Source organism: Columba livia, chromosome 4, assembly GCF_036013475.1.
Source record: "Columba livia isolate bColLiv1 breed racing homer chromosome 4, bColLiv1.pat.W.v2, whole genome shotgun sequence".
Lineage (NCBI taxonomy): Eukaryota > Metazoa > Chordata > Aves > Columbiformes > Columbidae > Columba > Columba livia.
Window position 1 is genome coordinate 6,030,814 of NC_088605.1, and position 123,255 is coordinate 6,154,068.

A 123,255-nucleotide genomic window follows, 5' to 3' on the forward strand; every position below is an offset into this window, starting at 1 on the left:
ACCTCTTTAGTCATTTGTGTTCAAAACCTGAATACATATAGAGTCTTTTGAATCTTAATATTGATGCAAGTCATTATCACCCTAGCAGTAAAAGTCTCAAGGTACAGAAACCAGCTGTCCAATTTATAGTTGGCCATACATGGAACTGAGAAAAAATAAACCTGTTTTCCTTTGTTTTAATGCAGTGGTTTGGTTCCTGTCAGAGAACACTGTGTCCAACTAGCATTAATTTATCTGAATTAATCACCTGCCTGGAAAGAAGCCATTCAGCCCGGGGTGAAACAACACAGCAATTAGCAACGCTCATGCAGCGATGACAGGGGCTGCCTTACAAAGTTCAGGGCAGACCCAGTTCTAGTGGGGTAGCCAAAGGATTAAGAAAGGGATTTAATCTAAGAACAACGCTTTTCAAGCATTGCAGAAAGCCCAAAGGTCAGATAAGGGGTGGAGTCTCTCCCTAATGCTTTTTTATATAATCACCTTCGTTTTAAGAGCAACACAGATGCTGGAGCTGAACCTTATGAAAATCACACACACAGGGACAAAGTGAATTCTGGTGAAAACTTTTTTCTTGCGTTCTTACTCATAGTTGGGCTTTAGTCCTGTTTGAAAGCAGATCTTCCTGATGTTAAACATGGGAATTTCTGCTTACTATCACTCTGCAGAGGATATGACCCTTTGCCAGTAAAAAGCCCAAAGGAACCTTGTGTTAATGTTTACCTACCCCAGGGGTTCCAGCTCTAGCAGAAGACAAAAGCACAGGGCTAACAATTTCCCTTTTGTAGATCTTTAGATGAAAGGGAGATGCATACACAAAATGAGATTTCTTTTGGTGCTTCCTTAAAACTAATGGTAGAATGTTTTTCTTCTTTTAGACACGGGCTGGGCAGCTGAGGGGCCTGGGAGTGGTGCTTGGCTGCAGTTGCATCTGGGTCGGTCTCTCGATCTCTCCCAGCCTTGGTTTCTTCTCCATAAGAGGAGTCATTGCTAATGCTTTGTTTACTTGCATCATCAGCCAAAAATGTGTGATACGAATAAATCACCAAGCCCTTAAATGTCTGGATTTACTAGTACTAAGAGCAGAAAAAACACTTCAGGCATCCAGGTTTTTCAGTGTCCTGCTTGCACCCCAGAGTCCAGGTTTGATATTATACCACAGAATAAAAACTGAGTGTGCTCCAGGGACTGGCACCTACAAACACCAAGATACAGTTGTCACCTGCACCGACCCCCATGTGTCTCTTCTCCACGAGGCCTTGATGGACACAGCAAGTGCCTGCCAGCCTCAGCCTTCCTCATCCCCATGAGGAAATCACCCCTGAACTCACACAGCATCCCCCTTTACATACACACATTTCCATGTGTGAATCCTTGTATCTCCATTTCTGGCTTTCATACTGACCTTGATTGTGGCATAAGTGACATAAGAGACACGTCCAAACTGCAGCTCAATTCACTTGCTTGTGGACGGGCATCTAGTGCAGCTTGAGCCGCCCTGCAGCGCCCTGTCCTGCATCCTTCTGCCTCTCCAGGAGAGCCTGGCTTTCCCCTAAGTCCCGTATCCCGCTTGCCAGTCCTCTATGGGGGTCTCAGATACCCTCAGGCACCCCACATGGCACTAGACACCTATATTTGATAGGACAAGGGGTGATGATTTTAAACTAAAAGACGATAGATTCAGGCTGGGCACGAGGAAGAAATTTTTGACACAGGGTGGTGAGACACTGGCCCAGGCTGGCCAGAGAGGTGGTGGATGAACCATCCCTGGAGACATCCCAGGCCAGGCTGGACGGGGCTCTGAGCAACCTGAGCTGGTGAAGATGTCCCTGCTCATGGCAGGGGTTGGAAAGGATGAGCTTTGAAGGTCCCTTCCAACCCAAACTACTCTATGATCTATGATTTAGACACCCAAGTCTTTGCTGTCTGAACAATATGCAGCTAAGGCTGAAATTCAGGTCCAGATTCAACCACCTGAAGGTGTCTGCGTGGCAGGTGTGTATGTGTGTACCGATCCCACCTCTCGTTGTGCCAACGGAGACATAATCCATGGAGTCAGCAGAGACAAGAGAGCAGTTCCTGTGCTGTCTATGGGTGTCTGCTGCAAGGAGAGGGTGGAATTGCTCTCTTGGAGCCCTGGCAGTGCTGGAGGATCTCCACTGGTTGCAACAAGAGCTTGGAAACCCCCCCACATGAAGGCAGCCCATGGTGGGTGTATCTGCAGGAGGTATTTGAAGCTGGACCTGACTCCCACCCAAAAGTACGTCAAACCCAGTGAAATGTGTTGCTCAGTAAGAGCGGCAGGGACAGGCAGGTGAATGTGGTGGTTGAGGAAAGGTTCAGTTCCAAGTTTGTGCCCTGTTACTGCTTTGCTAGAGAGTGACAGTGTGAAATGATCACTGGGGGAATCCGGCTGCCAGGCTGTATCACAGGGTATGTGCTGGCACAGCCCGAGGTTAGATGCTGCCACTGGTTTCTCAGGGATTTGAGCCTTACATCTGACCAACAGCTTCAGGAGACGCTGCTTCCATAGCTGGCCCATCAATACAGTCGTGTTTCTGTTAAATGTTATCACAAGAGCGGTAGAAAGCAGGATGCCGCCTTCTTTGCTCTGGTCCAGTCCTTCCTCCTGCCACCTTTTTCTGTAACGCTGATTCGTGTGGGTGCTTGTAGGACTCCATCAATCTCTTGCCATTTCCCAAAATGGAAGCTCAAAACTCAAACAAGCTTCTTGCACCCCAAAGTCTTCAGCATTCACTACAGCACAACTTCCTGGGAATACAAAGTGTCTAGACTGCCAGCACTTATCCCCAAGCTGAAGAAAGTGCGGGTCAGGAATGTCATGTTCCTGCAGACCTCTCTGAGACAGGATGTGCGCCCTGATCACGACAGAAAGACAGTAAACCTCAGAGTTTTCCAAATAGAGATTGCATATTCAATGGGAAATAAGAAGTAGCATTTCCCTTCTGTGTAGCAAGGATAGAAAGTCTGTTTGCAGCTCTCTCCAAGGATATTTTGGTGCCAGCTCCATCATTTCCCACCCAGCTTCTCACCACCCTTATGCCACAAACCTTGTGGTGAACTTCACACCAAGCAGAAATCCTTCAGAATGACAGCAGGAGTCACACATTTGATCCCTGTGGAAAACTCAATTATGTTAAAAAACATGTGATTGTATCCAGCTTAGCAGCTGTACATACAACACGGTTGGTAAAGCCACAAAATGGACTTTGTGGGTGGATAGTTAATGGCATAAAATGTACCTCAGATTTCCTACTCAGAATCAGAAGCAGTTTTGTCTCCTGGTGCTAAAAGACATCCCTTTGACAAATGCAGGAGGGTTTAGCAGGAATTTAGCAGTATTTAGGGGATTGCTAAACCAGGGACAAGCTCTTCAGCTGGTTTAGCCCTTACTCACATCAGCGATGACTTTGGACCTACACTCCTCGCACCAGCTGGTGTTTTGCCACTGTCTCCCAGTCCTACCCTCAGTGAAACAACTCTGCAGCTTGAAATCCATATGCATCTTGTTAGCTTTAGCAGCAGCATCACCTCTTGTCACTGGAAGAATGTGCAAATAAATTGATCATTCTTCCCATCTCCTTTGGATCGAGGCAGGGATCCAAGCATGAAGCTGAACCCCGGCCTTGCCTGTATCCAGCCTCCATCAAATGAGGGTGCTGACCCTTCCAAAAACAGACTCGTTTGTAGTTTCCTATGCTTTAATTTACAGAATATAAGCAAAAAAATAGTCCCAGCATCTCAGCCCTGGGAGAGTCGCCATGAGGAGCTGGACCACTGCTCTCCTTTTCTTTGTAAAGAGCACTGAGAAAATCAGAGGTGAGGATTCCCTCTGGAGGGATTAGCAACACTTGTGCTTTAACTGGCTTTATTTCTTCCCTGTAGCATGTGGTTTTGTAATAACAGAGCTATGGCTGAGAGCTTCTGCCAAGGAATTAGTTAGAAATGAGCTTACTGGGACTTCTGGTCTAACTCCAGAGAGCAGAGATAAGAACCAGTTGAGAGTTTACAGCAAAGAAGGGAGGACAGGGGGTGGTGTCATCTCATTTGGTCCTTTTCTGTGCAAACCCCGTACCGCTCTCAGAAAATAAGTTAAAATAAATCCTGTTCTCAGCTTCTGAAACATCATGCAAACTTTCGTGGTATTGCTGTTAATATAGATTTTTTTTTTTCAGAATTATTAGTGTCAAATGAAAATAAATAAGCACACAAACACTGCTCCCTTCTCCCCTAAGCAGAGCCATAGCTTGGTATTTCTAAAGAGCCTGACGTTTCTATGGTGCTTCACAGACAGAGGGGTCACATTTCAGCTTGGTACCAATTGTGGTCACAACATCAACAGCAGAAGTTGAGGGTAAGTCCCCAAGGATGGACACCTAACCGGTACCGGCACCTCACCAGCCCCAGACTGACACTTTCAGGTCCATCATGGCTTTTCCAGGAAGGAAAATACCGCTGAAGACATGTGGTCATCTTCACCTAAACACTGATTTTTTCCCCTTTGCTGTGTGATCTGAAGCAAGTCTGGCTCTGTCACGTATCAGGGGCTTATCGGAGCTGACTCATTTTATTCAGTAAATTTTGCCAGAAATGCTTCAGCAACTCCAGGTCTTAAAGAAAAGCTTGACATTTGATGGGCTTTGGTAGCAGTTCACTGAGCTGCAGCCGTACACGTCCCGCTGCCTTTCTTCTCCTGGAGGCTGGGCAGCCCAGCACAATGATCCGGGTTATTAAAACCTGGCCACCAAGATGATCCGAGGCTGGAACAGCTCTGCTGGGAGGACAGGCTGAGGGACTAGGGGTGTTCAGCTGGAGAAGAGAAGCTCCAGGGAGACCTTATTGTGGCCTTTCCGTATCTAAAAGGGGCCATTAAGAAAGATGGGGACAGACTTTTCAGCAGAGCCTGTTGTGATGGGACAAGGGGTGATGGTTTTAAACCAAAGGAGGGAGATTCAGGCTGGACATGAGGAAGAAACTTTTGACACTGAGGGTGGTGAGACACTGGCCCAGATTGGCCAGAGAGGTGGTGGATGCCCCATCCCTGGAGACATCCCAGGCCAGGCTGGACGGGGCTCTGAGCAACCTGAGCTGGTGAAGATGTCCCTGCTCATGGCAGGGGTGGCACTGGATGATTTTTGAAGGTCCCTTACAACCCAAACTATTCTATGATTCTATGAAAAACACAAGGGTCAGACCTGGGGCTGCCCCATGGCTCTGGGAAATGTTCATGTCTTGGACACCTGCTATTCCAGATGATCAGGTTGCCTTGCCATTCACCAGGAATGAAGCAGATCTGAAGATGGGATGCTTTCACTAAAGGAAAGCAGCAGTTTGGGGTAAATTTCACTCTTAACAACCCTGCACTGGGTTCTCCTGGTGTTGGAGCAGGATAACTCTCCGTCCCTGAAGGCCAAGCTGGTTTTTAAGGCCTTAGGGTCATGGGGTGCAGATCAGTGTGAGCTAAGCTTAAAGCTGATACAACCCTGATGTTTAAGGGCTGGAAATGGGGTATGAAATCAGCACCTCCCCTTTGACCTCAGCAGCCCTGAAACACTTCAGTTCCTCTGCCCCTGCGTAATTAGGCATGGAGCAATTTTCGTTTTTTATACCAGTGGGGTTTAAGAAAGCCATGCTTCTGAAAATCAGCGTCAGGAAACAAGAGAGGGGTTAAGGAGAGGGAACAAGATCCCCCTGAGCACCCAAAAGCCACATCAAAGAAGGTCTCAACCTAATTAAATCTAACATAGCCTGTGACAGATCAGGTCTGGTCCTGTGTCCCTGGAGGTCACAGGAAACAAGCTCCGTCACCAGGGAAAGCAGTAGATCCAGCTAATTCCATCTTTTTCCTCCATCATTTTTGTCATCTGCTATTTCATGGGGAGATCGCCAGGAAAACTTCAGGATGACCATTTGGCGGGACTGTGTGGTCCTGGAGCAGGAACTGGTGGCTTTTATTAACTGTTAAACCTCTCTCTCCAGCAGTTTCATGGGGACATTCCCTCAGTTTCGCTGATGTTCACCTACCTCCCCTGGGGACACAAATCCGGTATGAAAGCACAAAGCAAAGCTCAGCTGCCACTGTTACTTAATTCAGAATATACGTTGAAACCTTCAGAAATGTTGAGATGACAAATGACACCATTTTCCTGTCTTTTATTGGATGCCATCAGATCATCTGCAGCAGCGGGACAAGTCACCTGCACAGGCTGGAAATCCCAGCAGCTTCACAAACATCTGTTGAACTTTTTCATACTAAAATTGCTTTGTTTTCAGGCATTGGGGAATTGTAAAGAGTAGAAGTACTGTCCATTATTTTTCTGGGGACTTAACAGTCCCAGAATAAAATATATACATATCCCATGGGAGAATTTGTCTTGCACCCAAAGAAAAAGGTATTTTGCTCAAATGGGAGGGTTTTTTTCTGCTGAAGTCACCTTTGTCCTTGCAAAACTAACTGACAACATGAAGAGTACCCAACTTCTTGGCATAAAGTGAAGATTTTCCTTTGAGTTTTGTCCTTTCGCTGAAATCTTGCTGACTCAGCAATGTCGCTGTGCAGGGCCAAGTCAATGTTCCACTGAAATTCTTTCCTTCAGGATTAGTTCTTAAAAATTGAATGTAGACAACTGTCTAAACTAAATCCGCGGGTTCTAATCCTCATTTGTCATACTTGCTGTTAAATTTGGAAAACCAGCAGTGAAGCCGTTTTAATTGCTGATTGAGACACACAAGGAAAAATGCAGGTTGGTCATGAAGTCTTGTCTTCTTGGACACAGCGTGTATGTATAGCTGTATATATATATCTTTTTCTCTTTAGTGCAATAACCACAAGCACCACTAGATGTCACAACTCTTCCACTGTTCGACTTTACTCCCAGGGCTGTATTATGAACGGCCCTGACAGCTAAAGGACCTTTTCAGGTTTACCTAAAGTGCGAAAGCAACGACCCTGCAAACAAGCAAAATTATTTTGTTTTCCTCGGGAATTGCAAGATGCTTCAGGACAGACTTTTCTTGAGCAAAGAACTCACGTGCTTCTGAAATCCTCTGGTTTCAGGCACAAAAAGACTCCGCAGATTCTTCAGCTTGACGAAAAATAGCAAACCTGCGGGACCTCCCTGAATATTTCAAGCTATAGAAGAAAATCAGGGAGGAGAAGAAGGTGGGAGAGGGACACAAAAAACTTTGCTGGTCAGGAAGGCAAAGTGACCACAAGGATTTGCTTTTCTCCTTTATTCTGATAATTTTGGTGTTGGTAGCAACTTTTCTGTGCTTTCCCTAGAGTTACCGCATGGCATTTGCATTCTTCACTGAATCACAGAATCCCGGAATGTCAGGGATTGGAAGAGACCTCAAAAGCTCATCCAGTCCAATCCCCCCATGGAGCAGGAACACCCAGATGAGGTTACACAGGAAGGTGTCCAGGCGGGTTGGAATGTCTGCAGAGAAGGAGACTCCACAACCTCCCTGGGCAGCCTGGGCCAGGCTCTGCCACCCTCACGGAGAAGTTTCTTCTCAAATTTAAGTGGAACCTCCTGTGTTCCAGTTTGAACCCATTACCCCTTGTCCTATCATTGGTTGTCACGGAGAAGAGCCTGGCTCCATCCTCCTGACACTCACCCTTTAGATATTTGTAAACATTAGTGAGGTCACCCCTCAGTCTCCTCTTCTCCAGCTCCAGAGCCCCAGCTCCCTCAGCCTTTCCTCACACGGGAGATGCTCCACTCCCTTCAGCATCTTGGTGGCTGTGCTGGACTCTCTCCAGCAGTTCCCTGTCCTGCTGGAACTGAGGGGCCCAGAACTGGACACAATATTCCAGGTGTGGTCTCACCAGGGCAGAGTAGAGGGGCAGGAGAACCTCTCTGACCTACTGACCACCCCCTTCTAATCCACCCCAGGTACCATTGGCCTTCCTGGCCACAAGGGCCCAGTGCTGGCTCATGGTCATCCTGCTGTCCACCAGGACCCCCAGGTCCCTTTCCCCTACACTGCTCTCTAATAGGTCATTCCCCAACTTATACTGGAACCTGGGGTTGTTCCTGCCCAGATGCAACACTCTACAATTTCCCTTGTTATATTTCATTAAATTTTTCCCCGCCTTGCTGTGGTTATTGATGTGTGTTGGTCCTAGAAGTCATGAAGACCTACTGAAATAGTTAAAAAATAACAATAACACCAACTGAACATAATTAGGCTAAACTGGGGGATGTTTTTTGTCGAAGAGGGCTAATTATAGTGCCAAACTGCTACAGAGGTTGGCAGTATCTTTGCCCTGTTTTAGGGATTTGTGGCAGAGAGGCAAATTATTGCAGCACAATGGAGTGAACACATTTGCTTTAGCCCATGTGAGGGCTGTGGGAAGAATATTCCTCCCACTTCCCAGGGCAGTCTGATTTCTGTCTCGTCTGTTGTCATCTGTAGGGACCTCTTCATCCTCAGGACTTAGTGCTGAGGTTACCACAAAACAAACATCCACCTTTTTCAGAGGGAGGCTCAAACTGATCCTCTCCCACAGGCCTTCGGAGATTTTTTCTTCCTCCTCTAAACACACTGCAGTCAGTGCACAAGCCTGTGTCATCGTTATGCACATGAAAATAATAACAAAGCTGAAGATAATTAATTCACTTATTCACACTGTGGTGACTGGTAATGGCTCCTGTGGATTCCTTTTTCACTCCAATGCAACATTTATTGCAAACAAAACCAAAACTGGATTCCTGTGAAATTGCTATTAAAGCATTCCCTGAAGGGAAAAAAAAAGACTAAAAATAATTTTAAAATTTAAAAAAATAAATTTATCTTCAGAACAACTGCATGTTACAGAAAGCACTGGATGTATTTGATGGGGTGTGGTTTTGCTATGCTGAATTCGTACAATATAGAATCATAGAATCCTTTTGGTTGGAAGAGACCCTCAAGATCATTGAGTCCATCCATTAACCCAACTCTAGCACTAAACCATGTCCCTAAGAACCTCATCTATACTTCTTTTAAACCCCTCCAGGGATGGTGACTCCACCACTTCCCTGGGCAGCCTGTTCCAATGCCTGACAACCCTTTCCATGAAGAAATTTTTCCTAATTTCCAATCTGAACCCCTCCTGGCACAACTTGAGACCATTTCCTCTCATCACTTGTCACTCAGGAGAAGAGACCAACCCTTGCTCCCTACAGCCTTGCAAAGCCACCAAGGGTCCTAGCTGCAGGGACAGAGTTCTCTGCTCACTGGAGATCCACCCAACACCTTCATCCACACAGACTGGAGCAATGCCCTTATATTCCCCCTGTCTCAAGTTCCCCATATCCATCTCCTGTGCACTTGCCTGTTGCCTTCCAGGTCAGCCTGGTGTCCCCTGCTTGTCCACAGTGACCTTCTGCCATGCCGGGTCTGCTTCCTCCACGTTGGGGTGGACCACAGAGGAGGAGGTGGACTGCAGGGAAGGAGATGGACCACAGGTCTCCACTGGCAGACTGTAATGGGAACCAGGAATGTGTCTGAACTGCCTCATCTATCTCAAAGCTTGGCTGGATGGTTCTCACCCTGTTTGTCTACATTCACCTAATTTGCGCCACTTGCCTGTCACAAGATTATTTATTACAGAGGCTTTAGTCAAATTCCTCTTCTGCACTTTAAAGCAGTGCTTGTTTTGGCTGGCTGACTTCAGATGCAGACTAAAACCAACTGAGGCCAATAGATATACTCAGGCTTACATGCTTTGCTAAATGAGCTAATTTTTTTTTAGGCTCAGTGATGCTTTCTTTTGAGATAATACCAAATCACAGCTCACCCAAGCCTGGTACTAACTGCCCTTCGTGTCCAGAGGGAAGAGAAACTCAGCCCATAATTAACCCCATGTAGGTTATATAGGAAGAATAGAATAATAGAATAATGTAATAACAAGCTTTTTTTTCCCTCTCCTATCCTCAATATGTAGCCCAGCTTTTCCTAAGTCAATCTAGCAGATGAAAACATTAACACTTATAGCTATAGATATATCCCATCTCCTGCCCCATGTCAGCATGGAGAAGCACTGTGTGAGACTTCTTTCTGTCTGCATATTGCCCAAGCTGGGCCACTTGGATCAGCACATCCTTTGGGCATGGAGGGATGGAGCTGGACCAGAGATGCCCTAGGTGACCATCTTCAAGACACCTAAGGTTCATTGTCTGTTTTGCTTCCACTGCATGGACTGACCTCCCAAAGCATTGCATATATTTGGAGAGCCTTTGCCCATTTACAGAAAAACAGGATGGTTTCAAACCATCTGTTTATCAACGGGGGTCACAACTAGCATTGCCAGGTGAAAACTGAGAGCTCTCAGCTCTTTTGTCTTCTTGGAACTGTATCGCAAAAAAAAATCCAAGCCCATGGCGGGTCAGGTTTGGTCACAACCCAGCAATGCTCTTTAGCAACCTGGCTGCTGGCATCCAAGTGCACTAAATCAGACCTTCATGAGTGGTGAAGGCAATGGCAGGATGGATATGGTGACAGGCACTGACTGCAGGGAGTGACTGGCTGCCTGGCAAGCAGCCCCATTCCCAGCACAGACACATCCCTCCGTCCATCTGATGGGGAGGTAAACAATGTAAATTTGAGTGTGTTACTCTCATGCCTAGACATCAGGAAGAATTTTTGACACTGAGGGTGGTGAGAGCCTGACCCAGGTTGGCCAGAGAGGTGGTGGATGAACCATCCCTGGAGACATCCCAGGCCAGGCTGGACGGGGCTCTGAGCAACCTGAGCTGGTGAAGATGTCCCTGCTCATGGCAGGGGTGGCACTGGATGAGCTTTGAAGGTCCCTTCAACCCAAACTATTCTACAGTCTTACTCTGCAAAAATCTGCTGTCACATTTCTGCTGTGCCCTGGCTGCTTCCAGAAAGCATCTCCCACTCCCACCCAGGTTTTCTGGCACCTTCCAGCTCATGAATCCTCCCAGAATAAGTCCAGTAAATGTGTCACATCAGGTTTTTTTTGATTAATTGCCTAGATTTTTAAAACCACATCTCACTCGAAATTTTGGAACATCTTCCTTCTCCATCTTTGGAGCCATTTGTAGCTAACACTGATTTCTTCATTAGCTTCACCTGTCTCACTGGAGTTGTTCCTGCTTTGTGTGGAGGTGAGGAACTGTGGGTCATCACCCTCTCATCAACATAAACCTTTTAGTAGATCACACTTTCCTAGCAAGTGATCAATAGCTTGGACTGACATGAAGGACCTGTGTATTTTGTGGAGTAGATCTGAAAAAAACTCTCTTCTTCACTGAGTATTCTGAATTTGGGAAAGATTTTTATCCATCCTCTTCAAATACTAAAATTGCATTTTCTGCTTTCAACAATGCAATATTTTGCTAAAGTGTTGTCATGATTCTCTGATGTTGAGAGGCAGGAGGGGATGTGGGTTGCATTTATCTGGAGTTGGTGCTGCCAGGTGATGGGTCCTGCCTAAAATAGATGGGGTGACTCCATTTGGCTCTTTCCATAGGGCTCCACATTTGCTTGAGCTAACTGCTCACATAGCTTTTGAGTGGCAATTTATGTGAGACAAATCCTGTTACTGATGTGATAAAACTAGGAATAAGTCGCTCCCGGTCCTGCAATAAGCTGTCTGTTTGATCAGCAAAACGTGTGCAGAGATAGATCGATGAATGGATAAATGTATTATAGCAGACAATATTTGTCCGTGCTTGGCCAGCCGTCTGGCTAAATAGCAATATTGATCCTATAAATAATGACATCCCTAAAATATCTAACTTACTCCTCAAGCAGTAAATACAGGCCCTGGGGCATGAATTTCTCCACTGAATTTTCTTGGGGAAGGCAGCCATCCACCACAGATTAACTGCATAATGTGGACTCTCACACTGGTTGCATCTTAAATATTTCTCTTAAATTAGTCAATTGAAGACTATCAGGATTTTCAGTCTTATTTTCTGAACTTTGACTATTCTTCGCTCCAGAAATGTTCAGGTTTTCTAAGTGGTCATTGACTGAATGAGGCTTATTTGTTCCTTTATAACCAAAATGTTCCCAATGTGGATGACTGAAATAAGCTACAAGAGCTCACACTTTGTGAGTGCAGCACTTTTATGAAGCCGAGTATAAGTGCTGTGTTAAAGCACATATGGAAATGGCATATGATCCCCCATGTGAAATGCTGCCTGCCTGGGAGCTTAAAAACGTGTCCATCTGACTTCCAGGAAATAAACATCATACCCTTTTTTATCTTTTCTACAGGATCTAAAATTAATTTAATTGAAAAAAAGTAAAGGGGAGGAATTTGCCAGGCAGGATAGATAAAAAGCATCAAACCCATGAACAGAGTTTTGATGTTATTTTGTCTAACACGTGGTAAATATTGCTGCCACCTCCAGCCGTACAGTCCCGAAAGGAGAGATTTTTCTAACGATTCTTCTACAACTAATGGTGTTCAATCTGTGAAAAGTTTTGTGCTGACTTGCTTTAAAAGGTATAAAACAGTCCACAGTGCTGGGAAGTGACAGCCCTTGGCCAACCTGGCTGCTGGTGAGGCCACGGTGTTGGTCAGGAAGAGCATCCAAGGAACTGGAAGTGAAGCCCAAAGGGAACCTCTGGGCATCAGAGGTACCAATGTGTCAACCCCACGTGTCCTGTGAGCTGGTGTCCCTGTGGACAGGGTGAGGGAAGGAAGCAGCAGGCAGGCTGGGGAGCGTGGAGCAGAACCTTGTGGAGTATGAATCAGAATCATAGAATCATGGAATCATAGAATCATTTTGGTTGGAAAAGATCTTTAAGATCATCACATCCAAGTGTTAACCTAACACTGTCAAGTCCACCTCTAAAACATATCCCTAAGAACCTCATCTACGTGTCTTTTAAACACCTCCAGGGATGGTGACTCAAGCAGTTCCTTGGGCAGCGACGGCTATCACAGAGAGACACAACAATAAAAGGAATCATTACTATTCGCGTGGAAAAATCATTTTTTTTAGTAAAAAGCCATCCCACTTCCACTCCCAATACCCAAGAGATACAGCTAAGTAAAATAAGGGATTAACACCACATTCAAAACAAAATAATTTGTGAAGCATCTTTTGCACTAACTGTACTTCTCTGTTTCCCAGGTGGTGCAAATGACCAAAAGCCACCTTGGGTTTCAAATACTCCACTAAAGTAAAAATTAAGTGGACTATCTGCAGAGTGGACTCACCAGCATTATTCCTCCTTCATTAAAAGCATTTCCACACCAGTTAGGTAATAGCGGAGACAATTCTCTATATTCCTGATCACTATTCTCCAATTTGTTTTCCAGTATAACCTTTATTTAAAACCCAGAAAGAAAGGTCACTGCTTATGAGATATTAACAACTCTGAAGGACCTGTAGATGCTGTTCACTTCCTTTAATCCATCCATTGGCGTCTGATAAAGACAGGCTTCATCCCTGGCAGAATGACCAATGTCTTGTTCCAAACCCAGCACACAGAGCTGGACATATCCATGGTATTCGGGTGTCTACAAGCAACACTGCCAAAATCCTGGAACAGAGCAATGATTTTGTTGAAGATCCTGCCTGGGGCTCCTAGGATGAGTCTCTGCATCCAAAGATACAATGGTAGGCTTGGGTGGCCACAGCCATGCTTGCTTTCCTCCAGCTTCTGTGAGTCACCATGCTGAAGACATGATGGGCTGGATTTCAGAAGAACAACCCAAAACCAAATCCCCCAGCCTCAGGGACATTGAGCTGCTCATGGGGAAGTCAGTGCCATTTGACTTCACTAAGAGTGTAGAGAAACACTTAACTATGGGCCACTGGAGAGGCTCATGCCATCAGTTCCTTGGTGGACATTTCTCCAGGTCATTACAGGAGAGCAGAGAAGGGGAGGTAGTTCTGGGGTGAATCCTTCCAGCCCAAGTGTCCCTCCCAAACCTTGGTAGATCCATGGGACACATGGACCTCTGTGCAAGAACATCTTCTGCTCCCACAACAACCCTTTGACAAGCTTCCAAAGATCAAGTGAGGGAGCAGTCATGGTCATGGGCTGTTGGAAAGCCTCTTGCCCACAAGAGCCCAGGGAGGGGCCTTGTGTGATCAGACATTTGAAGAGGCTGTAGACAGCCAGGGCTAATCACAGCAGCAAATTCACAGTGAACACGTAGAGCCTCAGCAAAACGTGCAGTGCGGACCTCAACACCCTGGCCAGAGTCAACACGAGGCACTTGAGCTCTCAAATAAGGATGGAAGAATCTTCTTTATGAATTATAGACCACAACCACGCTCATATAGTGGATCATATCCTGAAGCCACCTGACCATCTCAGTAGAGAGAAATGATAAAAAGCTGTTTGCTCTTCAGTTATACAAGATTTTGGTACATTAGTTATGAACTGTTGGATTTGACTCCTCGCTGATCTGGTCCAGCCCTCACTAAACTATATATAAATGTAAAAAAAACAACACACGCAAGGATTAATGGAAAGCAAGACTGTCTTTTTTCAGCAAGGAATTAAAATAGTCAGAAAAGCATCACTGTGTATTATCTAGATTAACAGTGGGTTTTTTTCAATTTAATTTGTCATCACCAACTACGTTACGTTGGGATTAAACTGTGCAGGTTATTAAACACTGATTACAATAAGATGGTGCACTGTGGCAGGCAAATAACTTACAAGTTGCTGAAATTAAGGCTTTGAATATCTTTTAAGGGAATTAATGTTTAATTAATGATTTTGATCTACGAGGCATTTCAGTAATAGCTTCAGTAAGAGATTATACAAACCTGTGACACACTGGTAAGTAGAAACAATACTTGATGTTAGTATATTTTTTAATTAATCTTGTACTGGAAGACCACCATGAGGGAATTTAAAGTTTGGAGCACAATAAAAGGACTGTTCCAGATAGTGGGCATTTTAGCTTCTGTGATTCTTTCTTGCATGATCAAATTTATGTGCACACATTTTTAACAATACTGCATGAAATGAAGTTTGAATTTAGCATGATTAAGAATACTCCTAATTCAAGACCCCAAGTTAACTTGGATATTAAAGTGTAGGGAGGTTTACAGACATGAGATGGTTGGCTTAATAGCTACTTTTTTGATTGCACTGAACTTCATCTTGCTGCTACTGACTTCCAGAAACAACATAAAGAATCAGCAGCATTTAACTTTCCAACATGACTGATTATTTGTTAGAAAACCTATCTTACAATAAGACATTATTGTACACTCTTTTTTTCTCTTTTAAAAAGTTCATTATGTAATTTCTTATAGTAAAAGCCAGGTCACCGATCCTTTACTGTTTTGCTCACTGTATTTACTTTGATAACCTGACATTGCTTTCATAAGGCTGCAAGTGTAATAAAGTAGGTTTAAAAGATGTTTGTGTCATTAGTTGTAAAAACACAAACAGGAAAGTCTAGTGAACTGAAAACAATAAATATCTGCTATTGGTTTTCCTATAGAGATGAGGTTATGAAGACTCTTCTATAGAAAAATCTTCATTAGGGACCTTTGTGGTAATTTATAGCACCCTGTCAGGAGATAAATCCCATATGAGACTCAAGACATTGAAATCACTGATCTGTCAAGTTCTGTAATTATATAGGGGCTCTTAAACTCTTCTGGTCCCAATGGATTATGGAGATACAGAGATGGTACAACTCCCATTAAAGTTACTGGAAGGGGAAAGACGTTTTAGGTACCAAAAAATGGCGGTTTATGCACCTTTAAATTCATCTTCAAGCTGAAACGCATCACCTTTTGCTGACGTACTGAGTAAAATAAGACTGCAAAGTTTTCAAGGATTCACAAGGCTTGATAAATTTGAAAAATCACTTTGAAAATGCAGATTTTCCCTTTTTCTCCTTCTTTGTGGTGTAGCTGGACCAAAGTCAACGTCACTATACAATTTTTGGTTAAATCCACCTGGCTACAAAATGAATCTGGCTTTACTTTTAAAATATGTTAACGCTCATTACAGCTCACTAATATTCATTGCAACTAATTTTTATCACTGGTTCTAATATGCTTATTTTCTCCTTATCACTTTGGCTCTAATTGTTTGGTTTAATACACACAGCACACATCCTCTATGCTGCCTGCTTAATTATTTGCATCTCTTTTTATGTCACATTTCTCAGAACAATAATTATGTCAGATCATAAATCCCATCCTACAGTGCCAATAATGAAAACCCGACAAATAGTTGCTTTATAACGTGGAACCAGGTGATTCGCTTTAACTAAGCACTTATTTTCTTTCTAGTTAGTATAATTAATTCAGCTTAATTAGTTAACCTATTAACCAAAGGTTAATTAAATTGAATCTGAAGCACTCCCTTACTATATTTATACAGCTTATTTTTTTTTTAATGGGACTAGCGTTTCATTACCTCTCTTGCTCATTAATTTTAGTGCTGCTGTTGCTCGCTCTTGAAATGTTTGTTTTCTCCAGGGCCAAGTTAATCCATAATTCAGCGCTAATGGTAAATCAGTTGAGCATCACCCGCTGTGCAGGATCCAGAAGGCGATGCCAGGGTTGGCGTGAAGGGGCTGGACCGCATCATCTCGCCATGGTCAGCATCAGGTAACGGCACCCGCTGCAGAAACACACCTGAAATAGCCGCAACCATCCTGTCCTGGGCTTTCAAAGGACACCTCCTTCCATCTGCTTTGGTATGTTGTTTTTCTAATGCTAGCTTCTAAAAATACATCCCGGCTCTTCTTCTCAAGCTGCAAGGGAGCAGGGTGGGATAGAGGTGGCAGCCGCGTTTCTAAAGGCTTCTGAAAGGCTCTTTTGAAGAGCACCTTGAAAAATGAAAGTCCAAAGCAAATGCCAAAGTGCAAACTAGCCAAGGTGTTAAAATCAAATTAAACAAGCCCAAGAGCTGGCACTGCCCCTAGCTGGGGAAATCGTGGGTACCTGCAGTGCCTGCCCCTACCTGAAGTTCTGCCATGGCATGCTCACCTTCAAACCGTTCTCTCCCCCAAAAAACACACAGAATGATAAAAGTGATACTCTAGAAAAGCAAGGACCAGGGACTATAAAGGCCTCTGCTGCCTGTACACTTGATTTTTCATCAAAAATTCTCATGGCTCTGCAGGAAGGCTGTGTCGGTGACAGGGCGGAGCCATGGCACGCCAAAGCCACCCGGGAGGGGATGGACTGCCAGCACCACATCTAAAAGCACCCCACTCATGCTGGCAGATGGAGATGTGGATGGTCATGACCGGCCAGGGAGCCTGGCAGCCTCTGAGGGAAAGGACCAGACCTTTAAGAGCTCCTTAACTCAAAAACCCATCTACTGACTCTGCAAATCTGAGCTGGGGGAGTCTGCACAAAGAAAATCTGCACAAAGCCTCCAGAACTGGTGCAGACACCAAATTTTCTCTGGCACTCGGGGATTTTAATTCCACCTCTGTAGACCAGTGAACTCTTTACCCATAACCCACAGCCCAAGACCCACTCAAAGTCGCACCCCAGGAGGGACATCTGTTACAAAAGCACCCACCAGTGCTACCTGCATCCCAAGCACCGGGAGAAGCTCAAAAATCAGACCTACCACCTTCAGGCTTGGCTTTAACAAGCCCCTGCTAAGCACAAAGCTGAATGAGATCACATCTGGTCCAGGGCCAGCAAGTAATGGCGCAGTAATGGTTTTTATTGGCTTTTTGAGAAGGAGCTGTTTGATTTCAGAAAGAGAAAAGAAGAGTCAACAGCAACATTCTGCTCCTGCTAATCTCATTTCCAGAAGCATGCTGAGCGAGAAGGCGCTTGGGCACAAAGCTTTGCTCGATTGCTCCCTGTTTATCTAGGATTACATTAGGAGCCCAAGATGGATCTGGAAACAGCCCATGGCAAGAACAAGGGCTCTGCAAACAACTCTGCAGCATCAGGTTTGCGGGAAGAGATATTCCAGTGTTCCCAGCAAGTTGTTGGCTGGATGGCAGCCAGTTTGCTCAATACAAGTGATTCAGAATTAATAGATGTGCAGGAAGGGGAAGATTTAAAGGCATAAAAATAGCTTGTTAAAAGAAAAAAAAAAAAAGAGCTGTATTTAGATGCATAGGGTTTAGACATGCAAATTTAAGACAGTCTCGAGGCAAGCACTGCAGCTAACAAGTGCTGGTTAATTTAAAATAATATAACGTATTTACCTTAAGCAAAAAGAATCCAATGTAGAAGGGTGGATTCAACTGGGATGAAGTGCCCTTGTAAGGGGAAAACTACAGCAGAAGTTGGTCTCACAATGATCTGCCCCGTTGTCCACAAAACAGTTACTTGAAGAACCAAATTGCCACCAAATCTGGTATAACAACTCTTTATTTCAGTGTCTACAACACAAAGAGAGGGCTTGCATTTTGACACCAGAACCATGCAAAGCACCTATACACCGAGAACAAGATATTGAACGAGTGTCTCTCTCCTGCTACATGTGGAAAATTTAGGCAGGAAGACTCGGTTTTCCTGTGCATTTTGCTCTACCCTTCCACAAACCAACCAGCTCCCAGAGGTGATAATTAACCTTCATTCCAAATCAAACAATTTGCCACTGAACAGTATTCCACGCTGCCCTAAGCTGCTCAAATACGCTTTTGGAAGCTTCACCAAGGACCCAGTTCTGCTCCTGGTTTACAAGGACAAAGTCCCAAACATCTCCAGCTACAGGAACAGAATTTAATCAGAGGTACTGAATTAACAGAGAGCAGAATTTGGCTCAAAGGATGAACAGAGACCCAGAAAAGGCCCTTATTAATGTCCCATACAGAGGGATGTAAAGACCACCCCAGGCTCAGAGAACTGTCAAGTGCACAGAGGACAACAACACATCCTGAACTATTAAAAAACAGTGGTGTAGAAAAATAAAAGGCATAAAATACCGAACCAAAAAGGTTCCAAATAAGGCATCAGCAGGTCCCGACTGGATGTGCTCCTGTTATGTATGTCACCCTCCCAGCCAGTGTGGTTAGGAATGATGCATTAGGATTGTGTTTCTGACCTCAATCACTAAGCACTATGAGCAACCAGAAGGGTTCAAGTTCTGTTTGAAAAAAAGGAAAAAAAAATCCAAAAGACAAAACAAGGAGTATTAATTTTTGGTAAGTATTTCTTAGAAAATAAAATAAAATAAAAACGTTAAAGCAATTTGTTTAAACGGTTCTTTAAAAAAAGACAACATTCCTGTAAAGTAAAAATATATATATATAGAAATAGAATATAATTTTTTGTTTTTTAAAAAAAGACATTCAGTATCACGTCAGCGGATTCTGATCAACTTCCCATCCGTCGGCTGCGATAACCGCTGCTCGTTAAGGCAAAACGTCAGGTTGGCACCGTTACAACAGCTGAACTGAACTGGCCGAAGGTGGCGCGGAGCGGGTGTCGTGCCGGCGTCAGCGCGGCTGCTTCTCCCGCACGCTGACCGAGCCGTCCTCCATGCCGAAGTACACCACCTCCGCCATGCCGATGAACAGCCCCGTCTCCACCACACCTGGGGAACGAGAGTTCAACGTGCTGGTTAATGCCAGGGCCACCCCAGAGCCAGCCCATTGCTTGAATCCGCTGCTCTGACCGTGGTTTTGTTCATTAAAAGGTGCTAAAGCCTCCAACGGGTGTTTGGAGAGAGGCATCCGACCTGGGTCTGATCTGGAATATTGTGTCCAGTTGTGGCCCCTCAGTTCCAGCAGGACAGGGAACTGCTGGAGAGAGTCCAGCGCAGGGCAACAAAGATGCTGAAGGGAGTGGAGCATCTCCTGTGTGAGGAAAGGCTGAGGGAGCTGGGGCTCTTGAGCCTGGAGGAGACTGAGGGGTGACCTCATTAATGTTTACAAATATGTAAAGAGTGAGTGCCATGAGGATGGAGTATAGGCTCTTCTTGGTGACAACCAATGATAGGACAAGGGGTAATGGGTATAAACTGGAACACAGGAGGTTCCACTTAAATTTGAGAAGAAACTCCTTCCCAGTGAGGGTGCCAGAGCCTGGCCCAGGCTGCCCAGGGGGGTTGTGGAGTCTCCTTCTCTGCAGACATTCAAACCCGCCTGGACACCTTCCTGTGTAACCTCATCTGGGTGTTCCTGCTCCATGGGGGGATTGCACTGGATGAGCTTTTGAGGTCCCTTCCAATCCCTGACATTCTGGGATTCTTTGGGTGATGTTGCATCAGCTGCACAGGGAGCCTCTAGGAAGTCTTCTCCATGTGGCCACCCCCAGAGGAAACCATCTCCAGTGAGAAACAACCCACAGCTCCCTGCAAAGTTCACACCACCTCACCACCACCATTGAGCTGCTGGAGGGAGTTCAGAGAAGGGCAACGAAGCTGGTGAAGGGTCTGGTTTAGTGCCAGTGTTGGGTTAATGGCTGGACTGCATCTTGAGGGTTCCAACTAAAATGACTCTATGATTACACTAAGACAATCATGAGCGTGGCATTTTCAGCCACCTGCCGGCCCACAGGAGCAAGAGGAAGCTACAAGCAGCCACAGGCTTACTCATTTTGCCTTTAAATGCATCTGAAAAGTAATCCTGTTAGGGAACACCTGGATAACGCTTGTTCAAAGATTCTCAGCAGATCTGATTCTACCTCTGCAATTTGTGGCCCATTTGCAAATGTACTCTTGGTTGCATTTAATTACAGGGTGCTCCTAACTTCACAGTGATCCCCAAGCCACAGCCAGAGGCCAGAAAGTTGGACAGAAATGAAGGGCAAGGGCTACCACAAGTGCATGGCGGCCAGAGCCCTGCTATCACCACTGTATTTAGGCTTTAACAGCTCTGCTCATCCCCTTCTGGGCAGCGAACATGCTTTTCTCCACTTTGCAAGCCCATTTTTGAGCAGCAAATGGTGCTGAGACCATCTCCACACCAACAGGATGGAACGTGTCCCATCATGTACTATTCATCTCTCAACCAAAAGAGAGCAAGGAAGAAGTCACTGCAGAGAGGCTGTTTTGTTTACAAACAGCATGACCAGCCATTGTTTCTCTCTTGCACAAAACCAGCTCTAACAGTACAGATATTTGTAGAGCCGTGGGCAGCAACCACTTTAGGATGCAGAGCCCTGCACCAGGGACAGTCTGGACCAGCTGTGGTCACCAGTTCAACTAGATTGGTCACTGGCTCATTTGGAGCTGCTCCTGCTGAAGATCAGAACCTGCCATCTACTGCTGGCTGCAAGCAAGCACCAGGTAGTTATTCAGACAGCAAAGACACCAGGATGAACCAAGGTAGAAGCAGCATCCCAGCAGTTTGCTCCTAGAGCAGGAAAAAAGAAAATGGGTGTATTTTCAGTAAATCAGCCTTATAAGCAGCACTGAGGGTAGCAAAGCCACCAAAGAGAAGGAACTACAAATTACTAGTGACTCTTCACCCAGCCTACACCCATGGCCTCTGCCTGCCCTTGTGTTTTAGTCGTGGTGCCAGGACAATACGTTTCTGCTTTGTGTGAACATCGAGGCTTGTGCAACAGGATCCCAACCTCTTCTTATGCACTTTAACAACGCACAAACAATCAGGGAAGGCAGGACTACAGGAACAGGCAGATATCTGGGATAAACTCAGAGTTAAAGGATACAACAAAGCTGACCAGATTCAAGAGCAGACTTTGCCAAGACAACCAGACAAGGTACTCAGATGTGTCTGAGCTTCACTGAAGCCCACAGAGTGTCACTGCCCCTGGGCAGACCTGAATCCTCCAGAAGCAGCTCCGGCCTGGGCAGCAGGTCTCCTGCAAGGCAGGAATCCTTGCAGAGAGGCTGTTTTCTTCACAAACAGCGTGATCAGCCACTGCTTCTCTCCTGCACGGCAATAGCTACAACAATAGGTAAGATACGCTGTGCCCTCACAGCAAGGGGAGCCTGGAGGAGTAAACAATGGTAACGGGATGCAGAGCTGTATGCAGCTTCTGGAAAACACCGTAATCCAGTGCAAACCCTGGCTCCAGAGTCACAGAAACACAGAATCACAGAATGTTAGGGATTGGAAGGGACCTCAAAGATCATCCAGTCCAATCCCCCAGCACATCCATTCAAAGAACATCTCTAAACAGGCACAAGGAAAGTAAGGAAGAGCACAGGACTGGCATGTGTAATAGTGTCAGAAGTCATCCAGCACCCTCCCAGGTTTTCACCACCGTACAGGAAGGACACTTAGGTACAGTTGTACTAATTCAGCTGATAGATCTCAGAAGTAAAACCAAATGAAGGGACCCATAAGAGGGCAGCAAACATACATGCGTTTCCTCTTATCCGTGGGAGAGCTCCCACAGTCAGGGCTGTCTAGCACAGCCCAAGCTTTAGCCAGCTTTTGCTTTTCTAAAAATCACTGACAGTACCTGGTATCATTTTTATAGCGGTGTTCACCTCACTCCATTCATGAACCTTGTCAAACTTCCAGTCCAGGATGAAGTTCCCATTGTCCGTCACCACAGGGCCCTGGGAATCAAACACATTTATCAGCACTATGAGCTCCTTGTCTACCGAGCACAGCCAGGGACTGTCACAGCCTCTCACCAGGACCAGCCACCCCTGCTACAATGGTTTGGAGAGAGTTATCATTCAAGTAAATCAGGGCACTTCACAATAAACTGTAAGTAAAACCGTCACCCAAGGCTCGTTCCTCATTCTCGTGTGTACAGATAAATCACGCAGAAGCTGAAAACAATGCAATTTCATCACTGAAAGAGGGGACGTTTATCACAAGAGCAAGGCTACATTCAAGTCCTAAAAAGACTATCATAGGCAATTGAAGCCAAAATAAGACCCCTCCACTCCAGTGATAAGAGTGTCCTGACAGATGTCATGGGGAAGTTTTAGAGTTGAAGAATTCATAGAATCACCTAATAGCTTGGGTTGAAGGGGCCTTCAAAGCTCATCTAGTCCAACACCTGCCATGAGCAGGACATCTTCAACCATAGAATCATAGAATCATTTTGGCTGGAAAAGACCCTCAGGATCATCGAGTCCAATCATAACCTTACTCTGGCACTAAACCATGTCCTTAAGAACCTCATCTACACATCTTTTAAGCCCCTCCAGGGATGGTGACTCCACCACTTCCCTGGGCAGCCTGTTCCAATGCCTGACAACCCTTTCCGTGAGGAATTTTTTCCTAGTATCCAACCTAAACCTCCCCTGGTGCAACTTGAGACCATTTCTTCTCATCCTATAACTTGTTACTTCGGAGAAGAGACCAACACCCTCCATGCTACAACCTCCTTTCAGGTAGTTGTAGGCCTCCCTTCATCCTCCTTTTCTCCAGGCTGAACTGCCCAGGTCCCTCAGCTGCTCCCCATCACACTTGTGCTCCAGACCCCTCACTGGCTTTGTCACCTCCTCTGTACTCTCTCTAGTACCTCAATGTCCTTCTTATGATGAGGGTCCCAAAACTAAACACAGGATTCAAGGTGGGGCCTTCCCAGTGCCAAGTACAGTGGCACAATCACTTCTCTAGTCCTGCTGGCCACACTATTCCTGAAACAAGCCAGGATGCTGTTGGCCTTTTTGGCCACCTGGGCACACGCTGGCTCATGTTCAGCCACTGTCAATCAACACCCCCAGATCCCTTTCTGCCAGGCACTTTCCAGCCAGGTTGCTCAGAGCCCCATCCAGCCTGGCCTGGGATGTCTCCAGGGATGGGGCACCTACCACCTCTCTGGCCAATCTGGGCCAGTGTTTCACCACTCTCAGTGCCAAACATTTCTTCCTTATATCTAGTCTGAATCTCCCCTCCTTTACTTTAAAACCATCACCCCTTGTCCTATCACAACAGGCCCTGCTAAAAAGTCTGTCCCCATCTTTCTTATCAGCCCTTTCTAAGCACTGAGAGGCTGCAATAAGGTCTCCCTGGAGCTTCTCTTCTCCAGGCTGAACACCTCCAACCTGAGCTGGTATCCCTCTTCTCCCTGCTCAGGGATATTTGCTTTAGGAGACATAAGGCAGAGAGCCTTTCCACAAGCAGCCTGAACACCTAAACACACAGTTCATTAATCAAAGTATAATTAGAAGGAATTAAACAAGACACCACTCATGAGAGTGAAAGCCCAGATTTAATTAGATGAAAGGCCAGAAAGGTCCTCCATTTTCCCGCATTCACGTGGCTCCTGGGGAGATGAGGGGCTATCAGGGACACGTACCGCTTTGCTAACAGCCATCCGCAGCTCCACAACACCTCCAAAGTTTTTGGTCAGGGCTCTGGTGACGGGGACGTAAGCCATGGGGATGACTTCAATAGGAATCCCCTTCTTCCATTGCTCCCCGAGGCTCCTTGATTTTTTCCTGAGAACAGTTGTAGGTGGGATTAGCATCAAGTATTGCATTTCTAAAACCGTTAACATAACACACTGATCACAATACCTCTTGCAAACCCCTCAAGCACAACACCCTGGAGGGCACAGTGGTCAGTTCACATGTGCACATGTGTAGGAAGAAGCAGTTTAATGCGCTATGCTCTATTCGCTCATAAGCCCTGTGTTTTGACATGATTTGGACAAGCAGAACATGAGTTGTTTCTTCCATAGCCCTGTGGCTGTACGTACAGAAGGGGAAATTTATCCTGCACTGACAATCGCTGAGTTCAAGAGCGGAGCAGCCTTTTCCCCACAAGCTCTGCTGACTCCTAAGCAGGTCTGATGAGTTGAAAATTAAGAGATAAGCTAAATTGAATTGCTGGAACACTGGAAGTCATGATTATTTCCACCTATTCCTGCTCCCCTGACCTGCTGGAAGGACAATAATGGCCTCATACAGAACCATATGAATCCTTCCATGAGACAGAGAAGCATAATGAATAGTAATATTTTCACCTGTAATCGGCAATAACAATGAAGCATTTTGCATATCCTGCAACTATCTTCTCCTGCGTCAAGCAACCGCTGCAAGGGGAAAAAAAGAATAATATAAAAATCAGCAAAACAGACTGCTCCTCCATGTGCCTGATGGTCCTAAAGCCCAGTCCTGTCTGTCATGTTCTTGCTGGTTTGGTGCTGCGTTTTCCCATGTCAGCCCCATCAGTTTGTCCTCCTTGTCCTTGTCCCCAGTCCCTCCAGCCCTCCTCAGAGACACCCACAGCCAGAAAAGGTGCTCAGATGCCACCAGCACCATGCACAGACAGACAGCAAGGCTCACCCGCCACCTTTGATAAGGTTGAGGTCAGAGTCCACTTCATCCGCTCCATCGATGGCAACGTCGAGCTGTAGGAAGAGAAATTTGGTGTGGAAACCCCTCCTGTGCAGCATCTTGGGGGGGTGTCAGGTCCCAGGCAGCAGCCAGAAATGTCACTAGAGCTGGGACCACTTTGATGCCACAGCCTGACCAGAAACAAGCATCTGAGCAGCCACCCAAGGATACCAGCCCTTGCTAAACCACAGGCATGTGAGAGCAGGAGAAAGAAAAACAAAAACTAACCACTGGCCTGCAAAGCACATCACTTTAGCCCCTAGTGTCACTTAAGGACCAGCACACAAGCAGGGAGCTCCTGGGGAAAATCCCAGAGACAGTTCAGCAACACAATATCCCTGAGCCAGGCCAGCAAGCCTCAGCCTGGAAGAGATGCAACACACCTGGAGGAAACACAGCTTAGCAGCCTATGGTCACCTAAAGTGACAAGCACTAAGACAAGACTAAGGCATAGGGGAAAAAAAAGGCTAAGCTAGTTTTCACTCATGTTAAGCACCATGGCTGCCTAAATTCTTGTCCTCAGAGGCGGGCAAAGGAGCTTGATGCTTTATGAAGGACCAGGTTAGAGGAAGGTCGGGTGAGGTCTCACCTCCGCAGTCCCATTTACCTCTGGATGTCGGTCCAAGTCACTTAGCGTTAAGCCATTCTGCAGGATCAGCTGACGAGCCTGCGCACCAAGAAGACAACAAACATCATTTACTAGCGTCAGGAAAATAAAAAGGACTCATGGTGACATTCCTTTGGTGACATTCCCTGGGAGAGCTCCACCGCTTCACCCCGAGCTGGTGGAGAAGCTGCAGCCAGCAGTGGCAACTCATGGCAAGGAGAAAATGATGCTTCCAGACCAGATTATTTTAATCAAAAGAAAACCCTGCTGCTGATTTGAACTAAAAACCAACTCTCATGGTACAACAGGACTCCTGGGTTCAGGCCTCTCTGTACTAAACAGCAGGAGACGCCATCGGCTTGGTGGGAATCACTTGTATGTAAGCATTACGGCAGATACAGTAGTTTTGTGTCCTGTGTTGTTTCAGCTTGGACACCACCCTCCTTTGCACCTATCCAGCCCCTCTGATTTTCTTCGGCTGAAATATGGGAATAAGCAAATGAAATATTTACACCATAGCAATAGGGGACTAACAATGAAAATGTTTTTTGTATTGGAAAGAAACAAAAGCAAAAAACGGAAAGAACAACTCTTGAAAAAGTGTGGGAAGCCGCCTGAAACAGCCGTTTGGTGGATCCAATTTTACTTTTACTGAAGTGGTTGTGTATTTCCCACTACTGGCAATATAATACAGAGCACTTGGATTTACCCTCCACTGGGTCAGTCAGTTTAAACAAGAGTTCAAGCCTAGAGAACCTTGAACTGGTTGAATTTTCCATGTTACAAATCATCACCTGAGTGAGACGCCCTCTTTGAACAGACACTGTTTCATTCTGAATTTCCCACCATGCCATAGCTAGTCCAAAAAAACCCAGTGCGACAGCCTGAAACCAACTGATTCCCCTCAATTTTATGCACTAAAGTGCATCAGTCACCATGTACTGGAATTCCAGAAACATGAAGAATAACTAGGAGGTGGTAACCCTGGCAATGAGATATGATTGAATCGCTTATTGTGGCATTTCATAGCATGCAGTTTTAACACCCGTGGGCTCTTGATCTGTGCACTAGGATTGCCCTAAGGACTCATAAAGTAAACAGAATAAAAATCAATGGGTTTACATTTGTTGCACGGTGTCCATATAAAGAGATTTCAGGGATCTGGGAACTGAAAGCATTGAGAAAACACTGTGCTGCACATGCAGGACAGACCCTGAAGAGGCTCATAGGCAGCGGTGTGCATGGAGGTGGCTTTCTCCAGGCTCTCTGCCTGCCAGGCGATGGGAGCAGACCAGCAGGAATCAAAAGCAGAGCTCCCACAACCGGGGGAAAAGCAGCAGTAACTGCAGAGAACTTGCCAAGAATTGTCTCGCTCCGTGCTCTTGGCACACAGCCGGGTGACAAGAAGAAACAACACAAAAGCCAAGGGACAGATACTTACCCCGGCTCTAGCTTTATTGATGGTGATGGAATAACCCAACCTGACAAACAGGGAAGGGAGGAGAATAAAAACCCACTGAAAGCAACTCTTCCTTGCCAGTGAGCTCGGGCAGCCATCTACACCTGTACGTAGTGAAAATAAGATGCTGTTTTGCTGACCTGGGAAGGCTTCACTTGGAACTGAAGTCCAAGAGGCTGCAAAAGATGCGAGGCAGCCCCATGTCTGCGGGATTGTAGCTGGACAGGCTCCAGCCCACATTCACTACAAGAGCTTTATCAATGTTTTCTGTAAGATTTAATTACTAAACTCGAAGCACTTTTCATAGAATCATAGATCATAGAATACTTTGGGTTGGAAGGGACATGCAAAGCTCATCCAGTGCCCCCCCTGCCATGAGCAGGGACATCTTCACCCAGATCAGGTTGCTCAGAGCCCCGTCCAGCCTGGCCTGGGATGTCTCCAGGGATGGTTCATCTACCACCTCTCTGGGCAACATGGGCTAGTAGTTTACCACTTTCATTGCAAAACATTTCTTCCTCATATCTGGCCTCATGTTTTTCCACTTTTCCTAGGTTAAAATGGGATGTGGCATCTCAGGACGGGGATCATTTTAGACAGATCAAAGACAGACTCTCATCACAATCTATATATGCAACAGGAGTTCTGATAAAGGTTAAAAAAGAAAAAACAAGAAACAAAAAACAAAAAACAAACAAAACAAACAAACAAAAAACTAGTTTTCACTTTTTGGCCTTTGCAGCAGTTTGTATTATACCCTAGTCGGTCACTGGTTGTTTGCAACAGCTGGGAAAAGAGAGAGTGCCATTGCCCCACGCTTACACTTCAAGAACATCTGCAGGGTTTTAAGTTTTCATAAGATTTTAGGGTGATTCAGGTTGGTCTCTACCCAACATCCAGCTCAAAGCAGCGTCAGCTACCAGGCTGCTCAAGGCTTTACCCACCCAGGTCCTGAAAACCTCAAAGGACGGACTCTGCGCAGCCCCCCCGGCACCCGCCTCGCTGCCCAACTGTCCTTGCAGTGAAATGGTTGTGACAAATGTACAATCCCAAGGTCCTCAGCAGGACTGTGAGAAGGACACATGCCCAGTTCCCAGACCACGGCATTGCCACGTGGTCCCTGTCCCCATGGACGGGTGATGTCACCTCTCCCTGCCTGAAGGGGACAAGGTGGCAGCTGCTCCTCTCCAGCGCATTCCCACCCTGGGGAACAGAGGCAGAGAGACCAAAGGCAGTTGCCTGAGGGCATGGAAGCAGCTCAGGAGCTTCCCCAGCAGCTCTGTGTTTCACCACCAAGACACCTTCTCCTCCCTGCAAACCTCTCCACAGCCAGCTTGGTACGAACTGATCCTGCAAAAGCCACATAGCAAAGATTACGCTGATTTCTCTTCTGCAACTTCTTATAAAAGCCAGCTGATGCATTTCAAGTTCCTCCTGAAAACACATGAACTTGCTATTGCTTGCAAAAGGGTTTTTACAACTTTCAGGGCTTGACAGACTGTCTCCAACAAGTCTGGTTCACCACTAAACAGCATTTTTCTGCAAGCAGGATGCAGAGCAAGCCACACACCAACACTGACATAACCGGCATCACCACACTGGCTCCAGACACTCTTCCCAGCACTGCAGCATCCCTGAAACTCCACTCAGGGTAACACAGAAGCGTCACCACCAGCTTTGTGAGGCTGGTCTGCAGGCTGCATCACCACTGCTTTAGGTAAACTCGCACCATGAACGAGTCCAAAGAGGGGCACGGTTACCTCCCACAACCCAAGGGAAGATCCCTTGTGTGAGTGTTGGAAATAGCAGAAAGCAAAGGAGGAAAGCACTTACCTGAAAAGATGTAGGGATGCAGAAAATCGTCAGGTTTTCCTGTCTAACCCGCTCGGCTGCAGAGAGAAGAGAAAGAAAAAAGGCAGACGCCTCAGTTTGTTCGCTGCAGAAGGGAAAAAACAACACTCCAACTTTCACTTTAAGAAATCTCCGTTCAGAGCAGCCCCTTTGAATCACTGCAATTACTTGCTCGGCTTGCAAATAACTCAGTCACGCTCAAAACGCAAACAGGTGCCACCCTGCACAGGCTGAGGCTCAGTTTTCTACAGTCAGAAATGTTTAAACACCCACCCCGGCTCAGCCCAAGACATCACGACCCATTAACCTTTGTGTCTCCAGCAGCAGGGGAGCCTCGTCAGCAAATCGTCACCTGGGAAATGAGCCCCGCTCCCCTTTCTCACTCCATTAGACGGGTTTTTGCTGTATTCCTGGTAAACAGAGAGCTCCAGCAGCTGTCTGAAAGGTTTTCTGGCTTGTTGCCTTGGGGACATCATATTCATTTATTACAGAACATTTAAATATATGGCAGGGAAAGGACTAATAAAATCCAGTATTCCATTAAATGGAAGGAAATATTTCCTGCCTCGGGTTAACCTCAAATGACTAAAATCTATTACTAAGATACTATTATGGACAAAATGTTGTTTTAGTAATTATGATACTCAGGCATGAGCCAACAGCCCAAGAGTCAGCAACAGCACCAGAGCAAACACACGGGCTACGTGCCTCATGGTAAAGCTGCTGCTGGAAGGACTGAAGATGCAAGACAGAATCACAGGCTGGTTGGGGTTGAAGGGACCTCTGGAGATCATCCAGTCCAACCCACCTGCTAAAGCAGGTTCACCAGAGCAGATCACACAGGAATGTGTCCAGGCGGGTTTGAATGTCTCCAGAGAAGGAGACTCCACAACCTCTCTGGGCAGCCTGGGCCAGGGCTCTGGCACCTCAAAGTCAAGAAGTTTCTCCTCATATTCAGATGGAACCTCTGATGCAACACATGAGTCTGTATGTTGTTACAGCCCGTATTCAGCAGACGTGAAAAGTCAGACTTTGCATCGGGGAACAGGCAATGCACCTCAAATACTACACCTATTTATTTAGAGAATGATTCTGCCCTAGAGTCAGCAGCGGCTGAGATGCTGTGATCAACCCCAAAAGCTGAACCACAGCTCCCCAACCAGCTCCCAGACAAAAGAAATAAGTGCATTGCACACAGAGCACGGGGCAATGTGGGTGCCAAGGGGCTGGCACAGCTTGATTTTTGCTGTTTCCCTGCAAAGCAAAGCACAGCACTGTGTTCAGACCTCAGTCCCCCTCTGTCCGAACAAACCCCCCACGAATAAAGAGGCTGATGCTGCACTCCAGACCCAGCTGCTCTGTTCTGCATCCAAGGACAGCCAAGCAGGACCAGGTACATCACCAGCAGATCTGTCCCAGGGCTGAGAGTGCCTTGGGAAGGGAACTTCCTCTGTAATGAGGTGTGAGGATAATTATCCTCACATCCTCTTTGCAAAAAGGCATCTGCCTCACTTGAGTATTTGGCTGAAATTTTCTGAGTCACACCTTGAGCAAACTTGCACCTGGGGCAAGCAGATAAACTTAGCTGTAGGGTATAAAACAAAATACAGCAGGATTTCACATTCCTCATTTTCATTACCCCTCAGCAAAGCCCTCAGTGTGAATAATGAGGATGTGAGGAAGCAGCTCAGCCTCATACAAATGGGTTAACGGAAGCGGAGCAGCTGCATGGCCCAAAGCCACAAAGCAAGTCAGGACTGGAACAAAACCAAGAGGTTTAGCTCCAGTTTGTGGTGGGTGCCAGTAAAGAGCTTTTTCTGGCTGTATGGGGAAAACAGGTGGCAAATCATTACTCCCTGCAATAAATTTGGAGCACAAGACCCAGTTTTAACCTTTGGCTTCAACGAGGACACAGCAGTCGCTGAACAGACCCGACGTTTCAGCTCTAAGTCAGCATCCAGAAGATTTAGCATGTTTTTCCAAGTAGTTGGGACCGCTAGACAAGGGGACTTTCTGCGGTGGGAGGCACACGAAGGGGAGCACCTTACCTAATCGGTGCACTGCATGGACAATCGTAGAACCGCTTCCAATCCCAAGAACTTGATTGTTCTGCAAATCAAAAAGAGACAGAGCAGAGCTGTTACTGGGGGCTCAGCAGAAGGGCTGTCCGCTTTTCCCAGCAGACACAAAATTATAAACACATGCAAGAGGATCCTTGTCTGGAGATGCACACCAACACACGTCTTAGCATGCTGCAGGCAAGGAAGGGACCACACCGTGCCAACCAGGGCACAATCACTATCTACAGTTAAAGGTTTTTAAGCATCTTGCCCTCTCCTCAAATGACATGCTTGCTAAATACAACCACAGTCTCACTCTCAGGGTGTTGGATACACACTCGCTGCTGGTTGCTGGCACTCCGTGCACCCTCTCCTGCCGGAAAGCTGGGAGCTTCAGACAATACCACAGAGGAAGAAGCTGAAACAACCTCAAGATAACATCTCCCGAGGAAGCCGCACGGTAAAAGCAATGGGTTTGCTGCCAACGGTACTGTTAGTAAACAGTGCGGATGCACCGGCGGGCAAAGCAAAGAGCACAGCAGCCGTTCCTAGAGTACAATAAAAACCACCCTCCAAAACAGAGTATACAACTGTCTATATGAGAGTCCAGCAACACGCTTGAAAGATGGGTGAGCCTGAACAGGATCACATTTTAACCACAGCTCAGCCCTGGTCTTTCTCTGCTTATGGTCTGGTTTAAGAAGCATCGCTACCGTAACACAGACACACTTCTAAATGGTGCTGCAGGCCGGGGCTGGATGGGTGCGATGGTGTTACCTCCCCAAGAGGATGCTCTGCGATGGAAATCTCTGTTTATTATCAGCTCAGTCTCCCGCCCACCAAGAGCTCCCTGCAGCCTCTTGCACACTTCCAATCTCCAACGTACTTCCCCTTCTTTGGATGGGATCCAAAGCTTAAATTGACTTAAGGAGGCCCAGTATCATCACAGAGACTTCAGATGAGAAAGAATTCAAGCCAGCCAGAGATGGAGGCACAGCGCTGTTGTGTGTTATCTCTTGGGCATTAGACAATTCTGGAGCTCTTTATCCATGTGCAGCAAATCCAGAATTCAGCAGCTGTGGAAAAATCCACACCTGCAGCATTTCAACCGGCTGAAATCTTACTGGCACGCCACTTTGCCTTGAAAGGTGAAGCTCAGGTCACGCTCCCCTAAGATTAATGATTTGCCTTGTTTCTTCAGGTTAAAAGCTTAAAAAGCAAAAGCTCTCCAAACCCCAGTGCACAACCAGAGATGTGGCTTATATCCCAGTCGTCACTAATCACTGTGACTTCGCAAAAAGACGGGGAAAGCAGCAGATCGCAGCTGCACGCCTGCAACATTGCCAGCAGAAACCCAATAGATCCCGAGGTTTCTCCATTTCACCTGCCCAGCAGGCAGAGCCAAAGAAGGGAGAAGCAGAGCTGCACGGAGCCTGGCAGGACACGGTGATCCCAAAAGACTTGTTTTGACCTGGGAAGAGGCAGTTTCTTCTCTTTGCCCTTATTTCTAGAGGCTGGGACAGCTTCTTGGAGCAGCTGGACACCCTAAAGGGGTGGGGAAAGCTTCACCATCAGTCACTGCATTGTGGTGAAGTAGGAAGAGCTCATCCCAGCCCATGATGGCGATAATATGTGAAGCACCTTCCCTTAGGGAGCAGCAAGACCTTGGCTTAAGTGGGTTTCACAGAAAAACAGTTTAGGCCAGTCTAAACCAGTGCTGTCACACTCCCGCCTTATGGCAGCTCCCACCTCTCCCTCCTCAGCTCCAACCCCAGACAGAGCAGGGGCAAAACCAGCCAAAAATCATCCACTTTTATGAACAAGGGCAGGGTGAATGTTGGCCAGAAGCAGATCACAAGGTCAGTGAGCAAGAGGCAGGTCCAGCTTGTAGCACCGACATTACAGGTTTTTTACTAAAATCCCAGCAAATAAAACCAAGGCACTGAACCACAGCACAGCTGAAGACCCACATATGGACTCCATATGCAGAGACAGCAATGACCAGAGTGTTGTCCCTGCTAACCCAGGGGCTGAGGGATGGTGCCCAACATTGGAGATGCCAACAAAGCAGTGGACATCGAGTAGGTATCAGCAGCACCACACTGGCTGGCTGGTCCAACGTAAGTTTCCAAGGCTAGGATTTACATGGACAAAGAGCAGGAGATAAATACAGTGCGAAGCCTAAGTTTCCTCCCATTAATTCTCAGCTCTCTGGAGTAACAGGACACCTGGCTGTCACGTATCTTTTCATTTCTAAGGTCGTCGCTAACAGGACCTGCCCTTGAGGTGTTGTATAAACACAAAGCCAGCTCTACCCAAGCAGCTTATGGCTCTAAAGCCCCAAGTCCTGTGCCAGCCCCGCTCCTCCGAGCCATCACTGCTCCACAGCCTGTGGCTTCTGAGCTTGGTCATCTTGGTGTCCTCTCCAGGACTGGGGAACTCTGCTCCCACAGCTCACAGACAAGTGCTGCAGTTAAACACACCAATATGGCTTTAATTAAAAAAAATTGAAAGTTCTCCTGTTCTAATCCCCGCTGCCCACCCCCAGGTTTACATCTGCTGCACGAGGAGCTCCTGTGCTGGCACAGTTGGAGATGGGTGTGAAGGAGGAAGCCAATCGAGGAGCCTGATCTAGTACCGGTACCAAGCCCCCAGTGACCTGGATTCACGGCACAGTTAAGCTGAAGAGATTTGTCCAGCAAAACCAAACTATGAAGGCAGTGGTGTCTCCCACACATGCCCACCATGGAAGGAAAGCAGTCTGCAGCTTCGCTTCCAGAGATTACACTGCTCCTTCTGTTAACAACGATAGTTCTAACAGCCAAACACCCGTTACCAAGAGCAGCTGCACCCTGACAGGGCAAAGTGACGGGGAGATGGGTTTTCTCTGATAGCTGAGACCATCTAACTCTGATTGTGACTCTAACCTGCTTCTTCACCAGGGCTTCAAGCCAATTTTCAACGACAAGCATTGCAATATTACTGCACCTGCTGCCTCTTTCACTTAAATAGCTCCAATAACCTGCCCCTTATGACACAAGTCCTTCCTCCTGCAACCCCTTAATGTGCAACTTTGGGGCTTGTTTTGGGTAAGAAAGGGGATTTTTATGTAACTGCTGGTCCATCCCCCACCCCACAGACCGCTTCTGAGTGCATTGGCCTGGGGTAGGTCTCAGCACTTGGCTGTGCACGCTCCAGGCAGGTACAGGCTGCCCAGAGGAAGAAGAGGCTGCAAAACACGGGACATCAGGGAAGCCATCAGCAACTGAACCTAAAGATGCCAATCCAGTGAGGGAAAGCAGGAAAGAAAAGGGAATTTTCCCACCCCAACTGCTAACTTCTACCTCCTTGGCAGCAACTCTACACCGGTTTCATCACCGCTGTTGCAAAAGGGCTTGCACAGCAAACACTGTGATAAACCCCTGCGTGACTTTAACCGTCGATCTTCCAAGCATTCACAATCAGGCTGTGCCACAACTCAAGCTGCTCCAGTCCGATCTGCCCTTCAAGGGGTTGATCAAAGTCTCTTGCCCCATTTCCCTCCCTGCAGGGGACAGGACATGACCCCCTGGTTAGGGGCTGTTGCTCCTTGCTTGGCTGCTTAGAAATAGGGTGCAGGGCACCCCAAACTTGGAGAAAGCAGCAGGACACAGTGTTAGCCTGAACTCCCACCACAGCCCAGCTCACAGGAGGGTGCATGGTGAAAGTTTAAAGTGCAAGACATTATCACAAAGTCGGGGTGCACCACGCTGAGCTGCTGCTTGGGAGGCACGGGCTGGGCAAGCACGGAGACCGGAGGAGAAAAATAGTTTTCTCTCTTCTCTCCACGCTAAAGAAGAGCAATCAAAAGCAAAGGAGGAAAAGGCTCCGCAGGACCCGTCCATGCATGCCACGGTCCCCCCTTGCACTTCGGGTCCAGTTGTGCTTTGGGGGCAGCGATCAGTCCGTGCAGCCCACAAACCCGTCCATGCACCGGGGCTGCTCCATGCACTGGAGGTATCTGTGCACCCCACAACCCGTCCATGCACCCAGGGCTGCTCCATGCACCCCGAAGCTCGTACGTGCACTGGGAGGCTCTGAGCACCCCGTGGCTGCTCCCTGTACTGGGGAATCCCTGCACCCCAAGGCTGCTCCGTGCATTGGAGGAGTTCATGCGACCCGAAGTCTTGTCCATGCACCGGGAGGCTCTGTGCACCCCACAGCCGCTCCGAGTACCAGGGGTGTCCCTGCACCCCAGGGCTGCTCCGTGCACTGGAGGAGTTTGTGCACCCCGAAGCACAGCCATGCACTGGGGGGTCCCAGCACCCCACGGCCACTCTGTGTACTGGCACTTCAGAGCCCGTCCATGCATTGGAAGTCCCGTGCACCCCGTGGCCGCTCCGTGCATTGGGGGCTCCCAGCACACCGGGGCAATTCTGCATCGGGGTGTCCGCGCACCCCGGGGCTTCTCCGTGCAGGGGGAGGCTCTGTGCACCCCACCGGTGCTCCGTGCAGTGCGAGGGTCCCCGCTCCCCATGGCCACCCCGGGATCCGTCCCAGACCCCGCACACCGGTGGGCTCCACTCCCGGGGCAGGGCTGGAGTCCGGGCTGTCTCACCTGGACGTGCTTGTCCACGGCCGCGCAGGCTGCCAGCCTCTTGGCCTCCTCTGCCATGGTGCCGCCGAGCCGCCCGCGGGTCAGGGCGCGTCTCCCCGCCGCCCGCCCCGCCCGGAGCCTCCCCGGCGGCCGGGCAGCCAGGGCCGAGCTGCGGAGCGGGCCGAGCCGGCCGGGGAGCCGCATGCCGCCGCGGCCCGCCCCCGGGGGGCTCACCCGTACGGGCTGCAGGCCTGGGCCGAGCCGGCTCCCTCCCGCCTCCTCCTCCTCCTCCGCCGGCAGGCTGGGACTTGTAGTGCTGCGAGCTGCGAACTACAGCTCCCAGGATGCACGATGGGGCTCGGGGTGCCCGCAACCGCGGAACAACTTGTTTAATGATGTTTATACTTGTGTGTATACCGATGTATCGCGTTTGACAGGGATGAGGTTTTCCCATAAAGTGCGGAGGAATGGGGACCAGCAGGTCGAGGGAGGTTCCTTCCCCGCTGCTCTGCCCTGGGGAGACCGCAGCTGGAGAATTGCATCCGGTTCTGGGCTCCCCAGTTTAAGAAGGACAAGGAATTACTGGAGGGAGTCCAGCTGAGAGCTATAAAGATGATGAGGGGTCTGGAGCACCTTTCTTATGAGGAGAGACTGAGAGAACCGGGGCTGTTCAGCCTGGAGAAGAGAAGCTGAGAGGAGATCTCATCAATGTTCATAAATATCTCCAGGGTGGGTGTTAAGAGGATGGACCAGACTCCTTTCAGTGGTGCCCAACAATAGGATGAGGGGTGTGGGCACAGGCTGAAGCACAGAAGGTTCTATCTTAATATGAGGAAAAACTTCTTTACTGTGAGGTGCCAGAGCCCTGGACCAGGCTGCCCAGAGAGGTTGTGGAGTCTCCTTCTCTGCAGACTTTCAAACCTGCCTAGACACATTCCTGTGTGATCTGCTCTGGTGAACCTGCTTTAGCAGGTGGGTTGGACTGGATGATCTCCAGAGGTCCCTTCCAACCCCAGCCAGTCTGTGATTCTGTGTGGTTCTGTGAAATGTTCCACCTGGAAGTGCTGGAGGAGGGACAGAGAGGAGTAGGGGGAGCCCCTGCACAGCGCCAGGCAATGAGATGAGCACAGGGGTGTCACTGCAGCTCTGGGTGGGCTTCCAGAGCTTTTAAGGAGTTTTACTCAAACTTTGTGTGTTGGGGGTTAAGGACTGGCGAGTGGGCCCTGCCCCAACTGGGAGCAATGGTGTCACGCGACTCGGAAGTTGGAACAGGGATGTGACAAGACACTCATCCCTTGACTTGCTGTTATCAACCAGCGCTTATTAGACCTTATCCCACCTTGAAGGAGGGTCCAGGCAAAACCCAAAGATTCCTACCAGGGACCACACAGAGACTTTTTTTTTGGCCATGTATTTTCCCCCTCTGTCCTGGGTTGGCATCTGCTGAAACCATTTCTGAAAAATATGAGAGACCAGACACAGGCATCTCAGTTTCTCTCCAGGCTGTAGTCCCACCAAGAAGGATGAGAATTGCGGGTATTTACCCCTTACTACACACTGCAAGGTCAGACCACAATGTGTACAGAATATATTTTATTTGCACAACAGAAAAGCTGCTGTTGGCCATTTTTTTAAATCCTGTGCATGACTGACTTGTTTTGTTGCCAACCTCTGTGATTCCGCTGCGATTTTTAAGGGCTAGAAACGTTTCCTTTTGTTTTCCCTGGGTCGACACACGGGTCTTTGAACAATGGGGTGCTATTTCAACAAAGCCTGGATTTTCACTGCCCAGGCTTATCTCAGCCTGGTAAGGCCTCACCTTTCTCTACTGAGCAGGTGACTTGCTATTGAGAGCAGCACGTGATTGCTACACAGTTGTTCGGTGTTTTCTGCTGGCTGGCAACGATCCTTCCTGCAAGTTACACAGTTTGAAGTGTAAATACGCACATCTAGTGGGATATATATTTTGGAAAGAATCACACCTAAGCACTGTGTTGTTCCACGATGCATTAACGGTAAAACTGAAGGAACAGCTGACTGGGTTTGGGGTTATTCCATTCAGCATCCTAAATGTTTGCTGTCTGAAACAAAAAACAGTTATTGGGGTTTTACACTGATTCAGGAAGCCCAAACTTACACATGAGTATCTCTCAAATCTCACCAGAATGTGGAGCTTTAGTCCAGAAGTTAATTATGGGGCGATAAACATGTTTGTATCCTCACAGCAACGGCTGGTGGCTTTGGCTTGAAAACACATCTTGCGGTGCATGCGCCTGGAGGAAAGCGAACATTTCCACTTGTAGATAACAGGGCTTTCTGTCAGCAATTTGTCTGAATCTGCTGGAGACTTCCAGTGAAGGCAAGAAAAATCTTTCATTTGTGGTGTGCTGAGCTCTGGCTGTACACAAAAAGGCAGCGTTGGACGTTTTAGAAATGGATTTTCTTCATGTTTCAGTGACAATATTATTCAATATATTCATTAACGATTTAGACGAGGGAATAGAGTGTGCTATCAGCAAGTTTGCTGATGACACTAAGCTGGGAGGGGTGGCTGACACTGGAAACTGTGCTGCCATCCAGAGACCTGGACAGGCTGGAGAGTTGGGCGGGGAATAACCTAATGAAATTTAACAAGGGCAAGTGTAGAGTCCTGCATCTGGGCAGGAACAACCCCAGGTTCCAGTATAATTTGGGGAATGACCTATTAGAGAGCAGTGTAGGGGAAAGGGACCTGGGGGTCCTGGTGGACAACAGGATGACCATGAGCCAGCACTGGGCCCTTGTGGCCAGGAAGGCCAATGGCATCCTGGGGTGTATTAGAAGGGGGGTGGCTAGTAGATCGAGAGAGGTTCTCCTTCCCCTCTACTCCGCCCTGGTGAGACCCCATCTGCAATATTGTGTCCAGTTCTGGGCCCCTCAGTTCCAGAAGGACAGGGAACTGCTGGAGAGGGTCCAGCGTAGGGCAACGAAGATGATTAAGGGAGTGGAGCACCTCCCTTATGAAGAAAGGCTGAGGGAGCTGGGGCTCTTTAGTTTGGAGAAGAGGAGACTAAGGGGGGACCTCATTAATGTTTACAAATATATAAGGGGTGAGTGCCATGAGGGTGGAGCCAGGCTCTTCTTGGTGGCAAACAATGATAGGACAAGGGGTAATGGGATCAAGCTGGGACACAAGAGGTTCCGCTTAAATTTGAGAAAAAACTTCTTCTCAGTAAGGGTAACAGACACTGGCCCAGGCTGCCCAGGGGGGTTGTGGAGTCTCCTTCTCTGGAGACATTCAAAACCCACCTGGACATGTTCCTGTGCGACCTCACCTGGGTGTTCCTGCTCCAGCAGGGGGATTGGACTAGATGATCTTTTGAGGTCCCTTCCAATCCCAAACATACTGTGATACTGTGACAATCAGCTCTGTTTGCAAATGGCTCAAAGTACTTTTGCGCAAGCCTGTGTTTGCCCTGTGTCAAAGCCTCTCCAGCAGCCAGCTCTCATCCCCTCTCCTCTGGTACAGAGGGAGGTGTTTGAACCTGCTTTGTTTGAACAGACATTTTGCTTGTCGAACAGTGTGTTAACGGCGAGGTGTTAACCCCAGCAAAATGCTGCGCTGATGAGCGGAGTAGCTCAGGCCATCAGGCTGGCACGGGTGGCTGCATGGTTCTGGGTGATGAATTCTGCATCTGAAGCTGAAATTACATGTTAGGAAATTACACACTGGCCGAGATAACAGCTTGCTGTTGACAAAAAGGGAAGATCCTGCCCTTTACTCCTTTCACCCACCATCCATTCGCAGGCTGGGGACGGAGTTTATGCCGGCTCTGGCATTCCTCTGACCCCATGCTGATTCATTTTGCCATGCAGACACATTAAAAAAAAGCAGTTTCTTCTTGCCAGGTGAGTGAGGTTGAAGTGGCTCAGTCAAGCTTGTAATATCACTCTGAAGGGGAGTTTTGTAACTGGCTTAAGCTGTTCTGGTCTAAGGACTGCCCTCAAAAAGAAGCATTTGCACCCTACAGTTCATTGCTTACCAAGTTTTCCTGCTACCTCCATGTGTTGACAGCTGTTTATTTCTGAAAGTTAAAGCAATCAACAAAGTCAAAGTTAGTTCTCCTTGACCTTTCCTGGGGAAGGCAGCAAGATCAGTCAGCTGGGAGCAGGAAGGCTGCAGGAACATCTTCTGTGGCAGACTTAGCCCAGCTTAAACCTGTTGCAAAAGTGTATACTAACCTGAGTGAAATCCCAGTGAAGGCACAGCAGGCTGTGGGCGTCAGATGTGTTTATCCAATGAACTGTAGGTCTCTCTCATTTGATAAGGCATGAAAGAGCTGAAAAACAAGCAGACCTATCAAGGTAAAACTTCACCAATACACTGGAGAAACCAAGTGGAAGCATTTCTGACTCATCTTTCCAGATAAACTTGCTTTCTGGTTGGCAGTAGCTCTCCAAGACTGTCATGTCCCAGCAATGACATTCTTCCTACCTAATTTTTTATCCTGTCAATAACACCAACTTCACTGCTTGTCTCTGGTTTGATCTGTTGGATGAAGAATTGCTTGGTTTTGTTCTGCTTGTGAAAAGACATCAGCAGGGGCTCTAGTATACAGATTACAATATATGCAGGATTTTGATGGTCTGAATTCTCCTGGGGGAGGGGGTACTAGTGGATGCAAAATTAGACATTAGCTGGCAACGTGCACTTGCAGCCCAGAAAGCCAGTCATATTTTGGGCTGTATCAAAAGCAGTGTGGCCAGCAGGTGGAGGGAGGTGATTCTGCCCCTCTGTTCCACTCTGGTGAGACCCCACCTGGAGTCCTGTATTCAGCTCTGGGGTCCTCAGCACAGGACACACATGGACCTGTTGGAGAGGGGCCAGAGGAGCCACAGAAATGATCCGAGGCTGAAACAGCTCTGCTGGGAGGACAGGCTGAGGGACTAGGGGTGTTCAGCTGGAGAAGAGAAGCTCCGGGAGACCTTGTTGTGGCCTTTCAGTGCTTAAAAGGAGCCAATAAGAAAGATGGGGACAGACATTTTAGCAGGGCCTGTTGTGATAGGACAAGGGGTGATGGTTTTAAAATAAAGGAGGGGAGGTTCAGACTAGACATAAGGAAGAAACTTTTGACACTGAGGGTGGTGAGACACTGGCCCAGGTTGGCCAGAGAGGTGGTGGATTCCCCATCCCTGGAGACATCCCAGGCCAGGCTGGACGGGGCTCTGAGCAACCAGAGCTGGGTAAAGATGTCCCTGCTCACGGCAGGGGTGGCACTGGATGAGCTTTGAAGGTCGCTTACAACCCAAACCATTCTATGATTCTATGAAATTATCATTTTGGAGGGGTCTATGAATGGCCCTCAGTACAGGGCAGCCACGGGGTGGCAACGCTGGGCATTTGCTGCTGCTCCTTGCTGCTCTGACAGCAAGTTATTCAAGAAAAGCAGGCAGGTCTTCAGTGGAGTTACATACAACACCATTCCTATTAACACCCATCCATCCTGCAAGAACAGGCTTTGATTTCTGCATAAACGGCTGGTCAGATTTAAAGTTATTGTCATATGATTGAAATAGATCTCTTATGTCAGTCAGTCAAAACAGAATGGAGAATGTGAGTCATGCTTTGCAAAAAGCAGGAAGTTTTGGTTTTGTTGGCACAAATTTTTAACAGAGAAAAAATATATGGCTGTATTGCCATGTTTGTCTTAAGGACTTGTGAATAACATTGTGCATACCTTAGAGAAATGTTTTCAAAACAGAAAAGTAAAACTTTTTACATTATGATTGTTATTCCTTGTGCCTCAGTGGTAAAGAATCTAGGAGGAGTCTAGAAGCAAATGTGTACTCTTATGAAAACTGTTAGAGCCGCCTTAAAATAAAAGGCTGCAATTAGAAGACCTGATCTGGGGCACGGGAGGGGAAGGAAATACAAGAAAATGAGGTAATACTCATAGGGACACTTGCACAAGGCTGTTGTTGTTTTGCCTTAAGAGGAATAAACCTTCATGAACCATCACAAAGGTAAAAGTTCAAGTCTACTTGTGGAGTATGACGACATTCTGAAACTTGCTGGGGTTCTGTGGTTACTGCGTGTCTGTCTCTAAGTCCTTCGAATGACGAGTGGGACGAGAGATAAGTTACTGTAAAAAACATGACACAGAACTAGTTTGTCTATACATTTTATAAATATAATGGAGCTTAAAATTTAAATATATTAGAGTTACCCTTCAACATGACTTTTCAAAATATCACTGTGCAAGACAGATTAATTTAAATGGGAACAGGTGCATGGGAGGGCTAGTGAGATGAACAGGCGAGCCCAGAGCTGAAAGTGTAGGAATAAAAGCTTTTGGCATGGCTTACCTGGCAAAACAGAAGGAATTTGATTACTTTTTATAAACATATGAATGAGTGAACACTCAAGAGAGAGGAGTTATCTAAATAAAACAAATATTAACACAAGACCATATGGGTACAATAATAAAATGTCATTTAAGTTACTAAAAATGACATGAGCCATTTGACATGTGGCACGAGGTAAACTCGGACTTTGATATAATGAAGTAAGTAAAAAAAAAAATCTCTGGATTGCAGTTCATTGGTTGTCTGGGGAGCTGTCGAGGGTTAAGATTGCGGGGTGACAATAAAACCCTGGCAGATGTATTGTTAACCCCCTCTCCCCCCGCCGCCACTTCCCCCTCCCTCTTCCCCCTTTCCACTAAGGAGAGGCGATTGGGAGGAAAAGAAGGACAGAGTGAAGAGAGTTGGAAAAAATTAAAGATGTTTTACTAATGCTACTAATAAGAATAGAGAAAATAATACAAAATATACAAAACCAATCTTGAAAGTCTCAGCAACTGCAGAGCCGGCACCCGAAGTCCTGGACTGGACTCTGCAGCCAACCGGAGCTGGATTCAGTCTCTCACTAGGCCTCAGTTCGCAGGGATGACTAGCAAGGTCCTCTCCTAATGTCGGCCATAAGCAGCAGGAAAAAGGGCAAAAGGGAAAAGCGAACGAGATCCTCGTGATCTCCCACTTTTATATGAAGTATTCACGTGAATGGGATGTTATACACAGTTGGTCAGTTTCTTGGTCACTTGCTTCTCGTTGCCCCTCTTGCGAGATGTCCATCTGTGCTTATCAATAAGTTCGCATTCCATTGCTAGGTTTACCAAAACATGTGTCTGGTGCTCCAGGAAAATGCAGCTAATATGAAGCTTTAGCTGACAGGAAAAATTCACTGAAAGAGAAACTTGTTTTTCACAAAACCAGGACAGGAGCTGTGTTCATGCTCTGACTTTGCATAGAGCTGGTGCTTTGAAAGAGCTATTTTTCCAACTCATAAGAAAATAGAGTGCAAGCAGGAAGAAAAATTTAGGTAGAAGTCTAAAAATTACAAATACAAGCTCCTCAAAAAGAGTTCACTGAGCAATCATAAAGCCACAATTTCAAAATCAAGAGAGAAAATACATTGACAATTCCTGTTTTATTACTGATTAAAAGTGAAGAATAAATAGCCAAAATGGGGAAAGCAGGAAATAAAACAGTGTTGGTATAAATAAGAAGTTATGAGAAGCAGAGCAGTTATTGGAAGTGAAGCACATCAAAGGAAATCCATAGCTGGCAAGGTTAAATCCCAGAAAACCCTTGTGATGGTACAGGCCCATTACTAGATGGACATGATTAAAATGTCAATAACAATGCAGGAGTGTTCATTGAACATTTATGATCTATGTTTGTAAAGAAGCAAGAAGATATGTGGGTGGATTGCTTAACAGTGTTGTGATAAATTTCAGTCCATTATATGTTCTTGTCTTCCAGGGATGACTGTGGCTCTGAAACAGCTACTGGGGAAATTCTGGAAAGCTAAAAAAGTACCAGGTTCATATATGTCTTTAGAAAGCACAGTTGTACGATATGTAGTAAGTGCAGATGTAAGAACAGTTCCTGGCTAAATACCAAAAAAGTCGCTATGTGACTCAGATTGAAGAATTACTAACACCAGTCAGACGTCTAATAGAAATCTCATTTCATGCTTCAAGAAGACAACAAATAATCCAATTTCCTCTGGAAGGTGTAATAAACATATTAAAGGATTTTTACTTACAACTGCACAATATTTTAATGAAAAATAAAGGGTAATAAAGCATCAGTTAAACATACATAAACACTGGCCACATAGATTCTTTTTTAGCCAGTTATAAATCATTACTGAATAAGGCTGCTTCTAATGAGATCCCTCCAGGATAATGTGTGCTATACTACATATGTACATAATCAATATTTTCATTAGTCATTTGGAAGTAAATACAAAATCACTCCTAATGCAATTTGCAGATGACATCCACGTCAGCAGAGTGGTACAATCAGGATGACAAGGGCCCTTGTTCAAAACATGGTAAACTGGGTCCAGATAAAGGGACTGCCTCATAAAACAGATGCAAAGCCACATATCTCAGGTATGTACATGTACACAGAAAATAAAAGCATTGTGCTCTGTGCTTTCTAATGGCTTACAGTCTGCCTTTGCCCTGATGCCAAGGGGAGGCACACCAAGTGATGCACGAGAGCCTTTCCTACCCCTGGATACAGATAACACAGGACCCTAATATCTGTGTTCTGAAATTCAATACTGAAAAAAACTGGAAAAGGGGAGGGACAGAAAACTGTAATTTAAGGGCTGGAGGCAATGCCTCACAATGAGACTTCAAGAGTTTGTAAGTGAATTGGTCTGTTACAAAGAAGATAAACTTGATACACTACATACCTGACACAGAAAAACTCGCAGTAGTATCGCAAGCCATACACACAGTTGTGTGGGCAGCAGCCAGTGTGGGGCACGGAGCTGAAGGAGCATCAGCTCCTGCTCCTCGGAGCGAAGGAGATAACGATAACTGCTGGAAGGAGGAAAAGTGGCCCTGGAAGGACGCAGAGGTGCCACCTGCTTGATGATCAAAATCTGTGAATAAGTAGAGGAAACATGAGTTGAATCATAAAATCATTTCAGTTGGAAGAGATCCTCAGGATCATTGAGTCCAGCCATAACCTAACCTAACTCTAGCACCAAACCATGTTCCTAAGAGCCTCGTCGAAACATCTTTTAAACCCCTTCAGGGATGGTGACTCCACCACTGCCCTGGGCAGCCTGTTCCAATGCCTGACAACCCTTTCTGGGAATAAATGTTTCCTAATATCCAATGTAAACCTCCCCCGGCACAACCTGAGGCCATTTCCTCTTGTCCTATCACTTGTTACTTAGGAGAAGAGACCAGCACCCTCCATGCTCCAACATCCTTTCAGGCAGTTGCAGACAGCGATAAGGTCTCTCCTCAGCCTCCTTTTCTCCAGGCTGAACAGCCCCAGTTCCCTCAGCCGCTCCCCATCACACTTGTACCATAAGATGCCTCCAAGGCTGCTGTGACGCTTGGCAACTGCTCCTGGGCCCACAGGTCCCTGTGTTGTGTATGCACCTACCCAGCCAAGCTCACCCTCCCAACGCCAGGCCAGCCGGGGCTGCTGTGGGCTGGGGAACAAGCTCCGGAGGGGAGCAGCTGATCCTGCCATGCCTGTTCTGAACACACGGGGCAACACCTGGAGTACGTGCCTGAGGCACCGCCGGCCTCTGGAGCAGGGCGGCCGCTACGGGCACCTCAGCCAGGCCAGTATGTGCTAGTGTGGGTGTATGGTATAGTGTGTATGTGTATAGTGTGGGTGTATGTGTGCGTGTTCCTGCCTCCAGAACTGCTGGAGAGAGTCCAGTGCAGAGCAACGAAAATGATGGAGTGAAGCATCTCCCTTATGAGGAAAGGCTGAGGGAGCTGAGTGTCTTTAGCTAGGAGAAGAGGTGACTGAGGGGTGACCTCATTAATGTTTATGAATATGTAAAGGGTGAGTGTCACCAGGATGGACACAGGCTCTTCTCGGTGACAACCAATGATAGGACAAGGGGTAATGGGTTCAAACTGGAATACAAGAGGTTCCACTTAAATGTTAAAAGAAACTCCTTCCCAGTGAGGGTGACAGAGACTGGAACAGGCTGCCCAGGGAGGCTGTGGAGTCTCCTTCTCTGGAGACATTCAGGCCCACCTGTACACATTCCTGTGTAACCTTATCTAGGTGTTCTTTTTCAGGCAAGGGGATTGGACTGGATGACCTTTTGAGGTCCCTTCCAATCCCTGACATTCTGTGATCCTGTGATTCCACCGGCCTCTCCCTCACACCGCCGGCACACACGACGGTGCCCAGCGCCGAGCGGCCTCCGCCGTTCCCGCCAGACGAGTCCATTCTCCGTCCTCCTCCTGATCCCCCCCCATCCCGCGCCCCAGGTGGTACGCGCCGCTGGCCCCGCCCTGCCGACACGGAGGAACAGCCACGTCTCCAACGCGGCTCAGGGCCGGCCGGGAAGGGGCGGGGCTACACCTCCCGGCGCGCCAGTCAGCAGCACGTGTGGTGCGCCAGCTCCGCCAATCCCAGAGCAGGTCGGTGAATCATGCGCTTTCGATTGGTCGAGACAGCGCTAGGGGGAGGGGAGAGAGCGGCGTGACTCCAATTGGTCCGGCAGCTCTGTTGACAAACACCGCTCCTTCCCGCCCTCTCCGCCGGCTGCGCCAATCAAAAGGAATCAACGTCCTGAGCGGCGTGGCTCCGTCCCAATGAGCGCCCAGCCCGCCGCGAAGGGGCGGGCGGAGGTGCCGGGGGCCGTTTCGCGCGGAGTGCCGGTACGTGGCGGACGGGCGGGGCGCGCGGCGGGGCGGGGCGCCGCGGTGAGGGCTGCGGCGCGCGGCGGGCGCCCATTCTGTGGCGGCGTTGGCGGCGGTGGCGACAGCGTTCATGTCCTAACGGCCGGCGGCGGGCGAGCCGGGGCCCCTCCATGCGGGGGCCGCGGTGCCGCAGCGCTCTGGCCGCCTTCACGTTGCTGGTTCTGTTCGGGGTGACGGCGGGCGGCCCGGAGCCGCCGCCGCTGGGCGATGCCGCGGCCGTGGAGGCCGCTTTCGGTTTGGGGGCGGCCGCCGCTCCCGCCGCTTTGCCGGCCGGTCCCGCTGACGTGACGGTGGAGGATGATGAGGCCGGAGTGGCCACCGCGGCGCCCGGCGAGCAGGAGCCTGAGGAGAGCGGAGAGGCCCGACCCGGCGGCAGGTGGGCGGGGGGGTCGGGGTCGGGTTGGTGACTGGGATGAGGGTCAGGGTCTGGGACTGCTGAGGGGAATGCGGTGCGGGAGTCAGTTCCTGGGGCTACTGAGGGAGTCTTAGACGTCTGGGTGGGGAGGTCAATGTGCGGAGATGCTGGAGAAGGGTCAACGCTTGGTTTGGGGGCACTTGGCGGGGTCCGGTACCCGGAATGGGGCTCAGTGACCTGGGGGAGAGGGGAGCAGTGAGCAGGGTCGGTGTCTGAGGCTGCTGCAATATTGTGTCCGGTTCTGGGCCCCTCAGTTCCAGCAGGACAGGGAACTGCTGGAGAGAGTCCAGCGCAGGGTAACAAAGATGCTGAAGGGAGTGGAGCATCTCCCGTGTGAGGAAAGGCTGAGGGAGCTGGGGCTCTGGAGCTGGAGAAGAGGAGACTGAGGGGTGACCTCACTAATGTTTATAAATATGTAAAGGGTGAGTGTCAGGAGGATGGAGCCAGGCTCTTCTTGGTGACAACCAATGATAGGACAAGGGGCAATGGGTACAAACTGGAACACAAAAGATTCCACTTAAATATGAGAAGAAATTTCTCAGTGAAGGTGACAGAGCCTGGAACTTGCTGCCCAGGGGGGTTGTGGAGTCTCCTACTCTGGAGTCATTCAAAACCCGCCTGGACACCTTCCTGTGTAACCTCATCTGGGTGTTCCTCCTCTGGTGGGGGGGATTGGACCGGATGATCTTTTGAGGTCCCTTCTAGTCCCTCACATTCTATGATTCTGTGGTGGGGAGGGGGTGTCCAGGCTGGGGATCAGCAGCTGTGGAGGGGGCTGGTGCATGGGAAAGGGGTCATGCAGTAGTGGGAAGAGCGCGGGAGGCTAGGGGGAGAGTTGGGCTGTGGGTTGTTTATAGAGGGAGCAGTGAATTGGGAAGGGGGTGTGTGGAGAAACAAGGGTGCTGCAACCTGCTGTGTGGAGTTGGAATGTGGGGACACACATGGAACTACTGGAAGGTGGGAGCAGAGGTGAAGGGTGAAGGGATGAGTCCTGGAATGGGGCTGGGAATAGCACTATGGTGATGGACAGGCTGGACCGAGGGAGAGGCTGTGGCAGTGAAGAAAGGTCACTTTGGGACCTCCCCATCACTGGGGATACTTCAGGACCTCACATCACTAGGGTCCCTTTGGGACCTCATCATCACAAGGCACTTGTTCTTTTCTATAGTTGTTAGTAGGGAGAAAGGCTGCCTTAATTCTTAGACAAATAAGCTTCCGGATGTCACGCTATGTGACATCTGGCCAGTCTGCTTACCCTGGTAATACCAGGTCTCGATCCCTTCCTTGACTTGTTACTGGGTGGCAGTGCCTGCAGGAAGGAGACCCAAAAGTGCTGTGTCTGTAGTCTAAACTCTTTCCAACACCTGCAACTCAGAGTTGTTCAGAGCACAGTATCCCTTTCTGACATCTTTTTCTTTTGAAGAAAGTGCAGTTCTCCTGTTTACTTAATTGTCTATTAAACACAGACACCGGTGTGTGCTTGAAGGGAAACCAAACATGCAAAACAAATTGCCAAACAAGTTTCAGAATATAACAAGGGGAAATAAAATACTTAATAACTACATGTGGTAAGAAGCTTTGGCAAAAGGGAGTTTTTAATGAATGACTCAAGTGCAGAAATGTTACTGAGCTGTTTCCAGTCTGTTTCTGAATTGGCTGAGGAAGATGAGGTGATAAACCACAGCCAGAGTTTAAAGGAAGAAGAGCATGACTAAATGACTGCTATATTTGAGAACCTGTTCTGAAAGTGAAAAGCCCAAAGCTTTTCATTAGTATACTCGAGCATTCACTTAGAACAAGAAACTGGCTGATAAGTTGGCATCCTGTTTTCTTTGAGGAAAATTTATTTGCCATTTAGCAACAGGATCATTCTTTTGTGTATCAGGTCATCAAAATCCTACCTAGTTTATGACAGTTCTGCTGTATTCAATTTTTAATAACAGCTTTGTTTATTTAGTCCAGAAAATATTTAAAAAATAATTTTCTGTTTGACTGCTAGAGCTAAGTAAAAGACACTAAAGATGCTGAATTTGGTAATTTAAGCATGAGATTAAATGTAGCTGTTCTCTAATTGATTAGTGCATAGGAACGGATTTGCTGTCATGAAATAAAAATAGAATGTCTGCCTGGCCACAGATTTGCCTGCATTTCTTTTTTTATCTGTATTTGAGAGATCTCTACCCACCTCAGCTAATTGTTCTTCAGCAATAAAATATTCATGTAATATAACCGGTCGCTATAATCTGGAAAAAATACAAAACAAAACAAACAAACAAAACAAAAAAAAACAACTGTTTTTGCTGTAGGCAAATGAATGTGATCATCATAGTTTTGAGGATTTTTTAAATTTCCTAGAAGATGATGTGAGGGTTAGTGAATTCCTGTGCTCTTTACATGCAAACATGCAGACTTTGATATTGGAATAGCTGTTTAGAGTTCAAGTTTGGCAAACAGGTTTATTTGCAATATCTTTTGAGGGTTGAGGGTGTTGGAGTTGTTTTGTTTTCATTTTAAAACTGAAACAGGAATAATGGTAAATGTTGTATCAAAATGATCATAAGTTCTGCTTTGTTTTTCTAACAAAAGCAACTTATTTTAATAAATACAAAGTTTTTGCACAGTGAAAGGGTACAGAGATGAGCTAAGTAAGTGTTCTTCCTCTATCCTGTTTGCATCTTCCCTTGCAATCTTAGCCCTTTTCTCTGTTTGTAGGTGAATTAGATGCCATCGCTTCTGTAGATTAGAACAGAGCTTTGCTCAGGCCACCTGATCTCAAAAAGTGGACTGTGTTCATGATGGGATATCAACAATGCTTTTAAGGCCCAGGACTGGCCTTTTGTCAATGTATGTGGAAGTTTGTAGTAGATATTTTTCATAGTTTCGATGGGGAACATAACTGCACTTCAGTAACAAACTTATGTCTGTGAGTGAAAAAAGACAGGAAACGGCAAGAAAACTTTAACCGTGGAGGCTGTTTGTAGATGGTTGGGGTGAGGGAAGTGTGTCCAGATGTACTTTCACATTGACAAAGTGCAAATAAAATCTGACTATATAGTATTGGCTTAGTCTCTGCCAGCTGCTGTGGTTACAAACATCTTCATATGTGCCATGTTCTACCGGCCCCTTGCCATCTGTAAGGGCCCAAAGGGATTTTCTTCTCTTCCATCGCTAGATTGATATGTTCTGGAGCAGCAGCTAGAGGCAAGGTGAAGTATGTAGGCATCTTCATCATTTTATTGATGTTCATTTTTCAGTTGCCTGCTTGATGGATCCTGTGATTAAAGTAACTGCCTTGTTTGGAGTGATTCCTTTGTGTAGTTTTGTTGGTCTGGTCCAAGTTTGTGGAGAGTATTGCAATTCTAGTTTGGGGTTGGTGTGGGGTGGGTTGGTTGGTTTGTTTGTTTTTTGTATTGTTTTTCCTTCTCTAGTATCTGTGTGATGTGATTCACTCCCTGGTACAGTCTGGGATTTACTTTCAACCAATGTCTCGCTGTTTCAGGAATTTGCAGCCTTTGTGCTGTTTTTCTTTATCCTCCTCTCTTCCTTGGCATTATATTTGTGACTTTTAACCTTTTTACATTTGATCTTGAGTTGGATAATGTTTTGTGGGGGATGGTATGCAGAATTGGGGTCTAGTTTGGTAGTGTTCTTGGAAAACCTGTATGTTTTTGGAAGCTCTTTGCTTTGGTTAAGGTAGGCCTTAAGCTTTACCCCAGCCAGGAGGTGGTATTGATAAAGCCAGTGATAAGGTATGATTTTGCAGAGAATAACAGAGTTTTATCAGACTTAACCAAAATAGAAGCCAACACAGGAATTCCTTTTCCTTGCAACTTGCCAATTAAGTTTCCCAAGGACACATCGAGAATATCGCTATTTCAGTTTAATGCAATAGAGTTGCAGTTTCAGTCCTAAATGCTTAAGCCACCAAAGGGCTGCAGAGGGATGGCTGAAAGGATGGCTCTTTATTCTCGAATTGGTGTTTGTAAGAATTTGCTGTAAGAATTGGGCATAATACACTACAATAAACTTACAATAGCACTGAGGATTACAAAAAGCAAGTTGCCTGCCTGTTTTTAAGCTCTGAAATAGTTCCTTGACGCGATTATCTAGATTGCTTTTATCAGAATGTGTTAATCTAGTGCTTGATTAGACTACCTGAAAGATGGGAAGATCTCATCACCGTTTCATACTCTGGGTACACAAAGCTGCAAGCAGTGGAATCTCACAGGGAAAGGGAGGAAACTTGAAAAAATGAAAATCTGATAATAAGTGTATAACTCTAGCATGGGTGTAGGGCACAATTGCAGATCTTATGCCAATTAGAGTTCAACTGACAGGATTTTAACTCACTGGAGTCAGTCAGAGATGGGGAGAACAGGTATTAAGATGCTAATGTATAGAGAAACAGAGCAAATAACAAAGGATTTTATTACAAGAGTAAGGATTTATAACAGGTACTTTTTTCTGACAGGCAAGATTATTGTTGAAGACCAAGATGAAGATGGGACCAGAAACATTACAATTTAGTTCAAAATGAGTTAGTCATTAAAAAAGCAGGGAGAAATGAATGTTTTTCTTGTACAGCCAAGCCAGTCCCGTTCCTATGTCTCATCAAAGTGTTTGCTCGTAAGGTGAAGTTTGTTTCACAAAGTCCATTATAGAGCAGGTGGCCAAGGGGACTAATAAAAAAGTCCCATTGCATGTGAGAGAAGTTTTAGGGTGTGCAGTAGCAGTTGGTTAAACCAGCATCTCAGTGTGTGCTATTGGTAAAAAGGTTCCTTCTGAAGGCATTTTTTTTCCCTTCTGTTCCTAATCAGCTAAACTTAAAACTTAAGTGCAGTTACATCCCAATTTGGGTGAATGGAGATGATGGTGCAGGTACAGATTCCAAAATTGCCATCTTGGTTGGTGGCAGCGAGGCTTAAATAGTGAGAAAACTCTTGAGGAAGGTTGAGGTTTGCAGCTGATGGGGAAAGATGATACAGAAAAGAAAGATGCAAAGGCATAAAGCATTTGTTACCTCAGGGAGAAATTGAGCAGGAAGAGTTAGATAAAGGAAAACAATGGGAGTAAATGGGGAGGAAACATTTCACAGTGCGATTTTTAGACATTTTCTTCTTTACAGTTTTACTGCCAAAATTCTCTCTGTTCTAGCTACACTCCTACCTTTTTTTTGTAATCTAGTTGTCAGCTGGATCAACATAAAATTTAAATAGACCCACTTGGAATAATATTTTTATGCAATGTTAGAGGGCTTCGGATACATTGTTTTGCCATAAGCAAACAGATTCTGTTAAATGGGTGCCCAGGGCCCTTAGTGTGTGAGCACTTGTGTGCGGGGCTTGAGAACAGAGTCTCCTCTATTCAGGTTTATTATTAACCTGATCTTGGTTTCTGTACAGTTGGAATAATGATATGTACTCAGCTTATTAAAAACTCATGTATTCGACTGTTCAAATATTTGCACAATTGTTTTTTTTCTAACAGTGTTTCAAACTAAGCTTTTGGAGGAATGTGATGGTTGGCCACCTTCACATAGGAGATGCTATGTTATTTTTGGTACAAGTTAAAGATGTACTTAATTTTCTATTTATTAAAGGTACAGTATACAGTCCTCTGAAAGTGTGTGTGTTACTTCTATGTGCAGTGTGTTTCTTGACCTTTGTAACAGGTGGTGCAATAAGCCACCATCCTCAAACATATTTTTAAGATCAGGATTTTAGTTTTTCCCTCTTTAAAGAAAAATTAGAGCCCTCATCCTTTCCTCTCTAAACTTCAGCTTACTACACTGGTAACTTTCGACAAGTTGATATATTTGGCTTCAGTTCTACACAATATTTTAGTGTTCCTTATTGTTTAAAGTAATGATTCATATACGTGTGTGTTACCGCCCCCCCCTCCCCCCCATCCTGGTCCTTTCAACTCCACCCAAAACAGTTAATATCCCCATCAGGTTTATTTGCACAGTTCCTTATTCTCATGGAAAGCAGTGTCTATAAAGGTCTTTCTGGGTCACTAGATCCAGCCTCCCTCAGTGTGAGCAGTCTGTAAAGCGATGGAGCTCTCCTCCCACAGCCTTTGAAGTTGGGTGAGCCTGCCGCAAGCCAAAACTGCCAACACATCCTGGCTTTTTCAGGTCAGAGTGAAACCATCTTCAAGGAAAAAAAAAGCCCTTCACAAATGTGTTTTGTCTCCGTGTTGTTCAGGTTTTTTTGTTTGGATTTTTTTGGCTTGTTTGTTTGTGTCTATTTTTTCTTTTAGTTAATGAATTCTAGCCCAATCAGAAATGTTTATCCTAATGTACTGCTGTGTAGGAAACAAGATTTACTAAAATCAATGAGCTTCAGGCGCTGTAGAAATCGACAGCTAGCCTGCCACTGCCACCCAACCCCAGACAGGCTGCTTAGAACCTAAGATGGGTAAAGCAGTTTGCATGGTTTATCTGCAGACATTGGAGCTGGTTTCCAGTGTCCCGTGTGTGCCTTACGTGGGTCTTGTTTTTATCCTAAGACTTGTCAAATCTCCAGGATTTCAGTGTTTCATCCAGAGGTATTGAAAACTTAGTTGTGATTTGATATTTATTATATACTGATTTGATGGCTTAATTGTTTCAGGTTTTGGTTGGTTTGAAAGGACGTATTAAAGACCAGTATGGAGTGGCTAGAAAAAATAGGGTCTGTGCTGTTCACATAAATATCTCAAAAGATTATCTCATTCAGTGTTGAAATGGTAACACCTGCATGTGGGAACAAAAAGTCAAGTATCTTCCCCTGAAACTAAACTCTGAAAGTGTCTTACAGCATGTAAATTAGTTCATGACATCCAGGCAGAGACGTCAACTTTTTTACTCACTCTCTTGTTGGTCTAGGTAGAGCTACCAAGTTAAATTGATAATTTGCAAAATATATAGACTTAAGCTGGAGTTGCACTGTGTTAAATATAGAAAACAGCTAATAGATAAACTCCATATGGCTGCAGTTTTGACTGTGAATGCTTCCAACTTGCAGATCTCTAGTGATTATCAGCACTTTGGATGGACGAATTGCTGCACTGGATCCAGAAAACAGTGGGAGAAAACAGTGGGATCTGGATGTGGGATCGGGTTCTCTTGTGTCATCCAGTCTCAGTAAACCAGAGGTAAGGCTTAACCTCTTTCCTGACTAAATCTCTAAAACCAGAATTTCCTATAATAAAATGAGTGCAATTTCCTCCATACTTGCGAGATGTTAAACAATGCTGCAAACTTAGTCTGGATAAAGTTTGATAGCCATTCTCAAACTTTTTTTTGGAGTGCTTACATCATGTTGCCATTTCAAACTAGAGTGTGTCAGCATTTTATTCTTGCAATTGACGTATGTGATAACTATCAAACTAGATGATGTAACTGAGTTTGGGAATTGTATGCAATTGCTGATTAAAAACAAGTTACTTGGAGTTTCAAGTAAATGAAAGGATCATCTGCTTTGTATTAGTAGAGTATGTCTGGGCAAGTGTTGGCTTTTTTTCTGTCCCTCAAGCAAAGCAAAAGTCCTTGTGACTTAATAAATGAACAAAAGATTATTTTTTTATACTAGATAAGCAGGCTGCCTATGAAACAGAATGTGCTAGCAATGAAAGAGAGCGCTGAAGGTCACTCTAAACGACTGAGTGGAAAAGAGTTGCATCACTTCTTGATTAACTGTAAGAAGGAAATCTAAAGAGTTAAATTTCTTGTTTGGTGCTATTTCCACCATCAGTTTGAATAAACTTTAGGTTAGAAATTAGAAGAGGGTTTTTTGCTTTTCTTTTTCCTGCACTGAAGAAGTGAGATCCATGAGTCATTCTCTCCTAGAATTAAGAGGAATAAATATACCACCTAAGAGGCAGTTTGTGGTGATGACAAAGCACATGGTCCTTCACTATAGGGATGGTTGGATTTGATGACCAGTCCTGTATCGTGTGTGATGAGTGTTGGAGAAGTTGAATTTGGGGGTATTCAGTGCGAGCATCTTGCTTCTGGTTCTTTGTTGATGTCTGGTTTACGTGATGTCTGTTTTGGTAGAAAGAAGTCTAAGGAAAGACTGGATCTGTTGCTGTGGTAGTGTGTGAGAGCTAGTAATGGGTATCTCAGATTGCAAAAGTAACGTGAATGTTAACCCGTGTTCCTTTGTTTCGGAGAGAGAATTTTATTGATGGATGCAACTTCTTGAGTCTTGTTCAGATATCATTTTGTGTTTAAGATGTATTTTTATATTTAAGACAGAACACCGTAGGAAAGAACTTTCTTAAAAATATGTTCTGCAACAGAATTTAAAAGAATATGAAAACTGTAAAGAGGAAGGTGCCAGTTATAAACTGTGGTCCTTCACATATGTTTTCAATACTAGATACTTAAAATATTGTTCTGTTGCTGTGCATTGTTTCTAATAACCACTGTGAAAACAGAACAGTCAGTTATGAAACACACATTTGAAATACGTGCAAATATTAACTTCATTTTTCAGTACAAATGAAGACATGAGCCCAGATTTAAAAAGAATTCAAGAATGCAAGTATTTAATACGGTAGAAGTGGTTTTGCAAATCTAGATTTTGTCACGTAACTGATTTGTCCAGAGTTTTGATCTTTTTCCAGCGTGGTGTGACTGCAGAAACAAAAGGTTGTTGCTTAGACAACAAAACGTGTGGTTTCTCCATACAATATTTAATTCCCTTTTGGGGCTACGAGTTAGTAGGTTGTGAGAACCATAAAAATACACCTTTAAGGAGCATTTGTTATGCATATAGGTAGTTTTCAGACCGGCTTTCAAATTGTTGCATTTCTACAACTGTGGCCAAAGACACTAATGGATTTTATCAGTGAAGATGCAGAGCCTACAAGAGAACTCATTTTGGAAGTAAAACTTTGTTCTGGCCTTTTAGAAGCTGTTAAAGGTTATGAATATGGGCCTCTTTAGACTTACTGTCATGTAAACAAATGCTGTTAAGACAGAAATTAGCAAGAAACAAAAGCAATGAATACTTAAAATAAGCTACACTTAAAGGTTTAAATATTTAAATGTTTAAATATTTAAATGTTTCATCTGCTGTCAGTACCAGCTGAAGACTTCACACAGTGAATCTGGATGCTACTTGAGTGATTTACCTCATTAAAATTGTTGAAACAATTCTGGTTTGGGTCAAAATATTAAATTCATGAAAGTCTCAGAGTCTCTTGTCTCCCCACTTCTGCAGTGTTACCTCTCTGATTTGGGCATGGGGCATGTTCAGTTTTGGTCTCGCAAAGTAACTGTTGAGGCTTTTTTTTCCTCTTCCAACATTTTTGAGGTAAAAAAGGTCTCTGTGGTTGCAACCACATTATTATCTTCATCATAAACCAGTACCATTATGTAATTTGTTCGCCTACATTTTGCAAGAAATGGCAGATGAGAAACTCTTTGCATTACACTTGCAGTGTTGAAGATCTGTGTCCTTTCAGAGTGAGGACAGTGTGTGCTACTGTGTCTTTATTGTTTTGAGTTTATTTTAACTGTCTTGGGTGAGAGTGCAATGAACTGTAGTTCCAGGTCCTGGTGTGAAAGCATCAATTCAGTTTCCAAGTGTGTTTTAAGAGCAGACATTAGGTCTTCAAACTTTCAGCGTTTAATAGAACAGTAGTTACTTCCTTTGCCTAACTGTGAAATGTCAACTTGGCTGCCTGGAGCTCGTGTGTTAATTAGGAAAGTGAGGTAGTAAAATTTCAAATGTTCCAGCAGCTCTGTCAAACACTTCAGATCTTGAAACTGCTGCTTAAGACACTGACAAGTGAGATGTTCATAATTTGTCATGTGAACAGATCAATTAGAAAGGAAGGGCTGCTGAACTACTAATTGTGTGTCTGGGTAACTAAAATAGTAAAATTAATTCCTCAGCTCTAAGCTCCAACATAAACAATCATGGTCAGGGTACCAGTGCTGGGAAGGTAAGACTCTGCATTTCAGCCTTGTGCATAGGAATTTAAAAGCTTTGAAAAGCCCTTCTTTATCCAAGCTGTATGTTTACAACTCCAAGATTTGTTGTTACTTGCATATAAAGATTCCTTGTTGAAGTTCAGGATAAAGTCATTGAATCACAACTTTTCTGAAATGGATCTTGCTTTTAATGAAAACACTGTAATTTATTCTTTAAAAATCAGCTTTGTAGTGAATACATAATCTATACTTAGGCAGAAGAGAGTACTTTGGGGAGACTTGGACTGTTCATAATGATGCTTAACCACAGTGAAAATAGAAAACTGCCCCTTAAGCAGCTGAAATGGTTCACAGCACATCATTACGAGACTGTTGTCATTTACTAACGAGGGTGACGCGTCCTCTTACCTGCATAGCTTTATACTATAATAAATTACCTAATGGGCTTCTGTCTTTCTTTTATGAGGAGCTATTATATGAGAGAAATAAAAGTGTGGACATGCCTGTATTTTAAAATAACTTGCCAGTGAAAAAGCTGATAGATGATGGTTGAAAGAGGAGAAAATAAGTGGGATATGTGATGGTGGCAATCTGAGAGCAACAGTTTAAAATGACATTCACGATTTTTCTTTGTGCTGTCGGGAGCGCTGCAGGGAACTCAGCTCCTGCCATACTGGTTCCAGTGCTCTGGGCAGAGCCTGCGCTGGGATGTGCTTGATAAAAGCAACTGCATTGGCTCATGATTTGACTGGTACAGACTAATCCCTAAGTAAGCACCTTATTTCCTTGTTTGAGAGGTGGGGGATCATGGGACAAAATGAGTTTTAGTTCACACGGATGACATTTATAGCAGTCACAGTAAACATACCACTGTATCCTGGAAAAATGAAATAATTGGGTTATGTCCTGTCTCAAAATCTGTCAACATCCTTATCCCTCTAAAGTCTCTCAGAATCTTTGAATTCCATTGTATATCTATTAAATTCTTGCCACTTTCTTCTTGTGAAAGCCACATAAAATAAGCTTTCCAGCAAACTTAGACACCTGTGTGATCTTTTTTTGACGCAAAGTGGTGTATTTTTTGTGGAGTAGCCCAGTATTATGTTCTTTCTTCCAGAGAAATGTGGAGATGCAAAGAAGTTTAAACTGAAGTCAGCTGAAGACTATTTGCATTGAAGGCAAAGAAAAAATTCACTAACTTTCATCCTTGGGCTTCTTAGCCTTTGGTGGGGAAGAAATTGCAGAACCCCCACTGAAGTGGGTCAGGGCAAGACAAGAGGTCAAAACACCCTCTGGGGGGCTTGAATTTTGGTTTCTGGATTCTTTTATGTGCCCTCCCAGAGGCTGGGGAGGGTCAATAACTTAAGTGTCTCTTTGAAAGAGAAATCTTGTGACATCGGTTTTAGGAAAGTCACACTCACCACTTAGGGCACCCCTGCAGCAGCATCTGATTAGCCTGAATTGAAAAGAGGTTTTTGTTTGGTCCACAGCTTTGCACTTTAAAGGTTATTATAGTAGCTGTTGAATAAAGTGCTGATTATTATGAATTTCTATTAAACCTGTATAATTCTGGTCTGACTCTAACAGTCACTGGATAAAACAAAACACAGATTAGTTTCAAATTACACAAATGTTCTGAGAAAATGGCCTTCTCTCTGGATTCTGCTTAAAAATTAATGGGTCTGGCCAGCTCACTAGTGTTTATCTTAACTTTTGGTGTATTTGTGTGTCTCAAAACATCTGCCATGGGACACAACAGCAACAGAAGCATCTTTTCCTGCTTAGCACTTGGAAGAGTCTTTGTGCCTTAAGCTATTACACCTTTGAGCATGTGTAAAGCTTTCTAAAGCAAAGTTTTACACAAGGAAGTGAAGGATAAAATTTTAAAGATTTCTATTAATGCTGTAAAATTACTTTCTAGCTGTGATGTTATGACCAAATGTAAAGCCCCAAATTACCACTCTGTTCAAGCAGTTGCAGTGTAAATCAATTGACTTGTTTTTGAGGTGACCAATCTGGGGAAAATCTGTTGCCTTGCAGGTAAGGTGGTATGATTTGAGTTGTATGGAAGACTGTACTAGCACAGTTCCTTGTGTCCTGTAGCTGATCCTTATTTTTGTGTGCTACTGAGAAGGACGTATGACCACCAGATACTCTGATAGCTGAGGTATCATTCCTGCACAGGAGGGATGGGGCATCATCCCGTTCTCCATCGTATAGGTTTTCTATAGTAGAAATGGAATTAAACTGTACTAAATGAAATACAAGATGCAGGGAATGATAATTAGAGTTTTGTTGAAGGTCAGAGGTGATCAGTTGAAAACTGAGAATGCTGTGTGCTATGGGAACCTATGACAGGTAATCAGCTGCCGTCTCGATTCCTCTGCAGGGGAAGGAAATGTGATCCTGTGCTGCCTGCGGGTAGGGAGAGAGATATTAGTGTCTTAAATGGTCCTGGAAAAGCTCATAATGAATAAGAAGTGAGTGTCCAGAATTGTACTTCAAAGGAAGATAAATTCTAATTGCAATTGAAGCAGAGAAGGTTTATTAGGGCTATCAAGGAGAGTGGAGCCTGTGTTTTGCAAGAAGAGAACAGATGTGACTGCTCTTTAACTACATAGATGTATTATCATTCCTGATTGCACAAGCAGTTCTTTTCATTTCTGTTGCTGGAAACATGCACGGTGTGCACAGCCCTGAAGAGGCGACACGCTTGGGAAACTTGCTGGAGGGATCCGTGGATTTCTGAGTACAGATCTTTGCTTTCTTGGGGAAATGAAAAAGAGAATTTCCAGTTCTCCTGAAAACAAACTTCTAATGATGTTTAGTGGACAAAAAGTCATTGGCAAAAGACTGATTGTTTGAAAATATTTGGATAGCTGGAAGTTGTGCTTTTCTGGGAAATACAACTGAACTTTTAAATGTGAAGCGGTAAACCTGTGGAGAAAGGGAATTGCTGGCAGATGCCTGAGCTGAGTTAGTGGTTAATGTGATGCAGCATCATGATTTTTATTGGGGTGACAAGTAGGGCTGTTGCTTAGACAAGTGGTCTTATGTGTTTATCGAGACTGCACAGCTTCAAAACAGTCATCTTAGCTCAATGTCTTGTTCAATTAAAAAAAACCCAAAGACTTCGATAACTGCAGCTTGGTTGCTTTCTTGCCGACACGTGATGTCATTAGCACCGATCAAGCTCTGATAAAGTGCTGACATGTGTCCTGTAACTCGTACTGTAAGGATGTTTGGGGGGATGACAGCTTCTGTTACGAGACACGTGGGAAGCTACAAAACGAGATCTTGTGGCTTGTGTGATATCAGAGCTCTTGGCCCCACTCATTACAAGTGATGCTCTGCCTCGAATAAAGCCAGGAAAGTTTCTCGGTGTCACTCTGGGCTAACGTTTATCACAGATTTTCGCCTGTCACAGACATGGTCAAAAATGCATTGCTGCAAATAATGGAAAAGATGTTTACCATCAGCTTGCTGTCTCTGTTCTTTAGTTATCTTTATAGCAGCTTGTAATTTAATTACATATGGTACACTGCATGTTTTGTATTGCCATTAAGCAGTTCTAGTGTTAACAGATATTAAAATGGATCAACTCTCGTAATGCCTAGGCAAATACCTGTTTCAGAACAGGGAATGGATAAGTTAGATATTTGGAACTCAGCAGCCCAAACCAAAGTGATTTGAACTTTCAGCCGATATCTTTATCTGTAAAAGAAAGTGCCCGTTTCACGCGTTAAGCATTTTGGACAGTTTAGCAAATCATTCCTGTAGCAGCACAGCTGCTGACATCTCATTGCTGAATTTCTTCTGAACTTTGTTCTCCATATGCAGGTAACTCTTAATCTTTCTGTCAGAGCAACTGCATGTTTTGTGCAGTCTCCTTTTTTGCATCCTTGGAAGAGGAGAACTGTGCATTTGCCACGTTCTGTTCTCCTGTACTGGGCTCTGCTTTCCTGTGGGAGTTGCTCTGTGATTTAATTTTTCAAGACACACAGACACTCTGTCCTTATCTGAAAATAACCCCACCCAGTCCAGGCAGGACCAGGGCAAGAAACACACAAGGTGTCGCAGAGATCAGCTTAAATCCTGGACCCATGCAGTGACATGGGCATCTGCTATTGCCCCTTCTCTGAAGAGAAGCATTTTGCTGAGCGTCCAGGTGATGCTACAGGAACCCGTGTGGTCTGCAAAAGAGCTTTGTGGGGTGTTGGAGGTGGTGGTAGATTTAAAACATTGTCTTAATACAGCCCAATAGTGGAACAGTACAAAATTTAACATGGTGGTTAATGAGCTTCTGTATAGGACCTGTTTCTGTAGAGGCAAGGTTTTGGGTAGTTTTCATTTTCTTTGCTAATCTTCTCCCTTATGTGCTATTAGTTTTAAGGAGCTCAGTGATGGGATAAGTAGCAGCAGCTCCGCTTTGTCTCAGAATGGAGTACTCTTAAGTTCCAGAAGACTGTTGCAGTCTTTTCTTTTATTAATAAAACTTGCCACGTTAAGAGGAGGATGGAATAATGTCAAAATAAAGTCTTTCGATAAGCACCGTGCATTTTTTTTCTCCTTATTATTAAGGAGAACAATTTTTAAAAGTCTGTTACCATGGCAGCAAAGCAGGATGGCATCTCTGTAGTCAAAACCCCAAGTCTTGTTTGACTATGATTAAAGTAACAGCGATATTTTAGTTTGCTCCTCTACAGAAGAAAGATCTGTGTGATTGCACAGTAAACAGTATTGAGACCTGATCTCTTCTGAAGCCAGAGTGGTCTCGTGAACAGACTGCAATTCCTCTGTACCCCTGCATGGCTGCTCAAGGGAGGGCAGAGGACAGACTAGGACTAATTCTTTCAATGGCAAACTCAAACCGAACAAGATACTGTGCCCTTGACACTGGAAATGAGAGTATAATTCTCAAGCTACTGTGCTGCTCTCATCTGTCGCTATTTGTGTAACACACAGTTTTGTTGGGACCCTGGGAGCTTGCAACTGATCAGATGTTAAAATCTGAAGTGTAGAATCGCAATGGAGATACCATCTATAGTAATTTAATAAAGCTGTTGGAAGGATGTTGCAGGTGTTACTTTGATGAGAGAGAAAAAAAGTTTTCAAATGAGTTCTCTAGTACTCATCCAACACAGAGTTACAGCATCACTTCATGTGCTCATCATACACAAAATACATGGCCAAGAATATCATGTTTATGATTTGGCCCAGTCTGTTCTAACCAATGAAAAATGCGGTATTAGCAGCTTGTAGAGTGTGGGGGATGGTGGAAGGAGAAGAAAGGCCGTAATAGATAAAACTTGTGTCATATGGATCTTAATGTGGGTCACTTGACAAATCCCATGAATTTCTATTTCTGGATGAGCTGTACAGCCCCATGGTAAAAATCGTGAGGTTTGAAACGCATGTACACCCCCTAATGCTGCGTGGAGCCTGCGTGTCCTTTCAGCGTGTCACTAACCCATTTCCGTGGCGTCTCTGATGTGCCACTCGAGCACAGGCTGGCTCTTATCCCTTTGGAGGAGGATGTCCACGTATTCCTGGCTGCATAAAATACCAATTCATCCATCAGATGTCCAAGTGCAGCCTTTCTCACGGTCCTGGTCTTGAGGACGGTCCCAGCACATACCCTGGTTAACAGCAGCAGGAGGTAGTTGAGAATAGGTGCGTGGTCTGTAAACAGGGGTGGTGCTGAGATTAGAAAGTGATGTCATTTACAAGAAGGAAAGTTTGGTTAGACACGACAGCCTCCTCTGTTGGTACTTCCTCCTTCAGCTTCCTCGTTGCCCTTGAACACGTTTTAGAAGGTCATTTTACTGATGTAAATCATGGACTCCCCTTTGCAATCAATTTTTCTTCCTTGGCTGGTTAAACAGCACTGTATGCTCTGAAGAACTCTTTGCTCTTTTACCAGTGCTTTAGGCGTTGGAATAGCTTAACTCAACAGCTTTTGTTTTTCAAAAGATTGTACTAGTGCCTGGGTCTTTGTTCTCTTCTTAAGGAAGAGGAGGTGATGTTATGAGCCTTGCAGGAAGTTTGGAGAAAAATATCTCCTAGGCTCTAGCTGGCCCCTTCATCTCAGTGAATTCCTGTTTGATTAGGGTTTGCCTGTTAGGAACAGTATGCTGTTACCCTTGTAGTACCCTGTGCTTCAGGATTTCTGCAGGTAGCTGAAGGGAAAACAGTTGAATCAACATCCTGAAATACAAGCTGAAGAGGAGAAATAACCTCTCATATGGGAAGGAGGTCACAAACCAGCGCATCTGTGCAAAGACCTGTATTCCTGTATGCCTCTGAATTAAAACAAACCCAAAACATGTGGAATATACAAATATTGCCTTTTCTTTCCCAGATTTGTTTGTGCAGATTGTTGTTCCTACCCGTTAGAGTGAAGCTGCAATATGTGGCTTTTAATATGTTGCCTAGATTAATTTTAAAGGGCTTAAAAGACATAATTCTTACTGAGAAGTAGCTTTCTTAGTAACATGCCTGATATTAGCTTTGATCCTGTTTGTTACAGTGATCCTATTGTAGAAATAATAACAGAGGAAAACAATTGGTGCCCTTATCATTTAAGATCATACAGGTTAGTCTTAGTTAATTAGTAACTGCAATGAAGCTCTCGCAGTTTATGATGAGTAAGATTTGAAAAACACAAGCTGAAGCGTTAGAAAAACATAAAGACATAACACTTCCTGTTCTAAGGAAAACATTTTACCTGCGCTTAGTTATTTCCTCGGAGTTATTGGAAAGTTCAGCCCATTTGAAAACGATAATATTGACTGTTTTGGCACCAGACTTGCCTCAGATGTGCCCGCACGTGAGCAGGCTTGATTTCTGCTTCATATGATACAGAGCGTTAGCCGTGGCAAACAATTGTCACGCTTACTGTTAAGCAGCTCATGGAAGCTTTAGCACTTGAGCTTGTTTTGATCTCTCTTTACACGTTTGTTTGTTTTTTTCTGCCACTGCTATAAATCAACAGCTTCCTGCACCGATCAGCCTGCCATGGAACCTCGCGTGCTCTGCCCTCCTTTCCAGTAAAAAGTCTAGACAGCAAATTCCCTGGTAGCATATGCCATTTCGGATCGTTATGCTTTTTTTGCCTCTTTTTTTTTTTTGTGAAGGCTTTTTAGAAACTGCATTACCTCACCCGTCGGCCTGGAGATTGAGCAGCCAGCGCCGCTGATAGGGCTGCACTCAGCCAATGGAGAACTTTAGCTTCCAACTCTTAATGAGCAAAAGAGCAGCGTCTCGTTTAGGGCTCGATAGTTAATGTGTTGGGTTTTTTTTTCTTTTTTTTTAAGTGTTACTTCTGAAAGACAAGCCACTTAACAATTATGTGCCATATTGCTGACCAGTGAAGCTGAACAAATAGCTATTTACATTGACAGATCAGAGGAATGTGTAAGTGCATCCTGGTAACCTACATTTTCTGTGCCAAGAGATTTGCAGCTGACTGCCTGGGTGACTCACTCCTTGGATTAGGAGATGAGGTAATGCTTTTGAGATACAGGGTGATGTCATTCCTTTACCTGAGCTGCATGCCGATGCTGGTTGCTGGTACTTTCAAGGAAAGTCCCTTTGCTGCTTCTGATGTGCTAGAGAATGAGCTGCATAACTCAGATAGGAGTTATTATTAATGTTCTCTGGCTAAACTGCTCTTTTAAAAATGTCAGCACAGGTGCCCACAAACACCTTTTGTTATGTGTGTTTGTGGGTACCTGCAAGTGTGCAGGTTTGTATACCTGCCCCATTCTTCAAATAAAGCGGTGTTATTAACAGCAGACCTTTGTGGTGATCCCCATTGTGATGGTCCCTTGTGAGCACCATGTCATCTAGTCCCATTTATCGTAGAATCACAGAATGTCCTGAGTTGGAAGGGACCCACAATGATCTTTGAACCCGGCTCCTGTCCCTGCATGTGACAACCCCACAGTTCACAGCATGTGTCTGAGGACGTTGTCCAGTCTCTTCTTGAACACTGTCAGGCTTGGGGCTGTGACACCTCCCTGGGGAGCCTGTTCCAGTGTCCAGCACCTCTGGGTGAAGAACCTTTTCCTCATGTCCAACCTAAACCTCCCGTGGCACATCTTCCTGCCGTTTCCTTGGGTTCTGTCATCGGTCACTAAAGAGAGTTGGTCACTATTTATAGATAGATTCATCCTAAAATAAGGTGATTGTTTTTTTCCTCTGATCTGTTTCTGTTGTGTAATACCAGGTTTGTGATGGCTAGTAGCCGAAATGTCTCACTTGCACTTACGGTGAGTTTAACCGCATCTTCTTGTACTCTGGCCGTGTCCTTCAGTGCAGCTTCACTGCCTGCGTTCCCTCTCCCGGTGTGTTTGCCCACAGCAGTTGTGTCTTTTCTCAGCCTTTCTTTCCCAGTGTCACGTGTAGGCACCCTCAAGGTTGGGAGCACGGGCAGGTGATCAGCAGAGCTGGCTGAAATGTTCTCGTTTGTCCTCTGCAGTTCGTGGGGACCAAGGTTGTAACGGAGGAGCAGTCAACGCCCCACCATTGGGGAATTTTTGAAGGCATGCAAACCATGCCCTGATTTGACCCCTATCTTGGGAGTATACAAGTGTGTGTTGTTGAGTGAGCTTCATGTGTGTTGGGAATTTCGCTGTGTGGTTCCCAGAAATTGCCAACGTGTTGCCTGTTGTTTGCTAGTGGAAAATATCCTACTCAGGTCCAGGAGCAAGAGCTTCGGGATGAAGAACATGTCCCCAGAGCTCGCAGTTACCCAGCAGAAGTCCCCCTTGCTCAGCAGCCGTTCCCGGGCACTTGGCACTGGTCTCCTTGCAAACCGATGGGGTGCTCTGCAGCCCTTGGACCACACCACGTCACATAGCCATCGTGGTTGTGGCTTCCAGCAAGCGTATCTGAAAGTCTGAACATGCAGGTCCAGCTGCCACTGCACACCTCCAGTTTGACCACGTTATGTGAATTTAGCTGATTGATGGCCAGTAGAATTTCTTCAGGATCCGACTTGGTCAGTTGGTGACTTGATTTGCTGGGCTTGGGCTGAAACAGGTACAGGAGTGGGTTTGGCTTTTGTATAATTAGAAAGCTGCTTATAAAAAGAACCTTTGCTATTCATTCTTATTTATATATTAAATATCTCTTATTTATATAGGAAATATCTCATGTTGCTGGAAGTGAGCATAGGCCTCCAAACTATTTGCAGATATATGAACCACGTGCAGGAAGAAACCTTCCAGAAGATTTATTAATGCCAAGTAACAGCTGCACAGGCTAAAAGTTGTTGTCAAAATTATTGTGCGTTTCTGAAAGCATATATTACAAAAACACTTTATGATATTACTCTTCTGTGTTGGATGTTTTAACAGGATACTCCAACATAGTTACAGCTGCAGCTTTGGCACTGACATCTTTTTAAAATGGTATTTTCCAAAATCTGCATACCTTTGTTTCTTAAGACCACAAGGCTGCTCTCAAATAGGAATGTTTATTTAAACCTTATTTCTTTGCTTTATTTTTCCACTGATCAGGTGGTTTCTCCAAATGACCACTCCCTGCACACATTTTTGCTGGTTCATTTCTGTAAGCGTGTGTATAGAGCCCTGTGTGTGTATTTTTCCTCCCTAGTGGTAGCCATAATGCAACATTTCTTTGGCATCACAGATCTCACGCAGTGTCTCTTCGAGGATGCTTGGCCTTTTTTGCCATAAGGTAAATATCTAGGAGGGAAAGAACATACCTCATTTTGCTTTGTAAAGAACTTCGCAGCTACTCTCAGGGGTTTGTTTTTACCATCTTTTCAATTACACATTATGCACCTGAGAGGAGTTTTAATTGTCAGTCATCATGAGGCTTATCAAAGCCAGAAAGCATCGGTGTTGGATCCTTTAGGGATCTTAAATACAGTCACCAGCATTGTTAGTTAAGTCACCTGAATTTTCTCTTTGAAGGAGGTACGTCAAACAGTGTAAGAAAAGGTATTAGTCTAGACATGCACACATTTACAAGATCTGTCTTTCCCTCCCTGTTTAGGTGAATCCCAAGTTTGCTTAATGCTGTTTGCTCATCTGTGACCCAGTTAGAGGAATAAAAAAATCGCATCTTAGAGAGAATTTTAATCATGCACAAGATGTGGTTTTCGATCCTCACAGTACTTCCAGAAATAATAACCAGAAACCCTCTGGATCTTTTGTGTGGCTTCGTAATACCCGTCTGTGCTTCAGAATGTGAGCAGGAGTATTTTGTTTAAAGTGACTAACATACATGTACCAGAAGCAGTCTTTAAATCCTAATGTGTAAAGTATCCGAATTTAATGTAATTATGTTGTAGGATACTGCCCAAATGGACAGAGGTTCTGAAAAATAATTAAAATCTTCCATGTTAATCCATATCCTCAAAAACTAAGATTATGTGGATTACAGCTTCTCGGTGTTCTTGATGGGCACAGCCACTGTGGCTCCACAGTATTAGTTGTGGTCTGTCATGCTGATAATGAGTTTCTTAATAAGTCCCTTAGTACTCATTGACAATGACTCATACTTCCGAACTAGGATCCCCTTCAAAATCTCAGTGTAATGGATGAAATGAACCTGGTGATGATTCTTTTCTGACTTGTGTGTTTAAGAAAAATCAGGCACGTTTTAAAGGAACGGTATACTTGAGAAATTCTGGGGAGGAGAATTCAGATTTTACCTGTCTGGGAAAGCAAAGGTGAAATGTGAGCTCTTAGTGATAATTGCTCTCTCTGCTTTCCAGGAGGATGGATGTTTGGGAGTAGTCATTAACTGTAAAATTGTTCACATACAGCCTCAGCTTTTCTTTTAAAACCAGATTCAGTTTTCTGATCTAGAGAGAATGATTGGTTCTGTGTTTAGCAGTAAACTGCCTCTGGAAAAACAAACCAAAACAAAACCATGAAGCAGAACTTTCCCGTGAAATTATCACAGATAATCTGCAAAATTTGCACTTTAACCAGTGACTGTCTCTTCAGTGCTTCTCCCCAGATCATATTTTCTACAGTCTGGATGAATGCTAATCCATCAACTAATTGAGCTTTAAAATGTTTTGTTTAAAGTGGAAGAAGTGTCGCACACTGAACTGTTTTTTAAGCAAGAAATATGCATTGGAATGCCTGAAAGTTCTCTGTCTTCAGTATAACTTTGAAAAATAAGACTCTGGGATACAAAACCATAAAACAGCACACTGGAATATAATGCACCGTACTTGCTTATGCAGTGTTTCTGTTTCCATTTGTGATCTGCATGTTTTGATGAAAATGTGGTTAAAAGGTAGCTAACCTTCAATTCAATTATTGTAGGTGTTTGGAAATAAGATGATAATCCCTTCCTTGGATGGGGACCTTTTCCAGTGGGATCGGGATCGAGAGAGCATGGAAGCAGTTCCTTTCACAGTTGAATCCCTTCTCGAATCGTCCTACAAATTTGGCGAGGATGTTGTCTTAGTTGGAGGGAAATCTTTGACGACCTATGGGCTGAGCTCATACTCAGGGAAGGTAAGAGCCTGAAAAGTTGCCTTGTGTAGGTGTGTTTCGAGCAAATAGGTTGCTCTTGAGATTTAAACTGCAGTACAGCTCAAGTATACACCTGCCTGGCACCAAAGAGTGGAATGTGGTCAGCGGTTTTGTGACCAGAGGGTAAAAAGAGGGATGACCCCTTTCTACCAAGCTGGGAGAGGAGTTCAGCTTTATCCTATAGCTCTGCTTGGAGTAGACTTTGCTGTTTTTCTTACTGCATATCAAAGAAAGCTTTAGGTGACACACTTGTTTCACAGCTCATTGCAGATTTTTCACAGCTAATGATGAATAGCTGTTGAAAACCAGAAAAACATTCAGCATATGGAAAAGTTTAAGATGTAGTTCTGTCAGCAAGTTTACTATCTCTTAGAAGAAGTTCTCCTTAAATTTTGAAGTCATATGCAAAAGTTAAATTGAAAACTACTTGCTATCTGGCTAGTTCAGAAGGTATTTTTCTTCTGAAATCCATTGGTTCAAAGTTGTATATCTTGGAAAAAAAACACACAAGGAAAAAAGTCTAGAAAAAGCACAGGAATTAATTGCATTATTCCGAGTCCTAGAATTGACATCTCCCTCCCCATCCTTAAGGTCGGATGTCATTAAAATGCTTGTAGATACTTTGTGTAGTGAAGAACAGACATCTGCTAAATCAGAAAGGGTGTGTTTTAAAACAAGTTAAAAAATAGATTCAGTTTTAAAATTCTAAACTTCCAATGCTTGTTTTCCACAAAATCGGCTTTTCCAATTTGACCATCCACTTTAATGCACAACAATTCTATGGCACAACACAGAGTGATCCCTAGTGATAAACAGCATAGACCCAAACCAAGAGTTCATGAAATCATTTTGATTCCCTCACTGATAGCAGAGGGCGCTGTGCACCGACAGCCCGCTCCCCCAGTGTGCAGAAAGTGGAAATCTCAGTTTCTGCTTTGATTCCTGGCTTGTGCTCATGGTAGCAAAGGTGCCTCATACAGGAAATTGTGCCTGACTGGTCCTTGTTAAGAGTTTGGGCAGCCTGTTGTCTCTGGCAGTAAGATGTCAATTCAGACTTCCTGACAGTGTGTTCAACGCCCTTTTCAAAATACAGTTGCCCATAAAATCCCAAATCCATTTGAGATTGGGGCTGTTGCAAAGTCTGAGTGACTGTGAGAGTTGAATAAGGTCTTGTTTAATAGCGGCCAAGGTGAAGGGGGAAGCTCTGCAGTGTTTTATATAGATCAATAATGTGTCATTTGAAGCTAACAGAGTTATGCTGAGACAAATACGGCGCAAAAGCAGAATTATGCTGTGGGTCATCTAAGAATGTTTTTTTTCATATCCATAGAAATAGTGGGAAAAGAAAGAGCTAAGATTTCTTTCTGTTAGAAGTAGAAATATATGCAAAATATAGTCAAAAGGTAGTCAAAATAGCCAAAACTGTAGACTTTTATTAGAATCTTTTGAAAATTCTAGTTCTGAAAAGCCCTTATCTCCTAAACCAGGCTTTTCAACATCTCCCAAGTTGAGCATCTGAAATCTTAAGAGCTCTGAATTGCCTGTGTGCCAAAAATGTGTTGTAAGGACTGTTAGCCTTGAATATTGCTGTCGATTACATGTATTTGTCTTGAAGTTCTTCAGAATTCTGAAGCATGCGTGAGTCTCTTCCTTGTCCCGTAGGTGAAGTACATCTGCTCAGCCATGGGCTGTCGCCGGTGGGATGACGATGAAACAGAGCAGGAGGAGACGCTCCTGTTACATCGGACCCAGAAAACAGTCCGTGCTGTTGGCCCGCGCAGCGGCAATGAGAAGTAAGTGTAAGAATTGGTCAGAAACAATCCAGCAGGGAGAAGTTGTTAATAAGTAATGTTTTAAGGATTCGACCTTCTTTTTTCTCTCATTAAACTAGGAGTTGCATGAGGGAGTTTAGATTGCTAACCACAGGAATGCACCGAGATGTAACCCCTTTGCTCTTCAGTGCCTTTGAAAAATGTCCTGAGCTGCAGTTTTACAGATGATTAAACAGAAAATATATGAGCACATATTTATTCCCTTCAAAACAAATGAAAATTACTTTCCTTATCCTTGCATACCTCAAAAGAGTTTGTCACTCCTCCACTGCACAAGGAAAATGTCCCTAATGTTTGTTCCAGCTGTTGATTCTTTGTACAAAAGGAGACAGTTTAAGTCTTGTTATGTGACCAACTGATTCACTTTGAAGTTCTTTTCCTACTCATAGTAATAGTCACTGTTTCAGTTTTTTTCCTTTATGTTTTTAGCTTTTCATGTTTTTACTTTGTTTTTAGCTTTAGCTTTTATGTTTTTAGCTTAATTGATATTTTAAAACGTCTTCAGTCTTATTTTTCAGAAGTGCCATTTTTAAATCTACTTTGTTCATTTCATAATGTAGCTGGCAAAACTGGTTCAGTCTGTGACTTCTAATGCTGTCACATTGAAGTTTTAATACTTCAAGATTTCTGTAATAATAAAGACGTATATTCTACTAAAAAAAAACCAAACTCACTTCATAAAATACAGGTATGAAAAGCTTCTTGCCATACACAAATACAGTAACTGCCCAAAAATCTAGTGGAGAACTAGTAATTCCCTGTTCCCCTGCTCCCTCTTCTGTCTGCAGCAGGATATGACAGGTTGTGCATCTGTAGTTTATTAGAGATAATTTAATTAGAACCCCAACAGATTGGCAAATCAGGTGTCTGAAAAGAGAAATCTTGGGTTCTGTGGTTCTTGGGGACCGATGTTGGCAGGGAGAGGTATGTCATAAAAACACGCTTTTTCTTTCGTACATCTTTCTCAAAACCATAGTGTGACATCCCGTGCCACCTGGTTCCTCCTGTCGCTGTTGGCACAAACAGGCGCTTAACTGCTGGCACAGCATTGTTACTATGGAGGTTAGAGGATAGATCTGGGTTTTGAATCCAGAAAAGCTTTTAATAAATTAACAGAATATACAGAATATGCCAAAATTTTACCATAAAAAGTTAAATTTCATAAGGAGGCAGTTTGGGCTCCTGGTTGTGGCCAGACTGGTTATAAGAAACTTTGGGTACCCAAACATATAGTTTCAGAAATATTTCCCCCTTCTTGGAATACACAAACTCGCCGTCCTTTCCCATCTGTATCTTCTCTACAGCATTGGGCTATATAATGGAAAAAAGAATTATTCTTTCTCTTTCTGAAAATAATTCTCAGTTCTTGCCCTAATTTGTTGGCTTAAAAAATAAAAGATCCTTTGGCTGTGCAAGACAACTCTGTGTTCTTTACACAGTTGTCTTTTTTTGGTGTTAACCTATGGGATGTGAGCAGTCCTGGTTTCATGAAGCACCTGTCAAAGAGAACCTGTGTTAGTTGGTGTGTGGAATTAAAACAAAAAAAAAAAGTACTGTCCCTCCCTCAGCTTGAAAACCGTACATTTCTCATTAAATCCCGCTTTATTGATGAAGAGAAATAGCTTCTGTACAATGCTGCATCCTAAATTCTTTATACTTGTTGCTTTCATCAGCTACATGGTGTTTTCCTACTGGACAGACCCAGCTGTACTATTTGATGATTTTAGTTGCTCTCTCCATACACTAAATCTTTAATGCCATTTGCCCTACTTTACCAGCTGTTTTTTCAGCTCACCCAGAATCACAGAATGTCAGGGATTGGAAGGAGCCTGAAAAGCTCATCCAGTCCAATGCCTCTGCCAGAGCAGGAACACCCAGATGAGGTTACACAGGAAGGTGTCCAGGCGGGTTTGAATTTCTGCAGAGAAGGAGACTCCACAACCCCCCTGGGCAGCCTGTTCTAGTGTTCTGTTAACCTCACTGGGAAGAAGTTTCTTCTCAAATTTAAGTGGAACCTCTCGTGTTTCAGTTTGAACTCATTACCCCTTGTCCTATCATTGGTTGTCACCGAGAAGAGCCTGGCTCCATCCTCATGGCACTCACCCTTTATATATCTGTGAACATTAATGAGGTCACCCCTCAGTCTCCTCTTGTCCAGCTCCAGAGCCCCAGCTCCCTCAGCCTTTCCTCACACGGGAGATGCTCCACTCCCTTCAGCATCTTCGTTGCCCTGCGCTGGACTCTCTCCAGCAGTTCCCTGTCCTGCTGGAACTGAGGGGCCACAACTGGACACAATATTCCAGGTGTGGTCTCACCAGGGCAGAGTAGAGGGGCAGGAGAACCTCTCTGGACCTACTGACCACCCCTGTTCTAATCCACCCCAGGTACCATTGGCCTTCCTGGCCACAAGGGCACAGTGCTGGCCATCATGTTGGACAAGATTTCTCTTTTTCTTTTTTTTTGGAATTAGCGCTCCCCCTTCTGGTATAGTTGTGTTCACCTGACAGTATGAGAGCTCACTGTGAAAATATGGGCCAAGTATAAGTAATTCAGTTTAAGAATCTTCTGGGCAGAGGATTTAGGACTTACTTGGAATATATGTTGTTTCTATAAATTTTTTTCTCTTTTTCTTTGAGGTGGAATTTCAGCGTTGGTCATTTCGAGCTGCGCTACGTCCCAGATATTGAAACTAGAGCAGGATATATTGAGAGCAATTTTAAATCAAATATGAACAAAGAAGAAACAAAAATCATTTCAGATGTGGATGAGCAGGAAGCTATGATGAAAGATACAGTGATAAAGGTCTCAGTAGCTGACTGGAAGGTGATGGCTTTTAACAGACGAGGAGGACATCTGGAATGGGAATACCAGGTAGGGAAATGTTACAAAAGTAGAAGTTTTGCAGCATCATAGATCATGTCTCTTCCTCTTGGGTTTCAGGTGCTGTCGTTGTAAAGAAACACACATCTGCTTGTAATTGTTTTAACTAAAGTTCTGACTTTGAGCCGCTCCATCTGTTGCAAAAACTGGAACAAGAATTTAAGCACATTGTTTAGCATTATTCTTTATATATAATATATAGTTGACACAACATTAATTTGCAGTTACCTCTCTCTTCTTCAGTTTTGCACTCCAATCGCTTCTGCGTGGCTGGTTAAGGATGGCAAAGTAATTCCAATCAGTCTGTTTGATGACACAAGTTACACTGCAAACAATGAAGTATTGGAAGATGAAGAAGATCTTGTGGAAGCTGCCAGAGGGGCCACGGAATCCAGTGTGTATTTGGGTGAGACACCAACTGCAGCATTTTCTGTAGTAAATGTTCTCCTTTAAACTGCTGAGGTTGCGGTAAAGCAGATCTTTCTGTATTGGTGAATTATAGTTAAGTGGAGCTGTGATATGTCCAGTCTGATATTCTGCATAATGTAGGCTATTAAATTTAACCCACGTTGCTTTATAAAGCCCCTAAATTGAGGCTGCCCTAATATATATATACACATACATACATCTGTGTGTGTGTGTGTATATATATATATATATATATATATATATATATATATATATGTATCTGTCTCCAGAAAGGCACCTTCTCTGATGTAAAGACTTTGAAAAGGTAGAGATGTTCTCTCGTCTCTTCCCAGCCTGCTCTGGTCATCTTTGCTGTTGTCATTCAAAGTCGGAGTTCTGTGTACCCATCTTAGAAATTCTGACAATTACAGAAGGTATATTAGAATTAATATCTATGGCAGTTTATCCTAAACAGGTATAGTTAAAAGATTCTTTTTTTTAAAAAAAAAAGAAAAAACATTTCAAAACTGTGAATCCTTTCATATTCCCTGCTTTGTAGTTTCAGTACATTGGAGATGATTAACATCTTGAAACTTTTAAAGCTGTTCATAGCTAACAAGGCAGTCGTATTGCTCAGTGTACAGTGAGGAATATCTGCCTCCAGCCTGCTCATTTGTGACATTCAGTTTTTCTTCTACATTGATTACAGTAACTTACCATGAAGAAATTTCAGTTAGGATTTTATGTGACTGAGTTCTCATCCAGCTGCAGAATTTATGTGTTGTAGTTTGCGACAATTTGAAATAGAACAGTCCCAGGTCCTCCTTCCTCTCAGCTGTCTGTCTGTCTGTCTCTGGGAGGTAAACGTGCTTGCGTTTTCTAAGACTTCATTGCCTTAGCCTATTTCTATAAGTCTTTACACCTTGTATGGTTCCTGTTAGTGGTTACACAAATAAAGAATAACGCTAGGAAGAAACGAGCCTGCTCCAGCCTAGCGATGGGAGTCAGTATCTCAGATTCTCAGAATATAAAAAATACTTTCAAAAATGTTGTTAACCATGTATTTTAACTGGGCAATTTTATGCTAGGGGTGGAGAACTAATTCTTAAGACTAATATGCTCTATGGTTTATTACTCAGGTATGTACAGAGGCCAGCTGTATCTTCAGTCATCAGTCAGAATTTCCGAGAAATTCCCAACCAACCCAAAGGCTCTGGAATCCAGGAACGATAATGCAATTATTCCTCTTCCCAAAATCAAATGGAAACCTTTAATTCGTAAGTAACAATTCAGAGTTTCGTTTACTGTCCTAACTCTGAAAAGACAGGACATCATTCTGATTTCCAGTATCTACCAAACTGGTCTAATGTTTGCAGTTGTGAGTCAGTTCAGGAACTATCTTGGTGCTTTATCAATTGTTTATTTTTTCTCATTTAAAGTCTGCTTTCTTTTACTATGGATTTTACAGGTTCTTTTTAATAATAAATGAAATTCCATTAAAAAAAGATATTTTTCTACAAAAAGAGGAAGAAGTTTTTTGCAGTGATGTGAATATGAGTGAATTGAGTTGTCCAAAACTATTATTTTGGCAGAGGGAGTGGAATTGATAACAGTTACCTCACAGTACCCTTCTTAATGTTCCTTGTATTAATTTTGTTTCTCATGATTTGGTCCAACAGACATTTTCTAAGATTGTGCAACTGGAGTTCTCATGAATTTCATACAAGAATGGATTTTTTTTATAACCATTCAGCTCAGAAAATTGTGTCTTTTCTATGTTTAGATTCTCCTTCCAGGACTCCAGTGTTGGTGGGGTCTGATGAGTTCGACAAGTGTCTCAGCAACGACAAATATTCTCATGAAGAGTACAGCAATGGAGCGCTTTCCGTTCTGCAGTACCCATATGGTAGGTAAAAGCTCCAAATTTTGAAGTGTTTTGAATCGCCAGGTTTACCCATGTGAAATTCAATAAGTGGCCATTTTTTTCATGTTAAATATGTGTGTTCTTTTATGAACTAGGAAATTATTGCCCAAACTAGGATTTCTAAATTGTGGTGTATGTACAATTAATGCCACACAAAACACTTCAGGGTGCCAGAAATTGCTACCGCAGAGGTATTGTGTGTATTCCTATTGCCACTGATGGTCGGGCCAAGTGGAAAAAACTTGTGAATGAATTTTTTCAGCATTCGCTAACAGTGCTGGTGACTCAGCTTGGCACAATAAAGTTTTCCATATGGAAAATATTCTGGTTTAAAGCTATCAGTGGTCAGGCCTTCTGAGGTGGTAAACTCTGATGGGAGACCTGGTTACTGGGAAGTTCACAACCTTGGTTAACTGAATTTGCTTATATGCCATTTAAAACCATGGGGCATTCAAACAAAAATGCTCATTGTTGAGGAAACCTGTTAATGAGAAGACAAAATTGTTTTGTAGTTACCTGCAAGTAAATTATTGCCTCTTTGTGTCTTTTATACACAGATAACGGTTATTACTTACCCTACTACAAGAGAGAGAGAAATAAACGTAGCACCCAGATCACTGTTAGATTTTTTGATGATACAAATTACAAGAACATTCGCAAAAAAGATCCTGTTCTTCTCCTTCACTGGTGGAAAGAAATTGTTGGCACCATTGTATTTTGCATTGTGGCCACAACTTTCATCGTACGCAAACTCTTCCATCCCCATCCTTATGGCAGAGTAAGTATTTCTTTTCTGAATCCTAAATACAGAAGGTATTATTCTAACCTTTTCTTTCAGTTTTGAGCCTGCAATCAATTTAACAAGATAACAACATCCAAAGCCTAAATTTGTTGTTTAATCTATCTGTGAAGGCTGTCAGCTGCCGCATACAATTTGCTTAACTGCTTCTGCAAGCAGATTAGGCTGCTTCAAACATATCTGCGAGATTTACACTGAAATAATTTAGTGCCATATCTAGGGGTACAAACTCGTCTCAAGTACACAGGGAGCTGAAATTTTTTGTTTGTTTTTTGTCCTTGTTCGGTAACCCCCGTTAGCTGCGGAAGGAATCTGAAACGCAGTGTCAGACCGACAGTAAATACGAGCCCGCTTGTGGAGATGTTAAAGACAGCGGCTGGAGCGACACCAAGAGCTCTGGATACGTGTCAAGGTGAGCTCAGTTCAGCACAACATGTATGGGGTTTTTAGTGTGACAAGTCAAACTATCTGGAGGAAAGAGTAGATGCTCATTTGTTCTTACCTGCCCTAGTCTTGGTCTTCTGACTTCACAGGATAATTGGTAACTGACACAAAGAGCCCTGTCACCTGTTAGCGATGGGGGAGTGCAGTTAGGATTAGTCTAAGCAATCCCAGAGAGTCTACAAGATCCCTGTGATCAGGAATGTTGCTCTCATGTTTCCTTCTGATACATGAAATGGAAGCTTGATTCTTGAAAGTCTTAATAAGTGTTTACTCCCTCTGCTTCTGTGTTCATGGATTAAAGCAGAGAAAGGCAATTGCAGATGGAAACAGCTGATGTTTTATATGCTCTGCAGAATAAGCAGTTTAGATTTTGAATAAACCTTTGCTGCTGTTAGGAAGGAGTTGGTTAAGACAGAAGGGTGTATTAGGGATATGCCGTGATACTCTGGAGAGATGTGAGCATTTCCTATACATTTGTAACTCACTGAAAGTAAGAACTGGAGTATTTAAAATGAAGAAGAATATGACAGGTAGTGAGATTTAAAAACAGTGGTGTTTCGGAGGGGATGTTTAGAATGACTGTTTGCAGAAATGGTTATTTGGGGTGGGGTTAAAGGCAAATCATGATTCAGGAAATACCTGTCACCACCTAGTTTGGGTATAGAAGCTTAGGCTCCATACGTATGGTCCATGATCCAGTAAACATGCAGCCTGATCTTCTGAAAAACTTCTTCAGTTTGTCATGTGGATCTTGCTGGGTTGAGACAGATACTGAATAAATGCATAATCACCAACTATCCATTTCATAAACAGGTGACCACATAATTGCCTTTGTGGGTGAGCAGGGAAAAAAGACAAGAAATGCTTCTAGTTGTTTGCATGTTTTGCCTGTACAGAGATATTTCACTTCTAGTAAAAAATGACTTTGTTTTTCTATCTGTACTAATGCATTTTTCTCCTCTATCCTCCCTCCATTCTCCTGTCCCTTCCTCACACCCTTCTCCTTCTAGATATCTGACAGATTTTGAACCAATTCAGTGTCTGGGTCGTGGAGGTTTTGGAGTAGTTTTTGAAGCCAGAAATAAAGTGGACGACTGCAACTATGCTATCAAAAGGATCCGTTTACCTAACAGGTAAGGAATGAGTTATGTGAGATATAGAAGAATGAATGGTGGGATCCTGTCCTACACTGAACCATCTGTTCCTGAACTGGTTTCCCAGCTATTACAGTAGGATGAATGAGATACTTTTTAATGGTGGGGGGCTGATTTAGTTTTGGCATCAAGAATTTGGCATATGTAATCACAGCAGAAGGGTGACCTGCTTGGCTAAAATGCTTGCGTAGCAGGACCCTTGTGAGGACCACTGCGGCTACATGGGAACTCCTTCATGTCCTTGATGAATAGAGCCTTTGATAATGGGACCGGTTACTTGTAGCGCTGTTAATTTGCTTCTCTCCTTCCTCTCCTCACCTTTCCTACTCCACTTTCTCTTTCTTTTCTCTCTCCCTCACCAGCTTTTCTGACTCCCATTTGTCCATTTGTTTAATTTCCTGGTCCCACAAGCCCTACCTTTTCTTTCAGTCATAGGTGGTCAAGCCACGCTGCTGAATTACCCCACACAGAGCTTGCAGCACTTCCTTTTAGTGGGAGATGGGAGGCACTGCTTCTGGAAATCTCAAGTTAGAACAGCAACAGGCAGGCCAGTAGAGGGAGGGGGTAAAGCTGTCTAGAATTACTATTTTTTTAATATGTTAAATAAGCGTGACTATTTAACATAAAAGTTTTTGTTCGGAAATTTAAGGTAGCCTGAATTCTTCTTTCCCAAGCATATTAAAACCCATTAGATAAAACCATCTGACTTCATTTGATCCAGCTATGGTCTTACGAAGAGAGATTATTTACTTCAATAAGATAGCAGGCTACCTGCTTTCCTGTCCATAGAACTGAGATAGTCTTGATGCATTCTCCTCATATTATGCCAATTAAAAAAGAAATACTAAGGTATTACTGTATTTTGTGTCAGTGTCTTCTACATCCCTGTAGAATATTGCTGTTTAGTGGTCTTCTTTTCTATCCTTGTAAGCACTTGAGAGCAAGATGAACCTTTTCTTCTCAGTTTTGCTGCCCGTAATTATTTGAAAAAGGATGACTAAATACTTAGCTTCTATGAGCACATACTGAGCCCCCGCACTTCTAACCTAAAGGAGTTACTCTGGGGGATTTAAGACATATCTGTCTTTTGGCGTGATGACCAATACTACTGGGCTATCTTTGATTAAATTCCTTTGCAGAAGTTTCTATGCTATGCTGTTGCTCTATGTGACCGTGTCCCTATTTTTCTTCTCCTCACCCCAAACCCTAGGGAGCTGGCCCGTGAAAAGGTGATGCGGGAAGTCAAGGCGTTAGCTAAACTTGAGCATCCAGGTATTGTTCGGTATTTCAATGCATGGCTGGAAGCTCCACCCGAGAGATGGCAGGAAAAGATGGATGAACAGTGGTTGAAAGATGAAAGGTAACTTAACAATTGAATTTGGGGTTGTACATCAACAGAACTGGAGAACTGGTAGATGATCCAGGGAGATGGAGAGACTGTAGGAAAGAGATGCTTATTAACTTAGTCCGTCAACTTTTCAGTTGAACAATGTACAGATATGTCACGTATCACACAGATTTTTGGGTCCTCTATTGTGTTAAGGTCCTTCTTTCGGCTTAGGAAACGTCTTGTAGTTATTAATTTAACTTCTGTAATTGAATCTTTCGGTGGTTGGAAGTTGGAGCATTGCTGCTGTGATTCGATTTTAAATTTTGGCATCTCTGTGCTTTCTGTTCCTTTCCACTGCTTTCCTTTTTTTGTTTTGATTTAGATGGATCTGATCCAGTACTCCCATGGTTTGATTAATTTATTTCAACATAAATCTGTGAGGGATAATCAGAGTGGTGGTTTATAAAGCGTGGTCAAAGTCGGTTAAAAATGGAAAATTTAGATAAAGGAGTTAGAGGATGTTAAAGGAAAAAGTGGGTGAATGTTAGCATTTAATGAATGAAGCCTAATACGAGGCTATTTAGCGGTCTCATAATAACATCTTAACATGCCTGACAATTTTTAGAATACAGCGACCTTTATATTTCAGGCACCAAATTAACATTTCACAGCTGTAATTCTTCCAAGGTGCTTTAAATAGTCATTGCAATGCATGTTCTAAAGGACTGATGTTTTTCAAGCTGAGGATTAGTCTGATTGCACATTGGGAATCCAGGCAGTAGAGCTTGCTAAGTTTTCCCTTATCAACACTCTTGTCTCAATGAGAAAATATTATCCTGGCTAAGAAAAAGGGATGCTAAATCATCGTTATTAGTAATTCCCACGCTTGGGTAGTTGTTTATCATTATGGTCTGACACAGTTCTCAGAGGTAGCACTTGTTGAAACCTGGGCTTCTGAAAATGCACTTCTAGTGGAATGAAGTTCTGTAGTATCGATCTCTCCATTTTGTTTTTCTAGCACTGATTGGCCGCTCAGTTCTCCCAGTCCGATGGACGTTCCATCGTTTAAGATCAGAACGGAGCCCTTTTCCACAAAGGAGCACATTGAAGTTATTGCCACTTCATCGGAGAGGGTAAGGTCTGTGGGAATACCTTGTGGTCAGTCCGATTCATCTGGAAGCCAGTTTTCTCCTCTGGAATTTTCTACCACGGACAACAGGGACTTACAGCAGTCAGAAGATCCACTATTAAACCTTCAGGACAGTGTCCTTACAGGCTGTGATGGAGAAGACAGTGCTGTCAACAAAAATGAGCTGGGTCGCTCCTTGGAAATCTGTTCTTCAGCTGTTCCTGTCATACACCTGAGGGAAGGGACTTCCTCTTCTATTGTCTTTGAGGATTCTGGTTGTGGCAATGTTTCTAGTAAGGAAGATAAAATTGATGTTTCACATGATGAAAGTCTTTCTGAGGATAAGGCAAAAATTACAAAGGAATCTGATAACAAGACATCTGCGTCAGGAAGCCCTCTCTCTGTTTCTCCACCAAGGCCAACAAGTTTAAGCCTGGACCTTTCTAAAAATATTACAGAAAAAGTCAAGCCCACCTCTCCAAAGGTGTATCTTTATATCCAGATGCAGCTCTGCCGGAAAGAGAACCTCAAAGACTGGATGAGCAGAAGATGCATGATAGAGGAGAGGGAAAGGACAGAGTGTCTGCAGATATTTCTGCAGATAGCTGAAGCGGTTGACTTTCTGCATAGCAAAGGATTAATGCACAGGGATCTCAAGGTTTGTATCCATAGCTTACTGTAACAAATGTGGTTTTGCTTTTTTATTAATTTATTGGCATGATCATCACTTGAGTGCCTGAACTTTGCAAATTCTGGTTGTAACTGGGTATCTCAGTGGCTGTGTCCCATAGGCAAATGTTTCCTGGTTTAGTACTATGAGGTTCTCTTTGGAGCTATTGTAACTTGAATGATCTGTGACCAGAGTGTCATACGGAAGTCTGTGGTTCTGTGACATTCCTGAAATACATGGACTGACTCAAATGGCATCACAGGGCAGCTGTTCCTCCACTGCATGAGAAACTTAAACTAGCAATTCCAAATTTCACAGGATCACAGAATGTCAGGGATTGGATGGGACCTCAAAATCTCATCCAGTCCAATCCCCCTGCTGGAGCATGAACACCCAGATGAGGTTACACAGGAAGGTGTTCGGGCGAGTTTTGAATGACTCCAGAGCAGGAGACTCCACAACCCCCCTGGGCAGCCTGTTCCAGGCTCTGTCACCCTCACTGAGAAGAAGTTTCTTCTCAAATTTAAGTGGAACCTCTTGTGTTCCAGTTTGAACCCATTACCCCTTGTCCTATCATTGGTTGTCACTGAGAAGAGCCTGGCTCCATCCTCCTGACACTCACCCTTTATATATCTGTAAACATTAATGAGGTCACCCCTCAGTCTCCTCTTGTCCAGCTCCAGAGCCCCAGCTCCCTCAGCCTTTCCTCACATGGGAGATGCTCCACTCCTTTAATCATCTTTGTTGCCCTTTGACTGCTCATAATAGTGCCAGGCTGTTAAGCTCAGTGTGAAGTTCTGTATTAAACTGACAGATCATGAGTGTGTGGATACAGGTAAGTATTTTTCCTATGTGGGAGTAATACGGCATGAGAGACAAATCGTGCTAAAATTATTGACTGTTATCAGTGACCTCAGCATGGGTATTAAAAACCCAAGTTAAAGTCTGTACAATAATCTGGTGGTGCAGCGCTGCAGGAAATCAACATTAATCATTCACTATTGCAGTTAAAGTCTTTCGTACAGCAAGACTTCTTGTACCTGACACAGATCAGCTGCATTTGCTTGATGGCATTTTTAATTAAGGTTCTTTACACAGCATCATTCATTGCAGAGCTGTGTGGCAAAGAAAACTAATTTGGAGCTTGTTGTACTGTTTCAAGTGAAGCAGGTAATTGGCAGCGTTAGGTTTACAGTTGGACTCGATGATCTTAAGGGTCTTTTCCAACCAAAGTGATTCTGTGATTCTAATTCTGGTATTTTCCTTCTTCTTTCTATAGCAATACTGTGTAAGAACAGCAATGTTACTCCTGGTTAAAGGAAATAAAAATTAAGTATTGCTGCTGTGGGATTGAAATGTGAACTGTCTCGGAGTTGAATTCTGAGTCAATGCGGCTTTCTGAAGGATTCTTCATCTTTTTAATGTCTGACAACAGCCCGTTAAGACTGGGAAAGGTGGTTTAAACCTCTGGCATTTAATGTAGCTGAAGTCAGGAGTAACTTTTTGTACATCGTCTTTTGCTTATGGTCATACCTTAGTGCCTAATCTTCCTGGAACATTTAGCACTACAATGTGCTACCAAATACCAGAATTTAATTAAAGAGCCCAGCTGAAGTTAGTCTTACAATAAGCTCTGAGAAAGGGATTGCTTTTGCCAAACGGCAGAGAGGAAGTTCCTGATTCTCTTTGCATTAATACCCACCTCAGCGGAGTAAATATTGAAATGATTATAACCATTGCTGTAGCTTCTCAGATGGTAATGATTTGGTATCAGTAGAAAGAAAAGCCACCTCAGATGTGGCAGTAAGAGGGGATTCAGATTCAGTTAACACTGACAGGATACATCAAATTAAAAAACTCACGAGCCCACCCAAGTATTTTCTTTCCCCATCAGCATTACACAATTACCTTGAACCAGTTATCTGAAAAATCTGTAGTCCTTGAGAAACTGAACAGAGATGTAATTAAATGTCTATAGTGATGTGTTGCTAGGCATGTTAATTAATAACTTGCTTTAACAATACTGTCAGTTGGGACTCTGCAGTCGGTGCTGAGGTCACTGTTCAGTAAGCTTATGTAGACTTTAACTTCAAACTGTATTAGTTTCAGCAGTTGTGTAGCATTTTGTTGGAGCATTTTAAAAGTTCAGTACTGGCAGCAATTTGAAGAAGAGATTTTATTTTGGAACCATTTGGAAAGGGTCTCCCTGAATGAGCAACTTCTGTTTCAGAAAACTTCCTATGCCTGTATAGATGTTATTCTTAGATCCTGGAACTTTGTCTGTTATGTGTTAATTTGGTCAAAACAAGAGCCAGTGTATTTGTTTCTTCTATAGTTTTCAGAAGCTCCTTGGAACACAGCTCACCTAATTTTGTAATTTGTCCAAGAGACTGGCCACGCAACCCTAATTTCTTGCCAGCACTAATAAGCAAATAACCTGCAAAGCTGTTTTGTCTTTGCTGGAGGCAGTTCTTGCTCCTATTGGCACCACCACCAACTCATTGACCTCTGAAATTAAGTTTGTCTGCATGCATATTAAAAGATTCAGGCAGATCTTTTAAATATTTAAATGAGCAGTGCACACTGAGATGCATTAATTAGGCTCCTGCTAATCAGAGATACTGTAATGACAAGACAGCAGGAGTTTGGGGAGGCAAGTGAATAGGTCACAGTTCAAATTCTTCTGAAGAAAATGAAGTACAGAAACAGAAGTCTGTCTGTCAAGTGAATTTACTGTTATTCCCAAGATAAGCTGTCAGTCATGCTTGACAGCTCAAAAGAAATTGAGTTTCATAGAACTGCATGAACAGTCTTGGATACACTTTGCAGAATTAATTGAATTAAACAGCAGTCTTCCAGATGTGTCAGCAGCTTATTCGTACCTGTGAAAAAATGGGAATTCTTACCCTGACTGAACAATCTGGAGAGAAATTTCTTTGTGCAGGTGGCAATAGAACTAAACTGGAGGGTGGTTGTATTTTTCTAATTTAAACCAAAATTGTGTGTATCTGCTTCAGGCATCCTCTTTCCCAATGGGGTCTTGGTGGCTTATTTTTGCTGGCAGTTTGCAATAGCAGAGGGCCCATTCTCCTTTATTTGTAGAAACGATACACCAGCCCATTCAGAGATCTGTTTTAAACCAGAGGAGTACAAGAAATAAAACATTCTGTCAAGAAGAGTTTTGGTCCGTGAAGCAAGATGGATCTTGTTGACTTGTTGTGCGTTGGTTGGAGGAGGAGGGCAGTGGAGATCAAGAAAACAGGATACAAATCCCCCATAGAGACGTTTGTGCCTTGAACGTTATAATTCAGATAAAAAGCTTATTAACCATGCGCATGTGCAGTCAGAGGGTGGATGCTGTGTTGATGCTTGAGGGAGAGCCTGAAGACACAATGGTGTTACAGGGTCGGAGCTTTTGTGCACCAGATGAGCTGTGACTCTGAAGGGTGTGACATTTATTACAGGAAAATATAGCGGGAGATAAAACCTGGCTCAGAGGCAGTTTTAGAGGCAGGATGTGGGCGCTGTGGAACTAACAAGTTATATCTATTTCTGTAGTGCTTATCTCAGCTTGAAAAAAGTCCTGTCTAGTTTCTCTCTTGCACAGAATGGGTTTGTCTTTAACTGAGAAGTTGGACGGACTTTGAAATAGTTCGCCTTTGCAGTCCTTTGATCTTGTGGAACAATTTTGCTCTTTATCTGTCTGCCTCCTCCTGTTCCAGGGTTTATGTCAATAAAACATGGACCATGTTCTACCAGCCTTAAAGGTTCCAGGAGCATTGAAAGGAGCTTGCCCAGCACCACCTACCAATCCTGAGCCCCTTCCCCACACACAATCCTGCTGCTTCTCCCCCCTTGCAGGATCAGTCTGTCCTTCCCAAATTTGTGCCTGTTTTTATTTGCAGCAGTCATGTTGCAAAGAAATAAGCATTATTTTGGCACGTGCTATTTATTCTTTCAGCCACAAGTCTCTTGAGAAGCCACCTGAAATATTTAACATTAGCAAGGGGACACCTCAGCTCTACTCTCCTTTATCAGTAGGTTAAGCTGGTGCTACCTGGCAAACAAGCTAAAGGAGGTTAAGCCAGATCATCACTGTTGTTGCTTTTGTGAACTGCAAAGTTCTTAAGCTTATATCCAAAACAAACTAAACTGCACAATAGCAACCAAAAGCAGACCTTGTTCCCAGACTTCCAGTGTATCTATAACTTAAGATGACATGGTACGTGCTGGTTAATAATACTGTTCTCTGAATTAGAATGAAGGGTTGTATCTGCTGAAACACAGAGACTTGTTTATTACTTACATACTTTTTCTTTTCACCTGTTTCTTAGCCTTCCAATATCTTTTTCACAATGGACGACATTGTAAAGGTTGGGGATTTTGGACTGGTAACCGCTATGGACCAAGATGAGGAAGAGGAATCAGTACTGACCCCAATGCCAGCCTACGCCAGGCACACAGGACAAGTAGGGACCAAACTCTACATGAGCCCAGAACAGGTTTGTGCTCTCTGCTCTAAAGCTGCATTTGGTGGTGCCTGGAAGACACTTGAATTCCCGGGAGCTCAAAGATCAGGCACTCTTAATAAATTGTTGCAATCAAGTGACTTAAATTCTCTCTCATCAAAGTAGAATTTTGAACTAAATTGCATTCCAAAATTAATATTATATTTATTATAGCAAAAAGTGGCTGATTATGTGTACTTGCGTGCATTAATTTGCTTTTAATGTAGTAGAAAGATAACTGTGTAATATTCAAGTTAATTGAGCAGGGATGCACTATTTTGCATGAGGTTTAAGTAAAAGGAAACGTTTCATATTACAGTTGGGTCTGCAAAGAAGAGCTGATGAACAGGACTGTGCTCACTCAGGTTCATTTGAAATGTGCCAGTGTGTCTGTCCTGGAGTTTTCAGCTCTGCATGGGGCTAATCCTTCCATATGTTGACTTGGAACGGGGTTGTTTACATTGTACATAATTCCATACAGTGAGTAGCTTGATTTACCTAACGCTGATTTTGCATTTTCAGATCTGTGGGAACACCTACTCGCACAAAGTGGATATCTTTTCTTTGGGACTGATTCTCTTTGAGCTGCTTTATCCTTTCAGCACACAGATGGAGAGGGTCAGGGTATGTACGGTATCAGATTACCCTCAGTTTGATCATTTGTTTAAAATAGCTGTTTGCTTCGTGAAACACTTGCAAAGAGGCTCTTCTCCATTTTGAAAAAGTCTTGCAATTAGGAGCACAACTTCTTTATCAGCCTTGTACAGACCCCCTGAATCACTGAAAATAAACTGCAGTCTTCCTAATGTGTGCAGTTGAATTGAGGCCTTAATTTCTTTGCAAAGCTCCTCTGTTGTCAAGCCAAGTAAGAGAAACTATTGAACTAGGCTATTTAAGAACTCAAGCAACAAATATAGCTTCTGACTTTAAGCCTACCAGCTTGTTTTTCATTCAGGAATTGGAACCGTGCTGTGCATTTTTATCATTTCTTCCCTCGTTTGCATCTGCAGTGCTTTTTCACCCAAAGCGCTTAGTGAAAAATTGCTTTTCCTATAGTAACTTTTAGTTGTGTCTTGCTCAGCTTCAAGCAAAATCTTCCCAGTAACTGATGACTTTCATTGCATCAGCTGGGAATCTGGGAGGTTTGATGGTCTATAATAAGTCATCCTCGCTGTTAAAATGTGTATGAGATCCATCTTGCTCAGGAACAAGTTCAGAGAGCACAGGGGCTGTGGCCAGAAAGGTTTTTCCTCTTGTATATGGTGACCAGCAACCTATGCAGGACAGAAAGTCATCGTAAGCTGTATTTATCATTTAAATAGGCTTTGGGTGTTTGAATTCTGGATTGGTTTTAGCAGAGATTTAAAAGGCAGCTTGAACCACACCTTGAATGCAGCCTGACAAAATGCTTCACCTATGCTGGTGTCACATTCTCTTGCTTAAAATGCGCTGGCTTTTCCTGGTACAAAAGCGAATAGTCTAGAGGAGGAATGATGGTGCTTAACTTGAACCCCAGTTTCAATTTCCCTAAATAAAATCATTTTTAGTGAGACACATACCTAGTAAAGAGCTATCCCAGATTCTCAGCATCTCTTGCAACAGTGACTTCAAGCTTCCCTCTACTAAGTTCTGTCATGAGTGTAGAAGCAAGGCAAGTAATCTGAGTGAATCCTAAATGGCATCTAATTCTGATCTTCTACTTCATAAGAGGGTAAAGGCAGTGCCCTAATTTGCCATGATTATCACTGTCATTGTACTCTTTGATTAAATCAGAAAAGAACCCATTACCCCTTTACTGCCAAGTTGTGGAGTTTAGCTACTTTAGTAGTTATTTCTGAGTTGTTACACTGAGGTTTTCATTGGCATCAGCCAAGCATTAGCACTATTTGCTGAAGCAAAACATGCTCCATCTGAGCAGGTAGACCAGCAAATTCCAGGAACCTGTGACAAAGGGCTGGAAGAAACCGCAGAGGAGGAGCGCGAGTCTCAGGCTGTTGGCATTGGTCTGTGGCTGTGCAGTTTATTTCCAAATTAGGTATTTGAAAACAGATCACTAGACTGAATTGGTAGAGAATGATTACTTGAAACTCCTCTCAAAGAGGAGTTTGACTATTGCCCATCACTGCTAACTCGTCAGTTTTTACTTTCAGTGAAGTCATAATGAATTGAATATTCACTTTAGAATTCTTATACTCTGCATTCAAACTTTTGCAAAAGGAGATACTTCCTAAAAGAAATCAAGTGCTGAATATTGCCTTTATACGCTAAAACCATGCAAAAGCGGGTTGCTGGAAATTGTAGAACCTAAATTGACAAGATAAGCTGCTGCAAATAATTGCGTGGCTGAACATGGGGAAAATTATTGTCACTAGATGGAGCCGGTGGGTGGGTTATGGAAGAAGTACTGAAGGAGACAGGTGCCTGCAAGGACACAGAAATACACATTAACCACTTCCCAATCTGCTGATAAATCTGCTCCTTAGTCCATAAACTTCAGAAAGAGACCAGTGCTTATGTTGTTAAGACGGAGCCAACTCATGCGTCTTGATGCTGGTGTAGATGATCTTGGGGACTATGGGCGGTGTGGGGATTTACTGACTTAATTGAGCCCAAGTGAGAAAGCACGAGTTTGTGTCTCTGGCTGATTGAAAACTGTAGAGATCACAATCACAATTCAGTAACACGATTTTTAGTGCAGGATGCACACCCAGGGAAGCGGCAACTTGCCTATTTACATCTGTTGTGATTTTTGACCGTCTTTAAACTAAGTTGTTTTCCATCAGGTGGATTTGTTTGCATATATTTTGAAGAATAATAGAGCAATGCTACTGAAGAATGGTATTCTGGAAAAGTTACATGTTTTTCTTAATATTTTTTGCAGACATTAAGTGATGTTAGAAATCTGAAGTTTCCACCATTGTTCACTCAGAAATATGCACATGAGGTAAGTATATCTGACACTATTAATTGTAGCTTTTTCTTTAATTATTGTAGCTTATAAAATTTGCTTTCCAATTGCTTTGTAGATAAAAATTGAGGGGGAAAAAAAAAAGCTTATTACGATGCATTTCTCTATCCCTGTGCTTTTCTACATTTCAAAGTTATAACATTACAATAACATGGATGATGATAGTTTTGCCACAGTTTATCTCCAGTAACGACACAGTATTGCCAGGAATCACTTTTTCACTCATCTCACGTGTATCTTAACATGATTTCTTGCTACAAATCCCTATTCACAAAGTGCAGAGTTGTGGATGGGTAAAGGGGAGGTACAGGTAGGATCTCACTCCGGGAACTGCATCTCTCACATGGGAGGAGCCACATGAGCAAATTGTGCTGGGTTTTTGTCCCATCTTTAAAGTGATATGATTGCAGATAAAGGGGAGGTGATGTACAAAACCTCACCAGTAAAAAAGCTGAGATGCTTTCAAGTTTTATGGTAGTTTCAGCAGCTAAGCCCAGGGTTTCTCGCTTTACAGCTGCAGGCTGCCCGGGGGAATGTGATGTGCTGCGCTCAGCTGGAGCAGGACATTAATTCTGATTAAATTTGAGATAAATGTTCAAACCGCTGTATATTTAAAGGAAAACCTGTAATTCACTGTGAAAAATTACAACGTGGCTTGAACATGAAGCTAAAAATTACTCATAAATGATATGTCATATGTTTCTAAATTCTTTTGATTGTAAATTAATGTAAAAGTTTTATAATTCTATTGAATCTTGGGTCAGATTTGATTTTCCAAATTGACTGTAATCCTTGTCAGTACAGACAGTTTACGGGATGTACTTTCAGATGTTCATTTTCAAATGTTTAATGCACTTCCCACTACTGTGCCAAAGCACTAATACCCAAATTACTCAGAAAGCAACTGGGGGGACGTTTTCCATTTGTTCAAACAGCCCAATTGAAGTCAGAACATGAAATAAGGAAGAATTTATGGCTTGGTTCATGTAGCACATTGTGTTTTCTTTCAGTACACCATGGTGAAGGACATGCTCTCTCCAAGTCCCACTGAAAGGCCAGAGGCTGCAGCAATCATAGAAAATCCTGTATTTGAAGACTTGGAACTCCCACCAAAACCAGTGCTTAGGCAGAGGTCACGGACAATGAGTTTATCAGGAAACAAGCACTCGAGACAACCAAGCAAATAATTATCCTCAGGATCACTTCTTCCACTCGGCAGGTTTTACAGGGATTGTTCAGCAGAAGGATCCTACGATGCAGAATGTCTATCTTGGCAACCGTTTACTTTAACTTTTTTTGCCATGTTTAATGTATAAGACGTATTGGGCAGATTTTTGTTTACTTTGACAGCCAACGAAAGCCAGTAACCACACTTGTCACATTCCATTTTTCTTACCTTAGCTCTCCCAGGCGGATGCATCCAGCTACTGTGCTTACCACTGTTGTGCTCCATTATCCTTTTTTGGGGGGGTTTGTTGAGGTTTTTTTTCCTGAAGCTTGTAAATGTCAGCTTGCTGGGTAAGTGAGAGATCTGTAACGTGTAAATAGAATTAAAATACTGTATTTTTATAGAGCAACTTACAGTCTCTAAACCTAGTGAGTATCCATCCGGGTCACTTGCTCTTTGGTGAAATGAAGATGATTTTGAAATGAATGACGACTCCCATTTTTGTCCCTGGTGGGTAAACAGAGAATATGCACTATTTTTAAAGCAAAAAAGTACCACAGTTGTACATACTGTCACTCTCCATAGCCAGGCATTAGAGGAAATCATTTCATACTTCTGCACTATAGTAGATCTTAGGGAATGCATTTTATACAGATAAACCTGTAGAGAAGGAAAAGGAGCTTTTTGCCATAAAAAGGGGAGTTTTACAGGCAGCCTTTGGAAGAGCCATAGTAAAAATTATGTACGAAAATGTTGTGATTCTGAAAATTTAAACCTAATGAAGTCATACGTGTCGTATGTAATCTTGTAGATTCGTACTTTTTGAAAAATCAACTGGTAAGCATTTGTGTAATCTGCTAATTTAACTGCCTAATGCCATGCTTTTCTTTCTCATTGTAAATACGTTATTTTTTATTTATAAAATACAGAATCAATCCATTTGGGTTGGTGGTGTACAGAGTGCACTTGCTATAATTGTTGAGTGCATTAATTATTGTGACTTCTTTCAAGTCTAAATGATTTAATAAACTTTTTTTATTTATTAAAAAAACCCCAAATAGCTGTTGTTTCTGTCCAAAACCTGCACCGGTGCATGCTCTGGGTGGCAAAAGTTGGAACAGGAGGATGGGTGCTGCATTTCTGTCACTTGCTTTGCTTCCCTGTCACATACTTGCCCCGGTGCATGTAAAGATAAATATGCTGCTCGAAGTGAGATATTACCTGAAAAAAGAAGGGAACGGAGCTCTTGTGAACTGAGTGGATTATGGAGGCAATCTCTCAACTGTTAACAAAGAGGAAAGCCTTGAAGGGATAGTTCTTAGGCTACCAGAACTGCTTTTGCTTAATGCATTTTCTTGTTTTACAGGCTTATATTTTTAAAGTCGTAGCCTCTGAAATCAGTTTCTTAAACAGATGCTGGATTCAAATCCGTTGGACTGAGAGGTGACACTGTGATGAGCAATTAAAGCAGCTGACACTCTGCAGCTTTATGATAAGGCAGAAGTCTTACAAAGGCAGAATCTACAAAGATTGTCTTCCTCATGCTGTTTGATAACTCTCCTAGATACTGGCTCGGCCAGTTGAAGCCTGGATGCTGCAGTGAATATTGGGTCAAAAGCAGAACTTCATCAAGCTGAGCTGGGTTAAAACAGAAGAGAGTTAAGTGTGTTCTCTTCCCTTGGATTCTTCCTCAGCATCAGCTCTAAACGCACAGTTCTGTGGCCACATTTGAAGCCTCTCTGGCTTCCCTGCCAGTTCAGTGATGACAGGTGGAGTGCAGGAAATTAAAAGTATTTGTAAGTTGCTGTGCATCTGTGCTGGGTGTTAGTTGCCTGTTCAAAGGGCCCTGCGGCATTTCAGTACCAAAAACGGCATACACGTTCACACCAGGGCTGTGTGTATTCTGGGATGCTACACTTGCTTTCAAAGGCATGTACAAACCCCACCCTGTGTGGTGCATCCCCAGCTACAAAAGCACCTGGACAGGCTCCGCTCTGCCTCAGTTTTTACTTCTCTTCACCCTTGATGCTGGAGTGTGCTGGCCCTGTCTTTGCTCCTTTTTGCTCCACGGTTTGAATGCAGAATTCTTTCTCGTTGCAGAGGTGTTCCTTTCCCTGCCTCTCACAGCTCCACTTGCTCTGCCCCACCAGTGAGAGAAGAAGACACTTCTCTGTGCCATGAAACATTCACCTGGGCTTCAACAACCCCATCAGCTCCAGGGGCTGTTTTACCAGCTCTTCAGAACCAGACTGCCCAGAAGCACCTAGCCTGTTGTCTTCCTTCTTAAAGTCAAGTTTAATTATACTATATTTCCCTGTTCCATCCCTGTCCTTCTGCTGGATGTATGGAATGGCTCTGCTGGGAGGACAGACAGAGAGGTGGGTTGTTCAGCCTGGAGAAGAGAAGGCTCTGGGGAGACCTTATTTCAGCATTTCAGTGCTTAAAAGGGGCCGATAAGAAGGATGGGGACAGACTTTTTAGCAGGACCTGTTGCAAAATGACAAGGGGTGATGGTTTTAAATTAAAGGAGGGGAGATTCAGGCTGGACCTGAGGAAGAAATTTTTTATAGTGAGGGTCGTGAAACACTGTCCCAGGTTGCCCAGAGAGGTGGTGGATGAACCATCCCTGGAGACATCCCAGGCCAGGCTGGACGGGGCTCTGAGCAACCTGATCTGGTGAAGATGTCCCTGCTCATGACAGGGGTGGCACTGGATGAGGTCTGAAGGTCCCTTCCAACACAAACTGTTCTATAATTCTATGTACTTCAGTCAACTCTTCAAGCCATGGTCAACCGTGACTGAAAAACCAAAGGCCTTTAGTCTAATGTGCCTTTGCTCTGTTCCCACGTCCTGGAAGGGACAGTGACACAGACAGGCTTTTCTCAGCTCTGCACAAAAAAAACAGTAGCTTTCCCCCTTGTCTGTGAGATCTTCAGATGGTGGCCCTGGTGGCTGGAACACCTGATGGCTCACAGAGAAGTTAATTTGCTTTCTTTTGGTTTATCAACATCTAGAAATCAACTATCAGACTGTCTCAGGTCCTCCTGTGGCCATAGAAATCAGTATGTACCTTCCTGACAACTTTTTGTAGAGGCTGAAACACAGTTCTTTGCCCTATTTCATCAAAATGAACTGGGGGGTGTCACAAACAAGAATCCTGCCCCATCCACTGGACCGAGCTGTTTCCCCCAGAATAAAGGCAGGATTGTGTAATTATTCTCCTTACCTCTTCTATGTTATTGGAGTCGTAAGATCTGGGAGACCCAACCCACGCCATGAGGACTAATTTGACAGGACTCCCAGTGCTGCAGCCCCAGGTCAGGGCTGTTCCTTCTACCAGGCTCTCGAGAGAAAACGTCTGACCCTTGTACCAGCGTCTTCAGTAGCTGAGCCGCTCCAGGTAGTAGCTCCTTGCTTTTTGTTACACCTCTCAAGACAGTCCTCTGCAGTCTTTGAGATGGAAGAGCAAAATGACTGGACGTTCACTAAACCCTCCTTTTGTATTAACAGAGTGACATTCTACACCACTCCAGGTGCCTCACTCCAGTCGTTTTAACACTATATGTGAGCCTGAGTATCTTTCTGCTGGGTTTGTGCTGTTCCCAGGCTGCAGAAGCCTTGCCTGTCCCAGGTGGGTAATTGAGCACTCAGAAAAAGCCATTTTAAAAGCCATCCTTGAAGTGTTTCATGTTCCCAGAGGATCAGACTCTGAGTGCAGTGACTGTCCCCTGTAAAGCAGCATGAGATCCCACCAGAATCGTGCTGGGGGAAGCGATGGCTCTTGTCAAGCCACCAGCCCTCATGTGATGCTGCTACAGAAATGCTGTGGTCCTGGGGGCTCAGCTCCTGCTTTTACTCACCAGTATGATGCTGCAGAGACGTTTGGGAGCAATCCTGCCTTTTCAGGATAATCCTTCATGTCCCTCCTGTGGGGAGCCGGTGCTGTTTGAAGTCCAGGCAAGCGCTTGGGAGTAGCAAAAATAACTATTCCCACTTATCATCATGGTTTTTATGGTTCTGTGGCCCAGCAGGACTCCATAGCTACACTCACAGCATCATGGTGTGGACATCACAAGTGTGAAACACACACATAATAATTCCTCTTCACATCCACTGTTTGGCTGGTGTTGGTCACCTGTATCTCCCTGGGCATTCGGTGCTCTTGGTGTTACAAGGAAACGTTTCAGCAAGTCTGGCTCACCTCCTGGGGTCTGACACAGAGAATATTCCCTTCCAGGATCAATAAGAAAACTCACATATAATTCACAGAAAGCCACTGAAGCCATTATCTTAGATCTCACAAACAGTAGCCACACTGTTTAAGCACATGGAGCATTTCTCCTGCCCGTTCTTGTATGCTGGTGAACTCATCCTATAGTTTCAGTCTCTCTGAACCCCTCAGTATTTCAGGAGCAAGTGAGTTGAACCCCGAGCAAGAGCCCGGGCTGTGCTGGGCCACGTGCTGCCTTTGTGAAGAAGCGGCCTCTGCTCTTTGGCCACGTCCCTCTTGCCAGCTCCCGTACACAGACTGACACACATGGACTTATTAAAGCTGGTCAGATTTGTAATGTAAGCCGCAAAATGAGGGCTACAGTGGCTTGATAAGAAAGAAATATTGTCTCAATTTAAGTTGTAGATCACCGGGCTGTACAAAAAGACGAGTTCACATTACCATACTGATTAAATTTGTCTTAGGAAGTGCTCATTAAAAAATAATTACCCAGGAAGGAATTAGCTCCATTAGTTATAACAAATTGCCCCTAAAATATCAAAGTTCCTCTTTTGTAAAACTGTGGAAGATGAAGAAATGTATCTTTGTCGTATGCCCTGAGCTGTAACAGTTCCAGGCCTTCCTTCCCCTATTTTCCTACCCGTTATTTTTCTGCGCGGATGTGCTCTGGCACTTTCTGTATCACCACCTCCAGCCACTGATTCTGCATCCCTCCTACTTGGGTTTGCCCTTCAGGGCACCGTTGGGCACTGGCACCGCAACGCTGTATTCTAGGTCCGGAGCAGTCTTGGAAAACGTGGCTATGGAAACCATGTCTTCTCCAATGTCCACCTGAGACCTGTGCCTGCAAATGAGCAGCTTCTTCAGGGCCCGTTGGAAGTCCCTGTTCAAGAAAGCGTAGAGCATTGGGTTGATGGTGGAGTTGCAATACCCTAACCAGGTGATAATCTTGAAGGCGTCAACCAAGACCGTGCTGGTGGAGTCGGTACCTCTGGCAGCGAGCCAGACGTTCAGGACAAAGTACGGCAGCCAGCACAGCACAAAGACCGAAATGATGATGCTGATGGTCCGCGTGGCCTTGTTCTCCAGCTGGAGATGGTTCTGCCGCTTGCTGTTGGGGTGGTAGTGAATCTCCAGGGTCTGAGACATGATACGAGTGGCTTTCAGCCGCGAAGCGCGGTAGATGAAGAAATACATGCTGCACATGACCATGAACGGCACAAAAAACGCCAGAGCTGAAGCCACGATGGCAAAAATCCAGTTGGTGACAAAGATGCATTCTCTGCCTGCATCGAAGTCCACCCCGGGGATCTCGTTCCAGCCTTGCATGACGGGAAGGAAGGAAATGAGGGAGGAGTAAACCCAGACCATGCAGGTCATCACGATGCATCTGCAAAAGAGACCGGGAGAGGATCTGAGTTATTTTGAGTTGAGAACACCCAGTATGATTCAGTCCCCAGGGTAACCCAGTGGGACAGCACTGCTCTGCAGTCCCACAGCGCTCAGACAAGTGTCCAAGCAGCAAAAGAGCTGCGGTGGAACAAGTCCATATGTAAACATCTCTAACGACTGGGTGATGGAGTCTGTGGTTTTTGGAATCTGGGTCAGTGTAAGGGGTGCTCTGAGATGCCCGAAAAAGTGAGGAGGAAAGGTTTTACAGAGGATTTTTGCTAATATTTAAAACAATAGCATGTAGATTTTTCTGTTTTGTGTCAGCTTTAACATCTGGCCATCCTCTGAGGAGCAACAGAGGTGGAGCTGATGGACACCAGATCCTCAGACCATTGCGGTGTTTGCTCCGTGACACTGTGTGCTGCGCAGCCCCCTGGTTTCGGTGACTGCCTGCACTCCATAAATCACAAACATCCCCAAAATCACAGAATGTCAGAAAATCACAGAATCACAGAATGTCAGGGACTGGAAGGGACCTCAGAAGATCATCCAGTCCAATCCCCCTGCCGGAGCAGGAACACCCAGATGAGGTTACATAGGAAGGTGTCCACGTGGGTTTGAATGTCTCCAGAGTAGGAGACTCCACAACCTCCCTGGGCAGCCTGGTCCAGGCTACGGCACTCTCACCGAGAAGGAGTTCCTTCTCTAATTTAAGTGAAACCTCCTGTGTTCCAGTTTGAACCCGTTACCCCTTGTCCTATCATTGGTTGTCACCGAGAAGAGCCTGGCTCCATCCTGGTGACACTCACCCTTTACATATTTATAAACATTAATGAGGTCACCCCTCAGTCTCCTCTTCTCCAAGCTCCAGAGCCCCAGCTCCCTCAGCCTTTCCTCACACGGGAGATGCTCCACTCCCTTCAGCATCTTTGTTGCCCTGCGCTTGACTCTCTCCAGCAGTTCCCTGTCCTGCTGGAACTGAGGGGCCACAACTGGACACAATATTCCAGATGTGGTCTCACCAGGGCAGAGTAGAGGGGCAGGAGAACTTCTCTCTGACCTGCTAACCACCCACCTTCTAATACACCTCAGGTACCACTGGCCTTCCTGGCCACAAGGGCACAGTGCTGGCTCATGGTCATCCTGCTACAAGCCTGAACCCACCCTGTAAAGCAGCTGCAGCATCCTCCCTGCCCACCCTCCAACAGCTTTCCCCACCCTGCTGTCCTCATCTCAATGTTTCAAGTGAAACCTTGACAGGAGCTTAAACAACTCACTGTTTTCTCTGCATTTTCACCAGAAATACCACTTCAGAAAGCCTTATGAGCTTACAAGGGGGAAGACTCCTGCTACATGCATGCTTCTGAGTGTCATTTCCCCTACGCCTTGGGGACATTCCCATGAAATGCCTGCAAAGGGTAGAAGCTGTAGGCACAAATCAGCCCACACCACTGGCTTCTACCCCATTTCGCATCCCATTCTTAGCTCAAGAAGCGCTTTCCCAGGAGCACCATCAACCCAGCTCAGCTGCCTTCTCCTTTTCTCCTGCCCCACATTAAAAAAATCTGCAGAGTTTTAAACGGTGCAAAGATCCTTCTCCCACATCACTCTGCTTTTGGGGAGCACCTTCCAATAGCTCATCTGGTCCCAAGTCAATACAGACCATGGCCCAAGTGACAATGGGGAGGGACCCAAAGTGAGGAACGATTCCACTCACCTGCCACGGGACATCCTTCTGGAGTAGTGGTACGGGGTCACCACGGAGCAGTATCTGTCCAGGCTAATGAAGCACAACGTGACGATGGACGCGGTGCAGAACATGACATCGAAGGAGATCCAGACTTTGCAGAACAGCCTCCCGAACAACCACATCCCCGTCACCTCGTAAATGATACTGCCAGAGAAAATGAGGAGAAACCAAATCTGGAAGGACTGATCTCACAGAATCACAGAATGTTATGGATTGGAAGGGACCTGGAAAGCTCATCCAGTCCAATCCCCCCATGGAGCAGGAACACCCAGATGAGGTTACACAGGAAGGTGTCCAGGCGGGTTGGAATGTCTGCAGAGAAGGAGACTCCACAACCTCCCTGGGCAGCCTGGGCCAGGCTCTGCCACCCTCACTGAGAAGAGGTTTCTTCTCAAATTTAAGTGGAACCTTTTGTGTTCCAGTTAAATTTGAGAAGAAACTTCCCAAAGTTTCTTCAAGATTCCACTGAGGTAACATCATATTTTAACGTGGAGGTGGTAAAGATGTGCAGAATAGGGACGCTCAGTTGGACAGCAGGGATTCAACCTCAAAGTGCAACCCAATAATAACCCACAGGTCGGACATGACTGAAGAAGACCAAACCTGCGCTTCTTGCCTGCACTGTGTTATAAGGAATGCCTTCAGAGAGCTGCTTTGTGCCCTGACCTCTCCAAATTTACATCTGCATGATTTGTTTACCACAATTTTTCCCGTGTCCTATGAAGCATGAGGTTTTACGATTTATCCCCAATTCCTGGGGCATGGAGGATGCTCCCTCCTCCAAGAAACTCACTTTTCATCCCATCTCATGCTTCAAAACTGAAGGATTTCAATGCCTGGGTTAAAAAAAAAGTCCTAGGAGGAGGCCTATGCAGCTTGTACATTATGTAGCCCATAAACGCCTCAGCAAGGTAAACACAGCAGCAAAAGGCAGACATTATGCCAAAATGTTTCCTAACAAAGCCAAGAGGGGCCTGTAAGAAGGGAGCAGCGAGGAAGGAACATATGTCAGCTGTAGGAAGGCTGGTGCGTGTTTCTATAGCATTCAGATGCCATTCGCTTCCCCTTTGTTCCACCAGCTTTCTGCCGCTCTCGGGGTGCCGCCAAAATAACCATTGTGTGTGAATTCGATGTGAAAGGCTGAATAACTACGTAGTCCTGCAAAGCTTTAATTATCCTGTAACTTCACAGTTTGCTGGTCAAGCACAGTGCGAGTGGGGCTGCTGCGCCAGGCGGGCTCTGCCAGGGCAGCACGAGCCAGCTCCACCTCACAGGGGCTGCAAACCAACCCCTGCTCTGCACCTAATTAGCAACAGCTCATTACAATGACACCTGAAGGGTTTTTTAGAGCCTGACAACCGCTGCAGGTGGGTACAGTGCTGCTGAAGGGCTCCAGCCCTTGGCAGTTTTTTATTACAGAATCATATAATTTAATTTGATTTTTTGGGCAGAAGTTTGACTCACTTTTTATTTTCTACGAGCTTATTTTCATGGAATCATTTTGGTTGTAAGAGACCCTCAAGATCATCAAGTCCAACTGTTAACCCAAGACTGGCACTAAACCATGTCCCTAAGAACCTCATCTCTGTGTCTTTTAAACCCCTCCAGGGATGGTGACTCCACCACTGCCCTGGGCAGCCTGTTCCAATGCTTCACAAACCTTTCTGGGAATAAATGGTCGTAATATCCAATTTAAACCTCCCCTGGCACAACTTGAGGCCATTTCCTCTCGCCCTATAGCTTGTTACTTGGTAGAAGAGACCAACACCCTCCATGCTCCAACCTCCTTTCAGGCAGTTGCAGACAGTGATAAGGTCTCCCCTCAGCCTCCTTTTCTCCAGGCTCAACAGTCCCAGATCCCTCAGCTGCTCCTCAACACACTCGTGCGCCAGACCCCTCACCAGCTCCATTGCAGGATGCTATGCAAAAAACTCAAGCAAATGTTAATCTACAGCAGAACCTGTCCCTACACCAGGGCGGCCTCCCTATGGAGGGTCCCCCTGTGCACATATCAGAAGGTTTTGTGTCTCTTCTTCTAGACAGGAAATTGAGACACACAGAAGTTGAAGTGTGGGTCCAGCAATGGGCTTGGGTGTCTTGGTGTCACTTCTCACAAATCCTCCTTGTCTCCAGAGATGCTGCAAAGCCTGTGGTGTGAGCACCATGCCCTTCCAGACGATGCTGCTGCCAGGGACACCCCTGCAGACAGACCCCAGCTGAGCAGGTACCTGGCTCTCATCAGCACACATCTGGCGGGATGCACATCGCCCAGCAGATGTTCTCACAGCACAGGGTGGTGGATACCAGTTCCCGCGTCTCTGACGCAAGAAGTCTCTGCAGCCTGGGAACAATGTGGGTTAAAAAGGAATCATGAAAGGAACGCACAGTGTAGGCAGAAGTGAAGTTGCCTCCGCTTGCAAAAGAAAAGAGGAGCTGGAAATATTCAGCCTGGAAATATTGAGCCTGGAAATGGCAGGGCTGGCTGGACTACCCAGGGGACAAGCTAAGCCCAGCTGAACTGCTCTTGCAAACAAGCTAAACCTGGAACACAAAAGAAATCTTACAAAATCAAAGCGCCAGGTGACAACCTTGTTTTTCCTTCCTACCACAAAACCTCTTGTTTTCTGAGCTAAACTGCCTCCTAACATCATTTATTTTCTTCTTTGGCATGTGCCAACATGCCCACTGAGGAGCAAACTGCAATTTGAAAGAGCAACACAGGTACAAAGTTGAGATGGTGGGACAGATCTGGACCCAAAGCCAACCAACCCCAGTGGGGATGCCAGGGCCCGTTCCTCACCATACGGCCCACCAAGAGCTGGAACGGCTTCACACCAGGTGATGCTGGGGCATTCAGGAGAGGCACAAAGCATCCGTCATGACCCGCTCTTTGCTTCCCTTCATAATTATTTTTCATTAAGTAAGACATCCCTCTCCTAAGTGGGCTTTTTTCTCTCTGGCTGCGTAGCAAAGCCTTTGGATCATGGAAATCCTTAACCCCTTGTAATGCCCTCTACAATCCTTTGATAGGACAAAGGGTTATGGTTTTAAATTAAAAAAGGATAGATTCAGACTAGACCTAAGGAAGAAATTGTTCTACGGTGAGTGTGGTGAAGAGAAGGTGATGCTGTGCAATCCCAGAGAGGAGCCCTTGGGACTGGGAATGAAAAATAGCTCAGGGAAATGCCAGGTAGCAGAAGGAATGTTGCTTTAGCTCATCTTTGGTGCCTGACACACTGTTTTTCTCTTTCTATAAGGCTGGAATGGTCTGCTGCATTCTGCTGCAGTGACCTCCTCCACATGGTGGGAAACATTGGAGCTTCTCTTGGGAAAATAAACAGTGTGTGCTACTGTCAATGGGAGCACACGGATCATTTCTGCATCCCCTCCAGGCACGGCAGGGGGATTGTTTTTCAGAGCAGCCCAGCCCAGGCCCTGCACACTCCACCATTCCCAATTGCAGCCCAAGTGGTCAGGGAGACCTTATTGCGGCCTTTCAGTATTTAAAAAGGGCCAATAAGAAAGATGGGGACAGACTTTTTAGAAGGGCCTGTTGTGACAGGACATGGGGTGATGGTTTTAAACTAAAGGAGGGGAGAATCAGGCCAGACATGAAGAAGAAATCTTTTACACTGAGGGTGGTGAAACCCTGTCCCAGGTTGCCCAGAGAGGTGGTGGATGCCCCATCCCTGGAGACATCCCAGGCCAGGCTGGACAGGGCTCTGAGCAACCTGAGCTGGTGAAGATGTCCCTGCTCATGGCAGGGGTGGCACTGGATGAGCTTTGAAGGTCCCTTCCAATCCAAACTACTCAACAACCCAAATCCCCAACATCAGCAACAGAAATCTCCTGGTTAAGTCACCATCCTCATTCCCACCAACTCTGACAGGGTAGGAGAGGTTGGATCATCATCAACTAAGCTGCAATCCAAGCAGATATTTGTAGCATCAGGTGGAGGGGAGAGACAGGTGAACACAGATGGATGCCTTCAGAACATGAACTTAAAAATTCACCGAGGATAGAATTGAAATTGGCAGTAACATTTTCTAAAGGGCATCATTAACTGCTTTCTTTTTTCACCTGACATAACTCAGTTTGTAATTGCTTGCTGGGAAAATACCTTTCAGTGCCAAATTCAAAAGCGTGGGCAGTCCCGTGAGGACTTAAGCACAGAATGTAAGAAGAGTTCAGCTTCTTTATATCACTCCAAGAACACTAAATAGGGTACAACCCCACACTCTACACAAACCTACGGCCATTTTACAGCACTAGACAACCAAAAATTACAAGTAAACTGCTTTATGGATTTGTTTTACTATGTTTTAGCCAGGTAATGAAGCTCCTGTAAATATAAATGTCAAGCACTGAGAACTGGCCTCTGAAGTGCCTCTTCCTCCACTAACTATAGGGGGAGCCTAAATTACCCTATTTATACTAAAACAAAATCCTTACATTTACACAGAGAGAGGGGAGATGGGCTCTATCTCCAGTTCTCAATGCCCAGTGCAGCGCATTAGGAATATAACAGGGCAATGTAAACAAGAATATAAATTCGGAATATAAACAGGGGAAAAACAATTCCCCCAAGTGCAGCAAATCCCATTTGTTATCCCACTGCAGTTCTTCTGGTCTCTTTATGCAGGCAAAAGTTTCACTTTGCAAGGTTGCCAGCCTTCCCCACAAACTCCACCTGCACATTGTCTGAACCAGAAGGAACAATCAGAATTCTGTGTTTCTCCAAGAATATGAAGAATAACATCTCTGCACTAGCCTTTCAAGTTCAGTAATATGAAATAATCCATTTTCTTGTACTAGTAAAGATCTTTTTCACTTCTCCCTCCCTCCAACTACCAGAAAATAAAAGCTTAAAGAAGTGTAAAATTGAAAGCACAGAATTTAACTCCACTATTTCAATAGTCATTCTTGACTAAGAAAAATCAGGAGAAAACATACTCAGTGATGTGCTCTGTCTTTGAAACACAAGCAGGATCAACGCAGCCATTGCACTTAATGCTGACACACCAGTGGCAATCCGCATCTCGCACTCCCCAAACACCCAGAGTGTGTAAAATCATCTAGAAAGCATGTTGGCCCCATGTGCAATGCAGAGATAGTCTTGGAAGAGGGGACTCATGGCAGTGGAGCCACCTGAAAAGCTGAGATCTCGTTCAGACCAGCAGCCAAGAGGAAAAATACCCTTGGGAAAGTCTCTCTTCGTTCATTATAACAGGACCTGTTATAAAGAGTAGTGAAACTGAGGCACAGAAGCACATATAATCACCAGCCCACAGTTAAACTCTTTGTAAAGCCCAGCCTAAGCACAGCACGTGAACTAAGCCAGCCCCATGGCTGTGGAGGTAGAAGAAATGACGTTGCGTGGACACACCACCTTCTCATCCCAACTTACGAGCACCTCTTACCTAAAGGGCATGACCAGACAAGCTACGAGGAAATCTGCCATGGCCAAGGACATGATAAACATGTAGGTGACGGTGCGCAGCCTCTTCTCCACCACTGGGCAGATGAAGACAACAGTGTTTCCCAGGAGCGTGATCAAGTCAATGAGCGTTAGGATCAGCCCGATGACCACCTCTTGGAGACCAATCCCCTCCAAGTGGCCACCTCCTTTCACAAAGGAGGCGGCAGCGGAGGAGAAATTAGAGAGCCAAGATTCATTTTTGTCTGTCAGCATCTTCTCACTGTTAAAATCTGAAAGAGAAAGGGAAAAAAATATATATAATAAAATCTATAAGGACTTTGATGCACACGCCTTGGAGGTCTGTGCAAGGAAGTACAAAGATAATGTTTCTGCTTCATCTACTTCAAGAAAAATCCACACACCCTGCTGTGCCTGTGCCATCACTGTCCCATGGTTATCAGTGCATTAGAAGTGTCTGAAATCCCGAGGGTGAGCATAAACGTGCAGCACTGGCTGAAGTCCTTCATGGCAATTAAAAGCCCTCCTGTGAACAAAAAAATGCATCATCAGGTGAAGCATGATACAAAAAAAAGCCCTGAGAGCAGAGAGAGTGAACAAGAAAGCAACTGAAAATGAAAAAATTAAAGCAGCTTTGCTGAATCCCACTGAACATGAAACTGAACACGTCACGTCCACAAAATATGAACACCATATATAGGGGGCGAGGCTAGATGATCGTTAAGGTTCTTACCACCCCAAACCATTCTATACTCGTTACCTTTGGCACCCACAGACCAGGTGAGCCTGCTTTGCCCAGGCTGGCCGCTTTCATAACCCCACTGTTCAGGATGTGCTCTGCCCTGGGTTGTCCTGGGACCTTTTTAGGCTCTGAGGTTAAGAGGTTTTTGTTACCGCATGGGAAGCTCCATCCCACACCCGCACAGAGCTGCCAGCAACCATGCAGGGAGCTCAGAGCAAGTAACTGAGGCATCTCAGGTACAGCAGCGACCTCTGACTCATGTCCCCTTCTGGGGAGAGAACGTTCCCAACTCCGTAATGTGGGACTTTTCGGTCGAGGAAATTCACGTGTCCACAGCTCAGTTCCCACACTTTGGCTGAGGGGTGTCACAGGCACCTGGGAAGGTGGGAATGATGCACTGCGAAAATTCCAGCGGTTCAAAATTCACTCATTTGGCTAATGGAAACACAAAGATGAAATTCGTGGGGAAAATAGAAGTATACAAGTATTTCCAGATATCAAATTGTTATATTCGAACACAGGCACTTCTCCTAAGACTTGGTTCTGCTTCCACAGCACCCTGAGGTCCATCCCACATCCCCAGGGCATCATTACTGAGTGCAGCATGAGAACAGGTCAGGAAAAATGTCCACGTAGTCCAACATGTCTTATCTCACACTTCCCAAACTTCACCTCAGGGGGGTTATAAGAACAAGCCAGAATGTAGCAAAATTTCCCCAATGTCTGTTTTTCCTTCCAGCAGCCTATGATCCACAATTACCTCTAAAGTCAGTTTCAAGGACTTGTAAGTCATGAAGTTGTCCTGCGTCCCCTTTGGCTCATGCAAACTTTTAGCATCCATGACCTCCTATAGCAACAACTTCCACAGCCCAGCGATGCACCATGCACAGAAACACCTCTTTCTGCTTGTTTTCAACCTGTCACCAGCCAGTTTAATTTGGTGCCCTCTGTTCCTTGTATTGGAAGATACCTCATGCAAGCAATCCCCATCCACCGTCTCAATGCCACTGGTGGGCTCTTTAACCTCTGTCACACCCCCTGATCCCCTTGTCATCTCTTGATCAGGCTGAGGAGACTTCACCAACTTGCTCATTCCTCGTACAGAAGTGTTTGAGGTCGCCGGACCATCCCTGCTGCTCTTCTGAGCCTCTGAGATGGACCAAAACTGCAAACAAGCTCCAAGAGCTAAATATGGATTTATATAAGGGCATAACAATGTTCTCTGTTTTGTTCTGTTTCCCTTTCATAACAATCCCTAACGTGGTTTGCTGCTTTTGATTGGCACTTAGCACTGAGCTGACCTTTCCACGGGACTGCCCATCACCACCCAAAGATCTCATTCCTGAGCACTAACAGTCAGCTCAGAAACCACTGATTTAGACAGGAAAACAGGATGAAATGAGGACATTAGGCTCTCTCCATCTTCCCCAACTCCAACACTTCACCATTGAATTTCTTCTTCCATTTTAATGCTTACTGAACCTCATAAAAGCTTTTCTGCAGTTCTTTAATTCAGGCCTTATCCTTCATGTCCACATTAAACTTTGTTTTGCCTGAAAATAAATACCACCACTTAATGATTTACAAGTTTTCCAGTCAGAGATTTATTGAAGCCCGTATATCCCAGCCCCTATCCCTGTATAGAACGTTGATGACCTCTTCTCCACATCATAACATCCCTGCATTCCACCTTTTAGACAACTATTTATTCACACAAGGAAGCTCCCTCTTAACTCAGAACTATTAAGTTTCCTTAAAAACCCTTGCCATGAGGGACCATTTTGAAAATATTTCAGAAATCCAGGCAGACTACACCACCGAGGTGCTTCTCACCCGCACATTTGCTGTCCTCTTCCAAGCCCTCCCACACGACTGTGAGGCTAGGCTGCCTTTTGTAAAAGCAACACCAGCTTTTTCCTTGGATGTAATTGTGTATTACATGCACAAATTCATCCTTCAAAATCCTCTGCTCCCTCCCCTGACTTCTATTTACCTGCTGGATTTCACACTTTAAGTTAAAAAATTTTTAAAAACCGAAAAATAATTAAAGCTGTCTAGAAAACATTAAGGAGGAAAGTTCCTCCTCACCAGAGCTGGGACTTGCTGACCAAGACCTGAAGCTCCTCCAGCACTGAGAACAAGCAGGTTTGTTGGACACCAAGCTCCATGGCAGGCCCCCGAGCAGATGCTGCTAGAAGCCTACAGGGTGTCTTAAATACATCAGTCCTAATGAAAACAGTCCTTGGACAACACTTCACATCCTGTTAACACCCAATAAAAATAAAATAAGAAATCCTGTCCTCAGCTCTCATGTTATTGACAGGAAAGAGGATAATCTGGGACATTCTTTCCAACAGCCCCACTAAGGGTGTCAACAAATTGGACGAGCTCTTGCGGAACAGTTTGATTTCAATACAACCACATTTTCTGGCAGAAGAATTGTTCAGCCTGTTCTCCTCCCTGCGTGGTCCGCACAGATGGCACAGCGACCGCGGGCTGGCAAAAGCACGTGGTGACAACACACGGCAGCACAGCCAGCCAAGCTATAGAACCTGCCACCATAAGGTCCGTTACATGGTCCATGTCCATTTTCCATCTTGTCATCTGCTGTCCCACAGCTTCTGGGAGATGCTGCTGTCCTCATATCTCCAGGGCCTCTGCAAAGTCTGCAAACAGGCCTCTGATTTCCACCCCGAGTTGGCCCTAAACCAGTTTAAGCACATGAACATCACCCAGTCAGCCCTATGTTCTTCTAGAAGAGCATGCAGCATTAAGAATCACAGAATGGTTTGGGTAGGAAGGGACCTTAAATCTTATCTAGTTCCAACTCCCGTGCCATGGGAGCGACACCTTCCACTGGACCTGGTTGCTCAAAGCCCCATCCAGCCTGGCCTTGGACACTTCCAGGCATGGGGCATCCACAGCTTCTCTGGGCAGCCTGTTCCAGAGCCTCACCACCCACACAATGAAGAATTTATTCCTTATATCTAATCTAAATCTCCCCTTTTTCAGTTTAAAGCCACTACCCCTTGTCCTGTTACCACATGCCCTGTAAAAAGTCCCTCTCCAGCTTTCCTGTAGCCCCCCTTTAGCTGCTGGGAGGCTGCTATATAGACTCCTAAGACAAAAATGAGGTTTACTCAATGCCAGATTTTCCTCCTTTTTTCCTTTGACCTCACAGATGAGAATACTAGATTCATTGTCTGGGGGCTGCAGATGTAACACTGAAACCAGAAGGTTTAGAAGTCCCATCTTCCTTCTCTTGCAAACAATGACTGTGCTCACACAGTTGCTCAGTACGCATCAGCGTTAGTACAACTCTAATTAAAGCAGATCATTAGTTACACAGCATTGTTCTGGTACCAATCTGTGAACACACACTGCACTCAAACTTCAAGTAGAAGTAGGACACAGCTATTAAGAGCTCATCTTTGCACACTGTGCTACTCAAGAACCACCTGAGCCACCAGCCTAGGATAAAGGGTCTTTTCAAGTAAAAAACTACCAGCAGGTTGCCTAATGCAATATACATCTAGAAGCATAACACACCATAGCAGAAATACAGCAGACAAATGTGTCCACTCTCCAAAAACACCAGAGAAACTCTCTTGCATCACGCTATTTTTTGGTCAATGCAAGGTGAGATTGTGGGGCTGGAAATGAGAGTCTCTTCATTCGACCTCCACAATTTCTCCAAAAACCCAAATAATTCAGCAATAAGAAGGGATGATGGATGCTTGAAACTTCAGGTTCAGATTCAGGGTGCAGACAACAAGGTCCTCTGCTCCTGGCTCCTCTCCAAGGATCCCCAGGCAGAGAGTCCCTGGAAGCTCAACCTGTGTCACAGCTGAGCACCCGAGCTTGGTGTCTCCCATCCTTTTCACCTCTGACTGAGCAGCCAGCACCTTCTCTCTTGCTAATAAATGCTACTCCTGAACCATCTGGAGAACTGTTAATACAGGGAAGTGGGGGATGATAAAACCTTAACATCTCTGCACAAATCTTTGGGACAAAGCGGGATGTGCCATCCTTCCCAGGGATGTACTTCCACAACTTAAATACTAGAGCTTTTAAACTCTCTTACAAGCTGCAGCAGCTCATGCGGTGACACTGCTGATACACCACAGTATCCTTTAACATCAGTCCTTCAGCCCTTCCTGTAAGGAAGCATCTTAAATCAATGCAATTAATACCCAGTTGTACCACAATGTGGGATCATCACAGGTTTCCTGGAGATCTGAGATGCTTTAGGGTTTGCATTGTTTTTATTTGGACACTACAGTTTTGCTTCCCTTCAAAAACCAATGGGCTAGATTCTGCTCTCAGCCAGCCTGAGCAAGCAACTCTATCATTTCAGCAGTTTTCCTTTAATATACAGAAAGTTTTACCTAATTTATTCAGCAGACAAATCCCAAGTAAAAGGTTAATTTCATCCCCAAATAGCACCTTTTGATGTCAGAGAAGAGGAAAAAAAAGCTCTGCGTTCTCAAGGCTGACTGCACTTAGAGGAATTATGAAAATTGGAAAGAGATTTGCTGCCAGACTCTGCACCTCCACTAAACCAAGCACAAACAAGTGTATGACAGCATGCCCCAGGAACACAAAACACATTTCTCTCCTTCTTTCTGCCACGAGTTGAAACTGCAGCAACTCAGTAATTTGTCAAACAGTGCATTGCTCTGCATGGCTGGCGTGGGCTGATAAAGGAGAAGGAACATCCCTGGGGATGCTGTAAAACATGCATTCAAGGAGGCCACACAGCAGGAGAGCCTTTGCACTGACTTTCCTTCTCTCTCTCCCTCCGACTTTCCCATCTCAAGAGCAGTGTTTCTCCAAGTATCAGCGTTTTCTTTCCACCTCCAAATCAGCGCAGAACAACTCCTACAACCTCTCCGACAAGCGACCAGCCCCACATCTGGAAACTCAGCAGAAGCAAATGCGCTATCCTTACCTTCAAAACTGATCTTTGAATGCAGCCGACCAGCTCGAAGCAGCTCAGCAGCAGCGATGAGCCAGGTAAATGATGCTTTTCCCAGCAGCAGAGTCCTGGGGACCCAGGGCAGTTTGTGGGGCTCCCATGGAGCTTCTCCCAGCCTGACTCTGGGATGGTGGTTTCTGCTCCAATTCAGGACGTTGAACCCACACCTGAGAGACAGGAAAGCAATCTGGCCTTTGAGGTCTCCCTCCCAGCGCAGTGCATGCTCTTCCACAGCAAAAGCAAGTCTACTGCAACCCCTTCTCCGAGGAGAGACTGAAGCGCGATGGCAGCAGTGTAACTCAAGGCAAAGTTAAACCCACGCTGCAAATGTGGGAGTGCTCGCTGGCCTTAGGGGGGCGACTGAGTCGGGGTTGCCAAACCCCAACACCCAGAGGACAAAAAAATCCCCCAGGCTGCAAAAACACCAATCCCTAAGGTACAAAACCCCAGCCCTGGGGTGCCAAATGCCACCCACCGGGGGTTAAAAACCCCAAGCCCTGGGGGGCAAACCCTCAATCCCCGAGGAGGCAAAACCTCCAGCCCCACAAGAGGGCGAAAGTCCAGTGATGCTGGAGGGCACAATACCACCCCAGGGTAAGGGGAGCCTGCCCGGGAAAGGGGTCTGCCTCGGTGGGAGGCAGTGTCTGAGAAGGGGATTATTCGGGGGGTGGGTACAGGACCTGCCTAGGTCCCGTACCTAGGTCCCGCTGGAGAAGAGAATGAAGAGGGGGCGGGGAGCCCTGCCCGGGGAGGGGAATCGCAGGACGTGCCTCCGGATGGGGAGGGGGATGCCGGCGACACTTACCGGCAGCGGAGCGGCGGCTGCATCCGGATCCCGCGGGACCGGCAGGGGGGAGCCGCCCCGCCCCGCTCCACTCCCAGCCGGGCGATCCCCGCGTAAACGGTGCTTTGTATTTATTTATTTATTCCCTGCGTTCAAACCCGTCCTTCCCAACACACAGCAGCTGCAAATAAAATAAGTGTGACATTGGACTAACGCCGGGGAGACCTTATTGCAGCTTTTCAGTACCTAAAAGGGGTCGGTAAGAAAGATGGGGACAGACTTTTTAGCAGGGCATGTTGCAAGAGGACAAGGGGTGATGGTTTTAAACTAAAGGAGGAGAAATTCAGGCCAGAGCAATAAGTTTTTGACACTGAGGGTGGTGAAACCCTGTCCCAGGTTGCCCACAGAGGTGGTGGATGCCCCATCCCTGGGGACATCCCAGGCCAGGCTGGACGGGGCTCTGAGCAACCTGATCTGGTGAAGATGTCCCTGCTCATGGCCGGGGTTGCACTGTATGAGCTCTGAAGGTCCCTTCCAACCCAAACTATTCTATGAGTCTCTGATCCCCTGTTGCTAAAACCAAAGGCATGTCTTGTTCATAAACTAAACAAAATACTAAAAATTCCCACATTTCAATAGGAATCTGTTAGCACTAGCACTGGTGAGATGTTAACAGCTCAGCCCCTCTTTGCCTTTCCATGGAGGATGAGTCAAGCTCGGTGCAATGAGATGGTGTCTGTTGGGCTTTGGAACAGAGCTGGTCAGGTTGGAAACTGGGCACTGGGTTGTTGAAGCATCTCACTGAGGAAATCCCAGCTAAACTGCCTGCTTGGAAAGCAGAGGTCCTCCCTTCATCTGCAGGTCTGGGCTTAGAGCAATGACTGGCACCTCTTGGGCTGCACAAGGAGGTGATTCATCTCATTGGTCTGGTAGCAAATGAATTAATCACAAAAAGGTATAAAAGGTTGAGAGCTTGGCTGAGTCTCACACACAAAGCTGGGAGTGTGCAAACCTCATCCACAGCTTCTGTCCTAAAAAACCCCCCAAATCACATCCAAATGCATCACCCCTGCATATGTGCTTGCCATCACCAAAAAGTCCCTCCCCTTTCCTACGTTTTCTTCCAGAGACTAAAGTTTTGGACTGTGGCTTCACTCACGTCACAGAATGAGTGGAATGCAGCACCTCAGTTATGCACCTCTTATGTTATGTTACATTATATGTTATGTTACATTATGTTATATGTTACATTGTATCATATTACATATTATACTTTCACAGTATTTTCTATTCTTTTAATAACGTTTAGATAGAGAATATGGATTAAAATCACAAAAATGAGAAAAACCTTGACATGTTACATAATGTCTACTTTACCTGTTGCTTTTTACAGAACCTTCCTACAGCACACTTCTTCCCCGTCCTCTCTCTCACTTGAAACCGCAGTGCAAATACAGTTCGAAAATTCGCCAGCCCTCGCCTCTGTCTCTAAATGAGCGCTAAATGAGCGCTAATTGCTCATTAGGGGGGCGGGGCCGGTGGGAGCCGCTGCCGCTGTCCAGGGTCCTGACGGGTCGCGACGGATCCGGATCGGCGTCGCTCGGGCACCGCGATTCACCCTCGCTGGGGCTTTTCTTTGTCTTCATGTAACCTAGGAAGGCTCTCAGGCTCCAGCAACAGAGTTTTCACAGAGTAGACAGTACAAAGGCCTGCAGTTCTTCAAGCTTAATAGCACATATCCCCCAAAACCTGACAAAGAAGACAGGTAACAGGAAGGAGAAGAATCACAGAATGTTAGGGATGGAAAGGGACCTCCAAAGATCATCTAGTCTAATCCCCCCTGCCGGAGCAGGAACACCCAGATGAGGTTACACAGGAAAGCATCCAGGTGGGTTTTGAATGTCTGCAGAGAAGGAGACTCCACAACCTCCCTGGGCAGCCTGGTCCAGGCTCTGGCACCCTCACTGAGAAGAAGTTTCTGCTCATATTTAAATGGAACCTTCTGTGTTCCAGTTTGAAGCCACTGCCCCTTGCCCGACCATCGTTTGTCACCAAGAGTCTGGCTCCACCCTCATGACACTCAATCTTTACATATTTATAAACATAATGAGGTCAAGAAGAAGGAGAGGAAGGAGAAGAGAGAGAGAAAAAAAGAGAGGGAGGGAGGGAGGGGTTTGGACAAAGTGCTGCAAATGCTGTGTCAGTCATTCATTTTAATGTCATCTGTGATCGTTATCACCTCTCAGCATGTCACAAACAGTCAAAAACACAGAACAGAATCATAGAATAGTTTGGGTTGGAAGGGACCTTCAAAGCTCATCCAGTGCCACCCCTGCCATGAGCAGGGACATCTTCACCCAGATCAGGTTGCTCAGAGCCCCGTCCAGCCTGGCCTGGGATGTCTCCAGGGATGGGGCATCCACCACCTCTCTGGGCAACCTGGACCAGCATAACATGGCAAAATGCAATATTTATTGCAATTCTAGGATATTGCCAAGGAAGAATTTATAGGACATTGGCTCCCAGGTTGCTGGGATTTTGGGTTTATGTTACATGTCACGCTATCCTGGAAAGGTATGAGTGAGAAAAAATGGAATTTGACTTTGTGATCTTGGCAACACGGAGAGTAATAGGAAACGTACATTCCAGAGTCTTGTGCATATTGAAAGCAGCTTGATCTCAGAAATCTGAACAGTACTAGAGCTGTGTTTATGCAGACAACAAGGTACAGCTGAAGATACATTGCAACAAATCTCTTTAAATGGCCAAATAAGAGGGTACAGGGTGTGGAATACTCAGGAATGCCTTGAGGTTTCGTTCACCTTTGGTACCCACTTGGAAAGCATTGTTAAAACCCCCAGGAATGGTGAGGGATCGCAGACAAATGTTTTGACAAGTGGAAGAACACAAGGAAACACTTTTTGTTGGTAGCACCATGTAAATCACATGGCATTGGGTAAACAGGCCCATAGGAGTGGCAGGTTGATTTTTGTAGTTTGTCTTTGTCTTTTGAGGTATAGCCTGTCCTGATGGTGCTGCCCCTCGTTCAGTACCTTCCTCAGGGCATTTGCACAAAAAGTAGGAAGAAAATGAGCATTTGCTTCTTGTCTGTCTTGATTTGGACATGGTTTAGTCCTAGACTTAGGTTATCTTATGGTTGGACTCAATGATCCTGAGGGTCTCTTCCAACTGAAATGATTCTATGATTTACCTAGGTATGAAACTGTACAAACAGTTGTCTCTACTGTTAAATAGCTCTTTAATAACTCTGCTGATTGACAGGGTTTCTGATCAGAAGATGACCGCTCACCACCGCTTTTCTAGCAGCACTAGGAATCAGAGATGTGCTTTCTGTCAGGTTGCATTGGGGCACGATGCTTGATTTCTGTATAAACGGTGTTAGTCATCAGCTCAAGCAATGAAGTTCCTTTGACACACGATACCTGCTGTGCTCCCTGATTGTGCTTTTTCAATATCTTCAGTGCTGTTGTGTCTGAGACATTTCTTGTCCTTGATGAATTCTATCTGACAATTTCCCTTTCAATTTTCCCTCATTAGACACCATATATTTATATATTCTCTTTCAGGTGGGATTTGTAATCCTTCTTCCTTGACACATTCACCTCTAAAATGAACACTGAGGGATTAGTCCTGTTGCCTGCTGCAGGCGTTTAGCTCAGTTGTTTTATGCTACTTCCACTAGCCCTTCTGACCCGAAAAGTGGTCTCATTTTCTCCAATGCCTCTATAGGGGAATACACACTCCTAATTTTTTTGTGTCTCAACCATATCTAATTAATATTCTCCAAGTAAATAGTGCAGGTAGTCCCACTGGCCTTCCACTTTTGGCTTCCAGTAATGTTTCTGCTGATATTTTTAACCCTGCAAATACCTTCATGTCTTCATGCACGTCCCAGCCAAACTACAGCCTGTGCCGTTCTGTTGAAAAAGCAGGATCCTCCTCGTTTTCAAGGAAACTAGAAATCCCAAAAGCATTCTTAGTGAAATCCACAGGAAATACTGGAGCCTGGGACAGAGTTTATCAGACATTTATTACCACATCACCCATTAACCGAAGGCAGGAAGATGGATATGTAATTAGGGAATGATAGAAATAATGAAAGAAAAACAATTCTCAAAATTCAAGCTAGATCAGCAAAGCAAGTGTTTGTATGCATCACGAGATTTTTATGGAAGTGCTCAACATTTCTGGTCTTATTGGGCACTTTTGGGTCATTGGATCAATCCCACTTGGAGAGAAAGAAGGGCAATTGTAATTTCAAAACTTCAAAACCCAAACTCTACAATGTGGCGTAAGTCTCCCATCCAAGTGTTGATCCACTCCAGTCTTTGTTGGTGTTGAGAACAGAAATGTAACCTCTGACAAAGAAAAGGACTGGACAGCTTCAACAGAGATCAGAGCAAAGACGAGGGCGATTTTGTGGGGAACTCCTAAAGTACAGTCTGTGTGACCCATGTTCAGAGGACAGTGTATCCTTGGTAGCTGTTTGTTTACAAAAATGAGTTTTAAAATCCTCATTCTGTTATTCTACATGAGTTTCTCGTTGGCACAAACAAGCAAAGTGGTTTCCAGAAGGAGCTGTGGTCACCTTCCCCATAAATCATCTCACAACTACTCAACTGCAGGGCTGTAGGTACTGAAGCCAGTTAATTAATACATGGAGGTATGTGTTAAAATTCTGCTCTATTATGGATTCTCTCTTGAGCTATAGAAGAGTTTGAGGCCTTGAAGCTGCAAAAACATGTTCAGAAACAGAAATGGCACAGCACTGCCCATGACTTGCAATGGTGACAGCTCCTGAATGTTCTTCTGCTTTAGCATTTGAATTGTTTGTTGCTGCTTCATTTCAGCTCAGACACACAGACTTCACTTCACACATCAGTGAGCAGCTCCAGCTGAATCTTCATCACACCTTGAGGAGACCTTGGACATTTTATCCCATAGAGAAACATCTGATACTGTCAAATCAGAGTCCTTTCATGCTGACTGATAATCAAACAGCCATACTTAAGCCCAAGATATCCTATACTTCAAACAGAAGTATTTAAGGCTGGCAGGAAAATATCCCTTAGTTTACATGAAAGCAATCATGATTTTTACAGTAGAACTAGCTGTTAGGTATCAGGAGACTTTCTGGGAACTTTGGTTAGCATGCATTGAAGTGTGTATCCATCTGCCATATATTATAATGAAATTGCTTGCTCACATCTCTGAAGTGGCTTGTTTATCTCTTTGTAGTTGCTGGGCAGATGCCTTGTATTTATGTAGGAGATTTCTCCAGAAATCTGATGTTTCTTCTAAGCAAAATGTTTTTGCCTGTAAAAGGGTATATCCCAGTTATCAGATGGTCAGGTTTTCAACATGGGCATGCTCCTTTCCCTTGTTTACACCACTGCCCTTTCACCTGAGGATCACTGTGTTTTGCAAACAAAATCTCATAGCCAAGAAGGAGTCTTGTTATTTTTACCCTTATGTTAATGAGGAATTACTCAAAGCCCAGTGAGTAAGACCAACATTTTCCAACATGCTCTCTTAATTATGGACACCTCCATTCCTAAGTATCCAGCCTGGGATACCTTGGCTGGTTTTGCAGCAGGGTTGTGTAACTCAGTCCTGTGTGCGTGCTCTGAGTTCTCAAAGACCTTCAGAAAATTCAAGCCCAAGAGGTATGAAGATGCTCAAACTGAGTCACCAGAAATGAGTGGACATTTTTGTAAGCCTCCATCGCTTGCCAAAACCTGCAGAATGACTCAATGTCATGGTCTGAAACAAAACCCCTGAGTTCTGTGTGTTAACCATTAGACCGTGCCTGATGGGAGGGACAGAGAACAACAAAAATCTGGTCAGAAATTACACTGAGTAGACACCAGAGATTTCTGCAGAGACCACAAAGAGTAGCAAAGGCTTTCCTTGATCTTGGAAGCAAAGACCACTGGTGGGCACGGTGATACACAAAACAGTGTCCCAAGAGGAAGGAGAACACTGAAATCCACACACAAAACCACCAGAGGAAAAAAGACAGTATATCCTACACACTTCATCAGTACACAGTATCTATTTGACTAGCTGCTCTATTTTCACTTGTATCCGATGATCCTGTTTCACGGCTCTATTGTGTATTTCTAGTAACAGCACTGAAATTATTTCATAACTCTTTGGGGAAAAAAAGCCATCTAAGAAACTTCTCACCAAAACAATTTGTCAGGCTGAAAAAAGTTGCCAAAGGAAATTTTCTTTTCCCTTTTTATTGTTTTCCTGACAAGCTGGACAGGGGCTGTTTTCTCTTGTGCTGCAAAATCTAATTATATACACACATAAAAAAAAGAGACGGCACTAACCATTTGTCTTGTATGACTCACCACTGTCTTTCCAAATGTCACAAATGCTGGCAAGCAAACTACAACCACGAAACACATTAGTGTCTCACAAGGCTGCTTGGCTTGATTACAGGCTGGCAAGGACTAGGCTGAGTAATTGGGAGAAGATGGGAGGAAGATTTCACTGGACATCTGGGATTATTGCGTGCTTGAAATACTGCAGAAGATAAACCAGTAAAAGACAATCTACCGCCTTCCATGGCAATCCGTGTGCAGCATGTTATGGTTTGCACAGTCCAGAAGACAAGAAGAAATGGAGCATTGCTCCAAGAGGAGACACCCACATTTGGCAACACCCATGAACAACATCTTGGACACAACCATTCCCGGGGAAGGGCTTTCTTCTCATGTACCCTGTTACTGCAGCAGCCACAGAAACAAAAGCCCAGACCTGCTCCTACTGAGCTGCTGCTGTCATCACTTGAACTTCTTGCCCTTGATAGACCTGGGGAAGAGTGCTGAATAGGAGCATAAACTGCACTTGTACCAGAAACATGAGTTGGATGCTTCTCTGCAGCTGCCTTGCCTTAATCAGGCTGTCCAGTTCTAACCCAGAAGTCAAATTTAGCCTTGTGTCTAAGAAAAAAAGGCTGTGAAACCACAGCAGAAAGTGGACCCCTCTCTGGATTACACCTTCATGGCCACTTCCCATGCAGGAGTGAGGCTGATGCCTGAAAGCCCTGCTCTGGACCAGGTGGTGGGGAGGAGGGTTTCCAGGACACCACAGTGAGACCCTGGACATCCTCACCAGAGTTCACCTTCTCTGGTGGCTACAGACAGCTCTGCACAGTAAATCCATTTCACTTTCTCGCAGACCTCACTGGAAGATCAGGGTCCTACTGGGTAGTACAGAAGCTTCTCCTGTGCTCTGGGACTACTTAGAATCATAGAAACATTTTGATTGGAAGAGACCCTCGAGATCATCAAGTCCAAGTGTTAACACTAGCACTAAACCATGTCCCTAAGAAACTCATCTACATGTTTTTTAAACCCCTCCAGGGATGGTGACTCCACCGCTGCCCTGGGCAGCCTGTTCCAATGCCTGACAACCCTTTCTGGGAAGAGATGTTTTGAAATATCTGAAACTGCCCTGGCACAACTTAAGGCCATTTCCTCTTGTTTCATGTGCCAGGGCAGCCCAGAGTCAAAGATAAGTGCATTTGGCTCAGCAGAAAATGGGTCCAGAAGGGTCTCAGGCCCGGAGCATCAGACCCAATGAATCTGCTATAGATAAGCTTGCTTAAATAAATATATTTTTTATTTATATATATAAAAATAAGTAAGTAAGTAAGTAAGTCCAAGTTACTTCTGGAAGCCCTGGAGAACTTTGAAGAATCTTTTCCCTTTGTAGTGAGGCAAGCAGTATATTTTCGAACCACAGTGTTTCTTAAATGTTCTTCCTCAACTTCCACTGGCATGGTACAGATTATATTGCCAGGACCTGTATCTTCCAACAAGAGCCATTCTCATTTTGATTTTACAATCCCACCTGAAAACGCATCTCCTGGCTGTTTAGTCACCCATCCCTTGGAGCACAGCGCTTGGTCTCATTCACATGCACAGTGTTCCCCAGGGCAGTTCGAGCCAAGGCTGGTCGCTGAGCTGCGAAATGTGTGTTCTTCCGCAAAATGTGTATTCTCCCACAAAATGTGTGTTCTCCCACTCCACCGTCTCCTTCCAACACACCCAGAGCAAAGACTTTACCTCTCTTAGTGACATCAAGATGGTAGTGCCTGATCTTCAGAGAACATTCACAGTAGATTATTATAAAACACTCATAGAAATTGTGGAAAGTAAAAAAAATTAGGCATGATGGGGTTTTTTGGCACTAAGTGGTGTAAATCTCAGACCATCTCATCCTGCAGTGAGATGTTGTACTCTCCTCTACAAACAGCTGCATTTCGTTTTTCTCATTTGGCAAATATAACCACGGTTTATTTTTAGCTTTAATTGAATATCTCCTTTCAAATCTTATCACTGCCCACCCACATCAAGTGGAATGGACATAAATACAAACATAATGTAGACTACCTTATGCCGAAGAGCACAGCAACAGCAAACTAATCATCTTTTCTCCAGCGCATTTCATCTCAAATCCAGGAGAGACTTGTTTACAGATGTGATTCATAGCTGAAGAATAAAACGTTGTCTGGCAAGGCTGATATTTCACTTTTTGACACGGATTTTTACTCAAGGATCTCAAAATATTTATAAACCTTGCAGCCTCATCTGCGCATGTTTTTTTCAGCAAATATCCTTTTTTTTAAATTAAGAACAGGATTTCCCAGCTATGGTACCTCTCAATAAAACCACATTTACAGTTACAAAATATGTCAGAGCTGTACAACTTCATTCCCCTGCCAATATAGAAAATTATTTTACCAACTTCAGTAACTTGGTGATGCTGAATCCATAGAGCATTTGTATACAAAAAAACATACCATCACTTCTCTTTTTAAGCTTAACTAATGCAGTAATATGCTTTGCAGCTCCATGGGTGGAGGTTGAACAGAGAGGTCAAAGCTTTGCTGTTCCGCTAGAAAGTGTGAAATAATTGCGCACAGTCGTGCTGAGCACGCACACCTGATCTGAATATCTATGGAAGTGTTTGTAGAAATGAGGATGTGTTTAAACTAGAAAGATGAGAAACATGCTGCTTCACTGTGATGGGAAATCAAACTCTGGCAGTGGTATTTTGCTCCAAAGGTAAGTTAACCCTGGGGATATTAAAGGAGCATATGCTGGAAATTAGATGTTATACTCCAAGGATTTTTTTTCTTTTTTTAATAAAACGTGTAAATCTTGCTTTGTCATAAAATCTGGATGGCAAGAGCTAGGAGATGAATGCAAGAACAGTGAAGGAAGATAAAAAATTGAACTGTTTGGGAGCCTACAAGAATCATTGCATATGTGTGGCAGCAGCTCCTGGCACCTCGGCTGATGCCCAGATGTGGCCAGCTGTGCCCTCTGCCACTGCACAACTGCATCTGCTGGGTCTCAGAAGGAGCAGGAGAGAGGAAAACTTCATCTGATATGTTGTGATATAAAGTAACAGAATCAGAGGTTCGAAAAGACCTTTAAGATCATTGAGTCCAACCATTACCCTCATACTGCCAAACCCACCACTGACCCATGTCCCTAAGAACCTCCAAGGATGGTGACTCCACCACTGCCCTGCGCAGCCTGTTCCAGTGCCCGACAACCCTTTCCATGAAGAAATTTGTCCTAATATCCAATCTAAACCTCCACTGGCACAACTTGAGGCCATTTCCTCTCATCCTCTCACTTTTTACTTGGGAGAAGAGACCAACACCCTCCATACTACAACCTCCTTTCAAGTAGCTGCAGACTAAGATGCTGAATAGAAGATAAGACATCTAATCTGCTAAGAAGATGAACTACTATAAGTGGAATACATGGCTCTTTAGGACAGGACAAAAATCCATCTCAACAAAACCCTATCCTTTCCAGGAAAAAATATGAAGAAAGTGAGGAAGGGAATGAAAAACGTACAACATCATTGATGGGGACAACTGAAACTGTGATGGAACATCACCCTGCCAGGGGACCAGCAGATTTCTTTACTGGCTCCATGCTTTCTTGTACTTGGTTTCTTTTTTTCTTTCCCCCCTTATCTTCCAGCTCAGTAATTCTCTCCTAGTCATTCACACAAAGCAGCACATCAGGTGCTGTCTCTGTGTGGATCTATAATGTGAATTACTTTATCTAGCCAATAACTTACAAACAAAGTCCAGAAATTTATTTCTGTTAATGCTGTGTCAGACTGAGTCCTAACAACTCACAAAGACCTTCTTTCGCAATAATAATCTACCTGCTTTCTGCTGCCTGATCTGGACTACTGAAACATTGATTTAACTACTTTTTGATTATTCTGTTTTTCATGGCTGGCTCCAGCTCTGCCAATCTGATCTTAATAGAGCCTGGAATTCTTTAATTCTGCCCAACGCCTTTGTTGTCTGAATGAGACAACATCCACGTTTCTCCTATTTCCATTTTACATGCTACTGGTGTCTGAGCTTCTATCACTGATGTATCAGAGTAAACAAAGATGTGAAGTATATGTGTGTGTCTGTTAAGAAAACTCTGTACTTAACACAGGGGGTCTGTGTTATATTTTTCAATCAAAGAACTGTCTTCAGGGGAAATTGGGATACAATATTATGGAGCCAAAGTTATGATCTCTGTAATAAAAGGAGAAATATACTTCCTTTTCCACTTTCTTCCATGAATTTTATTCCCATCCTTTGGGGAGCAATGTTGAGGCCTGTATGATTGAGTGTCTGTTTGGGCTCTGTGGTTTTGCTACACTCAAATCCCGTTGTCTGTACACAACACAGAGCTTCCCACCTTCCATCTTTCTATGATTCTTGGCTGTAAGGGCACACTGCCGGCTCATGTTCAACTTGGTGTCTACCAGGACCTCTGTGTTCTGCAGAAACTCATGGTCAGAATACAGTGCTCACCCATTAAAACCATGGCTGAAGCAGAGTCCTTTGGCTCTGAAGGCTGAATCCCACATTGTACCAGAAATGAGGAAAATACCCTGAGCTGAAATCATCACCGCAGACATCAAACACTTCCACAAGCTGTATAACCAGCCGTAGGAAGCTGCCGGCTTCAGCTCTGATGCTGTAAGCGCTCAACAGGTCCACAAAGCATCACAGGAGGAACCACACACTTTTCATGTAAGTGGCTGAATTTAAAGCATTTTGAATTCTCTGCCGCATTAACAGAGTGATGAGTACCTCCCTACAGCTGGGGATGAGTCTACAGAAGAACACTAGGCAATGGGTGGCTTGGGCTTCTGATGTGCTAAAATCAGACCCTGTATTAGGCAGAGCTCTGGCTTTTTGGCTCTAAGTGGCTGTCGGGCAGGGTCTCTGCCCTCCTCTCTGGAGCATCTTCCCAAAGGCAGCCATCCCTCTGGTCTGGGTGGTCTCCAAATGTCTGAGGTTTGTGGGAAAACCCAGCAGAGATTTAGCTACAAGTCAAGTCCCCGAATACAAAATGCTGCAATTCTCAAAGCTTCCTCCCAAGGAATGGGTCTCATCAGATGTCAGGCTGTTAGATGTCTTTCTAGATTACTGCAGAATATCAAGAGGCATATGAAAATGTTTTTTTCTGATTTTTTTTTATAATATAGTTCATGTTGCACAGACCATTAATGGATAGTACCTTGTGCTGTTCCTTTTGTAATCAAAACACAAGATGTCCTCAAAAGCCGCTCTAATTAGAGCAATTCAAAAGCTTTCAAGTGAGGTGACTGCTCAGGAAGTGCTACTCCATTGGAAAGAATAAAAGATACTACAGAAATATACACCACAACACCCGCCAAAAAATTAGAGCATAGAAAAAAATGTTAGGGAACAGAAAAAACAGAACAAGGAGTTTCTAGCAAAATAAAAGAAATCCTGTAATAATCGAGGGTCGCCCCACAGTGCCCAGTTCAGACCCGGCTTTCCTACCCACCGCCCATTTGACTGTTTGACATGTCTCGGTGTTACATCGTGTCATGTTAAAGCCTTTATTTTTGGTACAACGAATCCTGTTTTTCTGGGTAGTGCTTGTTATAATGGCCCCAAGGGAGCTTTAAATGTTCAATTACTTTGCCAGAGTTCAGAAATACTTAGCTCAAGCCAATTAAATTTCTAATTAAACATGCATTAGGAGGAGAATCCTGCATGTGAAATTTCTCCATATCCTTTTTATAAGAGACACAACAATCAGTAAAGCTTGGCAACCCATGATTTACAGCAAGTTAAAACCCAAGAGCACTTTCAACTTTTGCTTGTGAATTACATGACTCACAAAATTGAAGATCTCAGAGCAGAACCCTGCAACTCTATTTCTTCCTCCCGGTGTGTTGATTTATGTATTGATCATATTCCCCCGGTTCCTCTGACGGAAAGGCTGTAATTTAAAAAAAAATAGTAAGAAAATAAGCAGCATTTCATTTGTGGGCACCGTGCTTCTGTGACTTGCAAAGCCAATCTATGCGATTTTGCAGCCAGGTTGTTAAAGTAAGAGCGTGTTCAGTAACTGATCTGCGTCAGCATCGTCCGCCACTTGAATGACAATAGGTTTGAAACAGATTGGTCTTCAAAACTAGAATGAGCCTGGCAAAAAAATGCCAGGAGATAGAAGATAAAGCTCTGATAAATTGTTGCAGAGTCTCCTCTGTGCAATGTCTTGAGAGGGTTTTTAGACATTTGGTGTCCGAAAGAGGTGGGTGATGAGGTTGGTTTAAAAGAAGACATCAGTCTACTTATTGCTTTGTGCTCACCCCCAAAAAACACACAAAACCACACAAAATCCCACACCAATGCGACAGCAGGTTACAGAAAACATTCCTGTCAGCAGATGAGTCTGAAACCCAGCTTGTCGTGCTTGGTAGCGGGGAAAGGGAAACTTATTTCTGAATCCTCATAAACGTGATGGCACATAGGCTGCTGATACATTTAGTTAGAAAATGAAAAATCCCACTAAAATGCAAAAATCTTTTTAGTTTGGTTGAAAAATAAATCATGTACGGTGAAAAACAATCAGCTCTGAAGTGAAGATGGGAACATTTTATAAAGATAAATTCATCTCTGGTAAAATTACTTTTCTGTAAGACCGAATCTATATGAAAGTAATAAAGAGAAAATGCGGGGCTCATATATTTTCAAAGAAGAAAAATGTCAGACTTGGAAGATTTTGGAAGATTCCTTAGATGGACATACCTAGCAACACCTCTTCACTGGCTTGTGTAACATAAAATAATGAAAATATGTTACTGCAGCGATATGAAAATTAATTGCAGAGGCAGAAGTGGGTCATCTGAGGGAGGGAATTAGCAGCAGAGGAAACACCCACCCAAAACACAGTGTCAAGGTGCCCAGGAGAGCCTGTGAACTGCCATCAGTGCAACCCAGAGAATGTATCGATTGGTTTTGAGTACGAGATTAAACAAGCAGCAATTCTGTGTGTGTAATTCATAGGTTACTGGTGACAATGTCACACTTGGTTGTTCCATCTCCTGTGATTTACCTTCATCCATAGCAAGGATAAATGTGGTATTAAAAAACTGTAGCTGGAGCCAATCTGCATTTTCTGTTTCTGACACATGAAAAATGGCCTGTTTCGACTTAGTGCTGAGATTTTAGATTTACCCCTTCAGTTCTGTGTTTAAGAAACAAAAAAAAAAAAAGCACCTGTTTGCTTTTTAAAGATTTAGTTCCCTGTTATTCATCATATTTTATCCCTTTAAATGGGTTCTGTTGGTACCTTTTTTCAATTGGCAAAAACAGTGGGGAATGGGAAACCCGAAGAAATTTTGTTTCTAAACTGAGAAACAAGTGTTTTCATTTTTATTCTGATAGCAGGTAGAAACTGGTTTTGGAGAACAAATGAACAGAGTAAGTTTTTCAGATGGCGTCAGCATCTCCCCATGGGCATGTCCAGCAGCTTCCCCTTCCTTCCCACTGTCTCTGGATCATGTTTCCCACATGGCCCATTCTCCCCTTGTATTACAGTGGAGCTGGAGGCACCAAACTCAGGCAGAAGAGTGCCTAAAAGAGAACGATGGTGCTGTGAGATGAACACTCTCAGCATTTCTGGTCATCCTCACCCAAAAGCACCTTGCTGCAACATGCAGCTATTTCCCAGTGTTTTACAAGTGCCTGGACCCACAGGTCCCTGCCAGCCCTGAAGAGCGGTGGGAATGTGGTTTGAACTGCACCCAAGCAGAAGGGTTTGGAAAGCATCCCCCATCCCAACCTGGCTCTCAGCCTCTGCCTTCTCAGCACATGTTCAAATGAGGTATTGTTTGAAAGATTTGTTTAGAGCATCAACCCCAAATGAGAAAATTCAGATAATACCCTAAATGAGAATTACAGATGGACTTGGAGCATACCTGAAGAAGAACCAGGATCCTCTTTGTCAGACAAACAAAACTCTGAAGACCTTCCTACCAAACCCACAGGGACACACGGAC

General features: G+C 44.5%; 3 protein-coding genes across 7 annotated transcripts; 1 reads left to right on the top strand and 2 right to left on the bottom strand.

Annotated features, from left to right (window-relative positions):
• Positions 1–18,302: 18,302 nt before the first annotated feature.
• On the bottom strand, positions 18,303–36,018 carry RPIA (ribose 5-phosphate isomerase A). 4 transcript variants are annotated; one of them, XM_021297799.2, is made up of 9 exons: positions 35,745–36,018; positions 31,136–31,196; positions 29,070–29,125; positions 25,760–25,837; positions 25,120–25,184; positions 24,798–24,866; positions 24,129–24,270; positions 22,329–22,428; positions 18,303–19,488 (listed from the first exon to the last, which is right to left on the bottom strand). In XM_021297799.2, exons 1-9 carry the CDS (start codon positions 35,925–35,927, stop codon positions 19,391–19,393), a joined length of 852 nt encoding a protein of 283 aa, XP_021153474.2. In that variant the 5' UTR covers positions 35,928–36,018; the 3' UTR covers positions 18,303–19,390. The 4 variants fall into 4 exon arrangements, with proteins under 4 accessions (XP_021153474.2, XP_064916322.1, XP_064916323.1 ...); XM_065060250.1 differs by having other exon boundaries at positions 25,778–25,837; positions 35,745–36,016; XM_065060251.1 differs by lacking the exons at positions 29,070–29,125; positions 31,136–31,196; positions 35,745–36,018 and adding an exon at positions 27,219–29,031.
• Positions 36,019–46,386: 10,368 nt separating this feature from the next.
• On the top strand, positions 46,387–90,598 carry EIF2AK3 (eukaryotic translation initiation factor 2 alpha kinase 3). 2 transcript variants are annotated; one of them, XM_065060253.1, is made up of 17 exons: positions 46,387–46,423; positions 53,888–54,017; positions 68,121–68,315; positions 69,996–70,126; positions 72,802–73,036; positions 73,289–73,451; positions 74,593–74,730; positions 75,237–75,359; positions 75,935–76,155; positions 76,476–76,588; positions 77,631–77,753; positions 78,985–79,134; positions 80,123–80,891; positions 85,238–85,405; positions 85,934–86,035; positions 88,293–88,355; positions 89,390–90,598. In XM_065060253.1, the coding sequence occupies exons 3-17, from the start codon at positions 68,136–68,138 to the stop codon at positions 89,564–89,566; spliced, it is 2,856 nt and encodes a 951-aa protein (XP_064916325.1). In that variant the 5' UTR covers positions 46,387–46,423; positions 53,888–54,017; positions 68,121–68,135; the 3' UTR covers positions 89,567–90,598. The 2 variants fall into 2 exon arrangements, with proteins under 2 accessions (XP_064916325.1, XP_013224987.2); XM_013369533.3 differs by lacking the exon at positions 46,387–46,423 and adding an exon at positions 46,447–46,841.
• Positions 90,599–92,773: 2,175 nt separating this feature from the next.
• LOC102089694 (octopamine receptor) lies at positions 92,774–108,829 on the bottom strand. The gene is made up of 5 exons (XM_013369537.3): positions 108,051–108,829; positions 102,762–102,883; positions 102,341–102,629; positions 96,888–97,064; positions 92,774–95,168 (listed from the first exon to the last, which is right to left on the bottom strand). Exons 2-5 carry the CDS (start codon positions 102,778–102,780, stop codon positions 94,493–94,495), a joined length of 1,161 nt encoding a protein of 386 aa, XP_013224991.1. The 5' UTR covers positions 102,781–102,883; positions 108,051–108,829; the 3' UTR covers positions 92,774–94,492.
• Positions 108,830–123,255: the final 14,426 nt, after the last annotated feature.

Excerpts from the sequence above, each read along its gene's own strand:
- RPIA (XM_021297799.2), bottom strand. The coding sequence starts at position 35,927 with ATGCGGCTCCCCGGCCGGCTCGGCCCGCTCCGCAGCTCGGCCCTGGCT. Across the intron at positions 25,838-29,069 it reads GCATCCCTACATCTTTTCAG|GCTCGTCAGCTGATCCTGCA; the intron begins GTAAGTGCTTTC and ends CTTGGTGCGCAG. Across the intron at positions 19,489-22,328 it reads CGCTATAAAAATGATACCAG|GTGTGGTGGAGACGGGGCTG; the intron begins GTACTGTCAGTG and ends CTCGTTCCCCAG.
- LOC102089694 (XM_013369537.3), bottom strand. Across the intron at positions 97,065-102,340 it reads TGTCTGGTCATGCCCTTTAG|TATCATTTACGAGGTGACGG; the intron begins GTAAGAGGTGCT and ends TTTCTCTGGCAG. Across the intron at positions 95,169-96,887 it reads AGAAGGATGTCCCGTGGCAG|ATGCATCGTGATGACCTGCA; the intron begins GTGAGTGGAATC and ends TCTCTTTTGCAG.
- EIF2AK3 (XM_013369533.3), top strand. The coding sequence starts at position 46,576 with ATGCGGGGGCCGCGGTGCCGCAGCGCTCTGGCCGCCTTCACGTTGCTG. Across the intron at positions 77,754-78,984 it reads AGGATCCGTTTACCTAACAG|GGAGCTGGCCCGTGAAAAGG; the intron begins GTAAGGAATGAG and ends CCCAAACCCTAG. Across the intron at positions 80,892-85,237 it reads TAATGCACAGGGATCTCAAG|CCTTCCAATATCTTTTTCAC; the intron begins GTTTGTATCCAT and ends CCTGTTTCTTAG.